Below are 136,099 nucleotides of genomic sequence, written 5' to 3'. Positions count from 1 at the left end.
TGTTATTAACTATGATTAACTTATTGGATATTCTGTACAGCAATGAAATAGAAGTGTGTTTACAGTATATTTGCAACCTGAAATCGTATATTTAGAAATTTGAGAGATGCTAAGAAGAATCCCTAAGCTAATATACGTACACAGATCGATTGAACTGGTGAGATAAGGTACTTTAATTCAATAAACCATACAGTGAACTGGCGATCTGCATTCTGGTATGATATATTTATTATTTGCTGATGGATCATGAACCCAATGAAATCTTTTTGTCAAGAATAAGAACAGACTAAGCATATTAAGTAAAACCTAAATCCAACTGCAGTGCAATATAGGCTTCATGCAATGTTAAATCAGATGAAACGAATTGCACCAGTCCAAGGAATCAAATGTTGTCGATATCTTATAACTTTTCTCAGCTCTCTTCATGTAATTTACCTTATGATCATTAATCTGTATTTTATTTCAAATGAAAGCGTGCACGTCTTATAGAAATAATATCAATTTAAATTTACATTCGTACATATGTATACGAATGGTGGTGTAGAAACGAGAATCCTATATAAATGCAATTTCAGATAGAATTTACTAAACAAGTATTTGCCTTAAACACGGGACCATTCTATTTAGGTCTTTAACTAGTCTGAAAAACGGTTTTGTCCTCGAAAGATAACAGGTGCCTTTTGAAAATACTGGACATTTGAAAATACTTTGTTTTATAACAGATACCTTTTTGAAAATACTGGAGTAGCCAAGTGGATAAATGCGATACTATGTGAGTTTTTAATTGGGCTGAAAATTAATCTTTGTCCTCTAACCATTACAGGTGCCTTTTGAAAACACTGCTATTTGAAAATACTTTGCTCTATAACAGGTGCCTTTTTGAAAATACTGGAGCATCCAAGTAGGTAAATGTGATGCTAATGTGATACTATGCGAGTTTTAACTAGTCTGAAAAACATCTTTGTTCTCGAAAGATAGCAGGTGTCTTTTGAAAATACTGGACATTTGAAAATACTTTGTTTTATTACAGGTGCCTTTTTGAAAATACTGGAGCATCCAAGTGGATACAAAATGCCACATTTTTTGTAGCTTCAGGCAAAGTATATCGTACTAGACTGTCAATTACATCTATGCTGCCATACATTTTACGTATAATTTTCGTTGAAATATCAATCTTTAGAAGTTTATATATTTTCAATTTTTGCTTGCTTTTTTGAATGAAACTTTCGCTAAACTATACTCAAAGTTGTCCATGATATAAAATTTCTTCTTTAGACTAAATAATTTACGACATTTCAATTTGGACAAAGTACAGAAAATTAAGGTATCACCAGAATTTGAACAGTAATGGGCGTAGTGTTCTTAGAGCATTTAGGTGGATATTTGATATATGTGTGCGATACATGTGACGCCTATCTAACCAATCGCAGCGAACTTCTGAGCACCCGCTTCACCAGTAGCACTGGAGCTGCATATATGTTCAAAAATGTGGTGAATACTTTGCATGGAAACGCAGAGTTTCGTGAAATGGTTACAGGGAGTCACGTAGTGAGAGATGTCTTCTGCAAACGATGCAATGTGCGAATTGGTTGGTTTTATGAAATGGTCAGCAATGAATCTCAGTACTACAAAGAAGGGCGTACAGTACTCGAATTAGCTCTAGTGAGTGAAAGAGATAATTTTGGTGTAAACAGTAGTTGAACTGTATGTAAAACTGAACTTTGTGAGGCAAGAAATGTTTATGATTCAAATGAATGGTATTATCCTTTTTGTTTCAAGTATGATTGCTCAACTTTAAATATTAAGTATTAATTTTTTTTTCCATAAAAGTGTTTTAATTTTTTTCGGATTAAATTTATTTTAAGTATGCAATTAAATTATGTTCTTTATTTCATGTAACCTTTCTATACAAGAATAAATTTATTTTCATCACATAGCACCATATGTAATTATGAAAACTGTTAAGTTTTTCCTAGAAGTCAACTTTCAATAGACAAGCATTTTTCGCCATTTCACAAAGTCTTCAATGAGTTGGCGATTTTTCATGGAATTCGGATACCTAGAAAGTAAAAAAAAAAAAAGAGGAAATTGTCTTAAACTACAAATAATATTTTTTAACGTAAGACACTTTTGCTGATATTAATATATGTAGAATATATATATAAATATATATAAACTTAAAGCATCTAAATTTATTATTAAATTGAAAGGTAGTTCTTCTATAATATGGGGAAAGTGCAGAATCGCGCACTGCTTACCTTTCTAAGATTTGCACATACTCGGCATCCATGTACACATCGACCTATTTTTACTTAAAAAGTCAAAGAAAATTGACAAAAATCAAATTCTTCTTACTCTTGTAAAAAGAGCCAAACAAATAAGTGGGCGATTCTCCACTTTAGCCTATAATATTATTAATTGCAACCGTGTATCGGCGTATTGCACTCCGATGGCGAGAAGACTTTTATTTTATAACATGATTTTTATCCTCTTCCGCAACTTTGAGCCAGTTCTGTTGTTGCCTTCTTAGATCGTTCTTAGATTTTAAAGAGGGCAGCTTCTTTTAGAAGTTTCTTACGCCGCCATTTTTTTTGATTGAAAATTACCCCTCTTCGTCGGTAATAATCTTTATAGACAGCACCCAAACATTGACACCGCGCTTACAAAGTATAACAGGATAGGACATTTTGAACACATGTTAAAATACTTAGTTTTGCTATCCGACACTTTGAACCTTATTGCATACATTTGACAAGAACTACAAAATTTCGGTTTCTTCAGAGCAGTTTGAATTCTACTTTCTTTAGTAAAGAACATAGTTTGGTATCTTTAGAATCAATTTGATTAAGCAAAGAAAGTAGTGCTAAGATTTCAGTAAGTTTGCAGTTTTTCAGTTCTTTTTTTTTTTTTCGATTATTGTTTCAAATATGTTTTTATTTTTTAGCTGTTTAAGGCTGAGATAGGTCTTTTTTTTAATTCATAGAAATCTCTATGCCAAGTTTTTCGTTTTCTTATTATTTAAAGTTTAGTTTAGCAAAATCGGGAACTCCCGATTTTTAAGTTTTGTTTAAATGGCAATTAGTTTTGCACTTTTTTAATAATTGCTTTTGAATTTTGAATCTACATATATTGGTTTTAGACCAATTTGTTTTTTTTTTAAAACATCAGTGTACATAATGTAAAGGTCCATGGTTTTTTTTCAATTGTCAATTTGGAACTGTGTTAAGTTTTATTCTTTTTCCAAGTGTTTCGGAAATGTGTAGGAAAAATTCTGGTACATTTGGGATTTGAATTTTCGGTTTTTATGACTATTAAAGTCCATAATGAGCATTTAATGAAATCTTTTTACGGAGTTTGATCTCAAATGAACCAGGAGAAAGAAACATATTTTCGAAATCTATTAATAGACTATAATGAAGCCTTAAGTCATTTTTCCCTGATGAGTTCTCAATTGGACTTTCAGTGACAAGAGATTAATTTTTCTTTGTATAATTTGTATATTTTTCCCTTTCAAATTTATATTTTTCGAGTTTTTTCTACTATGAATTTTATTTTAAATTGGATTTGTTTTTATATTAAGTTAAACCTCTTACACAAGGTTGCAATTAATAATATTATAGAGGAATTCCCTTGCTTTTATTCCAGTTTAATAATAAACTAATACAGCTTTAAGTTTATTCTGCTTCAATCCTGCAGCTATAGCCCAGGACCTTTTTTTTAAACTTTAGCCTATTTCTATATTTTTTGTACTTATATATATATATATATATATATAACCTTTATCAGAAACGTTCCAGGACAAAGGTCGTAAAAAATAGAAAATTGCATTTACCATGTAATGATCCTAGCTTCTATCAAAGTAGTCTCCTTGACTATCTATGCACCACTTCCAAATTTTCTGGAGGTCTTGGAAGCAAGTAGAAATTTCCAACTGCGATGTGGCGATTTATATTGCCAAAAAGTAATAATGAAAACGCATAACTTTAACAAAAATGGAAGTTTTGTTCCTAAAATTTTATTTGAAAAGAAAAGATTTCCTGTTTAAAAAAATGGTTTCATGGTACAACATTCTAACGAGTTCATTAGCGGAGTGTAATTTTTACCATTCATTAAACTCAATTAATTAACACTGATAAAAAGCTTGGTGTCAAAAACGTGTTCATGAACCGCTTTGTTTCTCCTTTTAACGATCAAACACTTACTTGTTAAGTATTCGTGGGCAGGAACAGGAACACTCAGGCTAAGGTGTCACTATACCTAGGTGATGTTCCCTCTTATAATGATATAGCATAACCTACGAGAGATAATTCACGTGGGCGCAACCTTCGCAGTCAACTGCGGGCTTTCTACATAGTCAAGTTTTTATTTGCTAGGACACCTTGCGACACAGGTCACTACTAGAATCGCAAAATTCACAGGATGATACAGTGAAGATCTTGACACGAAGTCAGTCCCCCTTGAGAGGACTGAGCAGAACTGAATGAATATATATTATGTAGCGCAGGACAACAGCCAAGGAAGCCTACAAAACAGTACAATAGAGTCCCCACTAAGGCTGATCCAACCATCGTCGCGCGGGCTGCAAGTATTCATGGGCAGCAGTCGAACTTACCCGTATAGTCCCAATCACATTATGTTTCGGCTACGCGGGACCTGACGCCAAAAGGGCCAATTCTCAGAACCAGCACAATTCCAGGAAACACACGTAGCTAGGTTTTTAACACGTAGCCAGGCATTTTAACTTACTACAAAGACTTGAACGCCAAACACTAATCGATTATCGCTCAGATTGGGATCACGTGAGGCTTCAGAAACAGAACTTTCGTCTGATTGGTTGTCTCTACCCGGGACTGAGGTCCAGCCGAGACACTTTCGGTGAGGTTTGAAAAAATCCCGCGTAGCCGCAACATTGTTTCCGTAGCTAGGTGGTACTTCGCTTCAGGCGGGGTTCTTTTTTCTAGTAATCCTCCTGTTTAAACTAGTGTTACCAGAATCTTGTTTCTCAGAAAAATCTCGTCTAGCAGGGATTGTAGCCATGTGGCATAACCTCTTAAAAACATCGGAATGCACTACAAGAAATGGATGATATACCTCGCAGGAGGAGGATAGACGATCAAGAATATGGGAGCCATCATCCTTACCACTATGCCTATAGCACTTAAATGATTAACTTTTAAAGTTATACATAACCTTTAAAATTTAAGCTGCTAATAATTAACCCTGCAAATGATTCTGCTAAAAATTATATAGTGATAGAAAGTATTCAAATATTATGATCTTGGCAAGAAAATTGGCAAAACACCCTGAAATCGTTGATTTGTAGGCTACTGGAAATTTCAAATTCAAGTTAAAGACAAATTACTAGAACAATTTCTGGAAATTCTATCTTCACTTCCTCTCGCTGTTTCTGTGTAATAAAAAATGACACATGTTTGTGATTATTCCGTTGATTTCCTTGACTAGTTCAATCAAAGGACTGTGAAAGAACTTGTTGCAGCTGAACTGCGCGAATTTATCTGCATATCATATTGCTCACTAATTTCATTCGTGTAATTATTAGAGCTATACACTCTTTAAAATGTTAAATTAACGATCAGAAATGGACTGATAAATTATAAACCATTTTTCTCGCTTTCCAACGATGAGCTTTCCCTCTTTTATGGAAATATTTGTGTTCTCATGTAACGGATATGATTTTTTTCTGACGCATTACTAAATCTTTATTTTCTGCTTTATATTCGGAGTATTTTTAGTTGTCTTCGATTCTTTATACTAAGTATACTATATGAAAAGTTTTGATGACTTTATTTAGGTTTCAAGCTTCATAGCCTTCATTCTTTTGGAATTTTCATTCAGGAGACTACTTGTACTCGTTCAAGACATTTAGAAACGGTCTCCTCTAAGTCAAAAAAGTAATTTCTGATTCAAAATCTAAACAGCCGAATGACTTTATATTGATTCTAACGACTTTCGGAATTAATCCTAATGAATTCATTTTCCTTCTAACAACAGTATATATAACCTCAACAAAAGCAGGTACTTATAAATACTTTAATAAAAACGGATGCAAAATAACAATACTTACACCTGCTACTTGCCTAATAAGTTAAATGAGTTAAATGTCAATAAACTGTTAAATGTAAAACCATCCTTACGTCTTTTTTCTTCTTGAAAGGCAATCTTAAGATTTTTTTCATCTCTGGCAGAGTGTGCGCTAAAGAAACATAGAACAGATAAATTCAAATAGAGCAGTTAAGAACTAATTTAACTAATACTTATTTTCTGCGTAAATATTTGCTAGTATTTTCATGAATTACACTTCTATATAAATAAACTTTATAAATAAATAATGATTTCATTCAGTTGTGAGGATTTATTTTATTATTTTGACTAATAGTTAATTTCTGGTTAAAACCTTTTCACTCACACTTTCTGCCAGAATGTAAAACAGTTAGCGAAGTTATTTTCAAATTAAGTTCGAATGAAATGCTATTTAAACCAAATTTTCGGAAAAATGATGTTAGAGTGTGTTATGCCCTCTTAAAGGTCATGTTGTTACCTTGAATTACTGGGATTTGATTGTGTGGCGTTGATTGCTTCTAGCCATTAAGCTTGTTTCGCCGGCTTCTACGAGTCAGAGCCTTCCTGCGCATTTAAATTGTCTTATGAGGCGTTAGGCTAGTTTAATTACATTTTATTTTAAGTTACGTCAGAAGTGTTGGTTTATTTAAACCCAAGTGGGGTGGTCTGTGAACTCTTTGTGATCGAATAAAGGGTCATTTACACCCTTTTCCTGACTTTGTCTGTATCATAAGGGCAGAGGATAATTTTCTCTACAGTCTTTCTAGAGCTCATTAGTTTATGTTAAAAAAGAATGCGAGACTCCATACTGTAATTACTGTCTAAAATTCCAATATGAAATAAACAACTAACATAGCAGTAATATTTATATTTATTTTTTGCCGAGATAAAACACTAAAGAGAATTAATTTTAAAACACAATATAATTGTATATAAAAAAGGCATATCTGTACTTTGCTCGTACATTAAGATTGGTGCTTTTACGTGCGTAGGCAGCGCACGTAGAAACTAAAGGAAAGGGGAAAGACTTTCTCATTTCTTTAGTTTTCTTTCATTTTTCCAAGTTTTTATCTTTTCTAGCTTCCTATACCATCTATTTCCTTTAGTACACATTTTAGTAATTGATGTTTGGAATGATTACATTGCGATCTTCTTTTGGCAATCGAAAAGCTTTGTCACGAGATGTCACAGAGAGAGACGAAAATTTTTTATTTGTTTTATTTCCTTTCTTCATGCCATCCGAAGTGAAGCTTTTAAGCTTATTGATATCAGTGTCATGCTTGCTTCAGCTGATTGGTTCAAAATTATCTGTTTCCCAACAAAGTTATTTCTTACTATCAGTGACCAGTTGTAGAAAAATTATTTTTTATTAACTGAAAACTCTTATCGAGTAGGCAATATTTATCTCTAGTACACAAAGATGTAAATTTAATTCTAGGGATGCATAAAAAAATATCAAGTTCGTGCCGAATTTATTGCATTCGCGTTGAAAAAATTGTCAAGTTAAAAATCAAATTCTTAAATTTCGAAATGGATTTAAATCGTTTGTACAAACATGAATCTTGTCTACTATCTGAATTAAAAATCAAGATTTCGGTCCATCAAGACGTTAAAAGGTATTTTCTCTCTTCTTTCCGCATGCCTTCGTGGTATAACGGTTAGCACACGCGGCGCGTATTCGAGAGGATCAGGTTCGAGTCCCAGAGAGGGCATTGCTCATTTTTCACAATTCCTGCTTTAAAAGTAAATGATGACTCTACAGTGGCGCCCTAACTAAAAGATGGGAAATGATGATTTTTCACCACCAGGATTTGGCGACTGAGTCCCCTAACACCCAGTCTCCCTTTAAAAAGAGGGAATGTATAAGATATTTTCTCCCTCCTTTCTGCATCCCTTCGTGGTGTAACAGTGAGCACACTCGGCGCGTATTCGAAAGGTTAAGATTCGAGTCCCGGCGGGAGTCCTGCTCATTAATGTTTTCTGCTTTAAAAGTAAGTAATGATTCTACAGTGGCGCCCGAATAAAAATTAGGGAAATGATGATTTTTCGTCACCAGGATTCGGCGACTGTGTCCCTTAGTCCCCAGTCACCCTTTAAAAGGAGGAGTATATACGGTATTTTCTACCTCCTTTCTGCATGCCTTCATGGTGTAACGGTAGCATACTCGGCGAGTATTCGAGAGGTCTAAGTTCGAATCCCGACGAGGGCATTGCTCATTTCTTGTGTGTTATTTTCAAACAGAACTGCGACTTAGAAAGAATGTAAATTAATGTAACTTTTGTAACTGAATTTATCATAATAAATCATTTCGAATTACGCGATAAATCGAATAATTTTAAAATGCTTAGTTTATTTAACAGTTAATAAAGAAATCAAATTAAATTTAAAATGTACTTGGGAAACCGTTTTTAGTGAATGTGTATCCATAAACAGGATTTGTAATTGTCCGTCCTTTCATAGGAGGTAGCGGTGCCCACCTGTCAGGTGCTTCCACGATAAAGTGGTCACCACTTCCGGCCTTAGTAGTGGAAAAGCCTAAGTTGCCCGCTAACAAAAAAAAAAAAAAAAAAAAAAAAAAAAAATATATATATATAGAACTATTGTTATGTGAATGACAAACAAAGCGTGAAAAGAGCCTTTATTGTTACAATAATTTCACAATTAAGTGGTATTTGCAATACACTCATTGCAAAGTAAACATCACATTCTTCGGCGAATACAAATTATAATAGTAGTAGCAAAAAAGTAGGTATGAAAACTATAAATTTTGTTCACTGTGTATGAGGACTGGGGATGGTATTATAGCATGAATATTTAGCGTAAGTATGCTTTTTTAATATTAGATAATTAATCATACTAATTAGATATTATACGTCTCTAAAATATAGTTACACCACACTGTGCCGATTACCCATGAATTCATACGATTCTAAAGCTCAGCGGATGTGATCATTTATTGTATTTCAGAAATACTATTCTTTAAAAAATTCATAATTACAAATAAAAGTTGTACTATGAGGAACAGTAATAAGCTTACGAAATTGCACCTTAAGCTGTGATACATGTTCCTAACTGTAAATATAGTGGTATAGTATTACCTAGAAATTTGTTTCCAGCCGACACACAGATAATAAATCCGGACAATTGTTCGGCCAGTATGTATGATATAAGCCCTAAGAAATACCCGCATAAATTGTATTAATGGTATATATGTGTAAAGGTTAAATATCTATAGCCAATAAATGATAAATATACTGTAATCAATATTATAATGAGTATATGGAAGTGTGTAATAAACCACCATTACGAATTAAAGTGTCGAAAGTTTCCATCAAAAAGTAGATTTTGATTTCCTGTCAATTTTTTTATTTGTATTTATCTGTATCATCAATACAGATATCTTTTATTATGTTTTTTATCTGTATTATCAATTTTAGAACTTTTCACTCTTGAAAAAGAAATGTAAAAGAAGTTGGAGAGTCATTAGGTTTTTTTGGAAGCAGGAGACACAGAAAATCGCAATTTCCTCGTCGGAACTCGAACCTAGCCCTCTCGAATACGAAGTAGCTTCTATATACCCCCTTCTGAAGGGCGACTGGAAATTAGGGGACCAAATCACCAAATCCTGGTGGTGACAAATTATTTTCCTCCACCTTTTTAGTTCGGGCGCCACTGCAGAGTCGATAGGTTTATTTTTATGCGGGAGACGCAAAAATTGAGCAACGTCCTCGACGGGATTCGAACCTGGACCTCTCGAATACGCGCCGAGTGTGCTACCGTTATATCACGAAGACATGCTGGAAAGAGGGAGAAAATACATCATGCAAGTGATAAATGTAGTTTGCTGCCAAAATCGATATTACGCCAGTGGAAAATTTTCTAACGCCAAGAAGTTCGGCATAAATGCTAAGATATTTTAAATAAATAAATAAGCGCTCACTTTAAAACACATTATTTTTTAAGCATCAGCTGTTGTTAACCGATTAAGTATTTTCAGGATTTTTTTCAATTAAAATACGTTCGCTAAACCACCATCATATGTTTGATGAAAATAAACAAACACATGTTTTCCAAAATAAGAAGATTAACTATTTTTTCCTTCTTATTTTAAATTTCGAAATAAAATAACGTTAATTAAAGCTAATTAAGTCTGAAAAAGAAAATCTTAAAGAGTTTAGTTATCTGTTGTATAGGGAAATGTTTTGCGGTTAATAAGCAACGTAATTATTTCAGTTGAATCCAGTTCAACTTCACCCAAACAATTTGTTTTGTTTCGCATTGCAAAAACTTTGTTTTTATCACTTAAATATCCGTCATCATAGAATCAGAATATGCTGTTTGAGCAGGAATTTAATTTAATGATCCATAATATAGGTAGAGCATAGTCTACATTTACTTATAATTGCTTAAAATTATAAGTAAATGTAGAAAAGATAGTAGCGAAATAAGAAGATAATAAGCTTATAGCTTTGTTTTTAATTACTTGTAGTGATAATTTTCCAAAATCTCAATTTAGAGCACGTTTGGAGATGAATCGGTTCATTGCTTATACCTGTGGCATGGCAGATCGTTAACAGACATTGGATACTAGATGCTCCTTGAACAAATATCGCTTCGCTCATGCATTTATTCTACTTCAAACAATTTTGAATTTTAATTCCGAATTTAGCGAATATTGATTTGAACATGTTTGTGCAAGAATTTTATAATTTCTTTCTTTACTATGATATATTACAATATAAAATAAACCCTTATTATTCTTTTGGATAGAAATTCGTTAATAATTAATAAAATTATAAAACTTTTAATTTTTAATTTTTTTATTAATGTAACTTGTAATCGCAAGTTTTAATTTTAATTTTTAACCCAGCTTTCTTCATGGAAACACGCAGTTATTTTTCGAAACTTCCTAAAGATGGATATTAATCATAGTAAACATTCTCACTAAAACCTGCTATTAGAGATAAGGCTAAGACATGATATACTGAGTAATTTTCTCCTATAGATCATACCCCCATCCACACATAGATTATGAGTCACACTAAGTGAGAGATATTCCGCTTCTGCTATTAGGTTTTTGACTTTATTCCATTTCCGTATGTAAGGAGGAACTGTGATACTTGTTAGAGGAGGGTAACTCGAAGCGCCGGCTCTACTGAAGATGAGCATTCAGTTTTATGACGTCATAGGGGTGAAGTGGGGTGTCGTCTTGGGCGTTCACGAACAGATTAATCTTATGAATCACTCTGAATTTTGGGAAAGCGACTGGCTTTGAAATCAATGCAGATATTTCCCACAGACAGAAAAAAAGAAATATTCTGTCGGTAAAACTGATTTAAAAAACTCTGGGTATTTCTTTAAATCAAAACCTCAAATTAAATTCTAAATAATTTTCTTATGTATTTAGTTTATTTGAAAATATCTCAAATATATATTTGAAAAAAGAATATAAATTTTATTTCATCTCTGTAAACACTAATTTGTTGTGATTGTTTCCAGACAAGATAAGGATCCTTGAAGTTTACACACTTTTAGACAGTTCTGGGTATGTTTAATTAACGTTTAAAACATAAAGTGTGTTATTTTAAATATTCGATATGATAGCCTTTGTTTTTGGATTGTAAGTTTGCGGGATTTTCTATGATAGATGGGCTTTTGGCAAAATTTCCAGAACTATCGTTTCCCATTCCCCTTCCACCAAGTTCCAGAATGCATCAACCATGATCGGTTTACGCTCATAGGAAAAGCTGTTTTCAGTACAGCATGGGGCCCGGACTTCCCAGGAATACACCGAAGAGGTACACCGAAAAAAAAAAAAAATAGGACATTTTTTTATCTTCCATTCTACTGGGCCGATTGACGAAATTCAAATCGCGTTCTCAGTGTCTCGAAAGCGCGACTTAAGATATAGATTAGATTTATAGATATCTTTGTTCTAACATAGATATTTTGACACAAAATCGGACTTTTTCTAAAATGTCATTCCAAGTTTTTCCATATTTCGATCCTGCAACTCAAATTATGCCTAGATATTAAATTTTGCAATTTTAATGAGAAGTTTATGGAGAAATTTAAAACTTTATCTTGGCGAATTCTTTTCAGTTTGCGCCAAGAATAATTAACTTGGTGAACTTCTTAATTTATAGCAACCTATTTTCCTCTCCTTTTTCTTCACTGTCCACGACCGGGAAAAGAATCTTCATTCATACTTTTCAATAATTTTAACAAAGTGCGTTAAGCACATTTTCGTTATTATCGCTTATAATAAATACGCCAAATTTCAAAACGTGCCATAATGTAAATTCACGTATATCAAGAAATGTTGAATAAGTCTAATTTTTTGCAGGTGCGCTTGGAAATACATCTATTTTAAGATGATGGGAAAATATTTATAGGATATAATTCAAATTGTTTTTTGAAAGGCTTATAAAAAAATTTAAAAATACAAAATTGAAAAATAAATCATAAAAAGTAGGCTAATTTAATTTGGAATTAACCTAAATTTCGAAATATGAAAGGAAGATTTAAATAAGTTTAATAAAAAGAGAGATATTAGTAAATGTATATCGAATTCAATTAACATTGTAGAGCTAAAGTTTTGAGAGCTGATTTTTTAAAAACTACTCGTGCGATTTTTAACAAACTTGGCAGTTAGGCATGATTTGAGTCGTAGAATCGAAATATGAAAAAAAAACGTGGCATGTCATTTTAGAAAAAGTCCGCTTTTGTGTCAAAATACCTGTATTAGAACAATGCTATATATAAATCTGATACGTATCCTAAATAGCGCTTTCGAGACAGGAAAAACGCAAGTTGAATTTCCTCAATCGGCCCACTAGAACTGGAGACATGGCACTGTCTTCCCTTTTCCCCCCTACGCAGTGTAAATATACGATACCTGCATCAGTCTTCATTTTTTCAATACATGCAGTGGTACTTTTCGAAGTATGACTTTTGCTTTGTCCTGATTGAGTTTCACTCCTTGAAAGGCATTGAGATAAAAAAATGGAAATTCTTCTGTAAATATCGGACGTCTCTTTCTCTTGAATGCACTTTGGGTTGATTTTAACACATTTTCCATTCTTCTTATTTTTAAGTGCCCTTTTTTACAGAATCTTGCAGCAATCATAAACGCACCCTTACTAATTTGTTTTGCATTGATGGAATGAGGTTTATGCACTTTTTTCTCTTCGTTTTTGGTGATAAATGTGTCTTTTTTGTTTCCGTCATTTGACTACACCCGCGCTTCTGAAAGGATCACGACGTATTTCCTTTTCTTTCTTTAGTTATGACACAGGATTCTAAATACTGGCCGGCGTTGAGTTTCCTCGACAAAAGTTGGTGAACATTACGGTTCCCAGCTTTTTTTAAGTTGTAAATTTTTTTAAGGCTTATTGTTGCTAGAGATGCATTTAAAGACTTTTGCAACTAATTTCTGTGTCGACTGATTTTCTCTTGGTACCAACGGCTTAACTTTAGAAGAATTAAAAATAGGACGTGCCTTTTCCAGGTATTTGTCTGGAATCTTCTTTTCATGTAGAAGTAAAGATTAAGTGTTTTCCGCTTTCCATTTAACTGTGTTGTTTATTTTGTACTTAGAACTTTTAATACCAAGCATTTGACATTAATGAATTGTGGAACAGAAATACAGTGGATGGACAAAAATATGGAAAAACCTTGTGAAATGCATGTTTGAAAAGAAAGATTGATTTTAATGAAATATGTAGGTGGCGCTGGCGTTTTTGACTACTGACGCCACCTATACAACTTTGTAAATGTGCTAAACAGTTCAGTTGTTGTCGGAGTACTGTTATGTGAGGTTGTCATTGCATTATGTCAGAGTTAACAGACTTCGAACGTGGGCAAATTGTTGGAGCACGTATGGTAGGTGCTTCCGCAAGCAAGGTAGCCGAGGTGTTTAGTGTTTCAAGAGGTACTGTATCGAAGATTTATTCCGCATATTTGAAAAGCGGAAAAACATCATCTGCTAAATCACAGCGCGGACGAAAGTGTGTCCTGAGTGATCGTGACAGACGATCATTAAGGCCAATTGTGACGAAACATAAGAAGACCACAGCTGCAAAAGTTACTGCTGAAATGAATTTTGTGTTACCGAACCCTGTAAGTACCAAAACAATTAAAAGGGAGCTTCATAAACAGGGAATTGCTGGCCGTGCTGCAATTGAAAAAGCCACTCATCAGTGATGCTAATGCCCGTAACAGGAAAAGGTGGTGTTTAAGTCATAAAGCCTGGACTATAGAGCAGTGGAAGCGAGTAATATGGTCTGACGAGTCTTCTTTCACATTGTTTCCCACTTCTGGCCGAGTTTACGTCTGGAGAACGCCATCTCAAGCCTATAATACAGAATGCTTGTTGCGAAGAGTGAAACATGGCGGGGGTTCTGTTATGGTTTGGGCAACCATATCGTGGTTCTCTGCTAGCCCCATGATAACTGTGTCAGGGCACATGACTGCCAAGGCTTATGTGAACATTTTGGCCGATCAAGTTCATCGCATGGTACAAACTTTGTTCCCCGATGGTGATGGTGCCTTCCAAGACGACAAAGCCCCTGTTCACACAGCTCACATTGTCCAGGACTGGTTTTCTGAGCACGAGGATGAGTTGTCCCATTTTCCCTGGTTACCACAGTTACCAGACCTGAATATTATCGAACCTTTGTGGTCTAGATTGGAACGGAAAGTGCGTTCTCGTTATCCACCGCCAACATCGTTATCTGAACTTGCCACCGTTTTGCAGGAGGAATGGTATAATATTCCCTTGGCAAACATACAGGAACTGTATTTATCCATTCCGAGAAGACTGCAAGCTGTTTTGGATGCCAACGGGTTTCCTACGCCATATTAAGCAAAGAAACATGTTTTTTTAAAGGTGTTTCCATATTTTTGTCCAACCCCTGTATTTTCGTTCAAAAATATATCCTTTTATCCACAGCTTGTTTACACGCGATATTTTGGAAGAAAAATAGATTTAAAAGTAGAAGACGATATTTCTCATTTAAGATAATAGGCTGTTGTACCACATTTTTATATCAAAATATTTGCTTTTTTTAATTTCTTTATCGAAATCATTCTAAAAATGTGTAAAAGGCCTTCTTTATCTAGGCAGCAAAGCCTCTCCATGCTATTACAACTCAATAAACCTCTCCAATCCATTATACATTTATACAACCAATGTAATCTGTATGTGTGTGTATAAAAATTTAAGTTTTAAAAAAGTAATTTCTTTACCGTAACGTATACGTCTGTATATGAATGACTGTAACAATGACTTTACACTTTTTTAAAGCCTGGAGATGCATTTTAAAAGGTAAATTACTCAAAAATATTCTGATAGAGTATTTATCCTCGATCTTCATCTAATGTTGACAAAATTGTGTCGGAGGGAAAAGGTATGCAAAGGCTCGTGACACCAAATCTCTACAGAAGAACAGCAACAACAAACAACAAAGACATAACAAAGAAAACATTGACAACGAAATAACAAAGGAAAAATAAAGGTATAACCCATCTCATTTCATTTGGCCCATGTCTCAGGTTATTTACGAGGTTTACTGTCTGACTGCCTCACTTTGATGCAGCTATTTACATAAAGAATGCTTCTTTTCTAATCCCAGGGTTTTTGTTCAACCCCTGCATACGGCAGGTATTGGTTTGTGGAAGAAAGGAATTTTGGGAAGGGAGTTCATTTTGCGAACGTTGTGAAGCGGTTTTTATTTTTCGTTTCCTTGGAAAGTAATGATTTTAGTTAGGCAGTCTTCTTTATTTCTGCCGAAGTTTTATTTGAAAGTTAAAGCTGAGATATTGAATTGGGGCTTTATTTGTTATTTCGCAGAATGTTATCATATTAAATTAGTTTTGATGCATATTTCGACCATTAACTTGCGTTTAGGATCGTTTTTTAACTTGCATTTACCTACTAAAACCCTGAATAGCAGTTATTTGTTATTTTGAGTTATTTACCTACTGGACACGTTTGAGTTACACACTGGATATTTATTGCAATTATGTTATAAAAGTGAGTTATTTTAAATTCTTATCATTGGTAATGTCACAATCTGTTAATCTTTTTAGTTCTTTGTACGAAGTAAAGGGAGTATTGTAATCGCGAAAAAATTCGGGTATCACATTTCAACGAAAATATCCATTTTTACCTCTCTCAAAAACAAATGAAAAATTTTTTAAGGAACATCCATAGTTACGGACATAATAAAGTACGCCTTTTTATCCAAAATGGATTTTAAAAGGGATTCAGAAGAGTGTTTTCGTGACATCTGTATGTACGTACGTACGTATGTATACATATATCTGATATAACTCAAAAATGCATAGACTCAGAAGTTTGAAGCTTTGTATATGGTACTGCTATAACATATAATTGTGCACCTCCCTTTTTGGTTGCAACCGGCCGCACCAAACACACACGCATATATACATTTATATAAACTAAAAAAAGGAAATGTCGGAAATAAATTGAAAAATTATTTTTCTTCTTTATTACAGTTTAACCAATTTCTTTTTTCAGTGCATATAGGAAAATTATCTGAACATCTGAGAAACACTGATATGTTGTTTCAAGTGAGGATTTAATTCTAATTAAGCGGATTCGGGTCTCGGGTGATACAGGGGAACGGAGCATATATTCGGAACTCATTAATCAACTTCGTTTAAGGCCTTTAAATACTTTTTCCTTGACAAGTTCTATTTGAGGGGTTAAACAGAGGAGATAAATATATTTTTTTTTGCTTTATTTAGTATATATATATTACCTGGCTCGGTAAGCTCATTTTTGATCTACATGCAATAGCTGTAGAATTATCAACACTTTAGAAGTTGTTGTAAACGTTCTACTAAGCCGTTGTTTAAATTTGAAACTTTTAGTAGAACAGTGAATTAAATCAGTTTCTGCAGCGACTTCGGTATGTTTTTGCCCAGTGCGACCAAAAGTAAATTTTCAGTTTTGCTCACAGAAAAATCTGTTTTCCTGTCCGCTGGCCTAATTGTTTTTAATTAGAAATTATAATTTTAATTGTAAAATATTTGTAATTCTTTTTAACTCTATTTGGTGTTTTATGCTTTTCTGTATTTTACAATTTTTAATTAAATGAAGATGCTTCAAGTTTGTATGTATTTTTTCCTTGCCGCGATGTAAGAACTCATTTGATTAAATGAGAAATATATCTGTAATGAAATTCATGTAAATATGCAGCAAAAAATGCGTATAATTAAATAGGCCATACAAGGAAGTCCACATCAGATTATAGTGTCCACATGAGATTGTTTTAGAATGGAGATCTATTTAGGGCTAGTTGATCATCTGTTTCATTGATTTTATCACTAAACTTCCGAGAATCTAGTCCTAAGCTGCCAAATTTCTATTTATGTTACGATACTAAATTCACATGAAATGAATATAGGTAATTGTGAACTGCTGAATACTAGTAGTGCGTTCCGGGTTCCAGCTACGAGGAACGAGCTGGTAACATCGTTGGTTTTCAAGGTTTTCCAAATGTGGAATGCGTATACAATGTAGTTTCTCTCAAAAAGTTCTCCACAAAGGCATGCCTCTCTTTTTGACGTATTGGAGAAGATGTACATTGCACACACACACACCAAAAAAAAAAAAAAAAAAAAAAAAAAAAAAAAAAAAAAAAAAAAAAAAAATGGGACAGCTTCATATCTCCCGTTCTACTGGGCCGATTGTACAAATACAAATTGTGTTTTTCATGTCTCGAAAGCGCGACTTAGGATATATATTAGATTTATATATAGCACTCTTCTAATATAGGTATTTTGACACAAAATCGAACTTTTTCTGAAATGACATGCCAATTTTTTCCCATATTTCGATAAAATATGGAAAATCAATGTAACTTTAAAAAAATACAATCATAATAAATAAATAAACAAATAAAATAACAACAAAAATAAAATAAATAAATAAATCTGAAAGCTTTCAGTTTTTATATTACATCCAAAGAGGCGTTTTTTCATTTACAGACACAAACACGGTTCGAGAACATTTGGACTAATGTCCCTTTGTTCTAAAATATTTAAAACAGCATGTCTTTAGAATTTCGCGCGCTGAAGATAATTTTTTTTTTCCGTACTGTGTTGTAAATGCACTCTTTTAAAATCATTGAGTTGTTCAAAAATTCCTTAACGTTTTACAAAATATGAAACATATAATAAAACAAATTCGAAATTCAAAATTCAGGCTACCAGATGCCCATATTCGGGTGGAGGACTACGTTATTAAGACTTTGATGGCTCTAGATACCGTTGTTTTTTCATAATCTAGAAAGCATAATTCGGAATTAATGCAGATTCTTCATTACTTAATTTCTTGAAACATAATAGAGTGGTCAATACTTTGAAAAGCGATGCAAAGCTTTTAATGACTCGACCTAAAATGACGTTTCGAAACTAGTAACCTGTTTTGCCACATCTTCGTAAGGAATTGGCATAATGAAGCAAGTAAATGAATCAACCTGTTTTTGAACTGACAATTACACAAATACATTTACTAATTAGAATTTAATATTTCAATTAACTACAAAACAATTTGTATCCTTATCAGTCCAATGCTGATCCAAATTAACCGTCCCCTCAAACAAGAAGACAGCTTTTTCTCCTGTTTTATACTATAATAAAACAAGAAAGTATCGAAATATTATGTAAAGATAAAGAAGTGCAAGCGAAAGTTATTTATTTTGAAAATAAATGTAGCCAATAATAATTTGCTAATAATTCTCTAGTCGATATGTCTAGGAATACAAATGGATGACTAACAAGGGAGTTTAAAGTTCAAATATTTTCGTGTAATGTTCCACAAATGTATGAATACAATTCTCTGATGCAATGTAATTTTCCACTTTTTTATTCTAAATTTTAGCGCTATCACCTTAAGCACTTCTATCTTAAAAGGTTGAGGTAGCTCAAAATTGGTTAATATGTTTTCCATCATAATGTAAACTTTGAAGACTACCGATTCTGTACCATTTCTTTTGCTTAAAAGTCTCTACAGACAATAGTTATTAATGAATTTTGCCAAATTTAGTAATAGCTAATTGTCCTCACATGTACATGTAGGATACAGTATACTAGGAAATAATATTCTTAACAAGAAACAGGAATGTTTTTCAATCATTCTAAGAACATAAGTTCATTAACAACAAATGTCATTACTAGCTGATACACAGAATTTGTCCACTTAAGAATTCAATATACAACAGAATGGAAGTCTTAAAATCAATAAAGAGTGATTTATTTTTGGTACTTTCCCCACTGGGACGTTTTTACAGCTCTTGATGGAATTCACTGAAGAGTGGAAAATCGCCAGAGCTCTTGCCTCCTCCATTTCTTAGAGCCTAATGCACAACAGAAGTTTCGAAAAGAACAATCGAATATCGTTTATGAGAAGCTTTCAACGTCCGCACATAGAGCTGAAACATTCTTCATAACAGGATTTTGATCATTTCTTCTTGACATTTACGAAGTAAGTGTAACAACAAACTCTTCTTTTTCTAAACATTTACCGAATGGAAATTTTAGTCATCATTTCAAATGTTCCGTTTTGTTTCTTTTGTGAAAAGAATGTGTTAAAAGGCAAAGTGCTTCATAGAAGATGTGACGCGGGGGAAGGAGGAGTTTGAGATTACAAATCGAGTAAGTTTTCTTGCGAGTTGTTCATTAATATGAAAGCATTCAAATTAGCATCGAGAGAAAGTAGAGCAACTTTAATTTCCAATATTTTTTTGCAAAACGTAGATTCCAATTATTTATTTCAAACTCGAATATAGATTTCTTTTCATACATAATTTACGAATCTGAGGAAAAAACCTGTTATTAATAAAAGAGGATTTATGAAAGTATAATTAATTAATTCAAAGGATATTTTTGTGAAAATACTCTTCAATTTAAGATGTTCCAGCAAGCCGTACTTTAAAATATCGTAAGGCGAAAATTATTTTGGTAATTATATCTATTCTATGAAATGTTATGGTAAAGCTTACTTTGCGTTTGCTCAAATAGAAAACTAATTTTGCAATAAATTTTGAATTTTTCAATTAACTTGCTATGTTAATAATCCCCTTATCGAGTAAAAATGCACTAGAACAGTTAAATTTAATTTAATTATTGGTTGCTTCAGTAATGGAAATCATCAGCTTGTATCATTGTAAAATTACACGGTTAACAATACAATAACACTGAGTAATAATCAGCAAACTACACATATTTCGTTCACCTTGAAAAATTACATGAAAAGTACAAAAAATCGGTACTTTTCCGTTTTGCCGGAGCAGGCGATAAGTCGCCAATAATGGTGCAAATGATGCCAAACGGAATATCTTCGATGGTAACCTTTAACGCCTCATATTTTCAAAACAAGTCGCAGCCATTTCTTATCAGATTGATTGTTTCTTTCAATACTGGCATACAATTACATAGAATTTTTACCAGATAGTTCAGTTTTGTGCCCTAAGGCCATTCGTGGTAATTAAGTCAATTAGGGTGCAATCACACCGCTCACCCGATGGCAAAAAATAGAAAAGGCAAAGGGTCATCAATTCAAATGAGAATGCATTAGCGAAGTAAAGCACTGCTGTTTTACATAATTTCTGAGTAAGCTATTCGTAGGAATTGGAATAATTCTTGCATTTAAACTTGTGTTCCAAATTAAGATTTAACTTGAAATTAATGTAGCTAATTACTGACAGAATTAGATTTTTGTAGAGCAGTTTACGTGAGGTGAGATCACTTGGGGTCACGTGATATGAATCATGCACTAAAAGCAACAGTTTAATTTTGCTCAATAATTCTGCATTGATTACTATTTTTCTAGCTTTTTGATGGCACCATTTTCATTTCAATATGTTTATTCCATTCTGGTCAGCTATCAAACTTGCCTGCCACATGTAACTTTATTTAGAAGCAATATCAGTACAGTTTACAAAATAGTAATTAAATGTGAAATTCTGTAAGTTATAAAGGACAACTTTTAAGGGAATGATAAGATCTCTCTCACATCTTTCTTGGGCAAAGAAGTTCAGAAAATTTTCATTCCATCATTTGGACATACTATGAACTTAAGGAAAATTCAAAGATAATTTTCTAAATATATAATATCATTTCCTTGGTTAATCTCTGGAATGCCGCCGGTTAGTGCCACCGGTGTAGTGGTCGCTGACTGTCTTGCCGCAGGGCCCGAGTTCGAATCCCGGAGAATACATGGATGTTTGTAAAATTATAATGTCCTAGCAGAATGGGGGCACTAAATATGGGGGAAGCCGAAAGTCCTCTCAAGAGGTTACTGGTAGGGGAAAAGGGATGGGAGACTCTCGGACACGTCCATCCCGGAGTTCCCTCCATCAAAATTTGGGGCGGAACTGAGCTAAATAGTACTGTCATCTGTAAGGTGCTCAAGGCTGTTGCCAACGACAAATGTAATCCTGCGCTCTTTGCCATGAGGTATTTTATGGGCTTGGGCTGACTGTACGTCAGACAAGTGAGCATTATTCAACAACAACAACCGCATTTGGAATGATAACAATTATATAAACTCAGTAGTTTATGAAAATTGTTAAAAACCTTCAAACAACTAAAAGATAATTAATTTTAGTGAAGTCTTAGTGACTTTCTTAAATCCATTAACTGGATTGTAGAAGTCTAAGCGTTTCAACAATCTGTTTTGCATGAAGAAAACTAGGTTGTGCTTCATAAATCGCTGCACACCATTTCTTTTTACTTACAATGTGCGAAAAAATCCGTTTTATATTGATATTTTTCTGAATATGTTTTATCGCTGAATTAAGCACTAAACTTGAATCACGTCCTCTTTGTCTAGACATTAATAATTCTGAATAATATAATTTTACTATATCTGAGCGTAACATTTTTCTAGGATTTCAAACTCTTCAGCAGTCTAAAATTAATCCATTCTCCTAAATTCCAAGTGCTCTTTCTCAACATAATACATACATTCTTACTGTTTACTGAAAACATACATCGTTACGAATTTTGTACTGAGGTAATTCTAGTAGAAATATAAGTAAATTTTTATTTCTTTTATAGCATGAAAAATCTAAAGAGAAGCTATGCCGGAAAGGTAATAATATAGAGGCAAGTGCATTTAACATTGAGTAAATGGGTATCTCGGTAACTTGGCGAGATATCGCAAAGCTGACAATGGTTTTGGCGACTTATTTTATCGCCAAACTTGGCGTAAAATTGCGAAAAGTCGCCAAATTTAGCGACCATTTGACGAGATTTTTGGTCCGGTCCCTGTATCACCGTAATGTATATTGCAACTGCATAAATGTAATTAATTGGCCACTGTTAGCTGTAACCGTAATTCCACCCTCGTACCGCCTTCCAATAATTTTCCGAGAAGTAGAAAATACTAGAAGTATCTCAGCCGTCGGTTTGAAAACTATTTAAGGCTGCTCTCACTTACTTGGTTATTGTTGTGGCGAGTTGTTAGTTCCGTGTGAACTGAGATATTCAAATTAGCTTTGTCTTTAGATGCGCTTTGCATTGCTTTGTGTTTATTGTTCTTAGTAGTTTTATGTGTAACTGCTGATTATACTCTGTGATACTGGAAACTCATGTGCGAGTATTTCTGCGGAAAATTCTAGAACTTTGAAGTGTTTATTTTGATAAAATAAATTTTTATTAACCTATCATCGGACCTGCGTGCATTTAACCTGCTATTCTGTTAGAAGATTAAAAACAGTAATTTAGACGCCATTTTTTTTCTATATTTATGAGCTTTTATATACCTTGTTCCTAAAATCCGTTTTCGTATATATGTTTTAAAATTCAACAGCATTATCGAAAACCGTAAAGAAACATTCCATTGAATAATAATTTCCAATGTTAACTTCATTTGGCTTTTCATCATCAAGGAAAAGATGTTCCGTGTGATTTCTACTCTAATGTAAATATAATTATCACCAAAGTTGATGAAGACTGTCAGAACGTTGTGATAGATAAATGCACACATTGATTGATTCTCGAGGCTTTAAATCGGAGGCTTTATCCTCGGAATTACTTCGGCTTTTGATCTCTTTGAAATTGAAAAGGTTTTAAATTCTTTCGAATTCTTGTAATGCACTTAAAAAGGTTTGTTTGCTTACTTCAATATAGCTAAATGCGTTACATTTCATGTATTTGTCAAAGCTCTCGAAGCGCATCCTCCAGTCGTCAAATTGTTTCTGACTTAGGAGCTGCATTAGTGAAATGCTAAATTTCAAGACTTTATTATTCCCCAGCAATACTTACATTGAAAATAAAGCTCATTTGAATTTGTCGGGAAACTCAAGCATATTTTAGTTCATTATTTAAGCGTAATCTGTCTTGATGTTTGATAATTATTCACTTGTTTGCCAACTAAGAGAGTGTTAAAATGTCTTGAAATTAGAGAACGAGAGTTATATATTTATTTTGAAATCAAGGAACTGGATTTTCTAAAGATATTTTAAAACTGGAGTGCACTTTGTTTTGTCAAATGCATATTCGCAAAAGCAACAGCTGCTGCCAGGTAGAAAAATTAACTACGGGAAACATTCTCAATATTACTTAGAAATCTTACTAATCACTAACCAATCAATATTATTAATCACTAACCAGTTTTCTGTCTGGGCGGCCAAAATGTTTTAATATATATTTATATGTATAATTTATTTTTAATAGATTATTTAGTGTATTATCTCCATTGATAAAAGTAATTATAATTCTATTGAAATGGAGTAACTCATATTTAAAATGGAATCTTGAACACATTTAAAATGGAAACATTAAAAAGGTATAATTAAAAGTGAAAATGCAACCAACAAACTAAGTAATTATCGTCACTGACCGAAAATTAGTTGATTTTCAAGGCAAATAAACTAACTTTCGTTCAATTAATAATTAATAAAAGTGAAAATGTTTCGTCTTTTCTTCAAATAAAAATTATGGCAAAAAGGCTTTTTAGTAAGGTGACTTAAAGTTATTTAATTTGCTAATTAGAGTTAAGTAAGAAATTGGCTGTATTGTCAAGTTTTAAAAACAATCTTAAAATCGGTATATAGTTCCTATAAGAGTGAGTTCTATTTCCTTACTTGAGAAAACTGTCACCCGACACTTTACTTATTTTAATTACATTAACACAATGCAAACTTTGTAAAATCAATTTAAAAGGAAGAATAGGTGAATAAAAATATTATTAACATAAGACTAAAAGAAAATATTAAGAATTTATGAAAAAGGAAATTTGCGTAATATACATTAAAGACCAGAAGATAAATTAATTAACTAAACGTGTTTGCTAACTGTGAAACAGATACATATCCGTTACTTTCTTCGTGGTCATAATGGAATCTGGAATTTGAACCAGGATGAAGAATGGAGAATGGGAGAATATAGAAAGATATAGGGCGTAAGTGGGGATTTGTTTGATTCTATTTTTAGAAGGCGAACACGTGAAGTGGCCTGCGAAACTTTGGGAAAACTTTTGAATGTAACATGCTTCTGGTGAAATTTTGATTTTATACTGATCAAGCAAAAAAAAAAAAAAAAAAAAAAAAAAAAAAATTATTTAATTTCTGGCTGATTGTAGTAGAGGAAAAAGGTAAAAGAAATATTCACTGCTCAAGAGCTATTAAGCAGACTTAAAAAATTTGAAAGAGGCCCATGTTTTTAGTAGCATCTATAAAGAAAATGCCATAAAAATTATTTTGACATTATATACAATAACTACAGTAATTACACTATTTATAAGTGTTTTAACTCATAGTCATCCAACATATTCCGCCTTTTAAATGTTTAGGAATGCATTTTCATATCCCCATCAGCCAAAGGATTTAGATTGAGTGTGTGTAAGATAAAAAAAAATACGTAAATCAAAATACTAACTTTAATTTGAAATTCTCCTTTTACTCTTAATTTTTGTCTGAGTATTTGCCCTTTGGGTTTGGTATTTGTCTGGGCCTGTCCTAAAAGAAGTAGTTTTTTGTAATAAACGTGTCTAAACTGCATTATTTCAAAGTTAATTGCTATCATATGATTCTTGCATAACGCTCGTGTTAAATATATCATAAGTTTTAGTTAATAATAATTTAAGACACTTCAGATTAACCAGTAGAAATAAAACCGAACCAGAAATCAATTGCATCTGTGCCAAGATTTCATATCGAACACATCGCACCTGCTTTCTGCTTCTGTTTGCTTGCTAGACTTGCTAATGTCTGCTGTTTCAATCGCATTCCAAAATTCTAAAAGATATCGACGAAAATCTTCAAGTATCGATGAAAGTTAGTGCCTCAGTTATCTGTGTTGGTTTGATGAAAATATTAAATTTGTGTCGTCTGAAAGTTTTTCTCTCTGTTATGCTTCAACGTTTTCTCCAACATCATATATATATTATGAATCAGTTTAAAATGAGGAAAATAACCAATACATTTCACAAATATAGTAAAAAATAATTATTAAACAATTCCGTCCATTGACAACATGCGTCAATTACGTTATTTTTTCTAGGTTTTATAATTCATTCATCTATTTTTTTTTCGGAGGAATAGAAAGTATCGACTCTCTACGCATCCCTTTCTCAAAAGAGACAATGAACAAATGTCAAATGTAACATTAATAATGAGATAAGTTTAAAACGAAAACAGCATTCTTATGTCACCAAATATTTTGAGTCACAGAGTAATAATTATGTGTTTGCGACATTTGTGAGCGTAATAATAGCTTTTTAATTACTAATTCCTCTTGACGCTAGATCTGTTAAATATGAAGTGAATTCACAATATTATTTGCTAATGTAGTTTTATTTGGAATAAATGGTAGGTGTAAATACATATGTTTAAATATGTCAAGAAAGAGTAATGGAAGATCAGAAGCTTCCCCTCTCCTGATGCATTTTACGAGCTACCAATGTTTGTTCAAAATTATGCTGCTTAAAATTATATTATTTGATCTCTTGAATAATTCTACGTGAAACACAAGGTTGTTGTTTTAATAATTTTATGTTTCGAGTGTTTCTCTTTTATTTTATGCTATGTTATCTGAATGTTGCTTAATACATGGTAATTTGCTTCCCTATGTTAAATTGTCATAATTTGAAGTCTGCTTTCCGCTAATTGCATTCACGGGGGGATCCTGTTTTGAAGGAAACTGTAAAGAGATAATTGTAAACGTATAAAAATCTATCAGTCCTATGATGTAGAGTAGTGACGTAAGTGTGTATAGACATTAGATTAGAAGGAGGAGATATGAAAAATGAGCAGTGCCCTCGCTAGGACTCGAACCATGTACCTCTTGAATTCGCGTGCTAACCACTACACTAAGAAAGCCTGCTAAGAAGACTGGAGAAATACCTTATATACTTCCTATTTTAAAGGGCGATTCGGGATTCGCCAAACCCTGATAGTGAAGAATCATCATCCACCACTTTTTAGTTCGGGGGACACTGTAGAGACATTAGGTTCTTTAGAAGAAGGAGACATGAAAAATGAGCAATGCCTCGCAGGGACTCGAACCACGGACTTCTCGAATACGCGTCGAGCGTGCTGACCACTACACCACGAAGGCATGCTAAGAAGGTGGGAGAAATACCTTATAAGTGATGTATTTTCTGATGGTATTGAGACTACAAGATAGTTATAAAGCAGTACTTATACTTCATACAAACAAAGTCAGATACCGTTTATACAAATAAAGTCAGATACCGTTTATATAAGTAAAGTCAGATACCGTTTATACAAATAAAGTCTGATACCGTTTATACAAATAAAGTCAGATACCGTTAAATAAAGATACCGTGTCATACCAAGTTCTCATGCAGCCTTCTTTCTTTTTCTCGAATTATCCGATCCCTCGAGGCAAGTAGAAAATTCTTTAAAAAAATGCAAATTTTGGAATTTGATATCTAGGTCAATTTTTGTCGTGCGAGAATCAAGCTTTTTACTATTTTATATTTTCATAACTAATGTAAAACTTTTCCAAATATAAATATTGGTATCAGGAGATCACATTAAAAGTCAGATATCGCTATTTGTTGAAATTATTTTCTTTTTAAATTTGACATTGCGGACACATGAATATTTTTGTCATTTAAAAAATACTTCTGTAATTGGATTGACTAGCGATTGCGAAAATAATGGCCGGGTAAGGAGATGGGTATATATATATACAGGGTGTATCAGTACAGCAAACTTTCAGGAGAGATAGAGTACACCTAGACGATGGGAAATTACATAGCAATTACATGGCCGGAAATGCTTTCCTGGCACGGTAGTGAGGACACAAAAATCAAGAAAGAAAGGACACAAACAGGGAGAGAGAACATGTTTTTTATTCGGAGTACAGCAAAAACAAAGGAAAAAACGTAAAGAGACAACGATTACTATCAAAGAAAGTGTTTGAAATTACGACTCGGACCGACTCGGAAGCACAACCATGTGCGTTATGCATCTTCGTGATACAGAACTTTCATGCGCCTGAGAACTGAGGCCTGCATACGGTTCGGAGTCGTAATTTCGAACACCTTCTTTAATGATGATCGTTTTACTTTTTGTTCTTATTTGTTGGCTTCTGCTATGCTAAACAGAATAAAGCACGTTTTGCATCACTGTTTATGTCCTCCCTTTTTTGCGTTTTGTGTCGTCACTTCCGCGACAGGAAAGCGTTTCCGACCATGCATTGCTATGTGATTTCCCATCGTGTAGGGGTACTCTATTTCTCCTGAAAGTTTGTCCCTGCTGTACTGATACACAATATATATATATATGAGGGTGATTCACCTTGTATATATATATGCAGAGTGATTCTAAATTTATTTTACAAATTAAGAGGGGTGATAGTATTCATCCAGGTGAGCAATAATTACCATAGAACATACGGTCGCATTCCATTTTGAGAGGCAGAAAAGAGGAATATTACAATTCCAACCTGAACTTACAACAGTATTGGGAAAGTGAATGAACGAGACCAAAAGTTGTGCAATCAGTTTAGTGAAAACCTCACAGAGAATGCACAAAACAGATAAAACAGAAAACGTGGCGTTCAATTGTTAATTCGAGCTCAGACTTTGATGGCAAACATTCAGATGCACATCTCTGGTTCGAGAGGTCTCAACCTCTCAAACGATTGTAAGAAGTTTATTATCTAATCAAGGGCTGAATATTATCAACGAACTCCAACTTCTGCCGTATGCCGAGTAGTTTTTCCCCTTTCGCCATCTTCTATCCTGTTCTCCTGGACTTTCTGTGTTGCGCTAATTTTACTTGAAGCGCCCTTCTATGGACCACGAAGTTCTCACAGCCGAACACCGCATTAAAGTTTCATTCTAATTGCTGTATACAGCGGAAGTTGGTGTTAGTAGATAATAGTCAGCCCTTGATTAGATAATTAACTTGTTGCATTTGTTTGCGAGGTTGAAACCTTGCTAACCAAAGATAAGCATTTGAGTGTTTGCCATCAAAGTCTGAGCTCCAATTAACACAAGAACGCCACGGTTTTATTCGTTTTGTGCACTCTATGTGAGTTTTTCACTCAACTAATTGCACAACTTTTGGTCTCGTTCATTTGCTGTCCCAACACTGTTGTAAGTTCAGGTTGGAATTCTAATATTCCTGTTTTCTGCCTCTCAGAGTGGAATGCGATCCTATGTTCTATGGTAATTATTGCTCATCTGGATGAGTTACTATGACTTCTCTTTTAATCTGTAAAAACAATTTAGAATCACCCTGTATAAATATGTGTGTGTGTCTGTAATTTTGCTTGTGTCTTAAATAACTTTTGTGTTTATGTTAAAATGTTTTAGGATTGTTTAAACTTTAATCAGCATCTTTTAAAATTCAAATTTGATGTGAGGTTTACATTCACTTTTTATTTGTCAGTTTTCTTGTTATAATTTCATTTTTCTTGTATATAAACTTTTAGTAATTGGAACTTATTTTAACTTAGTGTTAAAAATTTTTCACGGGAACCACAGTATCACATTTGCTTTAAAGCAATAGCATGAAGAATTTCCTTTTTACCTTGTTTTTTAATTTTGCAGCTCAATGCGCAAAATTCTTGATCGCACAGGTCTTTTTTAGTTTGTTCTCCGTTCTTAAATTATATGTATATATCTATATCTATATATATATATATATATATATAGATAGATATATATATATATAGAAAGAGAGAGAGAGATAGGGAGAGGGACATATATATATATATATATATATATATATACAAGATGTTTCAGTAAATCGATTACAAACTTTCAGGAGAGGTAGAATTCACCTAGATGTACTGCGTATAATTCGAAAACAGGCAAAGAAACAAATATTTAAACTTTAGGATGAAAATCGGTAAAATATAATCTTCGAAGTCAAAGTCTTCATAATTTAGTAACAATAAAAAAAAACTCATTTTGCAACAAACTTCAAGGTAAAATCAAAATATTAAGGCCACACGTAATTATAAAAATTTATAAAAATGAAGAATAGAGACACCTATGATATTGTAAAAGAAAGAAATCACAAAGAATCGATACATAGAAGTCCTTGCCGGAATGCATTATAAAGTAGATTTATAATGCATTCCGATGCATTATAAGTTTTGTTCGGTTATGTGATTACCGGTTTCGTTAATTTAATTTTGAACCCTAATGTATATTTGTGATGTTCATGAAAATAGTATTAAAAGTATTCATATACTGTAATACTGTATAATTTCATTACAGAACACACGCAATTTTATTATTAACTCAACAAAAGTTTTTTAGCCTAAACCTGAAAAAATATTTCTTAATTAGAACGAAAAGTTAATCCTACCGACCATCTCTAGAAAAATTAAATCCAGTTTGAGTATTGTTTTTAAATTTATGGGAAGGAAGGAAAGAGATTAATTTCGAAGAAAAGAAGATTAACTATCGATTTTTTTACTCAGGTAGAACTGGTTAAAACGCCAGTTTTAATTTTAAACACGAGAAAGAAAACACCTACTTGTTTATTAAGTACTTCTTAAGCGTCGACTGTTATAGGAATTTAAATTTTCAGACCAATTTGGGTAAGATGCAAGGCTAAAAACGTGCCGCAAAAAGTAAAATTTCTAGCAAGTTTGATTAAAATCAATATCCTCCCCTAGAAAAAAGGGCTACATTAAAAACTGGTCTTGATATCCACTTAACTAGCCACAAAAATTAGTTTTGTTTTATTATTGTATTAGCCAGTCAGTAACTTCTTGTAATGCAAATGTACCACGAACTCCAGAAGTCAAGATATTTAGTCGTATCTTGAGATATAAAACTTACCTCAAGTATTCTAACGCAGAAAACTACATGAGATAAGATGACCTAAAAATTAGAAATATAAGTAAATATTTGCATTATTTTTGTTAATTAAATTTCCAGCAGAACTTTTATTTTCAAGAATTTGAATATAAATTTGTGTATATTATTTTCTTTCACATTGTAGTGAGCTACATAAAACCTTAAATAAAATATTTCTCAGTGAATTTAATGCATTATAATTTAAAATACTAAAATCTCTGAAAATGTTAAGATTTTAATCATCGTCTAAATGCCTCTTTTAAAGTTTAATATGGTATATCAACAGAGATTATCTATAAATATGGTCTGCGTGGAATTGCGAAACAGTTTATAGGATATTAGATGAATGTACATTTAGACTAACATGGAAAAAATATATATCTTCTGTATATTTAAAACGTGATAACATATACTATATTGTAAATCTATTAAAATATTTAATATCATCGATACATCGTGAATCAAATGCATTTTTATTTAAATCAATCTGTAAAATAAAAATGTCAAGAACTGCATCTATGAGATACATTCCGCAAGAGAAGAAGAGGAAGAATGACCTTGCTTGTTTGCATTAGTTGTACATAAGTCACGTGATCTCTGAGGTCATCTGCATTGTTTGTTTATAAGAGGTGTACATAAGTCACGTGATCAATGAGGTCATACGAATTATCTCATTGCTGTTAAATAGTTTAGTTTCCTAAATAATAACTGCTTCACCGTTTTATGAAACTCAAATAGTTGCTTTTTCTTTCCCCTCCAAAAATAAGCTTCGAAACATCAGAAACTTCTGAAACATCTGAAACTAGCCCTAGGAAGTATTTCTTCCCGTCTCATTTTCCCAGCTGTTAAACCCTCTTTAAAAAAGAGCCTACTAATCACTCTACCTAGGACAAAAATGGTCTTTGATGTTCCCTAGTCTCTTATCTGAAAATTAACAAAGACAATCTCCCCAAAACAGGTTCTTAAATAAGTAGTTCCATTGCAATACCAGCAGAAGGGGAACCGGAAATGTTACCGGAAGTGAGAAGGGTGAACGGATGTTCGTGCGATTTAATAGAAGACTGTTGTAAAGAAATCCTGACCGATTAAGTCATCAATCAGCTCTTTCCATCTTCTGCATTCTCTGGACGGGGAGGGGGGAACAAAACACAAAATGACGAGTGTCTCTCGGGGGTAACGACCCAGGCCATATTTAAACCCTAAGCGTGCGTGACGTCGCTGACGTTGAACGACAGTTTTCAAATAGACGAGTCTCTCTCGGGAGAAACGATGAAATGGTTAATAGGAAAGAATAATATCTTACGTTTTACGGAATAGCAACAGACTCAAATAAAAAGTGAAACGACGGATTAAAAGCGAAAAATGCTAAATCGTGTTCCAAATCGTGCCCTTTTGGGATAATAAATGCATAATGTTGGTATGTTGGCTCTTTTGGGATAAGAAATGCATAATGTTGGTATATCAACTTGTTGTGCTTATAGCACAACAAGTTGAAAATGCTACCAACTTGCTGGGATTATAGCTCAGCAAGTTGGTAGCATTTTTTTGTCCATCTAATATTGAGTATGTAAGCAACCATTCTCAATATTAGTTGTATGTAAATAAGTGGTCAGTATACCAAAAGTTCCAGTACAGTTGAAAATAACAACAATGATCACTCATTTTTATGTTTCTTGCTAGATGTAATCGACTTTTTACAAATAAGGAATAAATTTAGAAACAAGTAGATAGACTAAGAAATTCAGAGCAAATTCAATACCCAACTCATAAGTTAAACAGTTAGTTAAAAATAGTTACAGGGAGATGATTTATTTATACGCAAATACATAAACGCAATTTCTTTAACTAATTGTTTGAAAACTTTTTTCACGAACTTTTTATTAAACTTTTTAAAGGACATTTTTTAAACTATTTCAATGTTTAACAGAGTTTAGGCATTTTTATACATTTCCATCATCAATTCATTAAACAGGAGTATATTGGTAAATGAATTCTTCCATTTGCTCAAAGAATAGTGAGTTGAAAATCAAAAATATAAAAACCTTATTGTATAAGAGTTCCATGTTTTGTGAATGAATATAATTGGCATTTTTCTATAATTTAACATTTCTGTTAAACTCGTATTCCAGGTTTATGGCATCTTTTTAAAATTCTGAATATCAGAACATGGATGCTCTAATTCTCAGTGTTAACGTTCAGAATGCACCTGGCATACATTAAACACGACCAGAAACTGTTGTTTAAAAAGTAGCACCATCTGATAATATTCATAAAAAAATTAATTTCTTCAAATACTTGACTCATAGGAGTAATTTTTCTATTACAGCATATTTTAACCAACAAATTTCTCTAAGCATGTTGTTGCTTAACCCTCTGGCTGCTTATCCCGCTTTTCTATGGGCAACGTAAAAGTAGCAAAATTTACCAACCCGCGAATTTCCGCGGTAATGGATTTTTTTCGTCTATTCAACTGTGCAACCTGCTCTTTTCCTGTTCATGATTTCATCTCGACTTTCCTGTGGTGTTCATTTGTTTATCCAGATCTCAGTTAACAGATGGTATTAGTGGTCCGTATTTCTGCAAAATATACAAACATGTTTTGCATCATGTTGTGCTCTCTTGTCAAAGCTCAAAGATGTCTTGCAAGAAGAACTTGGCGAGTGATATAACCTGTATTCCTGATAACATGTCCGATACTGATAGCAGTTCTGATTCTGATTTCAAGTGTATGGAAAATAGTTATAGCGAAACGGGTGAGAATTTTTCGGATTCCTCTGTCAATTTATCTCACTCTTAGAAAATAACAAAGAAAATATTATATCAAACTTTTCCGACAATTCATGGATCATTCACTGAGGGAATGCTTATATCCTTTATAAAAAGGATAACCCATTGCAAAATACAACTTTTCTAAAGTTTCATTTGCAAATTATTAAATAAGCAATTCAGAAGGAAATTCCGGTATTTATCCTGGCAGATATAGTTCAACTCTCAATTTCATGAGACTAGCTGTTCCACATTTTGCTAGCCTTAGGCATCGTTCAGATGGTGGTATAAATGTCATAGAGGCATAGTCATAAGGCATAAAAAGCGGGAATTCTGATCACATCTGCGATACAGGGTCTAAGACGTAACCAATTAAAGAAGCTAACTTTGCGCATGTGTGAACGTGTCTACAACTTTCTCACTCTGTTTCCTCGTTCAATAGGTTTGGCGCATACGCTCTGATTGGTCCATTCTTATACCAAGTCGGCATGAGGTTGAAAATTTCGAACTTTAATGCCAAAATTCCTAAACCAGTTTTTGTGACGTAGCAAGATCTGGTTACCTAGCAACGAAGCTCGGCTTAAACAGGTATGACATTATACTACCATTTGAACTGAGCCATATACTCCATAATCGCATCAAGAAAGAGTCTCGCAGACAGTGTGCTGTTTGTTGCTAAAAAAAAAAAAACGAAACTATGTTAATACTCCTATACAACAAAATAAACAAACTTTAAAAAAATCTGAAGGCTTTCAGATTTTATATTACGCAACGTTTTGTGTGTTATCTTTGTTTATTAAATAGAATGTTCTTCGCACTCAAACCATAAAATTCAATTAGCATTTCCGATACACAGTCTCGCACACTGGATATAAGTCCCCCCCCCATACAGTGTTGCTATTGCTCGCTTTGAAATCGTTGAGTTTGTTAATCAAAAATTCGTTAAAGTTTTACAAAATATGAAATCGATAATAAAAAAAAATTCTAAATTTCAAATTTGGGCTTCCAGATACCCATATTTGCAGGAGGATTACACTAATCAAACTTGGATGGCTCTAGGTACCGTTTTTTTACCTTCATACGGATTCTTCATTATTTAATTTCTTTAATTATAACACAGGGCGATAATATTTGGTGGCAACAATTTGAAAAGTGTAAAAACGCTTGAAGTGAATCAACGCGAAATGTCGAAACAAAAATAATAGTCCTTCTGAGTAAATTGCCCCTTTGGACTAAAAATTATGAAAGAAGAATAAAGTGTTGAGAATTAATTGAAAAGTAAAGTATCAAGTAATTCTTGAATAAAGAATTAGGTAGGAATAATGGAAATTACTTCAAAATTATTAACTCGGCAAGGAGCTCTAATATTGCGTGTTCCTTCACAACTGAACCTGTACTTTTTTCTAACTCTGTGTAAAGCGAATTTCAAACTATATCTCAGCCTTTTCTTTTTCTTCATAAAAACAGAAAACCGTTTCAGGTTTCTCTCTAAACCAAGAAAAAGGACACTGGCGCAAGACTGTCTTAAAAGCGAACTGGAAGAAAGTGAACTTTCGTAAGGCTAGGAATAGCTGTATGCATCTTTGTTAAAAGGGTGCTGCGTTTTTTAGTTTCAACGTGGTTTAAAACTTTTATTTACATTTCATCAAAGGAAATAAAAAGGAATTTCCAGCAAGTGAAGTCTTACTATACAGTGAATTATTGCCTCAAACTGAGCTGTAAACAATCCACTCTATTAATATTACGTGTTCATATTGCAGAGCTCTCAAATCATTGATTTTGTAACATTGTTTTTTTATTCAGAAAAACGTACAAATCATTAATGATCATATTTGGAGATTTTACTCATTTTCTAAAGGAATGGAATTTTTAAGATATAATGCCTTCACATCAAATTTTAGGTGCCAGTTAATATGAGCAGTTTTAGAGATATGAAAAAATCTACACATACAAGAAAAAATTTAAAAAAAAACTGAAAGATTTCAGATTTTATATTATGCCCATAGGGGCGTTTTTTAGCGTTTAGTGCGTTACCTTTATTTATTAAAAATCATATTCGTAGCAATTAAACCATAAAATTTAATTCAACAGCAATAACAGAAAACAATTTAAAAAGAGCATATCTTTAGAATTTCCATAAGACAGTCTCGCGCGCTGGAGATCAAAATGCTTTTATTCAGTACAGTGTTGCCTTGCTCGCTTTGAAATCCTTGAATTTTTTAATCAAAAATTCGTTGAAGTTTTACAAAATATGAAATAGATAATAAAACAAAGTCCATATTCCAAGTTGGGGGCTTCCAGGTGCACATGCTCAGGTGGAGGACTATATTATTCAAAATTCGATGGCTCTAGGTACCATTGTTTTTCCCAGGGCAGAAACATACGAACATTCATGCAGATTCCTCAATATTTAATTTCTTTAAATTTTAATGTAGGGCTTTAATATTTGGTGGCAACAATTTGAAAAGTGAAATGCTGTTTATAGTAAAACGCCGCAAAATACCAAACAAACATTAATTGCCCTTCTGGACAAATTGCCTTTTTCGGATTAATAAGTTGGCTTTAATAGTTTCTTAATAAAGTAAAGAGCATCACTTCCTAAAAAACAATAATAATGCAAAAGGCCGTTATTGTACTGCAATGCGCATTCCCATCTTGCTAGGGTCCTTAAGCCTGAAAGAACCTTCGCCTGCTAGCCAGAAGTCTTACGAGAGATTTTTTTAACTTTTTTAACGGCTTTACCCACTTGGCCAGTGGGGTCCTACCAATGGCCGAGTGGGTAAAGCCGATGTACACTATTAGTTCGACCGGAGTTCAAACTGAAGCGAAACGACTGGCAGCATGGTTGGTTTTTGCGTTTTTGTCGAGTGCAATGAGAATACGATCCGATTTCCTTTAAAAAGAGCTCTGTGATTTCATCCCACCTCTTAGGCAATAACAAGCTTGATATGATCGAGGCGACCTACATTGGTCATAAGCTCTTCATTGACAAGGAAAACCGGGTCATCCTCCAATCCAATCCCCTTAGCCATATAGCTCTCGAGAGTTTTGCCGTTTTCAAATAACTGTTTGTTTTTTTCAGCTACATTCGAAAAGTATCCGGAAAGGCAAGAGTTCGACTCTAATAACAGCTTTAACTGAATCATAACCATCATGTTTCGCAGATGCAAGGAGTTTTCTTTAAATGCTTTGCGAAAAGGTACAGACATTACATGCAGTACAGAGTCGACCTGTTTATTCTTAGGGCTTTCAGTTAGATTCACGTTTATCAGCACTTATAAATACGTGTAATATAAATCTGAAATATTATAAAGACAACATTTTTAAAACCTTGTGAATTTCTGAACCGATTTAAATTCTTCGAAATTACTTTTTTCCAACTTTAGATCAGCTATCACTAGGACAGATCAATTTCAAGATAAAATTATTATACAACTTTAAGAACACGAAAGATAAGCGGAATATCATTTCCTCTCCCCTCGCAAGATCATTTGCGACATTATTAATCACACAGTTCAGCAGATTCTCTCTCCGTAAAGAGATACGAATCGCGTCCCTCGGAGTTTGAAAAGTGAAACGTTGCGATGCAAGGATGGCGATGAAGCGATTGACAGTAATTGCATCCTCTTTCTGCCCCCGCTGATGACGACATCCGGGATGCGTAACCTGTCATTTTGTGAATTACCTTCTGCCGCTACACCCCCCACTTTATTAAAATAGCGAACAAGACGGAAAATTAAGTCATGGAATTTTATTGTTTCTCGAGGACTAGGATACTAATTATATAGAAAGATCACACTGTACATCCGGGTTAAAGTTTCTGACGTAAAAGATATCTATGGATTCCTGAAAGGCTTAAAATATGCTGTAAGCTGTAATTATTCTAAAAGTCAAACATTTATTTTCTATTGCTCAAATTATTTCTGTCAAGAAATGCAGCAGACCCATTTTCAAATTTTGATTACATATGCTGTCCCAGAAGAAAAGAAAAAAATTCAAGATAAATTAATATTTAAAGTTTAATTTGAACAATGAATTCCAAAAAGATGACTATAAATACATATTTCTACAATACATTATAAGGTACTTCTCCCGCCTTCCTAGCGTGTCTTCGTGGTGTAGTGGTTCTGCACGCGGGTCAGTATTCTAGATGTCCGTGGTTCGATTCCCGTCGAAGGCGTTTGCTCATTTTTCATGTTATTTGCTTCCAAAATAATCCTAATGTTTCTACAAGATAATACAATATAAAAAACCCAATCCCCAAATTCTGGTGGTGAAGAACCGCCACCGTTTGTTCCGGCGCCAGTGTAGAGTCATTAGGAAATTTTGAATCAAGAGAGATTGAAAAATGAGCAGTGTCCTCCCCAGGACTCGAAGCTGGACCTTTCGAATACCCACCGAGTGTACTACCGTTACACCTCGAAGGCATACTGGAAAAAGGGAGTATAATGGATTAATAAACATAAACTTTACAATATTAACTGTTATTACATGTAAACCAACATAAACAGCCACTGCGTTCTTAGAAAAGTGCGGTCTTATGTAAATTTATAAAATATGAAAAATCTAACTAACATAAATGAGGCTTAAGCCCCAAAAGTTTAAAAATAAATCTGCTCTATTTTTAGTTTATAGCAGTGGAAAATAGAAAAATATATGTGTCAAAATAATTATTTATCAGAATTCTCAGATATTATGTATCCTATATCATCATCACTTACTATAATGAATAGAGGGGCATTTTCCTATTTGTGAAATATTTCTCGCCGTAGCTTGAATTTTGTGCTCTACGGTGTAACGCATAGAGTCTTTACATATTTAAAAGCCCTCATTTTGAAAATTCTATTCTCAAAAGATTTCTAAATTTGGGTCATAAGTTGAAACTACTTTTCATCCAGAACTTTGTTAATAAATATACTTCCATCGCAAATAAATATTTGATTTAATGGTAAACTCGCTGATATATTGCAAAATGAAATAGATATTGACTATGGTGCTTCTTGATTTAAATTAAATTCAGTTAATATACATCAAATAAAGCTTGTTAACTCTTTCACATATAAGTCCCCCAAACCGTCCGGCCATTCAGACATCGGCAGGTCGCCCGAAAGCCTGAATCATTTTCTACCTGGACGACTGAAGTACGACTAAAAGTTTAAAGCGACTGAAAGTAGTTCTGTTATTTGAAAGCACCTTCCTTCTCCTTTGTTTAGGGTCAGTGTTTAGCTATTGATGCCAGAAATTGTAGTCCTGTTCTAATGAGAAACCCCACATAGTGGTGAAAGTGTATGAGTTTCCCAAGAAAAATTGTCGCTTCACTTAAGCAGGTTATTGTCAGCGCTACTTGGCATGGGGGAAGATAATCCTTTCCAACAAATATATGCAGGGTGTATCGGTACATCAGTGACAAACTTTCAGGAGAGATTGCACCTAAACGATGGGAAATCACATAGCAATGCATGGTCGAAAATGCTATCCTGGCGTAATCAAAGTAAATTTAATAATTTAATACATATTTTTGTGAGAAATATATTAGCGTCTATCAAATATTTTTATTAATTACGGGATTCATATATGATATTCCTGTTTCAGGCATTAAAAATTAGTGGCAGTCAGTTTTAGCCGATATCAAAACACTAAAGGATGTATCATTACAGTTAATAAATATCTCTATGGGAATAAATACGGTGTGTTCTTGAAAAACTGTTTTAGTTCTATGAAGAATTTCCAATGTTCAACCAGTTGTATATTATATAGTTTTACGTTCGATCATTTCAATTATTTTCTCCGATGCGACCCCGAGCATTATTAAGTATTAAATATTTGTCGTAAACGTCGGTCGTTGACGATATTTTGGTTCATAAGGGACCTATAAATCTTCCCCTCTCTCTTCCACTGGCTGCAGTGAAGCGTAATAAAAACTTGCTTCGGTTAAAAGGCTTCCAGGCTCCACATTTTTATCCACAACTTATTTCCAAAGTTGTTCCTTATCAGATGCAAACCTAACTAGGGTGCGCATTTTTTATAGCGTATTTTTCTGTGAATACTGTGCCAATTCGATGCTAACAAAACCTATGCTCGATTTCTCATAGAGTTGATCTTAAAATCATCCAAACAGTACTTTGGCATGCTAAGCAATAGGCATTATGCACTTTTTTTGTACGTGGAACAGATAAATATAATTTTATTGAATTCAGACAGCAAATTAGAATAAAAAAAAGCAAAACAGTGAGCAAAATCAACTGCATTAAACACAGAAAAATGGTATACATACATTAAAAGGTTTTACAAAAATTCAGAGAACCATGAAAATTCATCATAAAGAGTATCAAAGTATAATAAGGTGGTGTGGTGTATTTAATTATGGCAAAGCACACTAGGGCTATCTGCCTAAGAGGATGGATGCCTTCGTGGAGGACTTTCTAAGGGAAACTGGCTCGTATACACCAAAGTATAATAAGGAGAATCATGAAAAGTTAACTTTACGTTTCTGATGACACCTTGTAGAGATGTTAGCTATATTTTAGAAGCCGGAGAGATGAAAAATTAGCAAACGCCTTCGCCGGGAATCGAACCACGGACCTCTGGAATACCGGCCCAGCGTGCAGAACCACTACACCACGAAGGCACGCTAGGAAAGTGGTAGAAATACCTTATAACCTACATCAGGGGGCTAGTACCTTGAGGAATAATAACTGACTATTTCTAAGGTAACCAATGAACAATTTATTAAGGCAACAATTTTTTGAATGAAATATTAATTAAGTTGTACATTAGTTGTCCAATCCCAACAGGCTGTAAATGTTGAAAAGATAGCTCTGGGTTCAGATTTGCAATGAAACTGTTAAATTTGCATGCAAACTTGGTCAATGCCAAGAAACAAAAGATGGCTATTACACTGTAAAGAAGTGCATATTTCTTCTCAATCTGCCTGTGTTAATAATTTTCAGCCCTCCTCTTCTCTTTCTTATTTCAAGTATATTTTTGCAAATTTGTAAGAACTATAAATATAGTTTCTGAAGAAACAAAGCAAATTTTGCGCATTTCATTTGTCTATTCTTTTATTAAAAAAATGCTTCGTCAGAAATAACGAAGTGTACAGGCGGCTGCACCTGTAGCTATATCCCCATGCTCCATCTACATAACTTCATCATAAACATTTATGTATATAAATCCAAATGGCATTTATGATAAGTTTTGAAATGATACGAAGCATTAGAAATATGACTCACTATTTTGAGTATGCGAGTGAAGTAATAACATAAGGAATTTTTCCTGAAAACTATATTCATTAATCAATATATTGTTACAAAATGTCTAGCTACGGTAAGATTACTTCCCCGCAAAGCGTATTTAGGGTTGCCAGAAAATGGCTAGGGAAGCCGGAATTGCCAGATTTTGCGCGAAATCGCCCATTTGGCGACAAAATTGGTGAATTGCCATAGACGAATGGAGAACATTCTAGAATGAATTCTCACCGGTTTGGCCCAGAATGTTCTTGAAGGCAGGCCGAAAGCTATATAAGCCCTGCTTGTGCGCGGAGTATATCGAGTGTATCGTCGTGTGCATTGTGAGTGTATCGTCGAGAGTGCGTGAAGTTCAGTAGCAGTGCCTAGGGCTCCCGAAAGCGATCGACTGAGTCGGGAGCTATAATTTAGTGCTTTGCCGTGAAGCTGTCTTTACCATTATAGCCTGAATGCTGATTGCTGATTGTTTCAGATGTGTTGCTGATTGTTTCAGCGTATTTATCGTAGTTTTTCGACGACTGTAAACGTGTTTTTGGAGCTGTCCCTAATAATACTAGCTAATAAATTGTGTTTTGATTCTTCAAGTGTTTTCGTCAATCACCCCAAATCCACGAACCAGTAGAAAGCAACAATGTAATAAATGACGCTGCAATCCAAACAGAAGCGAAAATTGAAGCCCAAAATTATTTATTAAAATGCACTCCAGAATTCACACGATACAAACAAGGATTTACGTATTTAAATTCAAACATTTAATTATTATTTAACTTGATAAAACATTTATTGAATCTACTAACCCATTCAAGAGCACTCGAAGAAACCATACTACATCGAGCGTAACTCCTATCGACAAAAAGTTAAAACGTCGAGTGAAACAGAATAGCGCCATGAAGAACACTAACAAATTATGCACTCAAATAAAGTCGTATGGGAATGTACTTTTAATTTTATGCATTCACTGCTTGTCATTGGTGTGTGTGTGATTATGGCAAAGCCTCGAGGGCTATCTGCCTAAGAGGAGGGATGCCTTCGTGGAGAACTTTCTAAGGGAACCTGGCTCGTATACACGTTACACATGGGGAAAACCACGAAAACACCCATGCAGCCAGCCCGTTCGCGGGATTCGAACCTCGGACCGAACTACCAGTGTTCAGCGACTTTACCGCTCGGCCGCTGGTGGACCGCTTGTCATTGGAATTGCTGCAACGGAAAACATCTCGCAAGTAACTTCTTTCGAAATTTAAAAGTGTTTTCAGTTATGCTGTCTATTTGAAACAAATGTCTGGCAGCAATTAATAAAATATATTTTATTTTGATAATTTTCAAAAAAGATTAGAACTTCCTTGGTAAAATTAGTCTTTTTTTTTTTTTCTTTTTTTTTTTTTCTTTTTTTTTTTTTGAATATTTAGCCCAGAGGAGCGTTAGCTCAGAAGAGGTATTAGTATCGAAACGGAATTTTGCGTTGAATCACTGTAAAAGGCTCATCAATCAATCACTTTTCAAATTTATTGTCACCAAATATTACCGCCCTACACTAGTTTAAAAAAAATTAAACAAAGGAGAATGTAGACAAGAAGAGAAACACGCTAATGTGACAATCAAAATCGTAAAAACAACCTTGTATTTAGCCTAAAAATACTGAAACACTCAATCGATTTCGAGGGCAGCTAAAGGTCCCTCCTCATCAGGAGAAAGAAGTACCTAGAAAGAAAAAAAAATAAAGGGGAAGGAGTCTCAGAAACACGTGGTCCTTATCAGCACTGCACGTGTGAAAGAAAAATAAAGGGGAAGGAGTCTCAGAAACACGTGGTCCTTATCAGCACTGCACGTGTGAAAGAAAAATAAAGGGGAAGGAGTCTCAGAAACACGTGGTCCTTATCAGCACTTCACGTGTGAAAGAAAAATAAAGGGGAAGGAGTCTCAGAAACACGTGGTCCTTATAAGCACTGCACGTGTTTATAAACGGAAACAGTAAAAGTAGGCGGCCAGTGTAACTCTGATTAAAAATCCGTTTATAACCACGTGCAGTGCTGATAAGGACCACGTGTTTCTGAGACTCCTTCCCCTTTATTTTTCTTTCTTTCTAGGTACTTCTTTCTCCTGATGAGGAGGGACCTTTAGCTGCCCTCGAAATCGATTGAGTGTTTCAATATTTTTACGCTAAATACAAGGTTGTTTTTACGATTTTGAAAGGAGAATGTGTATGAATGTAGGCATGTTTCTCGCACTTAGAAAAAACGACGATATCTAGAGCCATCAAATTTTGAATAACGTAATCCTTCACGCGAACACGGGCACCTGGAAACCCGAATTTTGAATTTCGAATATGTTTTATTACCTATGTCACATTTTGTAAAACTTTAATGAATTTTTGATTGACAAATTCAACGATTTCAAAACGAGCAATGGCAGCACTGTACAGAAAGGAAAATTTTCATCTATAACACACTAGACGACTAGACTGTCTACCGAAAATTCTAAAAATACGGTGTTTTTAAATATTTTGTGATATTGCTGTTGAATTGAATTTTCTATGGTTTAAGTGCGAAGAACATGACGTTTAATAAATAAAGGTAACGCACAAAGCGTTAAAAAAAAAAACTCCTGTAGGCATAATATAAAATCTGAAAGCTTTCAGATTTTTATTTTCTTTGTTAAGTGCATCAGATATTCACATAAAAGATTATTGTATTTTATTAACTATATTTTTAAATGTTTTAGTAGTTTGATGATTTTAGTTTCTTTTCTTATAATAAACTTATTTTTTTAGTATAATTTTCATTTTAATGTAGTTTAGACTTTATATACAGAGGCCGGTAAGGTATTATGGTTTAGTTCTGGGTATATATTTAGCCGGTAAGGTTATTTGAATATGGCAAAGTTTAGGAAGGCTAACTGCTTAAGCAGAATGCCTCCATGATGAAATTCCTGAAGGAAATCGAATCTAATTCGGGTTGCATAAGAGACAAAAACCATGAAAATAGCCATACAGCCATCTCATTTGCCTGTTTTCGATTCCGGCTGGAACTACCAGTATTTAGTGGTCTTAATCACTTGATGCCAAAATTATGCGTAGGATTAAAAATATCAAATCACTCTTTTCTTAGAATGCTAATGATATTAAGTAATTACGTTGATTTAATTCTTTATTATACCTGAGCACTAGCATGTGCATAAGCAATATCTCGAGGTCCTTATAAATTTTGCCGCCAGGATTCCCGGGTGGCTTAATGTGCCTCGTAAATTTTGCAGATGCATATATCTTTCATTTTGAAATAACGTGAAGAAAGATTGGCCTCAGACATTCGTTTTAAAAAACTTTAGATCTACGTCTGACAAGTGACTCCCGTTTGAGAAATAATAACAAAACAAACCTTAAAAGAAATATTTTACAGAACTGCCAATAGATGGCAGCACATAAAAGTTGTGAAGAAAAATTATTGAGCGAAAAATTGGTGACGAGGGAAGTGGAAAAAAAGTATGTAATATTGTTATTATTTGTTCAGTATTTTATTTTGGAAATAACAATGATATATAGATTTAAGTAAATTATTGCCATATAAAATTATTATGAAAAGTAATAATTTGTCATAAAGTTTTATTTCTTAACTATGATTACACGTTAGTTTAAGTGATTTATATCTTTTGTCACGGAAATTATATGCGTGCTTTGGAAAAAGATAATGCATGTTCTGATATGTATATTATAATTCTTAAATTGCGCATTTTTCTACTGAATGGATGAGTGTGCTTATAAGCAAAGAACGAGAGCTAAGCACATATCAGGGTAGAATATTTGAACAGAAACTGGTAAATATGGAATTACATTCAAGTACATTATTTTCCTAATTACAAAGGTTAATTTATCTAAAATTAAAAATTTAAGACTATTAACCAGGATTGAAACAAGAGATATAATTAAATAAGCACATAAATGAAAAGAATTGAATAATGTTAATAAAATGTGCACATAAATCTTCGAGCTTCGAGAAAAGAAAAACGAATCGTATTTGGGATTTAGTCTTATACCAGAACACGCCATACGCCTTTCAAAAGCACAATGCACCAGATTTTCAATAGATAAGATTTACATGTTACTTTTTATTCCTACAATTTAAGTGCATTATCCTTATACTCAGTTATTAAGAATGGTACAGCGCCTCACATTATTAATATATTCTCATGTTCAGTATCTGGTTACTACACACACACGTATACAATGGCTCCAAAAGTGTTCGTACACTTATGATTTTCATTGAAATAAGACTGTATCCATTAATTAAAAGTAAACTTTCTGAATGAGATTTTAATAATAAGATCTATAATCTATTCGTAACAAAATTACATGAAATATTTTTTAAATATAGCGAAACTTTATTTTAAGAAATTAATAATCAAAAAATGACAAACATTTTATCTCACAAAAGTCTTCGTACACTAAAATATTTTTGGATAAAATCAAAATTAGAATTATCGTTTGCCGCTTTTTTTAATTTTTACATTGTGGTGGCATTTAAAAAATCGTTTGCTTTAATTTTTTATTGTTTACTTCATAATATTCTATTTATTATTGAAAAATGGGTCGCAGTCGGAAAGGAATTACAAACAGTATTTGAAAATTGATAATTTTTCACCGTAGTAGTGGTAAATCAATTCGAAATATCGCTAAATTGGTTAAATTTATCCCATTCTACACTGCAGTATGTGATAAAATGCTTTAAAGAAGAAAGTCGGATTGAAAACGAGGTAAGAAAAGGTCGACCGAGAAAGTTAACTAAACAATGATGAGAGATTTATTATTAGAAAATTTGTGAAAAACCCGCGTTTGAGTGCTGTAAAGGTTTTTGCAGAAATTAATACAACGTTTTCTACTTCAGTTTCACCTGAAACTGTTTGACGAGTTCTCAGAGAAGCTATATTACATGGGCGTTTAGCCCGTAAAAAAAATTTTGTTAGTGAGAAAAACAGAAAGCTTAAGCTTTCATTCGCAAAATCAATCATAAATATACCCGAAACGTACTGGAATAATGTCCTATTTGCTGACGAAAGCAAATTTAACATTTTGGGTTCCGATGGTCGAATAACTGTATGGAGAAGAAAAAATGAGGAACTTCATTCTAAGAACTTAGTTGAAACACTTAAGCATGGCGGTGGAGGTGTTCTTATGTGGGGGTGCATGGCAGCATCAGGACTAGGTAATTTGGTATTTATTGATGGCATAATGAATCATTCTTTTTATTTAAATATTTTAAGAGACAATTTAAAATTATCAGCCCAAAATTTGGGTATTGGAAACAACTTTATTTTTAATCATGATCCTAAGCATACGGCTCTCAACATTCGCCTGTAGTGTTTCTAGAATTGTACACAAGTTTTGAAAACACCACCTCAGCCGCCAGATTTAAACCCCATAGAACACGTTTGGAAAGAACTGGGGGGTTAGAGTACGAAAACACGACATCAAAACGAAATGCGAACTCAAAACAGTCTTGATGGAAGAATGGATGAACATTGATATAGAAATTACAAAAAAACTAGTAAAATCTATTCCCAGACGTTTAAAAGCTGTTGTGAATGCTAAAGGATATCCTACTAAATATTAATTTAACGAAAAATGAAAATATTCACTAATAGTCAAGATTTTTTTGAAGTGTACGAAGACTTTTGTGAGATAAAATGTTTGTCATTTTTTTATTATTAATTTTTTAAAAATAAAGTTTCGCTATATTTAAAAAATATTTCATGTAATTTTGTTGCGAATAGATTATAGATCTTATTATTAAAATTATTAAAATCTCATTCAGAAAGTTTACTTTTAATTAACGGATAGAGCCCGATTTCAATGAAAATCATAAGTGTACGAACACTTTTGGAAGCCACTGTATATGTTCAGTATCATATACTATAAGTTACATGTACACATATACGTTCAGTATGCACAGATACGTTCATATACACAAGTACATTCTATGTAATACGCGATATCAAGTTAATACACAATAACTGAACTTAATGATTTATATGTACACATATGCGTTCAATATGTACATATACGTTCATATACACAAATACATTCTAGGTAATACATACAATATCTAGTTAATAAACAATAACTGAACCTAATCTCTAGTACACGTTTGGCAAATGGCACTTCTTTCTTCAGACAATTTTATTTAGAATGAATCAGTAATATAATCATTTATATGAACAGAATGCAGGTACAATTAATGAATTATAAACATTTTAAAATTAAGCCTATGAAATTTCTAATGTGTCAAATCTTCAACTATTCATTCTATACAATAGAGCTAGTAGTACATTATAAATGCAGATGAATTTCTAACGTATTTAGTCTAAACACATTTGGTAAACTGTAGAAATAAAGTTTACAATAGGTCCACTGGTCGTACTGCTGACGTGGAAAATAATAGTTTGGCACGGAAAATAATGATGGTAATGTGATGGTAAAGACGGTGTTCTCATATGATATCTACGACCGAGCGGTAAAGTCGCTGAACATTGGTAGTTCAGTCCGAGGTTCGAATCCCGCGAACGGGCTGGTTGCATAGGCGCTTTCGCAGTTTACCCAACGTGTAACATGTAAACGAGCAGTTTCCATAGAACGTCCTCCACGAAGGCATTCCTTTACGCAGATAGCTCTCGAGGCTTTGCCGTAGTCACAAACAAATCATAAGATATCTATGATAATATGGGGGAAGGGGCAGGTTAAGAATTACTGTTTTAGAAAGCTTTGCATATTAATTACTAAAGAAATCTGATGTAGCCACCACATGACTTCATGGTACGATTTATTAAATTATTTTAATAAATCGTACCAGGAAGTCATGTGCACATTTTGTGCTGCATTTCATTCAAACTTATTTCTTCGAATTTCATTAGAGATATATTTCTCATTTAATTAATTCACTTCTCCTTTCGCGACAATTCAAAATTACATAAAAACTCAAAGCATGCTCATTAAAAATTCTAGAAGACAAGAAAACATAAAACACAAATACAGTTAGTTTAAACCGTTATTTTTTTTTTTAATGAAGACTAGAGTTTATCGCAAAATCAAGCAAATGGGCCAGCCAGTGGGTAGGAAGACGGACTTTTCGGTACACGAAACGTGAAAGTTTACTTTTGTTTCCACTCGGAAAAACCACACTGAAGTTGGTGCACAAACTGATTTAATTCACTATTCTACTAAAAGTTTCAAATGTAAACAAATGGTGGCCTCATTAGGCTTAGCACCACTTAAGCAACTTTTAAATTGTTCATGATACTACAAGTATTACGTACAGATTAGTTAAAGGCATAAATATCTTAACCAGAGTATAAGAACAACATAATTCAATCACTTTAAAGCAAAAAATGCATAATTTACCAACATATAAAAATAAAAACTGAGCTCACCGAGCCGGGTAACAGAGAGCGTATATATTACGTTTGCATACATTTGGTGCGGCTGATTACAACCAATAAGGAGACGCACAACCACAAAAATAAAGCTGTCCCGTATTCAAAATTTTTTAACATGCTGAGGCTACTCGGTTTTGAGTTATGCGAGATAAATTCATACGTACGTATGGAGGTCATGAAAATAATTTCTTCTAAATCCATTTTATAATCCGTTTTGGAAAAAAAAAAGCTTCCTTTATTCTGTCTCAACGTACAGTTATCGAGTAAAAACATCTTTCAACTGGATTAGGGAGCGGTTAAAATGGATAGTTTCGTTGAAATGTGATACCAGACATTTTTCGCAATTACAATACTTCCGTTACTTCGTGCAAAAATGTAAAATGAGTACACCTCATTGTTTTGATATAAGTAATCAACAATTCATGAACAAGGCAATACTACTGAATGGTACTCACTGCAATGCATTTAAATGCTGTTTGCTTCTTGCTTTATCACGCAGTTATCATAAGGACTGCAAAGCCTGAAATTTCAAGTAAGGTTTCATCCGTTGAGGATATTCCCTACAAAAATAATTTACAAGAATATGCTTATAGAAAATTGAAATAATTTGTTTGGTAATAACATGCATAGTTATCATGGCCGAACCGAGCTGCATAGCTTTCAAGGAGGTTCTGTCATCACTCGGAGAAATGTGGAGGAGACTTGCTCGGCCACATCAAACATATTTGGTATCAGAACACTTGCAAACAGAAGATGTCACTCGAATGGATTGCGTACGTTGTAGAGACATTGGGTTATTTCGAGAAATGATGAAAAATTAGCAACGCCTTCGCCGGGAATCGAACTGCGGACCTCTGGAATGCACGCCCAGAGTGCAGAACATCCCACTGCAAAGGCATGCAAAGAAGGCGGGAGAAATACCTTATAACCTTACTCATCCGACTTGAACTGAGCATGTGTACGATGCTAGGGCGCCAAATTTCAGCACTTCAGATTCCTCCCCGGACCTTCTAGGAGCTGAAAAGTGTAGTCTTCGAAAAGTGGAAGGCAATTCCACAAGACCTGATCAACACTTTGATAAAGTAAATGAAATCAAGGTATGAAGTATGCATATCCGTTCGAGATGAACGTACATCATATTAAAGAAAAACGTTTTCCACAAGAGGTGACTTAATTTTTGTTTCGTTTTCCGATTTCGAAAAATTTGATTTTGATTTCAATACTTTGTGAAAAATCAACTGCCCAACTTTGCAACTTATGTTATCTAATGCTTTTTTACAAGTTTCTGTTAATAATTTTTTATTAATAATCAGTTACATTTCTGTCATTATCCTTTGATTTTGGTGATTAAGCTAGTAGCGAAAGTTGTACTTTGTTGCATAGCTTTAGCTTAATTAGTCCGAAGAATATTTCTAAATAAATACGGTCGTGTAATATGAAGTAGCTAATCCATTTTTTGTGATCTAAAGGAGGAGTTATGGGCAGTAGACCTGAAAGGTACTGGCTGGTAGAAAATGAAGTGAGTGGGTAGAAAGTTATTGTTAACCCTTTCCGGCAAGCTACCTTTTAAAGTCAGAGTTTTGATTAAAAAAAAAAAAAAAAAAAAAAAAAAAAGGTAGGCAGTCTAATTAGACCTAGAGGAGTACACAAGTACAATTTTGTGAAGATAGCACTTCTCATTTTAATTCTGAGGGTGTGCCCAAAGTGGCACACTGATTGAATAGAGCTTCGAAATGAGTGCTTAACGAGCATTGTTGTCAATGAATTGACCATTGAGATGCGGAGAAACAAAGATTACAGACTCTCAGTTGTCCTAGATTATCCGTGAGCACGCTCTGGGCACGCATAAGGTTCGCCGTTTGATTTTAGGCAAGATTTCAAGGTAAAAATTTAAAACTAATATAGAATAAGGAGATTAGCATACAGCCAAAAAAAATAACATAGAAATTTCTTTTCAAACAATTCCTTTTATACCCTAAAGAAAATCTGGAAGATTTCTTTGAAAAATAACTAAACATGGCTAAAATATATGGACTGGTTTGTGTTGAGCTGCCATCTGCTATAAATAAAGAAGGTTCAGAGTAACCTATAGCAACCTATAAATCCTTGTTCATTCAATTTTTCTGTGAGTACAGAAGGAAATTTTTAGGTGTGTCTAGACCGGACACACTGTGCCGCAAAGGGTTAAAACACTACGCACTGAAATTTGTTGTCCTCTAAGCATTTTTTGAAAAGCAGACTTTTTGAGCTTGAGTCGCGTGCATGAATTTCATAATGAACCACGAGTTTACAAATAAAGCCTCCAGTTTTCGTCGTTGTATAATATCTTATCTGCGCATGTTCATAGCAAGGTTATTAGCCCCTTTCATATGAATATCGTTCGGTTCTTTGCGGTGTTAGTAAAGGTCAAACCGGTCATTATGGTCATAACTGGCCAAGGCGAAATACGAATTCCGCTAGCATGCATGTCGACGTTAGGGGAAATTTTAACTGTGTCAATTGAATTTACATACTAAAACATCTATTCAACGTAACCTTGATTTGGGGCCCGGAATTGGGAAACTTTCGATTCAACTGTCCATTCCGAATTTTTTGTGGTCATATCCATTTTATTCATTTTGAGCAAAGAACAAGCGTTTATACGCGTATTACATCCTGGTTTCTGAAATATAATGGCCGAACAAAGCAGCTGTGGTTACAATTAGACTTGTCACCTGCCTTGAGGGGTGTATGTCAAATTGCAAAGCTACGCGGCTTTTGTTCGGGAATGGGCCACTGGAGCAGTTCTGTTTCCCCAAAGGGAAAGTGTGGTAATTCAGAGGTTAACTGTTATTTATAATTATGTTTCTAAGAATTGGAAAACTGTTAGTGGATCAAATCCGTTTATATAGTATTTCGTGCATCTTCAACATTTCATAGCTTTCTAATGCATCGTGTTTTTTTTTATACATATATATATATATATATATATATAATTTTTAAATGGCAGATTGTGAATAGTTACAGTTTTGTAACAGAGTCCATTAATGTATACTAAGACCAAATGTGTTGGTCCCTTTATTCTGGAGGCACCTAATAGGTGGGCCGGCATTGCCTCCTATGAAAGGACCGACAGTTACAACCATGCCTTCTCCAGGATTCGAACTCAGGCTCTTCGAATAATGAGTCCTAATACTTATTTGGTGACCTTTCATTGAAAGCAGTTACTATATTATCCCGAGTGTGCTTTTGTGATGAATATGGATAGCACTGGTAAAATCCACAGTTAGACTCATGTTTCCATGTTTCGAAAATCCTAGTAGAAGCGAAAGTAGTTCGCACTTTAAAAATGAAATGAAGCAAAAGTCCACGGAGTTCCATTTAAAACCAAAATAATCTATGGAAAATATGAAACTATTTTCAAACTACAAAATTATTCAACTTCTGCAGCGCATTATTCTTTCAAAAGCAAACAAAAAATAAAATTTAGAAAAAAAAAAAGAAAAGAAAAGAAAAGAAAAAAAAAGAAAGGAACTTGAAAGATTTAAAGGTATTCTTCTGTTACCGGGGGGGGCAGGATTCAGAACTGTATGTATGTATGCATGCACGTGTGTATGTATGTCCGTATAGTCCGTATATGTATGCATGTAAGCACACACATACATACATACTTACGTAAGCTTATGATAAAAAACTTAATGAAACATACATACAATAATCTGTATTTTAATGCAAAAAAATCGTCTGAATAATCATCCTTAATACATTCCTTAAAAACAGTTAAACGGTGAAAAAGAAAAAATCTTTTTGTTCTCTGAGAAGAGTTATGAGTTGTTAAAGTTTTAAAAAAGGTTAATTTTCCAAAACATATCACTTGGAATCAAATGTAAACAAAATATCTTATTTAGACAAATATCGACAATAGTTTCCTTGCATCTTGAGTGTATTTATTAAACATTTATGTCCTCTTAAAACTGGAACCAAATTTGCGTTTTGGACTACTTTATTGCTCATAATACGATCCTTTACGGAGTCTCGATCTGAACTGTTCAGAAAATGGTTTTAATATTGTTGCGTGCGTACGGGTTCGTAATGGATTCAATCCACAGGTCGATAAAAAGTAAATAAAATTTATTCTTACCCCAAGAAACAAAACAAAATGCTGAAATTTCCCCAGGGATATTAGTACAATATCGCAATATCTCGCAGTAGTTCATTTTGAAATACTAAAATATAAATAGAACTCAATTCAAAACACAGAGAAAGCTATTCGGATCTCACCGCGAATTCGCTACAATCAATAACAACAGCACTAAGTAAACAACTGAATTGAGATGTTTTCCTCCGCCTTTTATAGGCTTTTCAATCATGCACGAGAACATTCTGGTATTTTCTCGATTTTTCTGGATAGCGAAAAAGTACAATTACGAGATATCTATTTATTAAAATGTAAAATGCGCGTGCTCCTGTATTTTAATTTTTCCGGCGTAGCTTTCTCTTCAAATAAGTCTCGTGCTGCATTGCGCTAGGATATAAAACAATTTTAATTTCAAATTCTAACTAAAATTAGCTAAATAAATACAAAATCTGTAAAAATATTTAACAATATTCTTTTCCTAAAGATGTATAATGGAGCTGAGTGATTTTGTATTGATATTTAGTCTTAGAAATTAATTTATTCAATATTGTAAATGCAATATTATTCATGACGTTGGTACTATAGCTCTATATTGAAACTTTCACATCCCATACTCGGATTATCGGTGCACCTTACTTCTAAACGTTTCTTAAAGTGCAGTTAATGTAAATATACAGCCTGATACTTTTGGGATATACTGAAACTTTTTGACGTAGAGAATTTTGTCACAAAAAGTTTTAGTGAATTAAAAAATTTAATACAAATTTAAGGCTGGAAGTGTTTGATATATGACAGTGTAAAGTGCTAGGATTCGGCCAATGAAAAGGCACACTGTGTCTGATATAGGTAAAGTTCTCTTTGATGTTTAAGGGAAGCCAAGACATTCTTGATGCGAGGAATAAATAGAAGCAAATAGAAAAATGTAAAGAGGAAATTAAAGATGAATGCGGAATAACAAGGTTTAGAAATTAATACCATAACAGCTTTTCGCACTTCAGATAATATAAATCTATTTGTTGTATAGTCTGAAGAAATGTAAACTTCGTTCTACTTTAGAGCCTACAAATTTCTGCTATTATAAACTATTGAAGAGTGTTTTATATGATTTGCTTTACAGGTGGCAGTAAAATGAACAATATGGTTGGCCTTGCAATTGTTCTTTTGGAAGATCAATCTGAGTTTGTTATTTTAAGCACCGTATTCGAAATGAATGTGCAGTTTTTAAAGAGCTTCTCTGTATTTATCTTGTCATCATATGGATCAAGGTACCTTGTATGTTCTGTTTCATTTTCTTCTCTTCATCGTTTGAACAGTATTACTAGCAGCGACAAATTACTAATCGAAACTCTGTTAATTGTTAGTTCACTTCAAAATTGGGGATTTGATATCCATTTTGCTTATGTGCGTGATTATGGATTCTATGGAAATGAAAGAGCTGATTTCTTAGGTAAAGATGCTTTACCCATAGATACAAATATCAGCATTCCAAACAATTATTGGAAGTCCTTTCATTATAAAAATCTTTTAGCTAAGTGGCATCAGGAATATATTTCATCTTGTAATGATAAGAGCACCAAAAAATTATTTTCTTCTGTTTAACATAGACTGCATTCCTAGTCTTTCCTCTTTATTCATTTTAAGGTGTCTCAGGTTTTATCCGGTCATGGTAAATTTGCAGCTGTCCTATTTCGTTTCAAAGTAAAATCAAATAATTTATGTGAGTGTTCAAAACACGTACTTAAAGATGAGGAACATTTAATTTTTTCCTGTCCTGCCTTCGATGGTCCTAGATTATGCTTACAGAACGGTTTGAAAACGTTTGGCGTGACTTAAGCAGTGAACTTATCTGTTTTGTTAAGTCTAAACTGCTGTTCCCTGTTTTTGTTAATTTTATTTATGTATGTAATATTTAATGTTTTATTAATATGGTTAAATCAACACGTGTTTGTTTAGTTAAAAAAAGGCTTCTGCAAGCTCCGTGTTGTACATTTGTGATGCACGGGGGACTGTATGTGTTCGAAATAAACAAAAGATCTTTTTAGATGAGAAAACGGATGATATAGAAAAATTTTATTACTGCGGTAATCAGAAGAATTAGTTAATTGTACGGAATCTATTTAAATGCCTCGAATAATTAATTTCTAACAGTCCCAATGCGCTAATTAAAATAAAGTACTTTTCTTACTTAGGTAGTTGATCAGAAACCATTTTCCCAAAAGACACCAGCATTTGGGTCAAACGCAAATTTTTGCATTTTAAGCGATTTCTTAAGACCTCTTGAGTTCAAATTTATCATCGCAAGATTTTCAACCCAATTGTTCAATGAGTTTATTAAACGAATTAAGAAAAGCATAACATAAAATGGTAATCTATTTATAATGATTTAATAGCGCCCGTGTTTAAAACCCTCCTTTCTCACCTGCAGTTTTAAAACCTTAACTTCTCAAGCTATTACTATAAAGTGTTTCTCCCGCCTTCTTAGCATGCCTTCGTGGTGTAATGGTCAGCACACTCGGTGCGTAATCGAGAGGTTCGAGTCCCGGCGAGGGCATTGCTCATTTTTCATTTCTCCTGCTACCAAAAAAAATTCTAATAACTTCACACTACTTCTACTGAAATTTAAGCATTTAAAATTAGCAAAATTTTTAAAGGTTATGAAATATCTACTCCAAAATATTTAAAAAGCGTTCAATATCAATTTGTTTTAAAGTCTCCAGCTTTAGCTTTTGCCATAAACGTAAAACCAAGCTGCATGTTTCAAGAATTCTAAAAATACGCTCTTTGTGGATGTAACTTTTTACGCTGAAATAAGTATGAGGTACAAGGTACATAATAAAAATAAATGTAAGGGATTAGAAGTCAGAATGTGATCATCGTATATTTTAAAAGCAGCATAATTTGTCATCTGACACTTAATTGTGCAATTGATAAAATATACATTCAGTCTTGAGGATATTTTATTTACATTGCAAATATTGTCTTTATATAACCAATCATGCATTCGAAGCTTATATGTACCATTCTGAGTGCACATTTGTATAAGTAGAAGATTACGCATCCAATGAATATTACATGGTGGAGCAGCCTGAGGTTTGTAAACATACTTGTATTGTTATTGTATACTTGTTACTGTGCTTGAATGCAGAATATGTGTTTTTAACTTGTAAAATCAACATGACACATAACCGTAATATTATAAAAATATTGTAGAGAGTGGATATGAACATAATACAGAATAATATAGAACATAATATGCATAGTATAGACTAGTACAGAACACACTATACACAGTATAGAAAAATACTGTAAATAGCTCTGAATTGTCTAATCATACTTCCGTATATTGTTTCCGTATATTCCCTCCAAGATTATCCGTGTAGCTTTTCTTATCACGCTTGGGCAATGCATATCATTGTCATCACTGTAAATTTATTTTTTGCTGATTGTCATATGTCATTATTATGCCTTTCAAATTTTGTAAGTAATTTTAAAAGCTTATGATAATTAGCACATTATTATTATAACTTTCTTTCATACATTGGAGTTGTGTGCCACAGAAATACACTGCACATTTTAATGTTAGCTACATCCTGTATTATGCCCTATTCTACCCTTTCCTGTTAACTGAAGCCTGCAGTATCACTATCCTCTTAGCTTCTTGCTAGCAAGCAGATATTCCTCCACTGTTTGAACACAAAGCTGTAAAGAGCCTCGTTTGGATCAGCGGCCTAATCAATGATGTTATAAGGCATTTTCTCCCTCCTATCAGGACGCCTTCATGGTGTAACGTTAGCACACTCGAATCGTATTTGAGAGATCCAAGGATCAAGTCCCGGCCAGGGCACGGCACATTTTTCATCACTCCAGCATCAAAAATGCTAATGACTCTACAGTGAGGCCAAACTAAAAGGTGGTGTGGAAGTATGTAAAGCATTTTCTTCTCCCACCTTCCAGCGCGCCTTCGTGGTGTAACGGCAGCACACTCGGCGCGTATTCAAAGAGGTGAAGGCATCTTTGTCCAAATTGTACTGTTTGTCTGTCAGTCCATCACAATTTAATTGAGGGTCCATATTTTAATAGTCTTCGTCAGAAGTATTTTAGTAGCTGTGACCTGCCTCTCGACCTTTTAATTTCAGTACATGAAAGAAACAGGTCTCTATTATTTAATTTGATTTTATCTTGAGATTTTATGCTAGAATTTTAATGCTATATATTTTAATGAATCAGATATGTTATGATTTTAAATCAAAACTGCATATATCATTATCTGTATCTTAATCAGAATTTTATCCCAATATTTCATTATTTTACTACTTGCCTCGATTTTATAGGTGTGCTGTTGTTTTTTAATCCTTTGCAATAAATCCTGTGTTTGGCGCATATGACCTTAGAACTTTGTGCCATGAATCTACTGCCACCACCACATCAAGAGGTGAAGTTTCGAGTCCCGGCAAGGGAATTGCACATTTTTTATGTCTCCTTCTTCAAAAAAAAAAAAATAAATAAATAAAAATAAATAAATAAATAAATAAATAAAATAATTAAAAAAACTTAACGCCTCTACAATATTTAAATAGAAAAATAGTATCAACTCCTATCGCACTTTTAAGTTCACTACACATATATGCATGAAAAGAATTAAGATGATTGATCTTTATATGCCATTAATACCTGCTACAGACGTTTTTCGTTACAATATTGAATAATTAACACATAGATAAACGATTTAAGATTTGATCAGTACATTTGCATCATTTGTGTAATTATAAACTTTTGATTAGAGAGGCTTTGAAATGTTATACATGTTAATACTGAAAACTACAGACTTGATAATGGATATTCGAGAGATCTAAAAGAAGTTGTTTTGATTTAAAAAAGTCGCAACTGATGTAGTACCTCTTTCTTCTCATATTTAGTTTTAGTTTTGTCTTGGAAATCAAGAAAAAAAAACTATCATTTTGTGAAAAAAGGTCGTTTATTGGGATCTTAGTAGTATAATTATTATGTAATTCAATTATTTGTGCGCTAGAACTTATTTCTCTTATTACAAGAATATTCAAATATCTTTCTGTTTTATAAATTCTGAATAATGCTTCACCATCAAAATTAACTTACTTTACATTCAAATTATACTAATGCATTTTAATTAGTAACCTGTTATAATAATTTAAAACTAACATAAACATCTTTCTGAAATTAAAGAATTAATTAACTGTTAACAGTAACTGATAATATAAGTTTAAAAAACATAAAATGAAAATATACTTTTATATTCATGATAAACTATATCATGAATATAAAAGTATATTTTCATTTTACTACTAATAATATATTTTCAGCGGAGCCAATTTGAATACTATTATTTTTAATTTTAATTTATGAAACTGTGCTTCAGCTTCCAGTTTAAATATCAGATAATTCATAAAATGTTAAAAAAATTGATCTAACACAAAAAAGATGTCTATCTCTACATTATTCTCTTAGCTTTTAATTAGCAATTATTTTCTCATTCCATAATTTCATAAATGTGGGTTGCGCATTAGGAAAATACAGCTTTTATTGGAGTTGATTCTACAGAAAACTTAAAAGTAAATTACATTAATTATAAAAAACGATAAGGGCAAAAAATGCTTCTTAATTTAAAATTCTAGCTTTTTCCTCTTCTATATAGTATGAGATTCAGGTTTGAAGGCTGAGAATAATTTTGCTAAAAGTAGGAGAATGAAAGAAAAAGGTATCTAGTTTTTTTTCTTTCATTTCTGAAATTAAATTTCAATTCCGAAAGTATTGTAATTTAAGCTTTACAAAATAGCAGCATCTTCTGTCATAAATTAAATTAAATTCACGCTAGACGAATAGATAGATTATCAAGGAAAAAACAATTAATAATATCTTTTGAAGCTTATAGAATAAGCATATATGTTTAAATATATTTTTTTATCAAAAAGTTGCGCTCTGCTGGGTAATATATTTCATGCTTTCTGTAATCAAGGGTCACTGTAACCGTACTGACATTTCCGTGAGCACATGGGTATAATTCTAGGTCTCTTGATGCGGCAATGTGTGAGACATAAAAAAGCGGGATTGATACAGGATGGGGAAAAAGATTAGAAAAATCCCCACTAAAGTCACCGTGAAATAACAAAGTTTACCAATAGACGTTGAAGCGTATAGAAAGTGAAAAAAGACGGGGAATTCCGGTAAATGTCCATCTCGCTTTATTCAGTGTTTTTTATGTTGTCATATTAAAGAATCGTGAATGCCGATAGCACTTTCACTTGCGCTGAATACAGAGAACACAGATGGACAGTTCTGCTCTGGTTTTGAATTTTGTTACGATGTGTATGCTTTACGGTGAGTTGATAACGTTTTCTATGAGAGTATTTCATAAGGACATTCTGGCAGATTTACGATGAGGAATTACAAAGCGTGATCTGTCATTTTTTTATTTTTGTTATATATCTATAACTACGGCTGTGAGAACTTTCATGTAATAAAATGGTTAAAAGCAAAATATTGCTGCGTTAAAAGAAGATGGGTTGTTTTAATAGCCTGAACATTTTAAAGCAAAAACTTACCAGATTGTTAGGATAAATACTGTTTGCTATCTGCAACTGAACATTTATTTTTATTCGAAAAGGAGATTTTTGTTCATGAACTTGACACCTCCATTAAGAGAAAATCTCTCTGTCGTGGTAAAGCAATAATTTTTTGAAGTCTTGGTTACGGATGATGTTATTCTTTGAAACTCATATTGCATGGTGTTAATATTACAAATAACTTTTTTTGTTTAATTTCTTCTCAGTTTTTGTTTAAAGCAAAGTACTGATTGCTGTAATATAGGCTTTATGTTTTAATCACTTGGAAGGCTACTAATTAAAACAAAATAAACATGTTTAAAAATTAGTTTCTAATTAAAATTAGATGAGTAAAAAATTAGAGTTACTAATTATATAAAATTAGATGAGCATGTGTAAAACAATCAGTGTCGTTTTTGTCTAAAAGCAAACAAATTTCGAAACTTTTAATGTTATAACTTAGAATATTATATGAAATCTCTCTTTTGCTGTTTTATTTTTTCTCTTGACTCTTAAGATTAAAAATAATCTGATTAGATTTCTTTTGATCATAATTATCCTCCTCACGTCAATATATAGTGCAGCTTACAATATGCTCAAGGAATGGCTGTATTGCAATAACAGTATCGCAGCAACAACTGTACAGGGAAGAGTGAGGGTTATTTTTTGTTTGGTTTATGTATAATGGCAAAGGCTCGAGGGCTATTCGGATATAAGGGGAGGGATGCCTTCGTGAAGGATTTTCTAAGGGGAACCGGATGGTATATACCCTACACATGGGGAAACCCATAAAAACGCCCATGGAGCCAGCCCGTTCGCGGGATTCGAACGTCGGACCGTCGTCAGATCTACCAATGTTCAGCGACTTTACCGTTTGTCGGCTGGTGGGCTGCAGGAGTGAAAGAAAATGTCTAAGAACTGTTTATAGTTAAGCAAATCTTTTAACACTAATTAAAACTCAGCAGAAATGAAAAACATTCGTTAACTGATTAATATATTGCACGTTTATAGGTGACCTCTTTTATGTTATAACACTAGACGTAGCGTAATACATTAAGCAATATATTTATAAATTCTAATGTACGATCTCTACCGCCCCGCCAGCGGCCGAGCGGTAAAGTCGCTAATCACTGGTAGTTCGGTTCAGGACTCGAATCCCGGTGAACAAGGCTGTTAAATGCGCGTTTTCATAATTTTTCCCGTGTGTTTCCGAGCCAGTGTCCATTAAAATCTCGGCCCACTAGCGGCCGAGCTTTAAAGACGTTGAACAGTGGTAGTTCGGTCAGAGGTTCGAATCCCGCAAACGGGCTGGCTGCATGGGCGTTTTCGTAGTTTTCCCCGTGTGTAACGTGTATACGAGATAGTTTCCTTTAGAAAGTCTTCCACGAAGGCATCCTTCCCTTTAGGCAGATAGCCCTCGTGTGCTTTGCCATAATTAAATAATCCAAAATCCTATCCATTAAAAACTCCTCCTTGAAGGCATCCGTTCTCTTAGACAATCATCCCTCGAGTGTTTACCCTTATTAAATAAAACAAACATAAGATATCTTGACCATTTCTAAATATTATTGAAGCAGCAATTTAATTGAATGTCATTGTTTCAGGTCAGTCTTATTACCTCTTCAGATATTTTCCTTCGCATAAGAAGTAACATTTGTAAAATTGTGGAAAATAAACGAGTAGCTGAGATTGTTGTTAAAATATGAAAGTTACGATAAACGTAGATAAATACTGCCTGACAGTATATATATGTATACATATTTATAAGTATATCAGTATATATATATATGAGTAAAGTCGAGTAAAAAAAGTATATTTTTAAGCAAATTGTATATTTATGCTCTGTAAAAGTAAGACGATTTTGAGCGCTTGCGCAAAATTTTTATGAATGCCAAAAGACCAAAATAATTAAAATTTTGATTACATAACATTTATTACACAGATCAATGTATTAATTAAATTGTATTGATGGATAATGCACGAAATGTATTAATTTGGTAAATAGTTAAAACGAGAAAAACATTAAGAATTATTGAAAAGTAATTCATTGAGTTAAATCTCTAATAATATATTATTTAAATGAAATATTACCGGGTGTCATACTGTCATATGAGCAGCATCACCTCATAAAAGTTTAAGAAACCAAATTGTGAATTACTGCCAAATGGGGTTCCTAATTGAAAATAAATATTGTGAAATGTTGTTTCGAAGATTTTCAGTGTCAAACAATGGTTATCACTGAAAACCTTCGAAACAACATTCAGTGTCGCGAAACTAGCGACGCTACCGAGAACTGCGCATGCTCGCGCCATTGCTGTGTGTGTTTTCCTGAGCTCTGATTTTTCAGCTTTATTTTGATATAATGAATGTGTGTAAACTATTTATTGTGTATAATTTTGTTTGTGCAAGTGCTGTGCATTATATTTATGCAATTTGCCTAAAGTTGAAAGAAGTATTGTTAATTTCATGGCTCTTGCAAAATTTCGGTACAGTTAAGCCTAGCACGACGATGTGTTTACATCTTTGAGAACTGCCACGAAGTGAAGAAGTGCCAGGCTGGACGAAGAGGACGATGATGCGTTTTATAGGGCGCTTAAAATGTTGCTATGATAAACTTGAAACGGCTGTTGAGTCAAAGTGTAATATGAACCAGAATATTCGCGAAGAGGCAAGACATGCAGTGTCTGAGTTTAAGTGTTTGATTACTAAGAACTTTGAACGTATTAAGTCGTTGGGTTATCGTGAAGCTTGTAGGGAAAGTCTCAAATACATTTTCGTAAAACCAACGTATGCTAGTTCTGTGCTGCAATCTCTTGTGGACAATGTGAAACAAAGTTCTTTAAGTCGTAGTCTTGTTGTTTCTTGGAAAAACCGTTCGTCAGAGGATATTAAAATGATTCTTAATTTAAAAATTAATTCTATAGCGAAAAAAGTGGGTGTTCTCAATCTGCGAAATAATGGAAGTGGCAAGGTATTGATAGAATGCCCCTCTGAAAACGATTTATAAAGGCTACAATCTGAAATTCAAGTAAAATCACTGGAATTAACTGCCTTTCCTTCCAGACGAAGGAATCCTACGCTCTTAATAAAAAATATCCTTAATGAGATAAAGGATGAGGATGTTTTTAATGTTTTAAAAAATGAAAATTAAGATGTTATTGCTTCTGAAAATAATGGAATGAATCTCGAATTCGATTTACGTTACGGAAATTTCAAAATACGAGACATTTAGTTGTAGAACTGCATCCAGACATGCGTAGAGGTAATTTACAGGAATGTAGATTAAATATTTCTTGGAGTATTAGTGCCGTGGAAGATTTTATCGTGATTAATCGGTGTTTTAATTGTTTAGGATATAATCACCGTACTGAACATTGTAAAAATCCTCCGTGCTTGTTATTTCTGTGCACGTAAACATAAAAGTAAAAATTGACCACATAAGAATTTGAAAATTTGTATTAATTCTATTAGACGTTATCGAAAAATAAAAGAATGATAAACAAATTATAAATGTTAGCCATTTGCTCTTTTCTGAAAGTTGCTCTTGTCATGAATTTATAAAAAGTCAAAATAGTATATCAAGAACAAATTATGGATAATAGTCATAATTCTATTTTAGACGTTATTCAGATTAATTTACATAGATGTAAGGCAGCAACTCAGCAACATGTTTTGAATATAGAGGTAAATAATGCTTATGTTGCTATTGATTTACTCAAAAGCCTTACTCTTATCATGGTCTTATGCCTGGATTTCAGAGTTCCTTTAGATAATATTATGATTTTATTCAGAATTCATAAAGGCTGCTATTGTTGTTCGAGCCGAATTTCTGCCTACGTTTTTCGATTTTAGATTCTTGGATAATAATATGGTGACTCTTGACATTATTTTTAAAGATACAAAATATTTCTTATTTTCATACTACATTGAGATTTCCAGATGTATTGACTCAAAACAGAAAATAAGATTTACAGAAAATGAGTCTTCCAGGTTAGGGAGCTTATAAAGCTTATTTGGGGTATGGATTCCAATAATAAGTCTGAACTGTGTCCTTACAGTAAGGCTTGAGGAAAAAAGTTTCGAAATTTTGTCAGTTCCTATAACTTATATGTGATGAATGAGGACTGCGGCCGTAACTTTTGTTCGGAACAGGGATAAAGCTGTACAGATGCCACAATTATGGGTAAGTGAGAGTGAGAGTGAGAGTAAGCTTATTGGAGCAAAACCAAAAATGGTTATAATGCGCCAAACACGAGGTAGAAGAAATCATGAATGAATGATGCTTTGAAATTGCTTTGATGAAACCAAAGCAATTTATTAGCAAATAAAAAATAGACAAATGTACCAAATCCATAGTATAAGGTCATAAAAACAAGGCAAAAGCACACATTAAAATACAATACATAATCTTCAAAACAGACTACATAAGGTAATAAAAGCCAGTCTCTTTTAAATAATAATATAAATTACAACTGATATTTCTTCCGATTAAACGGCCGAGAGGTAAGTCAGAGCTATTAAAACATTTCCGACGAAAATTATTAAAATTGGGACACTCAATTAAAATATAACGGACAGATAAGACCAACATTACAATTTAAACAAACAGGCTCATTTTCAGCTTTCAGAAGGTAAGTTATGTGTAAGACTGGTGTGACATATTCTGAGGCGAACCTTAAGAACTTCCTCCTTACGGTTTCTATTAAAATCCCAATGCTCAATTCTAAGCTTTACACTTGTCAACTTGTTGTGAAGCTAAACATCTCAAAGTTGCTGCCATTTTTTCCGGATCTTTTATTTTATAACCGATATCTCAAAAAAGAATGAAGCGACTGGACAGTTCAACAGCAGATTTCGGTGTGATATCTACCAGCACATTTCCCTTTATTCCTGCATGTCCTGAAACCTAGCAGTACAGGATTTCATATCCACGACTCATTAAGTTTATATGTATCTTGAGAACATATAAACATTATGAACTATGACAGCATTCTGAGCGTCGGAAAAAGCTTCTAACGCTTTCAGCGCACTATACGAGTCTGTATACGTATGAACTTTGAGAGCAGAGCTTTGAGATGTACAAAAGACCATAATATATTGCAGTTAGTTCAGATGTTAAGACTGAGAAAGCGTTGCGCAAACGTCTGACCTCTATGTGATTTTCAATCAGAAATGCCATCCCAACATGAACATTTGACTTGGATCCATCTGTATATACTGGAAGATAACTGAGCATCTGTATATACTGGAAGATGCCTGTGCTCAGCAAAGAGTTGTCTGTAAACGATGTCGTTAGGGCTTCCCTTCACTTAATGGTTCAAACCATTAAGAAGCTGGATTCGTGCATTTTCCCAAGGTGGGATTTCCACATTCTGCACTGCACATATCAGAAAGGGAGACAGGGCGAACTCTTAAAGGAAAGGTATGCACACATGATGGACGTTTTTCAAATAAAGTGCTACACACATTATCAAGTAAGCACAGCTTAGGATCTTCAGGTCGCGACAAAATATTAAAATATTGCAAAAGGGACAACTGCTCACGCCTCAGATAAAGTGATGGTTCGTTAGAATTAATATACAAGCTCTGGACAGGAGAAGTCCTGAAAGCTCCTGAACAAATCCTCAGAGCTTGATGGTGAACAGGATCTAGTTTTATCAATACTGATGACCGATCGGATCCGTAAGCAACTGAGCCATAGTCCAATCTAGAGCGGACAAGCGCTCTGTAAATGCGAAGCATAGAGCAACGCTCTGCACCTCAGGAGGTGTTCGCCAACACTTTTAAAATATATAGTGTTTTTAAACACTTCTTTTTCAGGTTTAAAACATGAGAAAAAAAAGTCAATTTTCGGTCGATCGTCATTCCTAAAAATTTTACTTCAGGCGCAATTGGAATAATTGTACCATTCAGATATAACTCAGGCTCAAGATGGGGACCTCACTTCCTACAAAAGTGCATGCACAGTTTTTTGTTTCTAAAATTTAAATCCCTGTTTGTCTGCCATTTTTGGATCTTATTCAGTTCTGCAATTGCTTCTATACTTATCTCACGTCTGCTCCTCGACAGCTAATCTGTAGATATTCAGCATATAGAGATCCCAATATGATGGGAGGAAGTTCTTTTAATACAGCAAGGATATACCCGAATTGTATAAGCGCAAATACCTTGATTCAAGGGGAAAATGGAATGAAATTCTTCTTGAGGCCAAATTAGAGCCTTGCAGGAAGTTTCTTTCGGACATCAATGATGAGAATGTGTGGAAAACATTTTTCACTTATGGTATTAAAAAAAGTTTTATGAGGAATATTGAGATCTTGCGCCTTCGGCTTCCAAGCGGTAAATTTGCGTCTTTCTTGGAGGAAACTAGTGACTCTATTCTTGATAAAGCATTTCCTCCTGATTTTCTGAGGTTTGGTAAGACTTTCATAGTCAGTGGCGTTCATCTGCTCGCAGTGAATATACGTCTCAGAATGATCCTTCTTTTCGCAGTACGAGGTTGATGATGTAATTCGTAATTTAAGGCTCCTGGCCCGGATTCTATTCCTACTGAAACTATAAGATACTTTCATTGTCTTTTTCTTCATTTTTTCATAGATTATTTACTATATCTTTAAGTCTTGGTGCTTTACCACGAACTTGGAAGAATGGCCTCGTTATTGTAATACCCAAGTAACAAACTTTCAGTGTTCCGCATGTGAATAAGCTTAGGTGTATCTGTCTTCTTTCTTCTTTAGGTAAATGTTTTGAAAAACTAATTATTAACAGAATTACTTGGCATCTTTATAAAGAAAATATTCTTAGTGCTTATGGTTTCATTCCTCAAAAATGTACTGAGGATGCATTTCTGCGTCTTAGCAGCATTGTACAGAGGGGCAAGACAACAGGTCTGTAGACTATTTTAATTTTTTCTTGATATTGAAGGAGCTTTCGCTAATGCATGGTGGCCTACCATTCTTAACTTTAAAAATCCCTCAGGGGGCTCACTTTTGTGAGTACGGGTGTGGCAATCCCGAGGTACCCTAGCCAGCCCTTCAGGGGATCATCTTCTTGGTGAGACGGGTGTCACGATCCTGGAGCCCCAGTGATCTATTCTCTTTTCCGTCTCCTCTCCTCTTGGCTGGTACTTTTTCCCTTCCCTTCTCCCTTGTGGTTTCTCTCTACGGAGTTTGGGGCTCGTCACGAGAGGCTGGAACAGACCTTGTCTCTAGTTCTCGAGTGGCGAGAAAACTGCCCACGTGTTTGCCGTGCGTGGAGACCCGTGTCGCTGGAAAGGAGGGTCCTGGTAGTTGAGGGGCGAGGTACTGTCCCCAACACACTACTTTGGCCTCTGCTTCAGCTAAACGGGAGGCACCTTAGTCGTCCTCACGGGTGTCAATCGGCTGGTCACTAGTCCTTGTGTCAGTGGCTTGGGGTCAAGCTCTCGGGAGTACCTGCTTTCGGGAAAGCCGACTGTGGGGCTTAAGTTTGCGTATAGGTCCGGCTAGCCCTAACACAGGAATCTGTGTTCCCTTGTTGGGCTCCGTGGTGGGCGGGGCCGTCGGACCCGAATCTTTATTCTTTCACTATGGCTTCTCATATCTACTTAATAAAAGATTTCGAGGTAACTCCTGTCACTCAAGTCACTCCTGTAACTCAACCTAGTTCTGAAACTTCTACTGCTAAACCAGTCACTCAACCTAGTTCTGAAACTTCTACTGCTAAACCAGTCACTCAACCTAGTTCTGAAACATCTACTGCTAAACCAGTCACTCAACCTAGTTCTGAAACGTCTACTGCTAAACCAGTCACTCAACCCAGTTCTGAAAAGTCTACTGCAAAAAAATTACGTACAGATTCAAATAAAAAAAATCATAACAATAGTCCCCGTTTCCTAGTCATCTCTAGTCCTTCTGGCGAAATGCATAAGATGTCTCCTTTCGTAATAAACAAATATATCCTATCTTGTATTGGTGAGCCGAGAAATATAAAGCGTCTCCGCTCCGGAGACCTGCTTATTGATACAAACTCAGCCACCCAGTCTGCTTCTTTACTTCAGATAACTAAACTTGGGCAAGCGAATGTCACTGTAACACCACATAAGTCACTCAACTATTGTCGGGGTGTAATCTCAGAATTCGACCTTCTGTATGTTTCTGAAGAAGAGATCGCTTCTGAGCTATACGAACAAAATGTCTGCGGTGTAAGGCGGATCAAGATGCGTAAGGAAGGTAAGTTGATAGACACGAAACACGTGATCCTTACCTTCAACACGCCTGATCTGCCTAAGAATATTAAGGCCGGATATCTAAATATTCCTGTAAGACCTTATATTCCAAACCCTATGCGATGTTTCCAATGCCAGCGTTTCGGCCATTCTAAGACGTCTTGTCGTGGCAACCTCACATGCGCCCGATGCTCACAGATTGGCCATGATTCTTACGGATTAATCTGTACGGATTCACTCTCTTCCCTGGAGTTCCTTAAAAATACCTCATCATGTAATGATATTATTGAGCAGTCTCTCTGAGATTTGAAGAAGGGTATGTCAGTGTTTTTTACATTTGCCTGTGGTCACTCGGGTAATCATGGAAACGAGAGAGCTAATTGGTTTGCTAAGAATGCAACTAAAAGTGATATTAATGTTGATGTAAATATTCCAAATTTTATTTTAAAAAAGACATTCAAAGCTAAAATGATTGAGCAATGGAATTATGATTATATCTCTTCTGATAAAGGAACTGTTGCAAAAACATTCTTTTCAACTATTTTGAAAGACTGAAAAGTAAGGACTTATTGCTCGATTTTAAAGTTACGCAATTTTTGTCTGGACATGGTAAGATTGAAGTTTATCTGGAACGGTTTAAGCTGACGTTTTCCAATTTGTGTTATTGCAATCTTGGCGTTCAGAAAGGATTTTCCACCTGCTTTTTGAGTGCCCATTGCTTGATAATGCAACAAATCTATTGTAATGCAGATTAAAATTAATTTAAATTCATTGGCCGCCGAACTGTTATGATTTCATATTTTCAGCTTCGGCCTACCAAGCTTTTGATGACTTTGTTGACTTTTAATTTAAACATTGTAAATGATTTCTTTATGCATTTATATATTCTTGTATTTACTTGTGTGTGTTTTTTCCTTTGTGTTTGATTTCATTATATTATTGAAAACTGTTATTACTCACAATTTTGCTTTCTTATTTACGATTTGTAAGTCTCGTTTGATATTTTGCGGTGCACGAGGATTTCTTTTCTTTTAAAAAGAAAAAAAAAATGGTTGCCAGACGCTACTCGGCACGCTATTTTTTCGCCTTTCTGTGAACTGTGATGCTAATTGTAGAATACTGTTTACCGCTTTTATTTTAATTGTTAATTGAATTACCTATTCAAATATGCCGTCGTATGATGTCCGAACTTCTTTTATAGAAACTTTTTAATGCAGATATGGACGTGTGAACATTATTCGAGTCATTCCCCTTCTATATTTCATAACTTCTACCTATTCTTCTACGGAAGATGAATAATAATTCTTGAAGGACAAAATTCTTGTAACAAATGAAAAACGAAACGTATCACAATTAAACTACTTTAACTCAGCATTCGTTGCCCAGACGGTATACACGGTACCGAAGGGCCCTGGTTCGAATCCCGGTGAGGACATGGATGTTTGTAAATGTATAGTGTCGTTGCGGCATGGTGGCACTCTAAAAATGCGGCGAGCCGAAAGTCCTCTCGTGTGGATTGCTGGAAAGGGAGAGGAGCGGAAGATCCCCGGATCCCCCCCTGGGATGCTCTCTCTCAAAATTGGGGTGGAAAATTAGAAGCCCGGCCTCTTTTCAGAGTAGGCTGTTGCAACCATTGTCCCATGTAATATGGACAGGACAACAACAACAACAGCTCAGCATTCCTACAAACATACTTACCAGCTTTGAGTCGTTTTCTCCAAAATAGACAGGAAGCATATGCATTTAGCAGCAGATATTTAACGATTACTTTTAAATATGTTATCTGAAATAGATTTTGTTCTTTGTATCGTCAAAAAAGGGCACAAACACATACTGTTTACCTTACGTGTGACTTATGTATATTATTGTTACGTCTTCTTACAGATTACTCACTTCTGACAAACTATTGCTTTCCCAGTTTTTTTCGCTGTCATGATCTAGAGCATTCCCTATACCCAAAAGTATATTTTGTTTCCGCCTTTACACTAAGATATTTGAAATTTTTTTAACCCAACATCCTAGAAACAACTGCCCATGGATTACAACCAAGTCTACAACACTATTGTTGCCCATTGACATTCTTTCCTGAGTTCGCATATAAACTCCATGTGTTAATACGTTTTCCACAAAAATGTAGATGTGGACAATGCATGGATCACATTGGTGAATTTTCCTCTTTATTCTCTTTGTTAAAAACTAAGATACAGACAATATACTGATTTATGGGCATTTAGCTAAAAAAAGTTTTGCAGGATAAAGTTCCTTAACATTTTGGAACATTTATACAATTTCTCTGTCATTTATAAGGCAAAACAATGGAACACGTTCATTTAATCGTGATTCATACATTATATATAAGAATTTTACGTTTTAAGGCTAGCTATTCCTTTTTATTGTAGCAGTGGATGTGGAAACTAAGAGAATTTTAATATTCTACAAGGTGCTTCAGAAGAATGCATACACATTTTGAACTGTTATAGAAAATTTATTTGCCAAATTACAAAGTTAAATTTCTGGGAAAAGTAAGGATGTAATTCAATTTGAAAAATAAGTGCACTTTCTGGTCAAAGTGAATGTTCCGAATGGTGATTTAAAGTAAATGTTCAAAATAGTGACCTTCGTCATCGACACCTTCCTGAATACGAGTCACGATTGATTCCGTACTTCTCATCAATGTGTCCAAGTGCACATCGGTTGAATCTCATTCCCAAGTGTGTCAAGGTTACAGGTTTTACGATGGTAACACCTCATCTTTTACTGTACCTCGTGAGAAAAAATCGAGCGGCGTACGGTCCGAAAAGCATGCCTGAAACAAGATTGATACCCTGCGTCCTATACACTGTCCTGGTCCTATACACTTTGATTCAGGTATGTTCTCGCATTTCTATGATAGAGAAGAGGAGCGTCATCTTGTTGGTAATACGACCATTCATTACCGGTACATTGAAAATGGAATCAGCAAGCTATGTTTGGTACTTTTCTCCAGTTACAGTAGCTTCAAAACGAAAAGGCTCAATGAGTCCACATCACACATTTACACCAGAGAGATTCTTAGCCTCTTCAGTAGTAGTGTGGGAATTATCTTCAATCCAGGACTGACAATTATGCCAACTACCAGTTCCATCACGTTTGAATTGTTCTTCATCTGACCGAACAATGCTACCCATAAATCCCGGTTTACGTGTAACCATCTCATGAACACATTCACAGCATTGTACCCGACTCTCTGGGTTGTCGTCACTTAGCTGTTGCACCAGCCTTGGAATGTGCACACGGAACTTGCCTTTCTTAAAATGCATAACCCACTACTAGCATTCACATCACTCTGACATGTCCCTTGCCTTGAAGATTTTGCTGATGAACGCTGAAACAGTTCCAGCGCCGCATCAGAGGATTCATCATTTACAGCCGTGCGAGGTCGCTCTGATCGCCATTTATGCACGTGGCACACTGTTCCATGAAGCAAGAATTTTTCTCGTAAACTTGTAATTGTTAATCTTGAAGGTGGTTCAGTCCCGTACTCACACCTCTACTGTCTTAGAACTGTAACAAAATTCCCAAACTTCTAGTACCACTTAATAATTTGATTCTGCTCTTAAAAGCTCAAATGTACGTCCGTCATCTGTTGGCACTAACTGGGTTGCCTAGCTAGATCGACGAATATGCCGCTACTTGTTAAAGAAAAATAACATTACCTTTCTTAGAAAGGTTAATCTTGTAAGTAAAAAAATAAATTTTCTATCACAATTCAAAGTGGGTAGGCATTTCTCTGGCTCATCCTGTATATTGGCGAACATTCCCTCTAATTTTGTACAGTATTTATCTTTCTTATAAAATATAATAGCTGAATTCTGGAAGCATACGTAATTATTTATACATGAGATTGCAGGTGATTTTAGCAATAAAGTTTTGTTATATTAATGTCTAACGATAAAACCTTTTAAATGGAAAACTACAATATTCTTAAATGCTCATAAACATAAACCTCCAGTAGTAACGACTCGCTTTTTAAAATCTCTTTTGTCAAATATAATGGTTTGATTTTTTTTCGATCCTCAATGAATTTTTAAGAAAACTCTATATGCTTACGAACGAATTTTCACTTTTTGAAAGTTTTTGAATCCCGCTGTCATTTTCAATCACTTCAAACAAATATAAAGTAGGTACCTTCTTTAATTCGAGGTTTTTCTGCTTAATTGTAGCTTAGCAACTTAATTTTAATATATAGCAAGATATCAGTAAGTTTGCATTATCATTGCTTTTTATTAAGTTCTAAATTTCTAACTTAAATTTCAAGATGGAGCTTAGAATGTGACAAATGAATTGGGTAATAAACTAGGGCAGTGATAAATGTAACGTGAGAAAAGAAAGATGAGTATACGTTACAGAAGATAAAAAAATCAGATATATAACATGTTTCATTTTCCTTTAGCTTTCCGTCACGCTTCCTTTTGAAGTCGGAGTTTTGATTTAAAAACTGCAGGCAGTCTAATTAGGCCTAGAAGAGTTCACAAGTAAAATTTTGTGAAGATAGCACTTATCGTTTTAATTCTGTGGGTGGGCCCAAAGTGGCACACTGATTGAATAGAGCTTCGAAAAGAGTGTTTAAACGCGCATTTTTGTCAATGAACTGACCGATGAGATGCGGAGAAACAAAGAATACGGACTCTCAGTTGTCCTAGATTATCGGTGAACCCGGTCTGGGCACACCTAGGGTTCGCCTTTTGATTTTAGGCAAGATTTCAAAGTAAAAACTTGAAACTACTATAGAATAAGAAGATTAGCATACAGCCCGAAAAATAACATAAAAATTCCTTTTTCAAACAATTCCTTTTATACCCTAAAAAAATCTAGAAGTTTTCTTTGAAAAATGAGGGTTTTAAAAAACTAAACATGGCTAAAATATATGGACTTGTTTGTTTTGAGCTGCCATCTACTATAAATAAAGAAGGTTCAGAGCAACCCATAGTAACCTATAAATCCTTTTTCATTCAATTTTTCTGTGCGTACAGAAGGAAATTTTTAGGTGTGTGTGGTTTTAAAATTTAGGTTCATAAAAATTTATTTTATCTACAGAAGCACTCCAACGTTCTGCAATTTTCCTCAGAAATACTCGAACATCAGTTCATAGTATCGCAGAGTATAATCAGTAGTTACTTATCAAACTACTAAGAATAGGTTAAATTAAATAGTTTTCAACCAGCCGCCGAGATATTTTTAGGACTTTCTGCTTCTCGAAATTCCTGGAAAGCAATACGAGGGTGGAATTACGGTTAGAGCTGACATAGTGGTCAATTACATGTATTCAATTTCATTATATATTATGGCGATATAGAGACTGGATCCAAATATCGCCAAATAGTCATCGCATTTGGCGACTTTTGGCAGTTTCCCACCAAATTTGGCAACAAAATAAGTCGCCAAAATCGTTGTCAGCTTAGCGATATCTCGATTACCGAGATGTCCATTTATTCTATGTGAAATGCACTTGCCCCTGTATATACTTTTCCACATAGCTTCTATTTAGATTTTTCATGTTACGAAAGAAATACAACAATTTTTCTTAATATTCTATTGAAATTGCCTATCTAAGTACAAAATTCGTAACCATATACACTTCACAGTCATAAAAACGGTTCTTTAGTTACAAAACAAAGAAGAAGAAAGAGAAACAAATGTAATTTACACATTTGTATTTAAAACCTAGAATATTTTATAAAATGCTGTTAAGTAAATTTTTCACTAAATTAAGTTTTTTTTTTTTTTTTTTTTTTTTTTTTTTCTTTTCCAGCTTTATGGGGAACATCAGGACAAAGGCGTAAGTACTTTTTCTAATCCATAATTTTTAATTAATAAAAAACGATTTTGTAAAAAAAGAAAGGTGTGTTGCTCATGAGCGTAAATTGTCATTTCCTGCTTTTAAACAGTTTTTTCCCCCATTAATAAAAAATATAACACTAAACGTGGAAGAAATGTAAGCAAAAACAATAGCTGTTCAATTTCCACGTACCAAAACCTGATCGGTAAATATAATCCCCTTCCATCAGAGTAGTCTCATTGGACTGATATCTGCAACGTATTTTGCCATAATTGATAAAACCAATTAATATATATTATTGTTTTAATTTGAAAATTTCAGCAGTGCCTTTTCCTTAATTTCATTATTTTATTACATTAGTACATTTCAATGATTAAAAACAAAAGGAAATTCCATTAAATCATTTCTATTACATTCATAAAGATACAAACTAGGTCTGGTATCTATTAAGAGAGTGACAGCTCTTACGTGCTTTGGTATATAGGATTAAAAAAACAAATTATATTCCATTCCAGATCGCTCGATTAATACAGTTTTAATCAATATATTTTAATTTTTTTATCTAATTAATTGTATCACACTTATTTCTCTTTTTTAATTTTTTTAAAAACGAATTTCGTCAATTTTTGAATTATTATGAATTAAAATTACTACGAGGATGGTAACAATATGCTTTATAGTAATGAACAAATGAAGAAATGCAGCATGATGATCAGTGATAAGTTTAATTAGCATTCGGTCTAGCTTAAGCGTTGTTGTGGCTAACACTTGTAGCGAAGCTAAAGCGCTTGACTTTAAATGAGTTCCGTAAGAAGTTTCTCTCCTCGTCCAATAGACCACGCTGTTTCAGAGTTTTCTATAAAGAAAAGCTTCTTTCTCTAAAAGTAAATGTTCTATTCTCAATTGGATCACGAATAAATCTAAACAGTAATTATGGCTTTTGAAAATTGACATATTGTTTCTCCGATTATCTGGCAATGGAAATTAATGGGAATTAATGTTTCTGCTTTCAGTTTAAAATATCGGATTATCTAATTCTGAATTTTAATGATTTATGGAGTTTTTTTAATGTGTACGAAACCCCATTCACATGAGGTCTAATAAAGGTTTCATAAATAAGGAAGGCGTATGGTGTCTTTCACCTAGATAATTTTGTTTTATTGTTAAATTTAAAAAACATGAAGATATTATACCCCTTGAAACAGTTGGAAAGAAGATTGTATAGTTTAGGAATGTAAAGTAACACTTACGATTCAATTAGTAGTTCCGTCATAATAAGCACCTTGTGGATAACGTGAATGTTTTTCTGTACTGTTCGAAAACATAAAAAATTCTCTTCGTGCCACAGCTCTTTTTTAGTCAATTACTTCAACATAGACTTCCTATCCTATAGAAACTTCCTATCCTATTGTTTGAAATCCCACGAACAGGCTGGCTGCATGGATGTTTTCGTGGTTTTCCCCGTGTATAACGTACATACGAGCCAGTTTCCCTTAGAAAGTCCTCCACGAAGGCATCCCTCCCGTTAGGCAGATAGCCCTCGAGGCTTTGCCGTAATTAAATAACCTAACCTAACCTGTTGCTGTTCGTCATGCATGCTCCTATCCTATTCAATGTATTCCTATTCATGTAATCAAAGTAGCCCACTGAGATTTTGAATTTGACTCTACTTCTGTGCATCATGTACGCCTGCTGTTACAAAAGCAAAAACTTGAGAGGAAAGCCTAGAATTATAGATGGCTTAATGAGAGATTTTTTTGGCTATATCCACATTTCGAAAACCACTGAATTACATCAGAGTTATCTACACTTAAGTCCAGGACTTTAAAACGGGACAAAATTCAGCCGTTTAACTTACTGGTGGCTTTAAGTCCGAAACTTTAAGCACTGCCTAAGAGGCATCCTCTCTCTACTTTGAGAGTATTAATTGTCAGGTAGCAAACAATAAATTTAGTTACATTTAAAACTTAAAGGAAAACAGGGCTACGATGAAAATTAATTTATTCAGTTATGCAAAAAAATTAACATATTCAATAATTAGTACGAATATTTTCCTTGAAAATTTAGCGCAACTGACGAGTATATTATTAATTAGTTGCGCTACAGAAATAACTGAGTTTCAATGTTTATAAAACTATCACTTAATACTTCGGCAACATATTTAGTATATTTTTAGAAAATACTTTAATATGTTATTTATTTTGAAATTTTCACCACTGATCTTTCATTGCAAGTATTTTGTTAATGATTATGCTATATCTTTTCTCTCATTCCTTTATTAAATAATTTTATTTATAGAAGGAGCTTTAAAAATATCGACAGACTTATCATTTTCTATTTTAGTTTTAATTTTAATTATTATTAATAATTAGCATAAGTAATTAGTAATTAGTATATTATATATTATTAATATAGTTATTAGTAATTAGTATAATTAAATTAGTATTACTATTAATTAATATTCCTTAACTATTATTAATTATTTAGTTAATTAGTTTACGTTTTATTAATTTTTAAATATTTAACAAAATTTAAAGGTATTCCACGGTGAAAAACTAATGTTTTACAAAGCGAACGCCCTTTAAATGACAATGATTTTCCGGCAATAACAAAAAGTACGCTGAACATGTGTTGTCAAGGGCATTCTATACGGAAATGCATTAATAAAATATGGAAAACGGAAAACCTTTCTGACAAAGTTCAGTGCTTTTTGGGTCAACTTTTGTATTGGTATTCAGTTTATGCAATATTCAAGTAACATATTAAAAGCCACGGAATAAAGAGTGAAAATAAAATGGTACACTTGTTTTACAACTTTATCGACAATTTAAGTTCAAAAGATGGTTACTTCTATTACAAGAAACACATGAAAACAATTAATACCATATATTAATCAAAAAATCAAAACTAATTAATTAAATTAAACAATTTAATATCATAAGATTAATGTTTCGAGGATATGTAATTTGAGAAAGAAAGCGGCTTTCAATTTTGTACATAAAAAATTAAAATTTCCACTTGAAAATTCGATACTGTTTTCCAGCAAACATAATTTTGACAGAAGGTTTTACAACTTCCTTCCATGTAACCTTTTCATTAAAATGACCTCAAAATTAAATTTTAGAATTTTTACTTTGCAATTTGACTCTGTCTCAAGTAATACGACATCCAACTAATAGCTACATCATGCGGAAGAAAAATAAATTTTAAAATTGCTGCGATAAAATTTGAATGTGTTTCTCTTTCTATGTGACACTTTTGATAAATATTAACTCTACCTAAAATGGAACAAAAAATATTTACTTCGAACGCATTTAACAAGCGTTATCTTCATTTCATGTAAATTAATAAATTCTTGGCTTGACGTTTTTTTGTTTCTGCAGTTGATTTTTTATTTTATCGGTTAGTACATTAGATGTACATTAGATTAACCATCAAGCACAAAAAAAAAAAAAAAAAAAAAAAAAAAAAAGCAGCTGTGTCAATCACTAATTTTTTGGCTAAAATATAGCTATATTAACAAAACATTCTAACATTTATTGTTCAGATTTATCTTAGAATAGTACTTCTATGTTTCTGTAAAACTGCTCGAATAGCAATTCAAACGCTAATTATGTGAAGAGTGAATCGGCACTGTTTCTAAAGCTAGAAAAATCGTGAATGAGAAAATGTGTCCAATAGTGCAACAATTGATCCCTTTGCGACTGTAGTTCTTGAAGCAAGTAGCTACAGCTATAATACTTGATTCTAAAACATATGTTCTCCGAAAAGAAGATAGATGTAAGGTACTGAATGTGAAAGGCTTCTAGAAAATTCATTTCATCAGTTGAAGAAGCATTTATAGATAATTTTCCCAAAACTAAAGTAAAAAATATGGTTAAATGGCCAACTGTGATTATCTATCGAAGATTTGATTGTTTCACTTTTCAAACATAAGCTTCTTATTAAGAGACGCGAATTTTTTTTCCCAGCGTTTTTCAACACATATTAGCGAGATTAAAAGAGGGATAAATTTTTGGCCTCAAATGCCTCTACTTGGAAAGGAGAAATAATAAATTTTCGATAGATAATCATAGTTGGGCATTTCATCACACTTTTTTTTTTTTTTTTTTTTTGGTTTTCTCAAAATTATCCTTAAATCTTCTTCAGTTGATGAATTGCATGTTATAGAAATTTGTCATATTTGCAAAAGTTTATCTTCCTTAGAAAATGACATTAATTCGAATCCAATTCTTCCCAGCACTTTCAAAATCCTAAAACCCTAACGTTTTTTAGTTTAACGCCTAACGCCTTAAATTTTCTGTTTTCGTCGATAGATTGCGCTATATTCATTTCCACGGTGATTCCACGCATTGGTTTCTATAGCTGTCGCTATTTCCATCTTTGAAATACTTCTGATTTGTCTCCGTGAAATTCAACTAGCGAAATTTCACTTTCTTCACGCTCTTCCCGGGACTCACTGAAGAGCTGGAAAGAACTGTTTAACATAGCTGCATACTAGAATTAATAACAAGTGTCCAAGTTCTTTTGAAGTCTCCTCCTCCCTTCTGAAGAAGAAGGGACCATACCTGATCACCCTAGAAATCGATGGCGCTTTCTTAAAGGCTACGACTAAAAAGGATTTTTTTTTTCGTTTAATTTTAGACAGCAGTATGATAGTTTCATGTTGAGCTTTCTGTTTAGTTAGCTTATAAATAAGATTGTTATGCTAGATGCGGTCAAAGCGAGCAATGTGTATACAATCTCTTTAAAGCCTATTTATGTCCTTTTTAAATACTTCAGTGGTAGATAATAATGAAATTCACAGAAAGTAATTCTAATCGCAGTTTATTTGCAATAAACGTATATAAGTAGATTGACCATTTGTTTGCAAATATTGACAGTGTAGAACATTTACAGGAAAACTTTTTATCCATTATTTTTTAGATGTTAGTCGATTTTTAAAATAATTTTCTTCTGTTTAAATTTATTATTATCTTTTTTCTTCTTCTTCTTCTTCTTATTATTATTGTTATTATTATTAGTAGTAGTAGAGTAGTAGGTATACGAAAATTAGTCATTTAGACAGAGTTTTGATGTCTGTTAATTTCTTGCAGTAAAATTAATAAAAATGATCAGAAAATTGTTTAGTTTCATAATAAATAACTCAAATGATAGTCTAGAAATTAGGTATATTAATGTACGTTAGAAACGAATTTGTTGTTTGAAGAATGTCTACAGCACAAATGTATTTTTTAGGGAGAGCATATCAAAATATATGACGGAAAGTTTGTCTTTCGTAATAACTATATTTCCCCTCTGATTCGATGATTTCTTAATCTACTGGAGCAAAATAAGTTTGTAAAATAAATAAGTAAATTTATAACTGCAATTGAAATCAGTTTGCATACGGTTATATGTATGGAGAAAAGCTAAAAAGAGCTAAGCACAAATTCACTAAAGGGTAAAACTGTTACGACATAAGCGAAAAATAGAATTTTGAGACATGTCAAAAATATGCAATTTACATCCTACTTATTTGTTAAAATTTCTTAACATTCATAATTTAAAGGAATAGTGCAAGAATCAGTGTTTCATCGCCAACGTTTAGGTAGAATGATAACTAAAGTTCAAACTAGATATTTTTTTACTATAAGAATACAACCTAATTTTTCCCCTAACCTTTATATAATCTAGTCAATTTTAATCAACCGAGAGAAACTTTTTAAGAAACTAATGCATGACGCAGAGTTAAAATGACAATGCGAGAGGTTCCTAAATCTTAAAGTTAATTTTAAAAACATTGCAAATATCCTGAAAATTTGCAGTAAATTACGTGCTTGAATTTTCTGTGTAAATTCATTTTTAACAGAAATGATTTTACACAGAAACATGTTTACGAAATGTACATGTTTATGAAATTCAATAACATCGCAAATGAATTTAGGAAAGATAATAAACGTAAAAATATTTTCAAAGCTCAGAAATATGACATTGTTATCCAGGCCAGTACAGGGAAATTGGATATTAAAAGGCGATGGCCTCGTTTGACTTTCTTGTAAAACTTGGATTGCTTGTGACTTTTTCCTTGCGCGTTGAATACTAGTCATGTTTTGTGTTGCAATTCTGGCTTCTGAGAAGTGAAATATCCGCTAGCATGTTTCGTAAGTGCACATCTATATTACCACCGAGAGTGTGGCTTCTAGAATGAACCAATGGGCTTCCAGTAGTGTTTATGACATTTGCCTTGGGTTAAACAAGATGGTTGAAAATCTTTTTGCTACGCAATTTCCTGTTCAAAATAGTTAAAGCAGTGAGGATTTCTTGTGGAAATTTTCATTGCGAAGTTAAATCAAATATAATCATAGGTATATGTGTTAATAGTAGAAATCTTAGCATTTTTTATTCCAGTATACATGAAAACGATTTTATATAATAATAGCCAATGGACAGTTTCATTCAATTCAAAGTGAACTTAAATGTATTCACTCTTAATTATATTGTCTACACAAGAAATACTCTTCCAACAGAATGAATTTATCTTATTCACAACGAATATATTTAATTTATTAATATATAACTTTCACTATTAGGTATCATCAGATCATTCAGAATACATATTTTGTATCTTACACTCTCAATATTAAAGGAACGAAAATACTGAGATAAGAAAATACTAGATTCATTGTAACACTTCCAGTAATTGTAACTTGAGTTATTTTTTCAATATAAAGAGCGATAGTGTGGCACGAATATTAATCCGAATATCAGTGTGGGATAATTTTCGATAAAGTGAAATATTGACGATTAAGTAAACTTACAAAAAGAAAGCACTACGAGATTTGCTACTCAAATGACACCAGCATTTATACGCCATACATTTATAACTGCGAAACAAATGCAAAATGAAACGTAAACAACAGCATTCCCTTATATGCACACTTTAAAAGACTCAGCTTCACAAGAGCAGTAGAAGCTCAATGGTCCATTTTTGAAACCCCTCCCTCAGTGGCGATACTGATGTGCACTTGTGAATTATGCTGTCCGCTAAGTAATATCCTCTGCAGGCGAATGTCTAATTGGAAAATGCCATACTGTTTGGAAAATAAATAAATAAATAAACAAACAAGGCTTTTGAAATAATTTTTGCTCTTGAAACTTATTTTACTAGAATGTCCAAGACTGCAGAAACCATGGAACGGCCAATTTGTTGGTTCTTGTGATCGATATAGTGGAGCTGAATGTGTCTTCGAATGCCGCGATCCTTATGTTCTTGTTGGAAGCAGGGTCCGCGTATGTAGATCTGACGGCACATGGAGTGGTCAGACTGCTGCTTGTGGTGAGTATACAGCAGTCCTTTGGCTCGTAAATGAGCGCCATGTGCCATTTTTCAAATTGAAAATTAAATTAAAATGTTGATTAAAATTATTTTCCTAAAATATTAACTGAAATATGTTAAAAAAAAAACGAGGTCTTGAATTGAGTTTAAACTTCTGCATTCTTCATCGTCAAATTACAATTGTTGCTTTATTTTATAAGAGCTGTAAAATGTAAGAGAAAGATGATTTCATCTTATTAATTAAAAATATCTCAGGTAATATATATATACTGAGATTATTTACCAGGTGTTGAATAATATGATTACGTGTATGATTTTTTAACAATTTGAAACAGACCAGTAGTCATTAAACTAACCCAATCATTAACCTAATTAAATTCAAGTTTGAATTTTATCAACACTTCTATGCATTCACTTCTATGCAACACTTCACTAAATTTTCATTAATCGTAAGAAGGTCATTTGTTATAAAAGGTTTTTTAGTAAAGAGATTTCTAAAGACGTGGTTTCATAAAAACCGATACCCCGAAAGTACTCATAATTGACGTTTATGACTTTTATAACTCTAAAGAATAGTTAGAAGTATGTACCCATAATATTACAAAGATAATCTTTTCTTGCGAAATTAATTTATTAATTATAAAATCAATTACCCGTGACGAGCTTTCTGAAGATTCTTTTGCCACGTTAGTAAAATACACACTACTAAAAATGTATGTATTCAAGCAGAAATATGTTACATTTCTCTTATTTTTTTTAAAACGTGAAAGCGTTAAAACTGCTTAAAATAATGAAATTATATTATATAGTGTCTTATATTTTAAGCTTCTAGGTATGTATTTGTACTCTTATTTTTTCATTACCAGAGCTGGATGGATGTGGTAACTGTGGCTGCCGGAACTGTGGCGGTGGTTCGTGTCCTGCATTGCACGATCCGGATAATGGATATACGGAAGGACAATGTAATCCGGGAATCGTTGGGCAAACATGCCTCTATCGTTGTAGTAGAGGATATTCTTTGGAAGGACAGTCACGTCTGACTTGCTTAACAAGCGGGCAGTGGAACGCTTTACCTCCCTACTGTAGAAGAACTAGTGGTAAAATATATAATATCTATCCATATTCGTAATAAAAAGTAATTTTGGTATGATATTAAAGTACTGTATTTTATTTAAATTTTTTTCATATTTTATATAAAGTTTCTAGCTTATTCTAGTATTGCATGAAGTCTCTGTTAAGTTCTGATACTTAGAACAAGGTGGTTGAAACCAACGACAATTACTGATAAATGTCGATGAATTTAACAGAGATACGAGACAATTGCTGCCTTGGCTTCGTATTTTGCTGTTTTAATTACTGATTTTAGAAAGTTATATATTGATTGACGTAATTTACGGCATCTGGTTTCAAAACGTAATTACTAAATTTAAAATATTTTGTTGAAAATATTACAAACTAGAAGGTGTGAAAGAAACAGAGAGTGGAACCTCAAAGTAAAACACATAGAAATTCTCTTTTTTTTTTCCCCCTCCAGAAGAGATTGCGAGCTGTCCACTTAAAGAAATACTTTGAAACCAGACCTCGATTTAAACGTCATTTACAAACATTGATTAAGTAATAATATGGTTTCAAAATGTTTGTTTATTAAATTCTGCTTTATATTCAAATAAATCGGACAAATTAAGGGACGAACAAGAAACGCGTTTTCGAGAGATGAGAAATTTTATATCGTATCTCATAAATAATGCATCTTTTTTCAGTTGTATGAACTAAAAGTCGTATAGGAACGATATAAAGATCCACGGCAACTTGCGATAAAACAGCCAGCAATTTTGTCTTGCTCTTATTCTTAGAGAAAATTTTCAAGGGTGTAGTTTAGATGTTAACAGTTATTTATTAAAAGTTTAATGAAGTAGACAAAGGAGCATAATCAATATGTATCACTTAAAGAGCTCAGTTAAATAATTACTAATAGGAATATTATTGCTGTATATGCGGATCGAACAGTAAATGTAAGCCTATGACAATGGAGATTTCAAAAATTCCTACTTTAAAACTAAGCCTAGAAGACGAGCTTCCTCCTAAAAGGTTTGCAGTGCTCGACGAAGACGTTCTGCAAACCCTGCTAGAGCAAAATTCCGTTGTAATTGCTCAGAAACTAGCAGAGAAAGTTGAAGACTGTATTTTAGATTAAAAATAGCTTTGCATTATTTTGAAAAAATAAAATAACTATGAAAAACTGCATAAAGATGGCTCAATAATTTTGACACAAAAAATGGGTAAATAATATGATGCTTTATTTAAATGACTGTGTTTATTATCTAAAATCGTTCATGGTTTAGCAAACATGTGTTGCTTCTGAAGAAGGTAATCTCTATTTAATCACTCTCGATATCGATAGCTTTTAATTCAGAATCTATGCCATGCAGTGTTTGCATTTTTCCTTAACTTTAAACTTTACATTCGTCACCCAGTTTAACTAACAAAATGTCAGTTAAAATTGATTGATTGTACATTTAGGAAAAACATACATTATCTACATTCTCTTGCATGAAATATTCTGTAATCGCATTAAGCATTAAACAGAGTCAGCTGTAATGCATGTTTTCACAATTTTGCAAGCAATATTCAAATATAAATATGAGTCTGGAGTAAATTAAAACATATCGAATAGATATCAAATTATGTGAAACGTACGAGGTGTGTAAATAATGTAATGATATTCTTTCTTATGATATTTTCCTGTTCAAATTACATTTCACATTATTTCCTTTCAAGTGATCACCTTGGGAAGCCACGTAGCGTTGAAGAGGATTTTTCCGCCGTTCACAGAAGTGCTAGAACTCTGATAAAAAATTGCCTTCTGTTAAGCGGTTAAAGCTATTTAAGTGTTTCCTTGTATTCCAAAATGATGTCCTTTGAAAAGGAGTTTCAGTCTTTGGAATATGGAAAGATCACATGGTCCCAAATCAGGAGCATAAGGGAATTGATAAGCCACAGGTATATGTTTACTTAGACAACAACTCGTGATTTAAAATGCAGTGTGACAAGGCGCACTGCTGTGAAGCAGCACCCAGTTGATCTTGATTCTTGGTCTCACACTCATGACCCCATTTCGAAGCCTTTCAAAAATTTCTCAGTAAAATTGGGGATTAAATGCTTGGCTAGAAGCACAAACTACTTGTGAACAAATTCCTGGCCATCGAAAAAAGTATTATCTTTGACTTGCTTATTCTTGCTTTCTTTGATCCTGGATCTTGCATTTCATTTTTGGGTCGAATGCAAGACTTGCCATCAGCAATAATACGTTTCAGAAATTGAGGATCGTTTTGAATCCGCTCCAAAAAATCAAAACGCTTGTTCCTCTTGTTGTTCTTTTGCTTCTATAAAAGTTTTCTCGTACCAGATTCCCCACAGATTTTCTTCATCCCCAATTAATATGTCAAAATGGGATGGATATTGATGCTAATGAAATTCAACATTTTTCCGATCATTCTGATTTTCAAATGAAGATCCCCAGATCCTGCCAAAATTTTCGTCAGCTTTTGCAGTTCACGGCCTTCTCCTGCAAAATTTATTTTCAAACCCTGCCATATAAAAATGCCTTAAACCACCCGAAAACCCGGGTTCTTGACGAAGCATTGTCTACATAGCTCTAAAGTTTTGCAAACCTTTTTTTCGCACTGCGTTCAAGTCTTAAGAAATATTTGATAGCAAAACTTTGTTCGAAATTGAAATCATTCGTTTTTAGAATACACGAGGAAAACAAAGTTTACAGCGGGTGCAATACGGAAAATTACATAATTCTACAGTTCAAACTCATACTGGCTGTGCATAGGATGTTCGATTACCTTCCCTTTAAACAGAAAGTCCACAGCGCTGCCAAATCGAAATCTGCGCTTCAAATTTCATTACTTTGTTTACACCTTATATAGTGTAATATCATAAACGTATATATTAGTCTGATGTCATTTTACTGAAAAAGTTTTTAGGAATATTAAAATAAGAAATACTCTTTCAAACATATGTCGTTAATGCATTATTTTTAACACATAGCTACAGAAAAGTATTTATCATTAAGATTTAATTTATAAATTATAAATATATCGTATATTACCATATACGGTATATGACACATGTAAAGCAAAAATTAAGTTTTCAAGCATTTTTTAAAATTTTTTCCGTGAATTTTATACTAAATTAAGAATATCTAATCACTTGTTTGGAATGTTAGACATTTGCTATTGTGTAAATGTATAAATTTTTAAGACGTGAATATCCATAAATAAAGATAAAATATATACTTTTGTTTGTAAATTAAATCTTTTTAACTTATACTCAAAAATGAACAGTTGAATAGTTGCATTTTATTAAAAGCATTCCTTACTCTATTCAAGTATACACTGACTACCAATAAGTATTTGGACACCTGTGATAGAAAAAAAAAACTAACTTTATTCAAAATCAAGAGTTGGTAGAGCCTCTACGAGAGGTAATTACAGCGTGGAACCTCCGAGGCATACTTTTCACAACTCTTTGTATGACAGCTAGGGGTATTTTCTTATTCTAATCGGCTTGGAGAAGACTTGAAGTTCCTTCACCGATTTTGCACCCCTGAGTTCGGCGATGGAACTCGTCCCAGAGGTTCCCGATAGGGTTCAGGTCTGGACTCTGGTCAGGCCAGTCCATTCGATGAACTCCATTGGCACCATACCAAGCCTTGGTTAACTTCAAAACATGACAACTGGCATTGTCGTCCTGAAAGTAACAGGGGTCCAACCCGTAAAATTGCCTCAACGCAGGAAGAACATTGTAATCCAAAATAGTTCAGTAGGCATCGGAGTTGAGCTTACCATGAATGGGAACCAAGGGTCCTAGCCCATACCAGGAGAAACACCCGCAGACCATAATTCCACCTCCGCCGAACTTGACTGTTGGCACAATGCATTCTGACAGGAGACGTTCTCCAGGTAGACGCCAGACCCAGACCCTGCCATCCGAACGGTAAAGGGTGAACCTTGATTCGTCACTCCAAAGAACCCGTTTCCACTGATCTACGGTCCAATTTCGATGTGCTTTGCACAACATTAATCGAGCAGCGCGGTTGGACTTTGTGATCGAAGGCTTATGGGCAGCAGCACGACCGTGAAAACCAAGCAGATGTGCTTCCTTACGGATGGTATTCATTGAAACAACACTCTCGGATGCCTGTTGAAACTCCTCGCGGATCAGGGCCATCAGTTGGGTGCGGTTCTTCCGAATTTCTTTGGACAGCACTCGTCGGTCTCTATCTCCCAGTTTCGTTGGTCTGCCGACTCGGGGCACATTCCGACAATAACCGCTCACCTTCCACTTCTTAATCACATAGGCCACTGTCGATTTTGGGTACTTCAGACAGCTAGATATGTCCCTTAATGATCGGCCACATTTGTGATACCCGATAATTATACCTTTCTCGTAATCAAAGAGCTCCGAACTGCGAGGCATCTTGCATGCGACCAAAGCCGATGCTGTGTCCTACACGATATATTCCGGTGGAGTCAGTGACGTACCTTAGGACTGCAGATATCGTCATTTGCATATGTGTCCAAATACTTATTGGTAGTCAGTGTATTAGTAGTATTGTTATTTCGAATTTGCAGTCACATTTCTTTTGACTTTTGCTTTTCCTGCAACAATAAAGCATATAAAAGTTAAAGCCATTTTAAAAGTATGAAAATAAAGAAATTTTATTATTCGTAGCTGCCATTTGCGAAAGTATTGTCATTCACAATGGGTATGTGCGCTGTGCTGCAGAAGGGGGACTGACGGTGTGCAGAGTGACTTGTGACAATGCGTATATGTTAGTAGGGTCCTCCATAGTCACTTGTTCACCATCTGGAGACTGGAGTGATCAGATACCGACCTGCCGCCGTAAGTCATTTTACCTTTATAATAACTGACACGGATAACAGGTAAAGAGAGATAGAGAAAGTATAGAACTGCTCTCTTCCTCTGTTAAATTAATTTCATGTATTTATTAGGGAATCCTGCTATTCAAATTTATTATACTCATATCATCATTGCATCACTAGCAATAATAATTAATTAATAATTATTAATGACGGAATAACTGGAAATATATAATCTTAAATCAATTTACTGAGACTTTTTAAGTCATTTAAAATTCTGAACGGAAAGTTGTAGGATTTCGATACGTAGCTTTTGGTTTAAAGGGTAGGTTAAAAATTATTTTTGCGGAAAGTAGTTTCATATTTAATAGCAAACGGTATAGGTATAGTATTTGCTATTTTGTTTAAATATTATATGATAGAATGCTTACTAATAATTTTTTATATATGTTGGTATTCAATATGCTTTATATGTAAAAATATTACTATTTAATAGTTTATTGAAGAAACAATTCATTTTAAAAAATTAGATAATTAATCAATAATAAATACTGAATCATTTAGCACAGAGAATTAAGTAGGTAATAATACTAGATAAATGTCTAAAAGATGAAAAAAAAAAAAAAAAAAAATTTTTTTGCAACCGTCTTATGCTAACGTTGTGACTTAATTTAAAATTACGAAATTTCTTAATTCCGACACTGGCTGAAATACCTACAGAGTTTGATTAGACTACATAAGAAACATGTAGTTAGCTATTAAGCAAATAAAAATCCCAAAAGATATAATATATGAATTTTAGTTTTAAATTTTACTTGAACAATAAATTATACTTTGAGTATATAGCAAATCTTATATTTTGTATTTCTTATTTCTGACAGTAGATGGCAGCACTAGATGAATGCGGATAGATGCCTTTTTCCGTTATTTTGTACATCTTCTCTCATATTTATTATAATTCATTATAATTTTGAATATATGCAGATGAATTTCCTATAATCATCAAAGTTTGAACACTTCGTGCCGTAATCAAATGTCATAATCCATACCTAATAAACGACAATTCATAAAAAGCCATTTCTTCTCATGCCACTACCCGGATGTAACGCCATTAATACTTTGGAACACCTGTTAACACTTTTTTTCCACATTGTAAATGAGTTGTAACAGTTAAGTATGTCCCATTTTAATAATTTCTGCCAGCGTGTTAAATACGTCATTCTTAATGCACAAATTTCACGTTATTCATGCCACTCGGAAAAAATCGTCAATGTCAAAATGACATGAAGAAAATTTTATGAATTCTATTTGTATTACACTGGGATCACATACCAAGTTAAACTACTCGTTTAGTTAAGTTAGATTTAAGATCCATTCGAAGTCATATTATTTATACTCTCCTACTCTCGATACTGAAAAAAAAAAAATTTGTGAAATTTATTAAGGTATTTTCAGAACATCATGGGATCGGAGTTGATTAGTGATATCTCGTTGTACGCCATTGATTCGTTCCAAATCCTTGGCCATATTCCAGACTGAACATATACCAAAAATACTTTTCCAATAGGGGTAAAGGGATGATAATGAATGCATTCTTAAAAAGAAATTCTGTTGGTATCATTATAAAACACATTCTTTAACGCTAAAATTCAAATGCGGAGGGGGGCATATATACAAGGTACAAGTGAAGCATTCTACACAGAGCTTAATTTTTAGAGTTAGATGAGACGTAGCCGTATGGAAAACTCTCAGGAAGGAAACAATAAGTAAATAAAATAACTAAAAACTAAAATAATTGAATAATTAAATTAAAAGAAATGCAAAGAGATGAATGGAAATTTGATAAACTATTAAATAATAAATTATTAATACATTATTAAAAATTATTAATATATTATTAAAATATTATTAAAAATAATAAATTATTAAATTATTTATAAATAGTTAAAGAACAGGTAAATTATTAAACTTCGTGCTTTTTTTTAGCTCCAACCTTCGCATTTTTTTTAGCTTTTTTTTAGAGTAAAATTTCACTTAGAAGTTAAGAAGTACTTCAGCCAATATCCGTTTGAATTTAAGCCCTGATTATACATTAATGTACAATTTGAAGGGATGATAGATACAAAATTTATTCTTTTTTTTTAGCACGCCAATGAAGAATGATAAAAAGATTAAAGCGGTATCAAATAAGAGTACTGAGAATTCTAGAAATAATATCAGGATATGGCAGAAATTTTAACGGAAAAGTGTTGCTTTGAAAATAGGGGCAGAAGAATCCAAGACTTTCCGATCGCGATGCCCTGCCATCTTTATTATTATTATTATTATTATTATTATTATTATTATTATTATTATTATTATTAAACTTGCTTGATTCCTTCTTTCACAATTTGAAAATTAGGCTCAATCCAAATCAAATTCGTAGATATTTTCTGATTAAATTTTTAAATTTGTATTTTTTAGTAACTTTTCATAAATTTTTCCAAAAAATTTTTGAATTATGATTTACCACCACCTTAAATTAACCTAACCATTTTCTAGGCACATCTGCAAAAAAAATTAGGATTTTTTTATTCAAAATGTCTAAAGATATACGTGAATTTACATATTGCCGAGTTTTTAAATTTGTTATAAGTAATAATAACCCCGATTGTGCTTTACGCGCTTTGTTAAAATTATGTGAAAGAACGAATGATTTACCTCTTTTCCGCTCGTGCGCAATGGAAAAAAGGGAAAGGAAAATAGGTTGTTATAAATTAAAAATGTTACCAAGTGAATGATTCTTGATGCAAATTGAAAAATGTGCGCAAAGATAAATTTTTTAATTTCTCTGCAAGTTTCTCCCCAATTCTCCCAATTTACAGAATTCAATATTTGGATATAATTTGAGTCATAGAATCGAAGTGTAGAAAAGAACTCAACATGCTATTTCAGAAAAAGTCCGATTTTGTGTCAGAATATCTATGTTAGAAAAATGCTATATATAAATCTAATGTATATCGTGAATCGTGCTTTCGAGACATGAAAAACACCAGTTAAATTTCGCCGTCCCCCCCTCCGCCATTTCTATCAGCCAGAACTATCCCATTTGTGTGTGTGTGTGTGTGCTGAGTGTGCCATTAAATACATCATTTCTAAATACAACTCATAAACACATTTTGACGATGAAGAAAATCACGTTGTTGTAACTAAGATTTCATCTTATTCTTTTGTATGCCAATTTAGGTACCGGGAATCAAGTAGCAAATATATGTCCAACTTTGGTTGCTCCCGACGGTGGAAGGTTAGTAGGAAGCTGTACTGCTGCTTCTGTTGGAGATACTTGTCAGTTAGTATGCATCAGCGGCTTCAGGCCAACAGATACCCGTGTTTTGATCTGCCAGGCGAATGGAGTATGGTCAAATGACTTGCCTCAGTGTATTGGTAAGTATTCACGAAGAAAGAACTAATTTCAAGACATGGATTTTCGCAATATGTCCGAAATGAGACTGAATGAACTACATTATGGAAAAAGCACAATGAATTATTTATTGTAATTAATTTCTCTAAATTATTGGAGTACATTCTCTCCGAAAATCTTCATAAGAAGAACTGGGAGTTACGTAAATGATATTAAAATATTTCAAGCAGCCGATTTAATTAAAGACACGCAACCTTAATTACTATTTATTACTTTACCAAATTACTCGTTGATGGACATATTTGCAAGAATTGGGAAATTATAATTCAAATTTGGGATAAGGAAAGAATTTTCTAATATATAATTTTAATCAAGATATTGAAGGCCATACATATTTTAACAGAATTAATAAAGAACTGAAAAGAGCATTTCAAAATGTTCTTGCGAGCACAAACTTCTGTTGTATCGTATTGAAGGAATGAAATGCCCTATTACTTTGTAAGGTATATTTTATCTTTACAACAGCTCTTTCAATTTGGAAAAACCATTTCTATCAGTTCTTGTTTCCACTTACAACGCCCAACCAGAATGAATTTTTAGAATCGCGTTGAATGCAAATGAGTTAGAAGAAGTATTTAAGGAAGGTTCAACTTACTTCGTGAGAGAGTGGTAGGAATTTATAGTAGCGCGTGTTTGCCTTCGGGTTAGCCACGATTGAAGCTGTTACGCTCGGCCGTATTGTTAGGTGCCTTTTGTTATTCGCCAGCTAGTTTAAATTAAAGGCCAACTACGTTAGATACTTGTGTTTAGCTTTATCTAAGTCTCCTTTAGTTAGTTAGAGTTTAGCTTCTTATTTATGCTGAGTTAAAGCCCAAGTAGAGGCTTTGTTGTAAGCCCTAGGAAGGGGCCGACTGTTATTCTTATCGAGCGAAATCAAAGATATTTTAACCGATCTCGATTCTACATTTAAGTTGTTTGATGTCAGCGATGAGTCGCTACACAATTCACTAGGTTTCTCGACGTTCACCTTAAACAAAAAGAGCGAGGAACCCTTCAATTTTACTAATATTATGATGGCCTATTACCTACAGTTCTATTACTTTATCAATTTTCGTTGATGGACATTATTTCCAAAAAATGGGAAAATATAACATAATTTGGGGATAAAGATAGAATTTTGTAATGTATGATTTTAATCAAGATATTGAAGACGCAGGCATTTTAACAGAATTTAATCAAAAATTGGAAAGAGCATTTCTGAATGCTTTTGAGGGCATAAACATCTGTTGTATTGTATTGAAGAAATGAAATTAAATCAAGAACTAAAGCAAAGTCTATTATTTATTTCAGCACTTTTGAGTTAGCGATTAATTCGTTAACATTATTTTAAGATACACTCGCAGGAATATATTGTTTTTATAACATTGTAACTTTTCTGTCTTTAGGAAATGGATCAGTTACATATACGAAGAAAGAAAATAAGCCATTAGCAACCTAAATAACATTTATATGGAACTTTTATACCACAGCAATAAACTGTTCATAGAAAGAAATTTGTCACAAAATAACACGAATCAAGCTCATATGAAATATGCAGTTTATTACCGTTAAAGGAAACATGATTATTTATAAAATCAGACCGTATTAATGTTATAGAGTTTGAAGACCTATATTTATTAATTAACAGAATAAATTAATGGAATGCGGGAACATAAGCATTACCTTTAATATAAATTTGCTTGTACAGAGGCTGTTCACACATTTTTTAGACGAAGTATATTGTATTCACAAAACTAAATTACATAAAATTCTTATGTTTTAAATGTTCTATTTAACATCCCTTATTCTGAACTATCTTTCGACACCGCAATTTCCAGGATAATAATGCTCTTTGAAGTGGCAGAAGAATATTCTATCCCATTTCTCCCGAACAGCTTTCCAGAGTCCTGTTAGGGTTTGGGGACAACGTTTCGATAATGCAGTTTTTAAAAGTCCGAAACACAAAAATCCATAGGTGACACATCGGAGATTTAGTAGGAATATCAGTGAAGGGTATGACCTTGATACCAGTTTTTTGTTCCATTTCTTTTAGGAAATTTACAGTGGATTTTGATGTGTGACTGCTAGCTTTGTCCTTATGAAGTTTCACAGATTAATGGCACTGTGGGTAAAGCGATGGTATTACATTCAGAAAAATTGGCGATAAAATATGTTTCTGATAGTATCTGGAGTTAATCTTGACATTTTTTGCACTCTCTTTATTTTTAACTTGTCATTATAAGAAAAACCAGCAACATTTATGAATCCCTTAGAAAAACTTTCTTTCGATTCTTTGAACTATGTACTTAAATTTTTTTCTCCCCTTTTATGATAATAAATGGATCCTTTTCTGTTACAGTCATTTAAATACACCCATGCTTCATCTATTCTGACAATTGTTTTCCATTTTTCTTTAGATAAGTGTTTCTCATATAGAATTCTGCAGCGTGCCCTGCTTTGAGTGATATGCTTTGGAAGAAGACGATGCACATAGCGTTTTTTCGCTTTCTAAAGATTTAAATCAACGTTTATCATTTTTTTTACAGTGGACACCGAGCATTTTAATGATTTTGCAACTGTCCTTTGACTAGGGGGATTTTCTTTTAACATTAAACAACGTACCTTTGCAATAGTCGAAGATGTCCGTTTCTTCCTTGGATACTTGTTTGGAATTTTTGTCCCACTTGAGGCTCCAATTTGACGTTTGTTTCCTTTCTTGTTGATGATATTACCTATCGACGCTTTAGATATCACAAAACCATGACTCTCACATCGTTTTTGGATAATGGAGTATGCATATTTCTCTTCGGAAAGAGCATAAATGTAGCCTTCGAACCACTGCTTTGTTAAATTCGCCATTTTGAATAAAAACAAAACTTTCAAGCCACAGACGATAATTTTGACTAAAAAAAAAACATAGTACAATTGCAATTACTTCTTTTGCAGCAAACGATTTTTTATTACCGCTTACCAAAATCGGCTAAAAAATGTGCGAACAGCCTCTGTATAGTCGTAAAGCAGTTGGATCAATATTTCATCGCTGAAATTTAAGAAAAAAGAGCTTCGAAATTTCATTTAGAAATTCATTTGTCTAACGGACTTTAAAAAATCTTATTCTCATAGAATATTATTCTGCCGAAAGATTCTTGTCTAGAAACAAATTCTTAAATCTCTAGCAATTTTTGACTATGAAGCTTATCAATAGCTTCTTGAACAAGTACAGCAATACTGATTTTAGGAACTGCGAAATCTTAAGAACTTTTCAGAATCTAACAGGTTTTTACTCTAATAAATACACTTGGAAGTCTTTTCCAAACTCGCTTAGTAGTAAACATCTTGTTCTAATAATATTTACCTATCTGAAAAAGTGCTGAAGAAGCTTTTAATCTAGTGAAGAAAAATATTTTCGATAAAAATTAATAAAATGTGACAAAGCAATTTAAATAATGTGCTAATAATATTTCTTGTTACATTTATAATCACTTGAAATGGAAACTTCATAATTTATTTTGTCTTTCCTTCCATCATGCCGTCGTGGTGTAACGGTAGCGCGTATTAGAGAGGTACAGGTTTGAGAGGACATTGCACATTTTTTGTACGTCTCCTAAAAAAAAAAAAATTCTGATCATTCAATAACTTCTCTTAATGTAGATGATATATTTCATAACTATTGCTTTAGAAATTTCTCAATTAGCGTAAAAACTCACATTTTATTTTTAGTCATTACTCTAGATTAAAAATCCCACAAGATTTCTTACACGTCTTCCAAAGACACAAAGTGTATTAGTATAGTAAGAGAATAAAAGTGGGTATCCAGTTATTCAGTTGAAACTTCATATTTTGCATACACACCATCATGGACTGAAATCCTTTCTTACATATATACGATATTAATAAAGGCATAATAAATTTTAATGGTACATTCAAATCAGGACAGAAAACCCTTCCATGCGCCTCAGAAAAAGGCCTGTTAAGCCTGTTTGTTTCTCTTTAAACTACATTTCAGGAACTCATCATCTGGTGTTGGGTTAGTATTCAAATAAGTATGGTAACTATGCAATTACCTCGTACTGCAAAAGTTACGGATAATGTTTGAATGAAACATTCTGCGCTTTAATTATATAAAAAGCGTTCATAAAGACATAATAACTTTTTATAAACACATAAGGTCACACATTAGTAAACAACGACATATTCTCTTTTGAATAATCTCTGAAAAACGAAAGTCCTGTGAATTTAAACTGCTTCCCTCAAATTATTAAGCTCTGTTGATTGTGTATGTATGGAGAAGGGTCGACATTTTTCGCTAAGTACTATTACTACATAACTTTTACAATATCTGAAAGCAATTATTACATCACAGAGCTTAGATATGATGAAGCAGTAGCACTTCAAAATTAAACTTCTCGTCTTACATCTCATGAAGATTTATTGACATTGTTAGGAAGCCTTTTTCGTATACGTATTTTGTTTTTCTAATTCGAGATCTGAAGACCCCACATCATAAACAATCGAGACATTTGAAATGAAGAAACAATTTATTAACCCTTTGAAGGCGAAAACGCATGAGACAAACGGCCGAGACTGAGATGTTATTTTCTTCCCTCCCCCTAAGATATGCAGTAGAAGCTTCTCGTAAAAGGCTAAGGGAAGCTTCTTTGTTAGGAAGTAGAAAGAATGCCATATGATATGTTGACACCTGTGTGTGCGTTAATGGACGGGGAGGGGAGGAAACTGAAAGGGCGTGTAATGGACAAGGACGGACGATTCGGTATTTTAAGCATACAGGTTAGCGTACGCTTTAGTTTTCTAAAGGCTAATTATTATTGAAATAACCGCAATCGATGCCTTGATAAAAAAAAAAAAAAAAACGTTCTCTTTGGCAAAATGCTAAACCCTCAAGTAGTTTGACCTTGACCTCGTTAGACCGACTAAATTGCGAAAGAAATCGCGATTCTGTTAATTTTAGTAAAAATTTCATAAAATTTTCATTAAATATCCAAATCAATGGGTATTAGGCCCTTTTAAGGTGCAGATTGAATAACAATGGCTAGTGTTAGGTGACGAAAGCAAATATGAATTAAAAGAAAGGCATAGTTTTATTATATTTGCTTATTTCACCATTCGTTATTTTTTGGAAAGAATAAAACATCTAAAGTTAAAGAAACAAAATATTAAACATATATCTATCCAGCAAGTAACTACCAAGAAGAAAAATTCTCAAATTCAAGATAAATTTAAGAAGCTAAATTCATTTCAAAGACTCATTCAAGAAGATAAATTCATTTCAACGACTCATTTAAGAAGCTAAATTCATTTCAAAGACTCATTCAAGAAGCTAAATTCATTTCAAAGACTCATTCAAGAAGATAAATTGATTTCAAAGTTCGTGTTGATGAGGTTCTTCCAGTGTTGCTGGATTATGAAGAGGTCGCATACTGCAACAAATCAGTCAGATATTTCTTTGTCTTCTCTTACTAATTTTAACCTTCTAGAACTTTCAAAGAAGAGTAAAGAAATGAGAGAACAGATAGAATAGCCTCTAAAACTTTATTCTCAATTGAAAAACAAAATGTTACATGTTACTTTGCTTTTGTTATCCAGTCAGAGTTATATCCTCTTTCACAAAATATTTTAAAAAAAAAGTGTACTAGAAAGAACTTTTTAATGCCATTATCCTGAAGACTGAAAATGAAGAAACATAAAATGCAAAAGAGAAAACACGATGTGAAAATGTTTAACGCATTTTAACAGACCAGAATGCAGTGTTCATTTCTCAAAATAACATTTATTTTTTGGGAAAAAAAAAAAAAAAAAAAAAAAAAAAAAAAAAACAGTGTTGGAGTAAGAAAATATGTAACAATAAATAATTAGTAAAGCAGAAAACAATAAATTCTATAAAAGAAAAATTTGTTTAGCTCTTTTAATTTAAAACTCCTCCCACTGTTTATGTATCTTGTTAAAATATTCTATAATGTTGTAGGGTTTATATTTATTTTAACTAACATTTATCTTAAGTTTAAACTATCTTTCCTGTCAAGCCTTACTTTCCCCTGAAATTGCCAATGCCAAAGTATGTAAATTTTAGTAGAACGCGCAAGGATTCAAATTGTCAGCGGAAGTAATCTGAGTTAAATAGAAGGGAAACGAGTTCGAAAGTGTGCTTTCTTGCTTCACGAGCGTGGAGGTGGCTAGTTAGAAATTGAAGAACCACGCGTTTCGGCCTGTGTGCTTGCCTCGGCAGATTGTTAAATCGTTCAACGTAATATTCAGAAGTTTGCTGAATTATCAGCGGTATCTTAGAACGCGGTTAGGTTAGTTACGTTTAGAGAGCCTCGCAGTTAGTCACTTGTTATTATTCTTTTTTGAGTTTCTTATTTTTATTTTACCGCCGGGTCGGCGTAGTTTGTGAGCGTCAAGAGCACGCATCGGTAATTTCTAAAGTTGAATAAAAAGGGATTTAAACCCTTCTCAAGACTTTGTCTACTTTCCAGTTCTTAGCAGTCACCACTATTGTTGCGTGCAGGTTGGAAGCGCGCAACATTACAATGTTAAAGAGAAATACTTACAGTTACAAATTAGTTAGTTAATTATTATGACTAAAAAATCTCTTTTAACATCCCACCTTTAGATGGATGTTAAAATTATACACATGTCACTTCATTTTACTATAGTTTATGAGTGTATTGCTTTTATTTTGTCCTTTATAAAGATAAACTCCCTTTTTATAATTGGAAATTGGATGAAAGGAAGAATTTATAGCTTTTTTTTTTTTTTTTTTTTTTTTTTTTGTTATTAGCTTATATATAAATCTCCAGTAATTTTGACTTCAAATTAATTTAAGTCAAAAGCAAAAAATTATCTACAATGAGTACACTAAAAATTTAAACACTTAAATCAAATTTGAACCCCTTATTTGAGAATCAGCTTCTGGTTTTATTGTAGATGCTTGTTTTTTCGCGGATGTTTACGCGGTACTTTTAAATCAATCTTAGGTTTCTGTTTTCAGGTACAATATCAGGGTGCCCTGCTATTACTGTGGATCAAGGTATTGTATCAGAAACATGCAGTACTGGAACTACAGGGCAAATCTGCACCATCACGTGCCAGTCTGGATACACTCTTACTGGAGGAAGTGGAACCTTAGTTTGCCAAGCTAATGGTCAATGGTCAGGCACACTTCCTATATGTACAGGTAGATTATCATTATCTCTTCTTTGTATTTGTTATTTTAAATATTTATGAATAGCATTCTTCCAAAATTTGTACTCGCTATAAGTATCATGAAGACACAGGGTCACACTTCATGTGACGCGTATTAACTTGTTCAAGAATTGGAGCGCCGTATAGTTTACTTTTGCTCCGGATGGCAGACAAGCAAAAAAGCGTTATATACCTAAAGCATTATAATAAAATTAATGTTTGTTTTTCATCGAAGTAAAATCTACAGTTTTATTCGAGCTTTGCAAAATTTTGCGCAATTTACTTTGAACCAAAATAAGAAAAACTTGTCTACTTGAGATTTCGAAGAAACTACCCCTCCCCATCTCCCTAAATGAAAACTTTTCACTCTGCGAAAAGTCCGGGTAATGCCGGGTACTTTAGCTAATACAGTCTTCTTTAGCTAATAAAGTCATAAACATTTCTTAGTCTCATTGGCTTTTCAATCTTTATAAAATCTCTGCAAATACTGATATCATATCTAAAGTCTGCTTTTAAATTTAGGAATTTATACAATTTCTCTGAAAATTGCTGAATTCTAACAGTCCCTTTAAATATTGTTTACTGAACTTTTTTTTTCTCTATAATGGTGTCTTATCCTGATTTTTTACTAACCAAAATAGTAATCATAAATAATAATTCCATTTTAAAACACAGGTTTTACTGCACATTGTAATATTAAATTTCTTTCTTTTTGATGATTTGGAAAAGTTTTTTTAATTTTAAAGGAATTATTTTATGAAAACATTTACTCAATTTCATTTCTCACTTCGTCTTTATAACTGTTCTTGATATTCACTTATTTGGCTCTTCAAACCTTTCATGGATTTACCTGACAGAAGTAATGAAAATTAAATGTTTTTATATGTCTGTGTTAAAAATTTGCTTCGTAACTTTTAAAAGTTCATTGTAATCAAACTACCATGCTAATACTTCATTGTATGATGTAAACTATGAACGGTGAATACCTAAGCACTGCACGTTTCTGTTACGGGCTATTCCGATTATAATTAGTCTATTCTTAGGAATATGTATTGTACCACTATTTTACTTTAATTCATCTCAATTACGATAGTAAATATACGGTGTTAAGCAGCATTACTCATTCCGATCATATAATACACTCATCGTGTCAAAGTGTGTATGACATCTTTATTCATTTTAACTTAACCCTTTCTGGCACGCTACCTTTTAAAGTCGGAGTTTTGATTAAAAAAAAAAAAATAGGTTGGCAGTCTAATTAGGCCTAGAGGAATACACAAGTAACATTTTGTGAAGATAGCACTTATCGTTTTAATTCTGTGGGTGTGCCCAAAGTGGCACACTGATTGAATAGAGCTTCGAAAAGAGTGCTTAAACGCGCATTTTTGTCAATGAACTGATCGATGAGATGCGGAGAAACAAAGAATACGGACTCTCAGTTGTCCTAGATTATCGGTGAACCCGGTCTAGGCACACCTAGGGTTCACCTTTTGATTTTAGGCAAGATTTCAAAGTAAAAACTTGAAACTACTATAGAATAAGAATATTAGCATACAGCCCAAAAAATAACATAGAAATTTATTTTCAAACAATTCCTTTTATACCCTAAAAAAATCTGTAGAATTTCTTTGAAAAATGAGGGTCTTAGAAAACTAAATATGGCTAAAATATATGAACTGGTTTGTGTTGAACTGCCATCTATAAATAAAGAAGGTTCAGAGTAACCTATACCTACAAATCTTTTTTCATTCAATTTTTCTGTGCGTACAGAAGGAAATTTTTAGGTGTGTCCAGACCGGATACGCTGTGCCGCAAAGGGTTAAAACAAAATGTGTCTCACAAGTAAATTTATAGAGATTATTTTCAGCTGTCTCCTGCCCTACTCTTCTCGCACCTGCATCCGGCAGCATATCAGGCACGTGTAACCCAGGAGCTAGTGGACAGACATGCTACTTCTACTGCGATGCCGGATACCGTCTAGTAGGACAATCCAGTCTTGTCTGCGGAAGCGATGGTAGATGGTCTGGTCGTCCACCTTATTGCATGGGTGAGTTTCTTACACTTCAATATTTTAGCATTTTCAGATGCATGGGTTTTTAAAATCGTAAAGTAGTGCACAGCACAATTTTTTTTTTAACATTTTGTATTTCGTAATAATGTGTACTAGTCGACCAAAACATTAAAACTTCTGCATTAAACTTCAGAAGCCAAAACATTAAACTTAAGTAGAGAAAGATATGCATAGTATTTGAAACGGAGATTTTAATTCAATGTGTTGCTTTCACTTCAAAATCGAATTCAAAACTGCCTTTCCATACAAATATTGCACCAGCAATTTAATTTCGCTGCATTTTCAGCTGCTTCCTGTCCTGCGCTATACAGACCAGAGAATGGAGCTCTGTCAGGTTCGTGTACAGATGCCACAATGGGATCAATATGCAGCTTTTCTTGTCAAGCTGGGTACACTTTGAATGGGCCATCCACTTTATACTGCCAAGATGGAGGAGTGTGGTCTGGCACCGCCCCCAGTTGCGTCAGTAAGTATTTTGTCTTTCACATATATAACATTTGGTACATAATAATATTCTAACTTCGATTCCAGCCACAATGATCTTAGATTTTTCAATTTTTTAAAAAATTTTTTTGTAAACTGTACCTATATAGGATACAGAAATAAGAATAAGTAGGTAATTTTTGTGCCAAAGTATGCCAAAGTACTACGTCTAGTAACTGTCTAATTAATGTAATTGCAGAGTGGAAAAGTGCTGCCCGTGTGAAGCCTGCTATTAGTAAATTGGGTCACTCACATAAGTTTATAAGGTATTTTCTCCTTCCTTCCAGTACGCCTTCGTGGTGTAACGGTAGCCCACTTGGCGCGCATTCGAGAAGTGGAGGTGCGAGTCCCGGCGAGGGCATTGCTCATTTTTCAAGCCCCCTCCTTCAAATAACCTAATGACTCTACAAGGTTAGTCATGGGTATTCGTTTCGGAATTTTTCTGCATCCATTCTACCTTTTGATGTTCGAAGAAGAATATCTGAACATGCTTTTCTATTTCGAAAACTTACCTTGTATCACTCAAAAGAAATGTCCAGTAGAAATTCCACTGTTAATCACTGTTCTTCATAAACGGAAGCAACTTCAAATACAGAAACAAACTGGTATAGCAAACAAGTATATATTTTTTGATTCATGTAATGTAATTTCATACTAACTACATATATGTAATATACCCAGTTGTATCTCTGTAAGTAATACCAAATTATAAATATATATTTTTAATTTGCTCATGCTTCTGTTTTCATTTAATATCAACCGCACTTTAAAAATAAATTTACATCAAATAAGAAAGATTCATAGTTAAATCAATTTTGAGTACGGATATCTAAACAAAAGAATTTTTAGAATTGCAACATTTTGCTTTTGAGCTCATTAAACAAGTCTTAAAAAAGCTGTATTCGCGTTTTAAAACCTTAATGGGCCTCATTAGTCTTAGAGAAAAACTGAGCAATAACACATCCCTGTAAGAAATATTATTAACTTAAACAAGACCATAATGCCCATTCCCTTTATGTTTGAAACAAATCTATGAACGGTACATGGAATGTTAATTTTTATAGCGAATAGTTGAACTCTGCATTTAATGATGTACAAAATAATACTAAAACTTCTTCCACTCTGTCTATTTTAGGAGAAGCAGCAAGGAGTTGTGAAAGTTTGAATATCCCAAGCAATGGTTTCTACTTGGGAACATGCGCTCCCGGCCAAGTTGGACAGACATGCGTCTTCAGTTGTGAAAGCGGATATGAGTTGAGGGGCCAACGAACATTAACATGCGGGTCAAATGGACAGTGGTCCAGTGAACCACCTCGTTGTGAAAGTAAGATACAGGAAATCGTTACTTATCTAACAGCAATATTTAAGACAAATTACTATTTTGAGTCATTAAAAGGAATGTGTACATGGCTTAAATAAAAACATTTTCATTTTTTAATACAATAAGACTGTCCGAAAAAATACATTTAACGTCTGTAGCAAAGACATGATTCACATTTGAGGACAAGCATTTCCCAAACGACTATATACGTTTATGTCATTTCCTAATGCGTAATTCTTACTCGAGATTCTTATACATTGATAAGATATGAAAGATAAAATGTTGTAAATTTATTGACATTCATGATGTATTTGCGAACATAGGAAGAAATAGTAGGACTTTATTAAAAATGATATATGAGAAATATAGATGCGGACATAGAAATAAAAATAAATGCGTTATGAGACGTATTTCTGATTATAGTTGTATTTGTTTGTCATAGATGGCAGCACTGCGTATTGAATACCTCTGACATTTAAATTCTATATATAGCAGAGAGGTCTTTGGCTTAAGTTGTCGATCTACGATCACATTCAGTTCGAGAAAATATAAGATGTTATCAAACCGAAAATTAAAGTCAAAAACCGAATTTAATTATGTAGCTGTAAATTATAGGCGAAAAACGGCTTATAATTTTTCACTACCATTTACAGCTTTAAAATTGCCTGTCGACTGACATCATTATTTTTTCAATATCTTAAAAATGAATATAACCTGAATCAAAATTGCAATTTTTTTTAGTTTCTCACTCAAATAACTCTTTTCTTTTAATATGGATACTGGTTACCTCGAATGCTTCGTAGGAGCTAAAATTTTAAAATATAAATTTATATGTTTCGTAATAATTAAAATCACTGTAAGATATTCTACACTTTATTTTCTAAAATTCCTTCTATTTATATAAAGAAAATAAGTATCGAAAAATATATCATCACAAAGTCTAGAATCATTAGTATAGCTTATTCTATGTCATTAGCATGTGACGGTTTATTAATGGTATGCTAGGATATCGCTTTAGCCTATCTTAAGCCTTAAGACAGGCTAAAACAGACATGATTAAGTCTTAAGACAGACATTGTTTCAAACTGTCTTGCTTACTGAAATTAGTCATAATTACATAACTATTTTAGTATACCTATAAATTTACTTACAACTTTTTTTATCCCCTAACTGCCTTGTGGCGCGAAAAAATTTCTCTTTTACCCATGTAAAAAAGTAAACTTTTTTCTTTTGAATTTCAGTTATAATTTTCGGTACTTTTCCGTTCTGCCGGCGCAAACGATAAAGTCGCCAATAATGGTACAACTGACGCCAAACGGAATATCTTCGCTGGTAACCTTTTACGCTTCATTTTCAAAACAAGTCGCAGCCATTTCTTATCAGATTGATTTTTTCTTTCAATATCGGCATACAATTATATAGAATTTTTACAAGATAGTTAAATTTTATGCCCTAAGACCATTCGCGGTAATTAAGTCAATTAGGATGCAATCACACCGCTCACCGGAAGGTGAAAATATAGGCAAAATCAAGGGTTAAATTCATCCATTCTAATGAGAATGCACTAGCGAAGTAAAGCACTGCAGTTTTACATAATTTTTGAGTAAGCTATTCGTAGGAATTGAAATAATTCTTGCATTTAGACTATTATTCCAAATTAAGATTTAACTTGAAATTAATGTAGATAATTATTGAGAGAATTAGATTTTTGCAGCGTAGTTTACGTGAGATGAGATCACTTGGGGTCACGTGATAAGAACCGGCGAGAACCATGAAAGCATAGTAAATTCTTAAATTAATGTCTTTTTACAAATTTATTGGCTTTTTACAAAATTTTAAACCATATTAAAATCAAACCATATCAAAATAAAAAATTTTTAGATCTGACATTTGTTAACATTTTTTATGTGTATAGTGTATGCTGTCGCCAACAAAGTCTGCTTGGCGAGATATGCACCAGCGAAACGGAAAAGTACCTAATTTTCTTTGCCTTTTTTATAAGAAAAATCTATCAACTACTACAAAATACTACAAAATACAGTTCACAAAAAAAGGTTTGAACATGAGCAGAATTGTTTAAAATTTTGTGATAAGGTTTGGATAAATTTCAAATCGAGATTTTAAGGTGGTTGAAAGCTTTTACATTTACAACTTGGCGTTCCTGTCACGTGCTAGAAGCCCTGTAGTACAGCGTAAGTGAAATCTACGATAAAACATTTCTCAAAAATCTTCAATAAAGTTTTCTTCCCTTTTCAACTTTAACAATCAATTCACCTCTTCCCATTCATCTCCTCACACTCTTTTTCTGTTAAAAATAACACAAATTTGACTAATTTATAATTTGATCCGAATATTACAAATGAAGAACATTGCAAAATCATGCTGTTGAACTGCAGCTGCTATTGGAATTTATTGAATAAACTTTAGTGCTGTATGATCATCTCGCTGTAATTTGAATTAATAGTTGTAATCGTTTGGGTTTAAAGATCTCGTTCTTTTGTAATTGATGTTCATTTTGATTAAAATAGTTGAGCTTCAGATGGGAAGTTTCAAAAGTGTCATTTCTTTCCTGAATTTAAAGTATTTGTGCTGTAATTTATTATTATTAGGTTGTTAGCAAAAGTCTGCAGATATAGAAGCATTTTAGTTTACATTAAAGATTCGTTAGCTCCCATTTATGTGAACGAATTTTAGCTGATCAATTTGCATACCTAAGCCTGGCATTCAACTAATAGTTCTTGATAAAGTAAAGCTGATATTTACCTACTAGTTCTTGTATAGATTCAAAGTTTCATCTTACGTTTGGCGCATTGTAACCTTAAAGGTTATGCGCCATGAAACTCACAAACTCTCCTACTAATTCTTCAAGGTTGCGCCAGGACTATGAAACATTGTTCTTGTGTTCTTGAACGTTCAGCACTAAATACGTAGTATGCCCGGAATTAAACTACTTGATTGTAAAAATCCAAACCAAGGTTATCTGACTATGAGAAAGTTCTGTAAAAGTCCTCTATAGAGGAAAGAACTACTGCCCATTTAAGTCTGAAAACTGGTAATTCGGTCCGGGGTTCGAATCCATGGAGGTAGGAAGTTAGATGGAGTGGTCCTAAACCGGTTTCCCCCATACCCTGCTTTGAAGCACTGGCGATCCCTTCGTTGGTGACCAAAACATTGGGCAATTTACCATTAAGTTCAAGGGGTTTTCACACGATCGCATGTAAATATTTTGTAATTACGTCGTAAATATTCATATAAATGTATATGTTTTCTTTTTCTATAATACTTCAAAGTCCTAAGTATATGAAAAGAATACATTTTTAAACAACATTTCATTCAGAACGGAATTAAACGCTATACTTTTCACAGAACAATTTGCCCAGAATGGTTTAATTTGAATGAAATATTTTCACAAGTTTTCGTTAATTATACTAGAAAGAAATTTTAAGGTAATTCAATTTTATTCGGTTAAGGATTGTAAAAATTAAGATCAAAGTTTATTGTATTATTACTAAAATTATGCATTATTCTTTTCTATTTACAGAGCTTCTTCCTAAAATACTTTCTCACACATGACATGATTTTTTAGCTTCTGAGGCATCTTTTAAATCGAAAAATATAAGTAAATTTATAATTAATGCTCCATTCAGTCCATTTCAAATTCGAGCATCTTTTATTTTAATAGCGAAATACTTTAAATAGTACTTAACTTTCTCTGAATATTTCTGAAAGGGAATAAAATAAGGATTATTTTTTAAATATTATTTAAAACTTGTAACTAAGTTATTATAAAATGTAAGGGAATAATTCTTTTAATTATACTTATTAGATTTTTCTTGCTCTTAATTTCAACAATACATATTCCAAAACTCCTCTTTATTTCTTTCTTAAGTACGCATCTCATAGAAATTGCTTTACAATACCTTTTAACAGATTGCTTTCCAGTACGAACAATTCTTGCTTAAATAGTTTTATAATGTATTTGTCAACAGGATATCAATTTATGTTTACAATTCAATTTTAAGGTTTATTATATATTTAGATAATATTTATAATCATTATAAATTTAGATACATTTAATAATTAGATTTCTTCACAGTAACTTTCACAGTTGTTTATGAATGAATAAATCCTTTATAAATAATTTAATAAATATTTACGTATTTTGTTAAAGGCTTTTTGCAAGCACGTGCATAAATACCCATACATATTTCATATGTTTCATTTCCGGCATGTGGAAATCTTTAATTTCTGTGCATTCACTATATTTTTCGAGAAAAGTAATTCACATTCCTTTTAAAAAGTACATTTCACAATAATATGTGGATGTGAAAAAAATTATTTTATTTAAAACATTTTGGCGTTTCGAACATAAAATAAAAGTAGCGAATACTCTATCAAGGGTATCGAAAGATGTATACAATTTTAAAGGTGAGGTATTTTTCATTCTTTAAGCATAATTTTTTGGCTAAAATCTATATTTTTGTGGTTCAACAGCTTAGAATTTTATAAAACAAATTCATAATCAAAATTGCTGTTGTTAGTTATCGAAAAATATCCAAGATGTGATTTTGCGTAAATGTCATTAAACTATGCAAATTGCTATTTATTATTATTATTCATCCCACTAGGAATGTTTCTTTTATGCGGACGTGTCCCATTTTTCGATTTGTATGGAACTGTCGTGTGTCGAAATATTATCAGACCGCTGTCAAGCGAGATTTGAATGTAAACAAAAAACACCCCATCTGATGACCAAAGCTTCGGAGCAGTGCTTCACTTCTAATGCCGGTTTGGCCACTCCTTCCTTTCTTACCTCCATGTTCGAAATCCGGGGAACGGGCTAGCTGCATGGGCGTTTTCGTGATTTTCCCCATGTGTAACGTATGTACGAGCCATATTTCCTGAGAAAGTCCACCACGAAACAGATAGCCCTTAAGAGCTTTGCCACAACTAGATATACCAAATCGAATCAGTCCATCTAAGTCGCATGCAAAGCAAGGCACTTGAATTCAGATTCCTTCTAGGCCTTCTTTTAAGAATCTTGGAGCCTAACTTTACTTGATTTTGGAAAAAACAAAAAGCAAGATTATGATAACTTTGCATAATATACTGGTGATTAGATTTCGAAATTAACCAAGTTTTATTTACTTAGAGGTTAACCAGAAACTGATAGTGACGGAAATCTGATTCCGTACTGTAGCAAAATTACTACACGTCATCATAACAAAATCTTAAGTTTGAATGGGAAATATCAGATGCTTATTTGCTAAGATATTAGGGATTCACCAATAAAATGAATTATTAAAAAAATCAGTTATAGACTAATTACTTCCTTGTAAAAAGTAAAGGAAGTATTAGAATCGCGGAAAATTTCGGATATCATATTTCCACGAAAATATTCACTTTGACTGCTCTCGAATCCATTTTAACGATGTTTTAACATGGCATCTATACGTACGGATAGAATAAAAGACTCCTTTTTCCTAAACAGTGTATGAAATAGATATAAAAGGAATTCAGAAGAGATTTTTTGCGACATCTGTACATACGTATACAAATACGTATATCTGTACGTACATTTGTACTTACGTATACAAATACGTATTTCACACGTATGTATCTATCAAAAACAAGTAGCCTCAGAAAGTTGAAACTTTGTATATGAGATTACTATAACATGTAGTTGTGAACTTTCCTTACATGCCGCAACAAACATAATTAAATACACATATCCACTTTGTTATACTGATCGGCGAGCTCATTTTTTTTTTATTCTTATATGTCGGTATTTGTAGTTTTTTGCTTTAAAAGTGATTTAATTACCTTTTTTTTTGCTCTGGTTAAGGATTTTTATGTCTTTACTTAATCTTCAAGCATTAGTTGTAATATTACGAACAATTTAAAAGATGTTTAAGTAGAGCTAAGTCTAACGTAGCCGCCCTTTTATATTTGAAACTGTTAGTAGAATAGTGAATTAATTCAGTTTGTGCACCAACCTCAGTATGTTTTTGCCGAGTGGGACAAAAAGTAAACTTTCAGTTTTGTGCACCGAAAAAATCTGCCTTCTTCCCGCTGACAGAATCGCTTGTTTTTGCGTAGAAACTCTAGTTTTAATTGTAATTTTTTTTTAATGTTTTTAACTGTATTTGGTACTTTATGGCTTGCCACGAAGTGAGGAATGAATTAATCGAATGAGAATTATATCTCTAATGAAATTCGAGGAAGTAAATTTAAATGAAATGCAGGAAAAATGTATAAAACTTAATAGGCCGTACAGGGAAGTCATGCAGTGTCCACGTGAGATTTTTATAATTCTAGTAAATATTGGTGACAAAAAATGACAAAATATGATACATATTTTTAGTTTGTTATATTAATTTCTAAACTCTTGACCTGCGCGTATTCCAGAGGACCTCTGGAATACACGCCCAGCGTGCAGACCACCACACCACGAAGACATGACAAGAGGGCGACAGAAATGCCTTATAATGGTTTTACAAAATGTACTTTAAGTAATTATTTATTAAACTATAATATATTTACTATAAAAGGTAATTGTTATTGCAATAACAGATGCTAGTTGTTATTTAATAATGAAATTTTAAGTTTTAAAAAAGTTTCAGTTTGAAAAACGGAAGAATGGAAGTTTATGATAGTTTTAAAAGATTTAAATGGATTATTTTCCACGTCGCTCCCTTTTATATATTTATTTATTTTAATTAAAATATCTAAATCTTCTGCAATACCGTAAACGGGAAAATTAGTGTACCTCTTCAAATATTTAATTAATTTTAACCAAATGTCATTCCATCAATGAATGACAAGCTTAGATTAATTAATCATGGCTTCATCAAATGATAAATTGGAAGATTGAGCATCTGTAAGCGAACTGAGAAAATTAATTGAGAAATTTATAATGGCAGATAATCAAGTCTCTTAAATTTGTAATAAGATTCTTGGTATTTTGAATTTTACAGCAGAGTAAAAAAAAATAATAATTAGACATAATAAATTATTAATAAATTAAATATAAGTAGTTTTGGAAGTATGTTTACATAATTATTGTGTCTATATTGGATGGATATGAACATATGAGCTTCATAAAGAATTGAAAGGTATAATTTTATTTTCCTTATTATTTCAGGAAGTGGGGGCGGAGATAATGGCGATAATGGTAATGGTGATGATGGAAACCGTAATTGTCCTGTCCTTACACCACCACCCAATTCAGAATTTACAGAATGTGATAATCGACCAGGCGGACGCTGCGTTGTCGTGTGCCAGAGTGGCTACCAGAGATCAGGATCTCGTGTCCGCACTTGTCTGTCACAGGGAACTTGGTCTGGATTTGCTCCTACATGCACTAAAACAGTTGGGTACACCACTTACACATACAAAGTTGTGCCATTATGGAGCCTTATGTTTGGATGAAGTTAACAATGTAGGCTTTCTTCTGTAAGCTGCAATCAGTTACAGCCGCAGCAACATTTCTGAAAATTAGAAATTTAAATGTTCCTCATTTAAATTTCAAAAATGATGCAATTAATACCTTAAAGTAATTCTCAGGGCCAGCAGAGTAATATCACTAAAACATTACTCGCTTACTATTTAAAATTAAAGAAATTAAATTTATTTAATATAAACAAAAAAATTACGTTAATTCCTTAATTAAGGTTTGTTCATTAAAAATTATGTTTAGCTTAATTCATTGATCTTAAATGATAAACTTTGAAGCTGTGATATTAGTAACATACAGCAAATTAAGCCTTAAATCGGAAATTTAATCTAATCTTTTCTTATTGGAAATTTATCTTCTCTCTGTTTCAGTTAAAAGTAAGAGGAAGAGTGAAAAGGTAACCTTAACATCATGTAATAAGCCAAGATCATGCAATACTCGGATGTATTCTAGAATATGTTATGTCCCCTTTAAAATGCAATATGACTGTATTTTTGTTTGTGGTGTAAAGAGTAACGGAATGTTAACAAGCAACAACAAACATGTTTTCTAACTTTGAAATTTCTGTGGAAAAGACTAGGGTAGACCTCCGAGTATCGAGTACCTGCTCTATCGTCCTTTTCCACAGAGGATATCTGTGAATCGCTTCAGCTAGCTCAGAATTTCGCCTGTGCGAATCACCACAGATATTTCTTTCTAATGAATCAAGGCGCAGTGCTGACACAACTATACTTGATTTAGGTATGCTAAAATTTATGAAGGATTTTTATCAGACACATCATATTATCAGACATAAAAAACATTCGTGTGACTTCCTGTCATAATTCTTTACTTAAATTTAAGGCTTGACGATAATAAAAGGAGACAGGTTAAAAGTCTTTCATAACTTAATGAATTACCCCTAAAAACTAGGAAAATCAAAAAAACTATTTTTCAGAGAATAAGTTCATAAAAAATCTAAAGTGAGTTAAATTCAAACGTCCTTTTATTTACTATTCAGAAAAGAAACGACGACAAATGTAATATTTTACTTTGAATATAAACCGAACTTTGAGAGCCAAACTTTCCTAACTTTGAGAGTGCATTATAAAACTTTACCTTCGAAATTTTATACAAAATATTTTGTTAAGCATCTTGCACAAAATAATGCAACTTTTTGAGGAGAAACTTGAAGGAAACAGGTTCTTTAATCTTATGCTTAACCTTATATTTAACGTAAGCTGGAGTAAACGTAAGAGACCTTGTACACATTTTGGTCAAATATTTATCTAAATTATATATTTTAAAAGTTGCAAAATTACTTAATAATAAACAGAAAGATGCTTTACAGGTACAGGTATTAGCGTAATCTCTTTCACTATATGGATTAAAATATTACTCGCAATATTTTACGAACTGGTACATATGTATCAACAGATTCATTCTGTGACATTTTCCTTTTTTACTCTAATTTTCACATGGGATTTTCAGAATACCTTTATTATTTATATTTACACATAACTGAGTATATATACTAACCCTATTGATACAGAAAACGTCGAAAAACGTTTTGGTGCCTTAACTTATTTTAATTTTTTTTTAAATATTGAGCTTGGAGTAAAATTTCTTCTAGACCAGTAAAAACTATTCCTTTAAAAGGTATATAAAAGTGATGCAAAATGCTTTATATTCATCTCATCTTTAAAATAACTTTGGAAGATACAGTGCTAGAAGTATTGGATAATGTTTTCATGTCTTTCTTTCGAGTTAGAATGGCTTTTATCTCAATTCGTATACTTACGAATTAAGAACTGTCAAAATTTTATTCATAAAGTTTTCAATGTGCAGTAAGAATGCTGTTCGGTATTGTTCATGAAAAGTTTTACGTTTAACGATGCTATCGTTGCTAATCTAAACTTCACAAAATATTTTATCAGAATACCTAAATGCAGGAAAGAATTGGAAGGCTTTACTGAAAGTGCTAGTGTTTCTGTTTCTGAAATGAAGTTATCTTTTGTAGTGTGTAATAGCATGTAAGTTTTAACAAACCTGTGTTTTAAACCAGTGTATCAGCAAAATGTACAAATAATTTAGCATTGCACTTATTAAAATGTTTCACTTGCATTAAATTTCTTTCCAGTAGCATTGCATCTTTTCTTTCATATTACTCACTTTATTTTATAACACACAATTCTTTTTCATAGTAACTGAAAACCACACAACTGATTGCATAATTACCTTTCACGCAAGCTGCATTAAAGCAGAATATGATGCTTTTATATTTCTACATTTCAAGCTTTCAATTTTTATAAGAAAAGCTATAAAATTACAAAAGTTTTGCAAATGGTGGTGGTACGCCATATTCTTGGTGATGATTTTCAGCTGTATTCTTTTAGAAGAAATAGCTTTAAGAAACAGCCATTTTAAAACTAAAAAATTATTAACTATGCTTTATAAAACTGGTTCTAAGTCTAGTTCTAATAGAAGGCAAATAATAAAACCCTGTTTAAAAAATAACAGCAATTATTAAAGTAAAAAGCAAAATAAATTTGGCATTTTCTACGTAAAATAATAATCTAGTCTTAGTTAATTAATTATTTATTAAGATAGTCCATTATGAAATTGAGCTACTCCTGGTTACAAAAACTTTGTTTTTATTTTAGACCCTTTCCCCAAAACCACACGCACACCATAAAAATTTTTTTTTTTTTTTTTTTTCCCTAAGACAAATTTCTAAATGTACAGTAGAATTCAAAGCCCCTTAAAGATTTCATGCACTTATCAAAAAACGAGCTAGTGGTAGACCTCCGAGTAAGAGAGTACAATTTGAACCAAACTGAACTTGCAAAGAAGAGATTTCCTTCCCCAGGATAAAAATTTAGTTAAAGTTTTCATCGATAGATGGCGCTGTACGACATTATCGATCAGAATAGCAGCAGATATTATTGAATAGCAACTTCTGTTGATGTAATGGCCCGAATAATTACTTTTCTTTTTTATGTGTAACGGATTTCTTCCGACTGATAGATTGTTTTTAATTCTAGTCTGACTGGAATCGTTAGTGTAGATATGGTAAAGCGCCATCTATTGGTAAAAATTTATTTATACTCCCCCCCCCCCGCCAAAAGAATTTCTTCTTCCTTCCAATTTCTTGTGAAGCGTAAAACACATTCATTACACTCGTTTGTTCCTTTCCTTGTAAGTGTTATTAAATCTTGATAGAAATTTAGTCAATTCTGTATAAAGAATACCAAGATTTTAACTAAACAAAAATAATTCTAAACCAGGGATTCCCAACGGGGTCGGTTTTGACCTCCTAGGATTCGATGAGATTTTTAAGGTAGTCATTTATGATCAAGGGCTCGATAGTCGAATATGCACCAGCAATTGATCGACATAATGAAGATCCTATTGATTACAAAAACATTTATTATTAATATCAATAATTAGTTATTTAATTTTATAAATTACCCGACAATTAGCAAAATCAAGTCTTATTCAAACCACACGGATATGCGAAGTTTTGGGAATTTAAAAATCATTGAACAGAAATACCCCAAAATAAAGAAAAAGTTGTTGCTGTATCAATGTTATTCACTTTGCCATTTTCTTTACCCGGAAGAAGCAGCCTTTAGTCAAGTATTCGGAAAACAAAAAACAGGCTGAATATTTTTGAAAGATGTGCTTTAAGAATTAAGTTCAACAACTATATGAGAAATATTAATGCATCATTACATCAACTGCAGCTATAACAGGGAACAATTATTAAAATCGAATATTTGAGCAATTAAAATTTGTGATTTTTTTCCTGAAAACTGGTTTATATTCGTAAAATTAAATATAATAGTAATACAAAAGTAATAAACATAAATCTAATAAACCGTTTTTTTTTTCAGAACATTTTCTTATAGACTTAATGTAATTGTTAAGTTATTTAATGTTTGTGTTATAATTATATTGCATACTGCACATTATAGCGAAAAATACAAGATCGATAAAACATATCCTTGTTTTAATAGGAGCTGACGTAAAAAAGAGTTGGGAAACTCTTCTAAACTATCCATTGCGATCAAAAGATTTCTTTTACGTTTCGTGTAACTGAGAACAGTAGGCATCATAATTATTGATGGGTTATGTTATTGATGTTAAAAGTAAATGTACACTGCGGAAAAAAAATGGGATAGGGTTCTACTGGGCCGATTGATGAAATTCAAACTGCGTTTTTTATGTCTCAGAAGCGCGACTTAGGATATGTATTAGATTTATATACAGCATTGTTCTAAGATAGGTATTTTGATACAAAATCGGCGTTTTTCTGAAATGACATGCCAATTTTTTTCTATATTCCGATTTTACGATTCAAAGTATGCCTGAATATTAAATTTTGTAAAATTTGGTGCAAAATTTACGGGCAAATTCAAAATTTTATCTTGGCGCATTTTTTTTTCAGTTCTCGCCGAGAATTCTTCACCTGGAGGACTTCTTAATTTATAGCAACCTATTTTCCTTTCGTTTTTTTCGTTGTAAACGAGCGGAAAAAAGTCATAGTTCATAATTTCAAATACTTTTAACGAAGTGCGTAAACCACATTTGGCGTTATTATCGCTTATAACAAATATGCCAAATTTGCAATGACAGCGTCGTACAGAAAAGACATTTTTATCTCCAACGCGCAAGTCTCTGTATCGGAAATTCTAAAGGATATGCTCATTTTAAAACTATTTTGCGATATTGCTTTTGAACTGAATTTTATGGTTTAAGGGCGAAGAATGTGATATTTAATAAATAGTTGTAAAATACAAAATGTTAAATAAACGCTCCTTTGGACGTAATTTAAATTCTGAAACCTTTCAGACTTTTTTAAATATCTTTTTCTTTTTCCATTTAATTCGAATCCAATTAATATTTTGAGAGTGTTTAATAAATGATTCATAAACTTAAAATATATTCTTTTGTGACATACATTTCATCAGTTCAGGCTTATCCAAAGTCAGTTCAGCATAATTTTCTAATATTCTCGCCTTTTCAAAGTTGCGAATGTCCAGAACCTACATAGAACTATCTGTAGACTATATGCACAGTGTTGACAGATCGATTTCAGACAGTGCTGGGAATGTCACAGAAGTAGCATGCAGCCGGACATTGACCTGGAACACAGCACACTGTTTGCGGAGCAAATCCAATCGTTTGATGGCTCCGCTGATAGTTTTCATGATCTCTCCTTTAGTCACTATTCGATATCGGCCGATGGATGTAAAATGTCTATAATCGATACAGATATGAATGATAATATTAGTTAGGCAGACTCCTAACAGTCGTTTCTATACACTCTTTTTTTACGTTAGAAGAGCTCAGCAAATGAAGTAACTGGATATATCTATAAATTTCTAATTTGATTTAATTTACGAATGACGCTATAAAAACAAAACAAATCAATTTAAAAATGCTTATATTATTTTCTCCCAGAAGCTAGCTGTTATCTGAAAGTCTTCTCAAAGAAAATGAACAATCAAGATACTCGTGATACTAAAAATACAAAATATTCGACTGTGATCATTTTATACATACCATAGATAAATTTTAATAAAGCATTTCTCAGACTTATGTATCAGACTTTAAGAGCTTCTTAGATTCCTAACCTTAGATATCGGACTTTATGTGAATCTCTTAGATTTCAAAACATTGTAAATAATAGTTTATCTGATTATTTGTGAATACGCTGAAAGCTGAAGTTTCTTCTTCGACGTTGTTGTCAAGAGCTTTTACCATGGTTCAGCTGAAAATTCTTTGTAAAACTGGATCCAAGACAAAAGATTGGTCCAGATTTAGACTTTGATAAAAACTTGGACAAAATATGCGTACTTTTTTTTAAAAAAAAATTTCACGTTTTTGAAGTAAGCAAGAAAAGAAGCAGACAGTAAGCCAAATATATGAGAGAACAAAATTTGAAATTTCACTTCGAAATTTAGATTAAAAATGATTCTTTTATGTTTTCACTTTATCTTTATTGTTTGTTTAAGTTTCATTTCTGAAATGTGAATGTTAGGATTGTTTGAAGCGTTATGTAACTGACTGCGTAATTAGCATTATTCTAGAATCATATGACAAAGTTTAATTTTGAAATGACGTAGTTTAGAGCAATTTATTATAAGCAGTTATAATTTATAGTACAGAAAGGGCATATAATCAATATGAAAATTAGTTTTAGAGGGCTATTGCACATTAAAGTCAACATTTCATTTTACTTGTATATTTTTATATATACATGTAAGATATAAGAAAATACGATAACTGCTTTAAAAATAATTGTCGACCTCAAATTTAACGATTCTAGGTTTGGTGCTCTCCTCCTAAATTCATCTGTTCTCCCAAATTCGAGATCCTTTCTATGGTTTGCAACAAACTAAGATTAACCAGTCATGGCTTAGAGTACTTTCTGCATGTACTTCGTATGGCCGCCACGCCAACATCCACGCTGTTATGCTTATGCCTACATCATTTTTTAAAAACAAAACAATGCACATAGCAATTTAGACTATTTAATTATGATTGAATAAGTGACTGCCAAACTAATTGGATATGTGTGAAAATAAAGATCGGTGATTTATCGGAATCCAGTTCGTTATCTTCATCTGTATGCCTTAAGCATAAGCGATGACTGCTACCGAAAGCTGTTAAGAGTTCCAGTGTTTTTATTCTACGCATTAAATCATTACATATATATATATATATATATATATATCAAAACATCCTATTGAAATTCAGTCTAAGTACTTAATTATTTAAAATACTTGCATGAATTTTAATTCTTTTCTAATTCTAATATTAATTTCTGAACTTCTTTCCGTTTAAAATACCGGATTTTTAATTCTAATATTAGAATGAGGATTTTTCACAACTGTCACATTCTTTCTTTGACACTAAGCTAAAAATACATTAATCCCCTCCTGGAACAGCAGCATTCGTTCAGAAAGAGAAATTCAGATTAAAATGTTTTCAGATGTCTGTAATGAAATAGAAATTTTTATAAAAAAATCCGATCTTCCGATCTTCCAATAAACCTTTTACGATTTATTCCAGCGGTTTTCAATCTTTTGACTAACGCCTATCATCTAAACAAAAATTCAAAACATTTAGTACCACCACTACAAAGTACTACAACCACCACCACTCTTGAACAAAACCCAGATCGCATAAATTTACGAGTGTTAGAGAAAAGACTCAATCAGGATGTTGGGGTTTTAATTTTTGAATTTAATAGTTAAAAATACTTTGCTTCTTTGTGTACCACCTATTTTTCTCTTGCGTACCATCGGTTGAGAACCCCTGATTTATTCTATTATAAAAATGGAGATATATTAAATATATCAGATTATAAAATGGATATTTTCATGGAAAGTAGGTTTCCTTATACTTAGAAATGGTCAAAATTGTACGTTTTTATGATAGCCGATGATTATTATGTTTTTCCTATAACTTTTAGATTTAGTAAATATATTTTTGATAGATATCTTTATTTTTAATGAACTCAAGACAGATAAAGTAATTGAATGGGGAATGCAACACCTAATAAAAAGCAAAGATGTAAAGAAAATCTAAAAAATATGCATTGAGCTACTGCAAAATTATATTCTGAATCCTATTGAAATTGATGGCACTTTGTTACCGAGGGTTATTCTTAGAGATCTTTTTCTTTTTCCGAGGCAAATTTTCTTTTCCATATGCCATTATGTAAATGGCAGCATGACGTGCCGTGGAAAATATTTTACCCCAAAATGTTTTGTGTAACATAATGGAATACAAAATAGATTGAAGTGTTTATGGTGCTGAGTCAATTTATTATCTCCTAATATGCTTAAGAAAACATTCTTTGCTATATATACAAAACACAGCTGAATTCAAGCCCTTCTGTATCCAGCTCATGGTAATGAAAGACATACATCCTTGCATTTACAAATGATTATGGAAGCAGTTGTGGAACCAGATGATAAAAGTCTGAAAACATAAAGGATAAGTTTCATTGACATAAAATTCAAATCTTATCGCACGCATAATTTGTTTCGTCTTGTTTCGAGATGATGATTTTTCGATATATGATTTTTGATAGCAGGATATTTATTGCCTGTAAATATTGTCATTAATAGGAGTATAACGAATTTTGTATTTTAAAGACTACTTAGATGAAAATTGACCTTTTCAAAAAATATTTTTGCGATTAAATCCCTTTTCATTGTATCGGAGATGATGACGGAATCACGAAGAAATTTACGCTAAAAATTAAGTGTTTGTTATGTGAAACTAGATCCGAGTTAAACTATTAGGTGTTGAAGAAAAATGTCAGCCTTGTTCCAAATACTTTTGTAGAGACATTAGAATATTTGGAAGCAGAAGACATGAAAAATGAGAAATGCCCTCGCCGGGACTCGAACCACAGACCTCTCGAATAGACGTCGAGTGTGCTGACCACTACATCACGAAGGCGGGAGAAATACCTAACATGCTTCCCCTTTTAAAGGGCGACTGAGGATTAGGGGACCCAGTTGCCAAATTTTGGTGGTGGATAATTGTTATCCACCACATTTTTTATATTTCGGGCGCCACTGTAAGACATGTAGATTTTTTTTAATCAGGAAACTGAAGAAATGTGCAATGTTCTGGTCGGAACTCGAACCACGGACCTCTCGAATACGCGCCGAGTGTGGTGACCACTACACCACGAAGGCACGCTAGGAAGGCGGTAGAAATACCTTATACTTTGTACTAGTAATAGCGCATAATGCTTATAAATATAAGTAAAACATGATAAATTAAATTACGACAAATAGGAATTTGATTAATTTTGATAAAAGTCGAGAAGTAAACACTATTAAAATTTTTTTGTCATTACAGAAAAATTAATCAGTGCATTTTAAAAATATAATAATAAAAGGAAGATTGCTTTTGACATTAATAGATTTGAATTATGTAGCGCTGAAATTATGCTCAATTAAATAATTTTTTGTTGTTTAACTCAAAAATATGCTCCTTCAATAAATTTGGCTTTACGTATCATTAATGTGCAAATTGTCAGAAAATTTACTGCGATGTAATCTAACTAAATTTTAAACAGAGAATATTCATTAAGTCACTAATAAAGTAAAAAATATATCATTTAATTCACAGAGATTTTGAAAATTTTGATCTGTACTTCAAAAGACAGTTTCAGACGTAATTAAACATATTATTCCTCCAGTTATGCACCAATCGAATTCTGAGAGTTACCTGTTCTAAAACAAGCAGTATCATTAAGCAATATTCCGGAAAATCGCGGGTGTTATTTCTGCTTAGAGGGGAAACACTCTGATATAGTTATGTAAGAGGAAAGGTACCATAAAATTTGGCCCTAAAATAAATATTGTGAAACTTCTGACGACGATCACCTCCCAATATTCCCAATTCTGAACGTAAATATCATTTCTAGGAAATCTATAATAGTCATTTCTTCTGAGAGGCTAACTTTCGAGGAAGACAAAAATTATATGGAATCGTGGGTTGTCATCGCAATAAAGTCTGGCTTCCTGCATTATAAATATAAATTATCCTAAAATAATACTGTGGATGTAGTTATATCTAAGCAAAAATTCAAAACCTTACTCGTGATACTAAAAATACAAAATATTAAAATAATATTAATGTTTTATAAATGAGAACGTACCCATTTACGTCAGTGGGAGCGCTGGTGAACTAGCAAACTGAAAGAGTGTTAAAATGGAAATATGTATTTTCGTTAAGGTGGATGTTACCAAAAAATGGAAATAACGCTTTCCAAATACGAAAAGGAAAACAAAAGCAGCATGAAATTTAATGCCGATTTCTGCTGAAAAAAGCAAGATTTTTATGACAATGTTAACGTTACTTTAACTACAGAAGAAAAGAATGCTTTGTGTAATTCCAAAAAAAAAAAAAAAAAAAAAAGAAATAATCAGTTCATATTTTGCATTTAGGCAACATTACCTTTTAATTAGATAAATAAAATAATTACTAAAATAATTTTATTTATTAATATTACTTGTCTTATTTTTCATTAATTAATATTGAGTGAAAGATATATAAAAACAGTTAATACTTTCCGTGGTCTTATAAGAAATAATGATCAAAATATAGAAAGTAAAATTATTTGAAAAAGTATTACTTTAAAATTAACCATTCATTCTCCATTTCCCGTAAGAGCATACTGAAGAATCATTAGGCTTTCTTGATGTTGGAACCCGGTGAACCCGGTGAGCAATGCCCTCACCGGGAGTCGGACCTGGAACTCTCAAATAGGCGCCGAGTGTGCTACCGTTACACCACGAAAGCATGCTGGAAGGAGAGAGGAAATACCTTATAATATTAGTACTTATTAAAATTAATAGTTTATCGGTTTTAGAACTTAACAAAAATTGATTTTTAAAATGATTTCTTTCAGTGAAAACGTAAGATAGAGTGTTCACAAATCTTCACGTGCCATAGGACTCTTTGAAATCAATAATCTACGTGAAAAAGAAACATTAAGTATAAACACTGAATGCTGCATTCATTACATTAGCCCCGAGTTATTGTATACTCTAAAACTAGAAACTCGGCTGCACAAACAACCCATAGAGAGCCATGGCTGGCAGTGCCCTGATAGCTGCTTTCCAGACCGTGGCCTCCGGAGAGCTTATGCATCTTAGCTTGGACAAGTGGTCAGCTTGTCGAAGAAGTCCCCAAGCGAACTTGGTACTCATTTTATCGACCCACTTCCAGAGATGAAAGGCTGAGTCAAACTTGCCCAGCCCGGGGTTTGAACCCTGGACCTGCTGTGCGACTCCCTAGCCACTGCGCTATCGGGCCTCTTTCAAGTTATTGCATACACTCATCAAAAACTTGCTTTGAGTTCGTATATGTGGAGTCAATGTGGACACTTAAATAATGTTTTATTTAAAATACAGTGTCCTAAATTTCATTTTAAAATAATATTAAATGTCTGATTTCATTTTAAAATTATACTATTCTTATTAGAAAATCTTTTATATTTTGATCTTTTATCCTGAGAGTAATTTAGTAGTGTTTTTCTGTACATTACTTAATTGTATTCAACCGCTTTCGAACACGTCTGATTTCTTATAAATTTGAAATTTTAAATAGAGAAAGCCCCCCCCCCCAAATTAAAAACCACTAAATTTAAAATATAAAATAATTAGATGGTAATTACTTACTATTATTCCTAGTATGTAGTTCCTTAGTATTCTGAATGCGCAATATAAATCAGCTCTTCAGCGAAAGAGTATGCCTGAACTAGAAGTGTTTCCGCTTGGAAATATTTACCTCTAAATAATATACACCTTAATATTCATTTTTCAAATTGAGGTAACTATACAGGGTGAATGTGAAAAAGGGGATTGGCCAGATATTTTCTGGTTATACAAACCACGAAATTTTCAGGGCGATGGATTGGTCGAAGTGGTCCCATAGCTTGGCCACCAAAATCCACGGATCTCTCGTGTTCGGACTTTTTCCTGTGGGGCCACATGGAAAGCTTAATGTACGAATGCCCCGTTGAAACGAATATGGATCTAGTTGTCAGGTTCGCCGTTGTTGCCGGCGATACTCCGGCAATGCCTGATGTCTTCGAAAATGTGAATTATTCAATATCGCGTGAGTGTGAAGCCTGCATTACAGCAGGAGGAAGGTCTTTTGAGCCATTTCTTTGAACATGTACATTAATTACATTTCTGTTAACGAAATGTTTTCTAAAGTGTCTCCTCTCATTCTTGTGTTAATTCTTTAAATGTTTTAATGAAAAACTATCTTTTAATTTCTGACCGTAAATTCTGTGAATAATATTGTTCGTATAACTGCATTCTGTCAACCCGTAAACCCGTTCAGTTTTGGCCCCGTGTTCAGATTCACCCTGTATACCTTCCCACGTTTACACTGACAGTATAAATTATTTCTTCACTTTTAAAATGCTTTGCATAAAAATGTCAGTCTTCTTAACTTATGTGTAATTTTGAATTGTTTAACCGCTCAGAAAATCACAAAGTATAAAAAAATATGTAAGTTATTGCCTTGTGCATAATTTTCAAATTACGAGCAGTTTTATTGTAATCCCATATACAGCTATCAAAATTCACATTAATCCAATGCAATTCAAATTTTTTCATATGCGAAAATCGTGAGCAATGAGCACTAATATTATTAAGAAAAGGATTTCAGAAGATTATTCTCGAACAAATACCATATTTCTCTTAGTTATACCTTATTAACTAAAAAAAAAAACTTTTTGGCAGAGTGACAATTTGGTTCCGGTTTTACGAGCAGCCCCGAAAACATGAAGATAAGTACAATTCGATAAACTGTTTTTGCATGTAAAAAACATTTTTTTGTTGTTAGAGGGGCAAGATATGTTATTTGATCCAGAATAATTCAGCAATTTATTACATTAATGCTGTGACTCCTGAATTCGATAACAGCAAGTGCTTTGTTATTTCAACTCAGATAAGTGCCTCACATCAAGTAAAAAAAAAAAAAAAAACTTAATATATGGATTGGATCGAAAACTTAAATATATAGCATAAATCTTTCATAAAATAAAGAATAGCAATAGCTGAAATGTTTTCCTTTATACCACATTACACTGGCCAAAAAATTCGTTATTCTTTGAATGCTTTCATTTTCCGTTTGTGAGATTTACAAGTGATACTCTATGCTTATAAATCCAAAGATTTTCTGGCAGAAAATGTATTTGAAATTGGATTCATATTCAGTATTTTTAATTCAGCTACAATTGTTTTAACCACTAGACAAGAATAAAATTAATAAATTCAAGTAGCCTCCTGTTTACATTTCTCATTTCATTGCATTGGATTGTATTACTACTTGAATTTGCTATGCTTTGTTTCGAAGATTCGGCAATATTGCCATTCCATTTGTTGCCTCGATTTATGTGATGGTACTACAATAGTAATCATTAACGCATATTTTCGAATTATAATTTCTAACAGTAGTAGCCAGTGCTTCTGGAAGAGAATATCAATTTGTATTGTAGAGATATTAGGTTATTTTGAAGATGAAGTGAGTGAAAAATGAGCAATGCCCTCACTGGGACTCGAACCTGGACCTTTCGAATACGCACCAAATGTGCTAACCATTACAGCCCGAAGGCATATGCGGAAAGGAGGGAGAAAATACCTTATATACTTCCCCTTTTATAGGGCGACTGGGGAGTGTGCTAACCATTACACCACGAAGGCATTCAGAAAGGAACGAGAAAATGCCTTATAATATATCATAGTATATTTACAGTATATTGAATGCAACGAACTTAGAATTTGAATATAATAAACTGAGAGATTACATTTCAACAATATATATATATATGTGTGTGTGTGTGTTCTCAATAACTTTATCTAATTAAAAAAAATGTATCAGTTTGTGTCATTTATTATTTTTATTATTATTGTTACAAATATTTTCAGTATTAAAACAACTGATAGAAACTTCTGCTAACTATATATATATTATGCATTTGATTAGAAAATAATCGTTTTTTTTCACATTCTAAGCTATGAATTTCGTACTTTTTGCCCCGTTTCTAAATATTCTTTTTTTAACGGAAGGTCATTTGTAATCATGTTTGTTTCAGTTTGGTTTATGTAATTACGGCAACGCATCGAGGGCCATCTACATAAGGATAGGGATGCCTTTATGGAGGACCTTCTAAGGGAAACTGGCTGGTATACAGGTTACACATGGGGAAAATGACGAAAACGGCTGCGCAGCTAGCTTGATCGAGAACTTCGAACCTCGGACCGAACTACCAGTGTTCAGCGGCGACTTTACCGCTCCGCCGCTGGTGGGCTTTGCAACCATGTATCTAGCCAAATGATCGGAGCCATTTTGCAAGCTGCAATTACTCGCTTCTTCGTTCTGTGTTAAATACTGACCATTTTCATAATATTTCAATCTTTTTCATAATTCTTATATAAAGCTAGCCCCCATAACATTCGAATAATGCCTCATAAGTGCAGTAGCCCACCAGCGGCCGAGCGGTAAAGTCGCTGAACACTGGTATACAAGTCGCTGAACTGGTGGTAGTTCGGTCCGAGGTTCGAATCCCGCGAACGGGCTGGCTGCATGGGTGTTTTCGTGGTTTTCCCCATGTGTAACGTGTATACGAGCCAGTTTCCCTTAGAAAGTCCTCCACGAAGGCATCCCTCCCCTTAGGCAGATAGCCCTAGTGTGCTTTGCCATAATTAAATACACACACACACATAAGTGCAGTAATATTTCGCTAGAGTATTAATCTCTGAACATGTTATATTCATGTTATTCATATTTTCTCTCATATTATTCCTGTCCTTAAAAGTCTATTATTTAACTTTGCTGTTAAAATTATCCTCCACGAAGGGACATCTGTTTAAAAATATCATCGTGTTTATATAAATATATATTTAATGCACATGCTGGCATTTCCTGAGATAAATAATATAGAATTTCATATCTTCCGTTTCAAATTATAAACTTAAATGAAATTCAGCAATAAGCCCTATTTTACCAGCTGCCATTGTTCGTTTTGTATATCTGCATTACATTCTGGTGCTTTTAATAATATTTTTTATATAGCGAATGAAGGTCGAAAAATTCTTCTCATCCGTTAAATAACTAATCAAACAATGCAAAATATCTTGAAATGAAAATTGCCCCCCGCACACATGTGACAAGAAAGCAAAAGTCTCTCATTGCTTTGCAGAAAGAAATTTGTATAGAGTAAATGTGATCTTTACAGTTAAAATCTGTGCTCGTCTGTCTGTATGTTTGTGGCAGAATAGTGGAGAACTGAGTTTTGAGAGAGATATAGTTCAACCGCCTCATCCGCGACCATGAGCGCAAACACGCATGCGCAATTCGGACCGAATTATTCTCAAAATTATCTCTTTCTTGAGATGAGAAGACATTCACGTGACCTTTCACGTTGTAGTAAGTAATAACGCCCTTCTTGGACGAGTTTATGTGTTTTGGCAGAATGCCAGCCAGGGTTGCGTTTGAGGCGGTTGAACTATACCCCCCCCCGGATTTCAATAAAAATAGCAAATAAAACAGTAAAAAAATATTTTAAATCTGAAAGATTTTACACTACACCCAAAAAAGAGTTTTATTAATGTTTTTGTGTGTTAGCTTTATTTATTAAATATCATGTTCTTCGCACTTAACCCATAAAATTCAGTTCAACAGCAATATTACAAAATAATTTTAAAATGAGCATAGCTTTAGAATTTCCGATACACAGCCTCGCGCTCTGAGGATAATTTTTTTTTTCCGTACAGTGTTGCCATTTCTCTGAAATTGTTGAGTTTGTTAATCCAAAATTCGTTAAAGTTTTACAAAATATGAAATAGATAATAAAAAAATTCCAAATTCCAAATCTGGGCTTCCAGACGCCCATCAAAATATCATGGCTCTAGGTACCATTGTTTTATCACAATGCGAGAATGCAGTTTATGAATGCACATTTATGCAGTTTCTTCATTATTCAATTTCGTTAAATATAATACATCGCTCTAGTATTTGGTGGCAAAAATTTGAAAAATGAACCGACATTTATAGTGAACCAACGGAAAATGCCAAAACAAAAGTAATAGCCCTTCTGGGCAGATTGCCCCTTAGGACTAATAAAATAATAATTGAAATAAAAATAACATCGCCAAACAGTAAACATATTATTATTAATATAAGGTGATACTCTGACGTTGAAGATGCATTGACGTTGCGATTGCTTGTGACGTCATTTTATGTCGAAACGTTTTCGTTAATGTCAGCATTTTAAATAAATAGCTGCTGTTGGCAACACTTTTGTTACAGGTTAGGGTAACTGACGTGATATGTGATTGCTGAGTTCATTGTTTTATTGATATTGAGGAAACGTTGTTAAATTTAAATCATGAAGTCGCACATATGGTGTTAACCTGAAATATTAAAATTTTTTGTTTTCTGATTTGGCAACAAAAATTATTTACGAACTGGTTAGTGCTTGAAAAATATGAACTGACTTCATTCATATTAAAATGTTTTTATACATTTTCTTTTCAGGTGTCCATAGAACTTGTAAACTTTGCTTTGGCCGCAGTCCGTGCCCTATAGTGTACATTAATATGCGTTAGATAAACAACATATTTTTGAGATTAGCTTTATTATGGGATTCACTTCTTCCTAAACTCATGTTTGACTTCCTAAATTCATGGTTGAAATAAAATCCCATCACCCGCATTTTCATATATCACAATATTTGTCAAAGACCTCGAAGACTATTATACACACACATGCACACAAAAGGAATCACGAAATTAATTCAGTTATATATTCTCTTCACGAGAGATTAAAATATGTAGCTTAGAAAGTTAAAAAAAAAGACTATCTCATTCTTCTAATACTAAGCAGAGTTGCAATGCAAGAACAGGATAGTTAAAAACAAAAGTTTGCAGACGTAGCTTTCAAATTTATGCGAAAAAATAAGAATTAATTATAAAATAATAATGCAATAAAAAAGTAAATATCTCATTAGGGAATTGAGCTGATGACTGAAGCAAATAAAAGTTTTTCTTTCCAATGAAGAAATGCAGAATTTTTATTAAATTTTTATTTTGAAGATCATTAGGTTCGGTCTTTGATATTTTATGTTACTCATTTTATTTCCTTTTTCCTTACTTTCCATATCAGTAACCTACGTAAAATTTTCATATACCTTTGCACTCTATTTATTTCTATTCTAAATTAATAAGTTATTATAAAGAGAAAAATCCTCATGTTACTTTATACTGAAATTATTAAGCAAATGTGTAGTGATCGTAAGTTTTATTGCAATATATATGCTTCAAACGCAATAACGCGAGCAGTATCTATTTAAGATAAACTTCACAGAAACAGATAGTATACGTATTAATATTTTGTGTAACGAATATTTCTATTTATTGTAAGTACTATGACATATACAAATGTTTTTAATCCTGAATTTTAGTAAATATTTAACTTTAGAAATTTTAGAATTGGAGTGTGCTACATTCATAACAATATTTTATATATAAATATTTGTAAATATGGAAATTTATCTTTTAAGCATACCATTGAATAGCCGTAAGCAATATTAGTTAAACATTTTTGTTTATTTTGCTATTGCGTTACTGTATTCTGTATGAAAGAAGAAAGATTAAGAGTTAATAAATTATATTTTAAGAGCATAAACTTTAATAAATATATTTTATAAGTTTTTCTCCCTCCCTCTTAGCATGCCTTCGTAGTGCAGTGGTCAGCACACTGGGCGCGTATTTCCAGAGGTTCGCGATTCGATTCCCGGCGAGGGCGTTGCTCATTTCTCACTCCTTCCTGTTTCAAAAATAACCTAATATCTCTACATTGGTGCCTGAACTAAAAGGCTGATGGATGATGACTCTCCACAACCAGGATTTGGCGATTAGGTCCCTTAAAACCCCAGTCGCCTTTTAAAAGGGGGAGTATATAAGGTTTTCTCCCGCCTTCTTAGCATGCCTTCATAGTGTAGTGGTCAGCACGCTTGGCGTGTATTTCTAATTAATCCAGAGATTAAAATAATCGAGAATAGAACATAAAACACTAATAAAATTACATAATGATAGAAACCTTATTGTAAGATTTAACTAGTACGGATATCTCACTAAATGTTCTCGCAATCTGCTGCTACTCACAAAATCAGAAACACAAATGTAACTTATAAATAGATTAACTTTATTGGAAGGAATATTTATTTTTTATTTAAACCTAACTTGATAGTTTTTTGTGCTGATTGCTGTAAACATTTTGTTGTATTTATTCCTAACAGGGCATTCATAAATCTATTATAAATTAAGTTTGTATTCTTGTTTAAAATTTTGGTGAGTGGCGCACACTTATAAATGAACCTTTTACTATTTGGAGCGTAAAGAACATGATAGCTTAAAAGATCTTCTGCTCCTTGCAGCTCGAGGCCCACCAGCGGCCGACGGTAAAGTCGCTGAACACTGGTAGTTCGGTCCGAGGTTCGAATCCCACGAACGTGCTGGCTGCATGGGCGTTTTCGTGGTTTTCCCCATGTGTAACGTGTATACGAGCCAGTTTCCCTTAAAAGTCCTCCACGAAGGCGTCCCTTCCCTTAGGCAGATAGCCCTAATATGCTTTGCCGTAATTAAATAAACCAAACCAAACCAACCTTGCAGCTCGAACTAAAATAAACATTGTTTCTGAGCATTTTAAAAAAATCATCACATAAGTTTGTTAAATTATGTTTAGTTATCATCGAGGAAACCTTTACAGACTTTTCTTAAAAGCAATCTGGTTAAGCAGTCTGTATCGTTCTAAACGTATGCTTACCTTTAGTCGCAAGTTAAGCTAATGTTAATTCTCTTACCAAGTGTGATAAAATTTTAGCACATACGTTTTGTATTTTCATTCTCAAAGACTCTGCTCTCTTCTTATAAAATCCTCTTCCCGAAACGTTTGAAAGCTTTTATCTCTAAAAACTTTTTAACTTTTCTAATCAGTCGAACTAAATAATGACACTAAAATCATTACTCAATTATTGCCTTATTTATTAATATTTCATTTAGTTAAGGGGACAAACGACATAAAAATTTTCGAATTTTCGAATTTTCAATTTTGCGCTAGAAAAATAAAGTAGACTCAGACGATTCCAAAAATATATAATTTATGCATGTTTCGAAATTTTAAAAGGGCGAAATCTCTCGTTTAAAATGTAAACAAGCACTGGCACGCCCACAAGTTTAAAGGGACAGATGTTTTATCGTTGTTTATTATCACTTGCACATAAAGATGTTTTAGCAGTTTTTATTACTTCCTTGGTCAGAATATGATTCTATGAAAGACATTTGGCAACACGTTTTTAAATTGGCTTATTCACTAAGCTGTGTAGTGGATAATTGTCGAATTTCGTATTTACAACTTGGCTTTGTTTAATTTGTGTTTCGCTATTCTTTTCGTTCTTTTTCATTTAAATTCGTGCTTTCTGTGTTTATTTTTGATTGTTTTATTGTGTTATGTTAGTGAATAAAAGTTTTAAATAAGGAAATGCCGAGAAAAAAATCATTCGGGAAGAGAAAATATATCGGAAATCAACATACATATGTGAAAGATGTTACCCATAATGTAAGTAAGTCTCCCCTAAATATGAGTGCATCTGAGTACAAAATCGGCATAGTTAATGGCGAAGATGAGTTCTTAGAGTCTCAGAAGAGTAGAAACTTTATAATTGAAACAGAAACATTATTGCATTTATTGAAGGCATTTGCAAAATGTAAGAACTGTGGGAAATGTGATTCTTTTGATGTGATAGACCAAAGTAATTCCCGCAGAGGACTTGCAGTAAGTTTACTGTATTTGTGTACTGCATGTGGATATTCTACGAGTAGTATGACATCTAAAAAATCTAAAAGATGCTACGATGTTAATTTATGCCTTACTTATGCAATGCGTTGCATTGGTAAAGAGAAGAAAGCTGCAGAGAAATTCTGCGCTGTTATGAACTTACCCCCTCCGCCAAGTGACTTTCAGAAGTATAACAAAATTTTGTTACCTGTATTATCAGAAATTGCTGAAGAATCCATGTTGAAAGCTGTAAAAGAAACAGTTGCAGATAACAGTGGAAATGCTGACATAAAAGTGGAAATGCTGTGTTTAGAAGTCTGTCTGACAAAAAGCTGCTGTCAAAGTGCTTACACGGACGAACTCAAAACCCCAAATGAAAGTTTTAATAATTGCATCTGGATACGCATACCAAAAACTGTTTTTGTGAGTATTATCACCTTAAAATTGGGTTTGTTCGATGCCATAATATGTTTTAATGATGGTGTACAAAGCCGGAGTAAAGTAATGGAATTATTAGGAATGCAACCAGGGTTTTATATGGTAAAGAGTCTGAGAAAAATAGATTGTCTTAGAATTCGTGAGGGCCAGCTCGCTTACCAAAAGCTTTCTAAAATGGCCAGAAAGAAAAATAAATTTATAAAACAAAAACAGTTTGATGTAGAAATGTCAATTCAAGATGATTATGGTGCAGGAAAATATTAAAATGATATTTTTTTATAAATTATTAGTTTTTAAATATTTTTTTTCGTTTTTCTCAAAATGTGTTTTTCTTAACTTTCGGTACATTTTTCTTGAAAACTATTCGACCTGGAAGGTGCCAATTTTCCATAGTTGTTTATCATTACTATTTCTTTGAAACTATGCAGGATATAAAATTTACGAGCATTAGTATTGGATATATTAATAATTTAATACTAATTTTTTTGTGATTTTTCAAAGCATTTTACTAATCTATTTTTAATATTTTTTTCTTTTTAAGTAAAATGTAAAATACTGCTTATTATTCTTAAATGATATATTTTTAACTACCATGCACGATTTGAGGACGATTGGTGCAGTACTTTTTAAGAAAAGTGTACCGAACTAGCACATTGTCCGATGAGATTCGTCAAAGGTAAGTGAAATTAAACAACTGGTTTTTAAAAATATTAGGCATTTAATATATATTTTATGTGTTTTCTGTAATCTATAATCTATACATTTTAAATGAAAAAAAGAATCATGTGTATAAGTTTATTTTGAGAAAAGTTATATCTTAATAACTTTCGTCTCGAAATAGTTGCATTTTGCCAGTCGACATGTCACATGTCCCCTTAAACAAGACATTTTCATCAAAATGTGTACAAAACCTTTTCAAACTAAGAGTGAACTTGCCTTCACTTAAAGGACTGCGGGATATTGACGAAAAGAGGAAATTCTCATTACCTTTGACGCTTACATTTTGAATTTAATTTGTTATTTTTATAAGTATGCTAATGTATTTTTTTATATGCCCACGTGTACACGTGCTATCGATATGAGCACATTAATAATAAGTTTGACTTCAAATAAATTCTAAATTATATGCATGAGAAATTTGCTAAAATTCTAATTATTTCTAATTAATTCAGAGATTAAAATAATCGAGAATAGAACATAAAACACTAATAAAATTAAATAATGATAGAAACCTTATTGTAAGATTTAACTAGTACGGATATCTCACTAAATGTTCTCGCAATCTGCTGCTACTCACAAAATCAGAAGCACAAATGTAACTTATAAATAGATTAACTTTATTGGAAGGAATATTTATTCTTTATTTAAACCTAACTTGATAGTTTTTTGTGCTGATTGCTGTAAACATTTCGTTGTATTTATTCCTTACAGGGCATTCATAAATCTATTATAAATTAAGTTTGTATTCTTGCTTAAAATTTTGGTGAGTGGCGCACATTTATAAATGAACCTTTTACTAATTATATTACTAAATCGATTGAGTTTCTGTTTGCTTGACATTCGTTTTCCTTATTTTGGTTCTTCAAGTGACGAACCGCAATGCATTTTATTTCCTTGTACGAACTAAAGGAAGTATTGGAATCACGAAAAATTTCGGCTTTTGTATTTCAACGAAACTACCCATTTTGACCTCTATCGGATGCAATTTAACGATGTTTTGGCGTGACATCTGAACCTAAGAACAGAATAAAGAACCTTGTTTTTCCAAAACGAATTATAAAACTGATTTCAAATGGATTCAAAAGAGATTTTTCTCGTGGCGTCTGTACGTACGTGCGTATGTATCACGCATAGCTAAAAAAAAAAAGAGTACCCTCAGTTTGTATATAAGACTGGCTATAACATGTATTCGTGCACTTCACTTTCTGGTTGCAGTCGGCGGCTCTAAAAGTGTATAAATACATATATACCGAATCTGTTACTCGGCTCGGTGAGCTCAGTCTTTTTATTCTTATATGTTTGTAAACTGGGCTTTTTTTTTTTTTTTTTTTTTTTTTTTTTTTTTTTTTTTTTGTTTTAAAAATGATTGAACTGTGTTGTTCTTATCTTCGGGTTAAGGGTTTTATGCCTTTAGTTAATCTGCATGCCCTACTTGTAGCATTATTAACAATTTAGTTCTCAAGTTCTATAAGTGCGGCTAAGCCTAATTTTTTTACCATGGCAGCCATATGTGTTTGCTATTTGAAACTTAGCAAAATAGTGAGCTAATTCTTTCTGCGCCTTTATTACATTTTTGCCGAGTGGGACCAAAAGGAAACTTTTAGTTTTGTGAACCGAAAAATCCGCCTTCTTGCCTGCTGCCCGAATTTCTTGATTTTGCGTAGAAATAGTAATTTTAATTCTGAAATTTTTTTTTTTTTTTTTTTTTTTTTGTTTTTAGTGTTTTTCCTGTTTTATGTTTTCCTATATCTTTCAATTTTTAATGAAAATAGTTTGAGTTTTTATGTATTTTTGCCTTGCCGCGAAGTGAAGACAGCAAATCAAAGTGAAATTACAACAAACTCTTGATTTTTACATGGAAATCACTTTTCGCAGAGGAAAAATGAAAAAAAATTTCTTAAATTTGCTTTTTAAGAAGTTTCTAAATTTTATGAAAACTTATTTTCGCCGTGTATATTGTTTCCTAATTGCAATGAAAAATTAGAAAATTCCCCGAATTAAAAAAGGAAATAGGAAATAATAATTTAGAAGATAAATCACGGTTATTAAAATGTTCATTTAAAATTAAACACGAGAAAAGTACGTCGATAAAGTTATTTGATTTGAAATCAGAATTGAAAACTAACAAAACTGAAAGTTTGTTATGTTTTATGTTTTTTTATACCTTATTATGGTTTCTTAATGATAAATAACTAAATAATTCATTAAACGGTATTGTCGCACTTTACACAGAGCTATTATTCATCTTTTACTATAGCCCACCAGCGGCCGAGCGGTAAACTCGCTGAACACTGGTAGTTCGGTCCGAGGTTCGAATCCCGCGAACGGGCTGGCTGCATGGGTGTTTTCGTGATTCTCCCCATGTGTAACGTGTATACGAGCCAGTTTCCCTTAGAAAGTCCTCCATGAAGGCATCCCTCCCCTTAGGCAGATAGCCCTAGTGTGCTTTGCCATAATTAAATACACCACCACCATCTTTTACTATAAATTCACAATACCTTTGTAATTTGTTCCTCTTTAAAAACAAACAATTACAAAATTATTCACCTAATTTAAAAATATCAGCGTACGTATCATCTCCAAAAGAATTTTGATCATGGCAAGTTTATTAAGTAGTATTTCATTTTATGATTGGAATCTCTGTATTGCATAAAAAAAGTCAAATAGATGAAACTTCTTTATTTTAACCTTTCACAAAAATAATAGCATAAACGTTTTGAATGCAACAATTAAAAAACCTTATCTCAACCTTCAAAAAGCTTTACTGGCTTTTAGGTAAGCACTTTTATGACTTTTACTTATGCTTCTCAGAATCTACTATTCTTATGAAAGAATAACTAACTGACTTCACATTACTCAAAATAGTAAACGTGACGCGATAGAGAAATATCTTCGTTCTGACGCCAAAAGCAACAAGACACAATAATGTGCTGATTACAGGGAGTTATTTTATCCGTAAACACATCTTAAGATCTCTAAATTTATTTACATTAAAAATTGTTTTTCCTTATTAGAATAAAGAAGTATGTTCGCTTAACTTGACGATTTTTGCCCTAATTATTCTAACGTTAAATCTATTTTCAGAACTGTTGTCCATGATGTACCCACAGAAGATGGCTAAGCAGATAAAGTCGAAATTGAAGGTACCCCAGATCGGTCCTACTCCACAAAAAATTTGCTGAATAGCTCAAGATATCCGATGGAGACTGCGGTAAGTGAAGGAGAGAGGGATTTAAAGTAAAGGTCTTCAATTTAGAAGGAAGATCAAGGATGCCTGATTCACAAGACGTAACGAATTTAGGAACCATGCAAGGATTTTAAAGAAATTCGGCCATTTGTGAAAACAAAAATAAATATTTTTTTTTCCCAAACCTGCAATTTTCGTTATTTTACTCGTGTTACTACAAACTTAAATGTTTAGTTAACATTTCAGTGCAAAGTAGAAAAAAACCCGCCACTCAATCCGGATAGATTTTAGCGGCACTGATTGTCATGCCGAAGGATCAGGGTTCGAATCCCGGAAAAGGCATGGATATTTGTACATGTATAGCGTTTGCGTGGCCTGGTAGCACTCTAAATATGCGGCAAGCCGAAAGTCCGAAAGCGGAAAGGAAGTGGGAAGGGAGACCTTCGGACCTGTCCTCCTGTATGGTGCTCAAGGGTGTCAACTGTATGGTGCTCAAGGCTCTTGCAAACCACACACGCAATCTTACACTCCTTGCCATGATAAATTTCATGGTCGAGTTCGAATGTTACTGCCAGACGAGTGAGATTAGTCCCACCAACGCAATACACAGCATAAAATAACTTAGTCACAAGATAAGCATATTAATACAAGCTCTTGGCTATATAAGCATATTAATACAGGTATATTAATGCTGGCATATATATTAATACAGATAAACATATTAATAAAAGCTCTTGTGGAAGGCTCTTGCCAACCACAGGCGCAATCTTGCATTTCTTGCTATGATAAGCATATTAATACAGGCTCTTGGCTATATAAGCATCTATCTCTTGGCTATGCCGCCCAGTCGGTATGGTGGTCAGGGAAGCTGACTGCGATGCCGAAGAGCCTGGGTTCGAATCCCGGTGAAGGCATGGTTGTAACTGTTCATAGGAAAGGTGATGGTGACCCACCTATTAGGTGCCTCCACAGTAAAGAGACTACCACATCCAGCCTTGTATAGATTAATGGACTGGGTTACATTTGTAATTGTTCACAATCTGTTATTGGAAAAAAATCTCTTGGCTGTATAAGATTAATACAGGCGCAGTCTTGTACTCCTTGCCATCAAGAATTTCATGGTTACGTTCTGATGTTACTTTCAGACAAGTGAGATTGGTCATGACAACACAATAAACATAAAATAACCTAGTCATAAGATAAGCATATTAATACCTGCTCTTGGCTATATAAGCATAATTAATACAGGTATATATTAATGCACGTATATTAATGCTAGTACATATTAATACATATAATCATATTAATACAGGCTCTTGCCAACGACAGGCGCAATCTCGCACTCCTTGCACTATAAGCATATTAATACAGGCTCTTGGCTATATAAGCATCTATCTCTTGGCTATATGAGATTAATGCAGGCGCAGTCTTGCACTCCTTGCCATGATAAATTTCATGGTCACATTCTGATGTTACTTTCAGACAAGTTAGATTGGTCACACCAACAGAATACACAGCATAACATAACCTAGCCATAAGATCAGCATATTAATACAAGCAGATCTAAATAATACAGGATAATGCCAGATCCATAGAAATATAAAACAATCATTCTTATATCTTAGAGATAAATCTCTAATCTCCAGTATAATCGTTATGGTTTATAGTTAACAAGGGGAGAAAAGGACTCTAAAAATGTTATCAATATTTGCATTTCGAAGTTTTTTGGAGGAAATATTTTCTAGCAACTTAACTGCTCGCCATTAAAGAGCAACTAAAATATTCCACTGCCTTCATGACAAAGGAAAGGAAGTTATAATCCTAATACTAATCCCAGGTTTTAAGTTACTTCTAAAAAAATCTGTTCCTAAAGGAACAGAATGTAACGTAACGTAAGTTTTTCTTCCTTCTGAAGAGAAAGTAATGTAACGTATGTTTTCTTCCTTCTGAATGTAACGTAGCTATGTCTGAGTAAACTCAAACATAGTTACGTTACACTCAGAAGGCAGAAAACTGTGATGCATGAATAAACTAGCCTTCAATGCATCAGACTTAAAATGTTAAATTGTTCCCCTAAAATAACGATTAGTTAGACGAAGAAAAACACACATGACTTTATAACTAAGAAAATTACTTATTAAAAGATTAATGGAAGGGAACGCTTTCATGTTTAAAAAAAGTACTTGGAAAAGTCCAGGAAAATACTTGTACGAGAAATTCATTTAATTTTAGGAATAAAATTTGAGCCCAGACTACCAGTGTTTAGTGATATTTTTACCTAAAAGAAAACTTGGGATTCATACATAAATTTGTTCTGAGAGAAGGTTTAAAAAATTTACTTTTCACCTAAACAAAATTACTTTTCACTTTCTTTAGAAAGATGTTATAACTAAAGGTCGCTGTAGCAAAAATGGATTATATACACTCTTTTCAAACGGGTAGTTCTAATACTGGTTATTTATCTATTGATCTATTGATTATCTATTGATCAATATGGTAAGAAGAACTAATTTATAAGTCAAACAACAATAATTAACGTTATATTTTCAAATTTTTACACGACTAATTTCGATAGTTTTACCAAACCATTATCCTCAGCTTCAAAAGAGCAAGTTTTTTTTCCTTTTTTTTTTTTTTTTTTTTTTTTTTTCTTTTTTTTCGCTTTTGCAGCTTTGTATTTAGTTGGAACAGAACCACCGTGCTGCCCGCGGAAGGCGAGAATAGAATCATCTGAGATGAGCAAGAGATAAGAGGTAGAACATGCTATTAATGGACGAGTACCGCGTTAATGTACAACCAGACAATAAATTCTCATCTAGAGAGAACCTGGTAAACTGAATACTCCCGCATTTGTGAATGAAAGTATTCAATTTGCCTGATACAGAGTAGTGGTCTGGGTCGGTATTTCTGTGAATGTCCACGCCAGGCTGCACATTAGCAGGTATGAACCACTAATTCAGCGATAGGACGGATGAAATCTTCAGACCTATTGTAGCCCTTTACGCTGCAGCAATCGGGGATGAATTCATTCTAATGGATGGCAACTTCAGACCACATCGGCTTCATCAAGTGGACAATTTCCTTTTCGACGAAAGAATCCTTCGAATGGCTTGGACATTCTAGGAAGAAGGGTGGCTACTTGGTTATCGCCTTCAGAAGCAATTCAGCAGAGAGAATACCCTCCTTCACAGATAACCTCATTGATCCCATGTCTCATAGATGGCGACACTGCTTTTAGCCAGGGAAAATCATGCCCCTTATTGAAACTCGTGTTCGAGAAATGACATTTTCATTTGTTTATGTTATATAATATGTGCAAACTGTGCATTTTTTGTTGACTGACAGATATCGTCAAATAAAAATTAATTATTCCTTGTAGGCCCTTCGTTTTCTTTCTCACATCTTACAATACCTATACATTATATAACAGTCACCAAAACATTCCTTCATCCGCAGTTTATATCTAAAATCATAATCTCCCCTAATGGTTTGGAGCAGTGTATGCAAATAAGTCATAAAAAGCCCGTACTCTTTAGGGACTGAGGAAACTGAAAACAGCCATGTATAATTTTTAACATTCATCATTTCTTTTCTCGATTTTTTCGAAGAGATTTGATTCGAAGTTCTTTACAGATTTGAAGGCGGGGTAGGAAATTTTGATTCAAATTTATAACCTTATATGTATTACCGCCGAGGTAACAATGTTTCGTTGAGAGATAACAGTACATTTGGCACGACTACCGACTACCTTGGTTTCAATATTATTTAACTTTGACCTAAAAGAATTTATGGTAATTTTTAACATCAGGGAACATTTCTCATTTTGCCTTGAATATTCGTACAAAGATCCAGCTTACTAAAACTTTTAAAAGGATGGTATTCAAGACGTATAAGGTTATATGGAAATGCGAATATATCAAAGCAGTAACCATCTTTTCTTTACAAATTCTCTTATACGATACTAAATATACAAATACCAAACATTTAAAGAATGACATCGCGCTTCTATCCCATCCTGAAGCATTTTAGATGAGTAATGGGGAAAGCAGCACAAAAGAAGAACGCGGAGCCCAATATTTTCCGGCTGTCACTGTTCCTCGGAAGAAAAGAGTTCCGATAGAGACCGTATTCATCTTAACATCCTATTCTAAAATTTATTAGCTTATATTGGATTCCTCGCCACCCAAACAAAACGTGCTCCAAGAAGATAAGCTGTTTTAAAAATTCATAACCTTATTACTCAGGCGCAAAACGGTTTTTTCTTTCTTTTGCTCCACGAAAGAAAGTTCTTCACTCCGATCGATATGCAGATAGGCTTGCCTAATACGCCGTGAAAATTTGGGAATGTTTTCTTTTACCTTCTGCATGTACTTTGGAAATGTTCTAGACATGGTTGAACGGGCCTGGAAATGAAGCGTTCGGTGTTTGAGGCTTACTTAAAAAAATATCTTTGTTACTTAAGCATTTAAAAATGCTCGTAAAAACGTGTAATTATATTCATTAAGCAAATTATTTTCTAATTTAAATATTAGACATTAACTATTTCATAGTTTAAGAACAGCGCATTATAAGTGTGCCTAATGCATCTCTCAAGGATTTTACACATGACTGTGTCTTAGGCTCCTACTCAGAGGAAAA

At 33.1% G+C, this 136,099-nt stretch overlaps 1 protein-coding gene, 1 non-coding gene and 1 pseudogene across 5 annotated transcripts; 2 read left to right on the top strand and 1 right to left on the bottom strand.

The window, feature by feature from the left end:
* Window positions 1–1,347: 1,347 nt before the first annotated feature.
* On the top strand, window positions 1,348–1,701 carry LOC118188038 (protein yippee pseudogene; annotated as a pseudogene).
* Window positions 1,702–58,190: 56,489 nt separating this feature from the next.
* Window positions 58,191–131,633, top strand: LOC118199998 (P-selectin-like). 4 transcript variants are annotated; one of them, XM_035371903.2, is made up of 12 exons: window positions 58,191–58,315; window positions 72,537–72,563; window positions 79,714–79,881; window positions 80,748–80,978; window positions 85,624–85,794; window positions 88,998–89,195; window positions 96,221–96,406; window positions 98,282–98,461; window positions 98,772–98,951; window positions 100,104–100,292; window positions 107,434–107,660; window positions 131,359–131,633. In XM_035371903.2, the coding sequence occupies exons 1-12, from the start codon at window positions 58,264–58,266 to the stop codon at window positions 131,371–131,373; spliced, it is 1,824 nt and encodes a 607-aa protein (XP_035227794.1). In that variant the 5' UTR covers window positions 58,191–58,263; the 3' UTR covers window positions 131,374–131,633. The 4 variants fall into 4 exon arrangements, with proteins under 4 accessions (XP_035227794.1, XP_035227796.1, XP_035227793.1 ...); XM_035371905.2 differs by lacking the exon at window positions 107,434–107,660; XM_035371902.2 differs by lacking the exon at window positions 131,359–131,633 and having other exon boundaries at window positions 107,434–109,869.
* TRNAR-UCU (transfer RNA arginine (anticodon UCU)) lies at window positions 116,133–116,205 on the bottom strand. The gene has a single exon. It is a non-coding gene; the product is annotated as a tRNA-Arg (tRNA).
* Window positions 131,634–136,099: the final 4,466 nt, after the last annotated feature.

This window comes from Stegodyphus dumicola, chromosome 5, assembly GCF_044657685.1.
Source record: "Stegodyphus dumicola isolate Sdum_Otavi_A_Nest chromosome 5, ASM4465768v1".
Lineage (NCBI taxonomy): Eukaryota > Metazoa > Arthropoda > Arachnida > Araneae > Eresidae > Stegodyphus > Stegodyphus dumicola.
Note: the sequence above shows the minus strand (reverse complement) of the source record. Positions and strands in the feature narration are given on the sequence as shown.

Excerpts from the sequence above, each read along its gene's own strand:
- LOC118199998 (XM_035371902.2), top strand. The coding sequence starts at position 58,264 with ATGGACAGTTCTGCTCTGGTTTTGAATTTTGTTACGATGTGTATGCTT. Across the intron at positions 80,979-85,623 it reads CTACTGTAGAAGAACTAGTG|CTGCCATTTGCGAAAGTATT; the intron begins GTAAAATATATA and ends TATTATTCGTAG. Across the intron at positions 100,293-107,433 it reads TGAACCACCTCGTTGTGAAA|GAAGTGGGGGCGGAGATAAT; the intron begins GTAAGATACAGG and ends TTATTATTTCAG.